The following is a 144,179-nucleotide window of genomic DNA, read 5'->3' as shown; positions in this document are numbered from 1 at the left end:
GTTTTTCTGATTTCTCCTTCAGATAAGAAGAGGGTTGTTTTCTAGTGAGAAGTAATTCTTACACTTTGTGGTTACTGGAAACTTACTTTTTAAAGATGATTTATTAAATAAAGAGACCAGAGTTTAGATTTACCTTTTGTGATACTGAAATATGTTATTCCCCATGATTTACAACTTGATGCTTGACCAGGGGCTTATCTTTTTCTTTTTAATACATTTTTATTGATTTCAGAGAGGAAGGGAGAGGGAGAGAGAGATAGAAACACCAATGATGAGAGAGAATCATTGATCAGCTGCCTCCTGCACGCCCCACACTGGGGATAGAGCCCACAATCCTGGCATGTGCTCTGACTGGGAATTCAACTGTGACCTCCTGGTTCATAGGTCAATACTCAACCACTGAGCCACCGCAGCTGGGCCAGGGGCTTATTATTAAAAGGATCTCTTCATTCTCTCATCACCCTAGATCTCACATGGAATTACGGAAAGATAACCCGGCCTAGAAGGAAAGGAAATGGAGGCAGAAGTTTTCCTATGTGAATTCCTACCATAAGGGTACTGGGGAGTTAGTAACACTTAACACTCTAGCACGTAGTCATTCAATGTCTTAGATCTCCTACTGTTCTATAAGCCTTTTTATAAGCAGGAACCATACCTTAATCATTTATAGATTCCCATATAGACATAATCTTTTGAATGTATTCATTTTAGCCAAATAACTCTACAAAGATTGGTTGAATATTGAAGCAAGACTTTTAAACCAAATATGTATTTGTTAAATCTAACCAAGTATCTTTTAAAGAGCTGCTGATACCCTGGCACACAGAACTAAAAGTGTATATTTCTAGAATCAGCCACCTGAAAGCCTTTCTGGAGAAAGGAAGGCAATAACAGTTGCAGATCAGTACTGAGTGAATCCTTAAAGATTGTCAACTACAACATTTTTTTAGTAATGAGGAAACCTTGGTCTCAAGAGGTTAAACAATTTGTTTAATGTCACGTAAGCTCATGGCGGGCCAATACTAAACCCAGACCTCCCATTTAGGAATGAAGTGCCCTTTCTCTCCTGTGACTTGGATCACCCTTCTTCTCGTATTTCTGAATGAGTAAATACACTGACAAGTCTTACCAAATATGGAAGGAACTGGACGAATACAATGCTATGGACTAACAATATCAGAGCCAGCCTTTACGGGAATATGATTCTTGCTTCCCCAAAAGACATAATTAGATAAGTGCTACATAAGTGCATATTTATAATAAGCTACAACAAAATTATACTGCATTCCCCAGTTACCTTCATCTGTTTCAGTTACCTCTGAGGTTTGATTTGTTGTGTTCTTGCTTATATTTTTCAAAGATGCCATGATGACAAGTCAAACTTCATTCAAGTTCTTGAGATGCCTCGGTACCCATCTCTGAAAATTACAAACCCCAAAATATGTTTTTCCTTCCTGCTGCTTCTTTCCTTCTCCTATTCTGCAGGTTAGTTTACAACAGAAGGGATTCGTGAATCATGATTTGGGATGGAAAGTATGCTATTTCAAGGCATTCTCAGTACTTTGTGGCTGCTGGGGCGAGCATGCAACAGACCCTGGGAGAGGGGAAGACTGAGGAAAGAGAGGCTCCACTGATATGCTTGTGGCTCCATTTATTTGTTAGCAAGAAAGAAGAAGAAAACCACAAAAGCCATAATTTGCAGGTCTCCTTTGCCAGGGACACTCTCGAAGGCAGCACATCCCACTGCGGTCGTAATCTTGTGACTAGACTGAGTTCTCTTGGGAGGATGGAACGTCAGGGCGCCATGATGAGCGCCCCTGCTCCACCTGGGTCTTCCTTTCTCATCCCTTTTTTCCAATATTTATTAGTTGCTTCTTCATTCAGTGTTGGTTTTTCCTTTTGTCCTTCTTCCTCTACTGGTTCACCCAGGATTAAGTTCAGGGAAAAAAATACTTCCCCTCATCCCTGCTTCAGTTCATAGCCTCTTTTTTATTTCAATTGAAGTAACTGATATAAGAAGCTGCAAAAGAAGCAACTGCTGTAGCCCGGCCAGCATGGCTCACTGGTTGAGCATCAACCTACAAATCAGGAGGTCACAGTTCGATTCCCGGTCAGGGCATATGCCTGGGTTGTAGGCTCAATCCCCAGTGTGGGGCATGCAGAAGGCAGCCAATCAATGACTCTCATCATGGATGTTTCTATCTCTCTCTCTCCCTCTCCCTTCCTCTCTGAAATCAGTAAAAAATATTTTTTTAAAAAAAGCAACTGCTGTAAACAGAAATGACAGCACTGAACAAAGCATTTTCTGAAGAGAAAGAAAACTGTTCTTGCATAGGTCATGTCAATTCTAAGGCAAAGATCTAATAGGCCACTATAAGCCATGCAGTTCTCTTTTCCCTGGCTCACACTATACTATATTTGATAGCTTTCCTTGCATTTAGGTGGGGAAATGTATTCAGTTCTAGCAAAACAGAAAAGGAATGGAAATGGTATATGCCACCTTTAGACATAACCTATGTAAATGTTAAATATGTTCCTCCATGTTCTTTTTGCCTCTGTTTGTCAGAGAAGGAAGAAACCACTATGATCTTGAGAAACGTGGTTGAAAATGCCAGCCCCTCAGTCAATCTAAGTCCCTGAGGAAAGGAGAACCACCCTAAAATAAATCCATTTCTAGTATTTGTCAGTGACTGTACACTTTGTGTCTCTAACTAGTACACGTTTCTTTGTAGGGCCTATAATCAGAGAACAGATATCAAGATACCTATATATCACTCCAACTCTGCACTAAATACAATTTTTATACATTTTTATTGATTTCAGAGAGGATGGGAGAGGCCAAAAAAGATAGAAACATCAATGCTGAGAGAGAATCATTGATCGGCTGCCTCCTGCACACCCCACACTGGAGATCGAGCCCCCAACCTGGCCGCGTGCCCTGACCAAGAATCGAACCATGACCTCTTGGTTCATAGGTTGATGCTCAACCACTGAACCACGCCGCCAGGCTGCACGCAATACAATTTTTACCTTAGATGTATTCCTTCATTTCTTTGTATCGCCTAATATTTATTAGGGGTAAAAACAATAAAGGTAAATCAAAGAGACACAGAACTTTAGTCTTAAAAGATCCCCTGGTCCAGTTTCATTATCATACAGATGGGAAAAGTGCAGTCCAGACCAACTTGCCAATATGACATCTCACAGCCAGTGAGAGGCAACATTGGCATCAGAATCCAGGACCGTTCTTCCTGTCCAGGGTTCTTTTCTCTAAAAGCTTATAGTGAAATGACCCCCAAAAAGGAATATTTCCATGAGCAGGAGGGAAGAATTCACATCTATGTTAATTGGGATTCTATTTGTAGTGCTAACATTTAAATCAAGTAGTGTCACTTGATTTTGTAAGACTCTGTGCATTGATTATATCATGCCTAACAGGAGACCCTCTACTGCATAGTAAAGGAAATGTTATGAATCATTGACTAACATTACTGACTCAAAAGAGAGTTTTTTTTAAAGTTATGAATCTTGGACAATAATTGCATAGAGGTATCAAATGTCAAGGCTTTTTTGCTATTTCTTTCCTTACTAATCAAATCCAAAATACTGGAAAACAAATATTTGAGTCCTTGGACTATATACAATTTTTTGAAACCAATAATCTTATTTTGTTGATGATTTATTCCCAAAATCCAGCAAAGTACTTGACACAAAGAATATCTTTGATAAATGTGTGAATGAACTCATTATATTTACCCCATAGAACTTGTATGCTATAAATATTTACATCACTATCATTAGCTACAATAAACTATCCATTAATTATCCAGTGAAATGTAATAACCTGCATTGCAAGCTTTCTTGCAGAAAGCCCAACACATGCTTAAACCAAGAGGCAAAAAACAGTGTCATGGCTTAAAACATGGACTAGCCAGACAGCCTAGATTTTTTTTAAATATATTTTATTGATTTTTTACAGAGAGGAAAGGAGAGGGATAGTTAGAAACATCCATCAGCTGCCTCCTGCACAGCCCCCACTGGGGATGTGCCCACAACCAAGGTATATGCCCTTGACTGGAATCAAACCTGGGACCTTTCGGTCCACAGGCCGATGCTTTATCCACTGAGCCAAACCAGTCAGGGCAAGACAGACAGCCTAGATTTTAATCCGAATTCTAAGGATGACCTTGAACCCTTTATTTAACTTCCCTGTGCCTTATAAGTCAAGTATGGGTACTGATAATGGCAGAACATGCCTTGTTCAGTATGGATATTAGCAGGAAAACAATGGCACTCTCAGTGTTTTAGGAGAGTTTCATGAAGGACTATTTATATATTTGTGAGCAAGGAATCGGAGCACCCTGAGCTAGCACTAGCAAAGAGGCTTTGCCACCCCTAAGTGTAATGGATAAGAGGAAGAAGCTGTTACCGGGACCAGAGAGAGTGACTGTCTGAGAAAACCTAATAAACAGAAGCTACAGTCTTTGAGAAAAAGAGGCAGCCAATCCACAGTCACTCCAAGGGATGGAACTAAAGTAGTAAATATCATGACCTCGCTTTGCTTCCACCTCCTGATCTCATGCTATAAACCCTTTTTGGCCAAACACAACCAGAAATCACAAGACAAAATAGTAATCTCAAAGGGCAGCCTCTCAAGGAACAGAGCAGAATCTGGAAGGACAGAGAGTATCTTGAGGGATATATAGAAAATGAGCATACCTCGTAGAGTTTTTGTGAAGACTAAAAGTGCTAATATACATAAAGTCCTGACAGTAGTGTCTAACACGATGAGAGTGCTTGCATTATTCTTTTTGAGTAGAGCAACAGTATAGCAAAGACCCGAAGCCACACTGCCTAGAATCAAATTCCAGTTTTGCCTCTTACTAGGACCATGATTTTAAACAAGTTTCCCCAACATGGGGATAAAAATAAACACCTTGTGGAGTTATGTGATAATTAAGTGAATAATACACGTAAAGCACTTAGAACAGTGCCCAGTACATAGAAGTATGCAAACAGTTTTATTATTCTGTTTACTCAAGAACTGTTGACCTAAACGAAATTTTGATTAATTCTGGTGCAACAAAACCTGAAAAACAATCCCACTTCAACTGAGGTATTTCCCTATTTATTCCAAAGAATTATGCAGAAGGCTTGTCAATATACCCAGTGCTACATTATCCAAGAGGTCAATGAAACACATGTTTAGGGCAGGCTCAAGGCAGGGATAGAGCAAATAATGGGAGAAATAAAGTTAATAGAGAGAGAAAAGTTGAGCTTTGATGGATTTATCAGAAAATCTAGAGAGAAGTCATACCTCTAAGTTTCAGGTTACTTAGCACTGGTTTATCTATACTAATAAAAGGGTAATATGCTAATTAGACCGGATAGACCAAATGTCTTCCAGACATCATTCTGGACGTCCTTCCTGACAAATCTGGGAGTATGGCTGGCCTGCAAACTGCCTACAGCCCCTCGCCCAGGCTGGCCCTGCCCCCAGCGGGGACCCCTACCCCAATCGGGGGCATGGCTGGCCTGCAAACCCCCAGCAGCCCCTCGCTCAGGCTGGCCCTGCCCCCCAGCGGGGACCCTCACCCAAATTGGGGCATGGCCAGCCTGCAAACCACCCATGGCCCCTCGCCCAGGCCAGCCCCACCCCCAGCAGGGACCCCTACCCCAATCCAGGGCCCCCTTCAGAGCAGGCAAGCCAGCCCCCACCAGTGCACCAGGCCTCTATCCTATATAATAAAAGGGTGATATGCAAATTGACCCTAACAGCAGAACAACCAGAATGACCGCTAGACCAGTCACTATGAGGCACTCTGACCACCTCTTGGTCCCTTTCCCCAGCCGTCAGGCACCAATCACCCGATGGAGAACAGGGACTGGGGTGGGTGGTGGCAGGGGGCAGGGCCGGCTGTGGGCAGCTGAGAAAGATGACCCTGATCACAGGCCAGGCCTAGGGACTATACCCGCACACAAATTTCATGCACCAGACCTCTAGTTTTGAATAATATACTAAGAGTGGGAAAGATGAAGGTCATATTCTTTCCAGTACTTGGGGTGTCTCCAGGTCTTCATCTAGTGCTGGGACACCATCATTTGCCTTACCTGGTGTGTGTGTATGTGTGTGTGTGTGTGTGTGTGTGTGTGTGTATACAATTCAGGGATAATGCAATCTCTTTTCAAGGTGCAATGAAGAACAGGGGAGCCTAGATGAAAAAGGAATATAATAATTGGACACAATATATAAAAGCCATTGTGTTGGGCTCTGTCCAACATGTAGACCTTTATCGGAATTGCTTTTATTTTTCATTTGGCAAAGTCTCTAAATAAATCAGACCCTCACACTCAACTTTAAACACAGCTTCCCAAGAAAAATATCTCACTATTTCATCTTTCAGGAAAAAATGCTACACACGAGAATTTTGAAATTCTTTATATTTCAACAAACTAAACATTTCAAAAGCAAATATTTCATGGGTTTCTCCATTGAAAGGGGAAGTGTACACTTCTTATAACTTGATGTTGGTATTCCCAGATCTCTCTGAATTTTATGGTGACAGAGAGCACACCTTTTAGGTGTGTGAGTATGCTTCTGGTGACCCTCTGATCAGTTATGTTCTTGTTGGCTAAGATTGAGAAAGAACAGTTAGATTGGGTGGAAGGAAATGGGTATTTAGAGACAAAGTAACTGAAGAGTGGACCGGCCAAACCAAGCCTACACTGCAAGGTACCTACCCAGTTTGCCTTGGAGCCCTGTCTTCAGCCTGGTCAAACACAGAACCCAGAAGATTCCTATTCCTCTTTCTTATTCTTGGATACCATCGAGGAAGATGCTCTGACCATTTAAAACCCAACAGCCACATACCATCTCCAAAGGAGGAAAAGAAAACGCTCAGGTCCCCACATCTCCTAGAGTTAAAATTTTTTGAAATACATATTTTCAGTTCTTCAAAAAAAAGTTTAGTTCTCAAAAACACTGTTTATAATAAATCATATGTCTCTGTTTTTAAATTGTAATCAACTATATGGTGAGAGCAGCTCTTTTATAAAAACTCTAAAATTAAAACAACCACTTAACACTCCAACCTAATGCCTGCAGTAAATCAAATGCCTTTGTTGTTTAGATTTGAGCTGCACAGGTCCATATGAAAAAGGCGTTTTAGCACTATTTATAAGAAGAATTGTCTCTCCAAACCCATCCAACGATTTTTTCATTCTTTAGGTAAAAACTTCAGCAGGAGCTTAAGTGGGGTATAGGCAGGCTACCAATAACTTTCTGTGCCAGAAGTTATATAGCAAGGTCAAATTTTAATGTACACACAAATGTACAGCAGCTTAAAAGAAGCAGTTGTTCAAAAAGGTATCTGATAAATCATTGCCAAGGGGCTGGGAGGGGAGGGAGGGTTGTTGTGTTAAACCACAGCTCTGTCACTAGTATGCTGTGTGACCTTGGACATATTACTTAACCCCTCTGCCTCTCAGCTTCCTTCTATACGATTGCTCTACTACTCACCCTACAGATCCAACTCTTTATAAAACAGTCCATGTGCTCCTTTCCATTCTCCCAAAGAACTCTGTCTCATGACTCTACAAATCTCTTCTAAGAAGAGCAGTATCCCATGGCTATTCTTCTATAGACAATGCAGTTCAAGTTCACTATAACACGAGAAATACAAACTAAAACTACACTGATTTCCTATTTTTCTCTCATCAGACTGATACATATTTGAAATATTGATAATATATTTTGCTGGCCAGGCTACAAATGAAAAAAGCCTGGAAGCGATAGGCTCTAGTCAGTAGCAATGAGCAGCATAGCTAGTGCTCCATCTTGTTTGCTAAATACTATTCCTTACTTAAGGAAAACAGAGCTGCTAAAGAAATTGCTGGCTTCAGGGCTGTCTGGGAAAGTAGAATATGAGCCTGAAATATCTTATTAGGTGAAAAAATAAATGCTCAAAAAACTGATGAGAACATATCAAAGGGACACTAGAACCATTTTGAAGGGGTTCTAACTAGCCAAATTTACAATAATTTAGCATGAAACTATATAAGGCTAAATAATAAATTCCAACCTATTAAATAAAATGGGAATTCATGAGTCAATACTGATAATAAATGGATAAATAGGGGAGTAAAGAGGGTTCTTTCTCACAGTAAAATTCCAACTGATAAATGTGAAAGGAATGGAGGATTTTGAAAGTCATTACTTGACAGTCATCACAGTAATAACTGGTACAGGTAAAAATCATCAATGGTTGATAAATTTTGAGGAGAAGGATATTTGCATGGCCTCAAAATGTCTCCTTGATTGCTTATTAGTTTTATGAGAGAAAATAGTAATTCTAAAGTATAGAAACCAGAAGGTACCTTGACCAAACTTGAAATCACCAGTGAAAAGCAGACCGAACATCATGCACTTCCTGATATGATGGCCTCATGTAGTATTCTGGCTGAGAATGCATAACCTGAATGAGATTGGGATGAAATATTCAGAAAAATCCAAATTATCACACATTCTATAAAATGCTTGGCCCATTTTCCTCAAGAATGTCAGTGTTCCAAAAGGAAAAAAAAAAGGCTGCCTGTCTGATGTGGCTCAGTGGGAGCGTCAACCTATGAACCAGAAGGTCACAATTCGATTCTCAGTCAGGGCATATGCCCAGCTTGCAGGCTCAATCCTCACTGTGGGGTGTGCAGGAGGCAGCCAATCAATGGTGCTCTCTCATCACTGATGTTTCTCTCTCTCCCTCTCCCTTCCTCTCTGAAATCAATAAAAAAATTTTTTTTAAATGCTGAAGAAAAAACTGTCTCAGATTAAAGGAAGCTAAAGGATCATAGCAATTAAATACAAGATGTGATCTTACACTGGATCCTCTATTAAAAGGGTAAAAATAGTTTTTAAAGGGCATGATTGGGCAGTGGAAAAAGTTGAAGTATAAACTGCAAATTAAAATATCATCTCAAAGTTTGATTTCCTAAATTTGACATCTGTACTATGCTTATATAAGAGAATATCCTTTTCCTTAGGATATACACAAGAAGATTATGGGAAATAAAGGGACATGATGCTTGTAACCTATTCTCAAATCATTGATGATAAAAAATAAATTATAATATTTTTTAAATATACAATTTATCACATACTGGAACAGATAGAGTATGAGATTTAAACACAGACTTTGGTACAAATCCTCTCGTCTCCACTAACAATAACTTTTGACTTTGGGGCAAGTTTTAACTGTTCATAGCCTTAGCTACCTCACTTTTAACTGGAGTAAAAGGATTTGTCTTATAGTAGATTGTGAGTATGAATAAGATTATTATGTCTTAAAAAATACCTAGCAAAATAGAAAATACTGAATAAACCACTAGCTTCCTCTTTCATCCACCTCTTTGTTCTAACTAAATGCTAGGACATTTTAGAAACTCATTAACTTTTAGGCTGCTAGCATACAATAAAGTAGGTCCAAGTATTGTCATCCAATGAATAGAAGCAGCCTCAAACAGTTAACACCCATGTGGCAATCCAATGTTCTGTGTCACTTTCTGTGTAGAACAGTTTCATGAGGCCGTGAAACATTCTGTGATGAACTTGGGGGGATCTGGATTTGAACACCAGATCCACCATTTACTAACTGTTGACTATCCAAACCTTGATATTTTCTCGCCTATAAATTATTCATAGTATTACCTTGCATGATTGTTATAAGGAAGAATATATGGAAAATACTTAGTTCCAAAAAGGTGACACAGTAAATGGTAGATATTACTATTATGGATATCAATGAATGTCTACTGATTCCGTTTTACAGTCCCTGACAAGAGTACCTGTTTGTTTGTTTGTTTGTTTGTTTGTTTTTTATCATAAATGAATACATTGATGAGAAGAAAACAGTAGGTTACAGAGCTTATTAGAGTTTTGGTGCTCAATCCTTCACATTTCCTCTTTAAAGTTTCCAATCAAGGGCAGTACAATAGTTGCCCTCATCTGCAGTTTTGTTTTCCTCTGTTTCAGTTATCCACCATCAGCTACATCTGAAAATATCTAAGTCATTCACCTCATTTCATCTCACGCAGGCATTGTATCATCTCACATCATCACATGAAGGGTGAATACAGTACAATAAGATAGTCTGAGAGAAACCACATTCCTATAACTTTTATTATAATATACTGTTATAATTGCTGTATTTTATTATTAGTTATTTCTGTTAATCTATTACTGTGCCTAATTTATAAATTCAACTTTATCATAGGTAGGCATGTATAGGGGAAAAAACCTAGTATATTAAACCTAGTATATATTCGGATCAATCACAGATTCAGGCATCCATTGGGGATCTTCAAACAAACCCCCCATGGATAAGGGAGACTACTGTGGTTGCTATTCAAGGAAATAACAACCAAGTGGAACCTGGATCCTGATTTATTAATTTCTGGGAGAGAACCCAATAATCTATGATTCTAGAAACTGTGCTGATAAGTAGGGATAAAAAGGTAGCTAGTAAGATAACTAAGAACTAAAGAGAGAGGAAGGATTGGGAACAAAAAACTTTTAATTTCTTTCCTGACTTCAGAGAAAGTGGATAGTAACGGACTAAAAATGGAAAAATGGCCACTCAGATCAAAGTCATGAAAAATGACCCAATGACTTTGAAGAGCGTTCTCCTGAGAAAATGAGAGGGGGGATCTCTGGAGAAGAGTCAGACATCACCAAAGGCTTCAGGGTTTTCAAGACTGGAAAATTTCTTGGCTTCCTTTAGCCTGAACGACCACAGATACCACTCTAAGATGGACTCTCAGTTCCCATGTGTACTTCATAGGTTCACTTTTAGGAATGGTAAGCAGGAGGCAAGGGCTTTTTGCTAGCTTCTAAAGCACTATTTACAGAGCTACAGTACTGGGCCTACCTCTCTGGTCGATTTTTCCCAGATGGGTTGTGTGGGGACTCAGCCAATAATGTGTGATTTTCCCATCCACTAATCTATTATCGCCCCTTGGTCTGAGGATAAAAGTAATTAAGAAAGTTTACAAAGTAGAAGATCAAATTCCATGGAACATTGAAATCCCTTGAACCGACCATGTAATTATAGGTTCAGAACAACTAAAGAAATCAAATGATTGAAACTGGACCACAGAATCTTTGAAATATCATGTCCAGAGATATCACTCCTATTGATGCAGACAGTAGCACCATAATAAAGCAAGTCAAGTGTGATAGGGAACCCAACGTTGAAATTTTGAAAGTACATTCACTTTCCAAATGTCAGTATAAACATCAGAATATTGCTGAGTCCCTCTTCCAATCCACACTCAGGAGAGGCCCAAACCCACCAGACTTCTTGGACTGCCCCAATCTCAGCCAGTCTAGAGGAGACTTTAGGAGAACAGACTTTTGCCTTTTTCTACACTATAAAGCTGTTTATTTCAAGCAGTGATGCCAATTAGAAGAATAGCTGAAGCAATATTATGGCATTATCTACTGATATTGGATCAGTCAGCAGGAGAAGCAAGAATTTCCTGATCAAGTAGGCATGGTTGCATATATTTCTATATAACTGCCTCACCTCTTTCTCCTGTAATTTTTTTTTTTACTTGATCTACATTCCTTCCTTGTACTTCCTTTGGGAAGGTTATATAGTCACTCAACTTGGACATAACTAGCCCAGTTCTTCCAATTACTTCTTTATATTATCATTTTAATATAGAAAGAGGTTTGGAGTCCCATTTAGTTAGGCACATATGTAGGCCTTCCTTGGTAGCAACACAACACTTAACAAATAACCTTTTTAAAAAAAATCTTTATTGTTGAAAGTATTACATATGTTCCCCTATATCCCCCATCGACCTCTTCTAGCCCGCCCCCACCCCATGCCCCAGGCCCAGGCCTTCACCACCCTATTGTTTATGTCTATGGGTTATGCATATATGCATACAAGTTCTTTGATTGATCTTCCCACCCACCCACCCCTGCCTTCCCTCTGATATTTAAGCATGACAGTCTGTTCCATGCTTCTATGTCTCTGGATCTATTTTGTTCATCAGTTTATTCTGTTCATTAGATTCCACTCATTCCATAAGTATGAGTATGATCATGTGATACTTGTTTTTCCCTGACTGGCTTATTTCGCTTAGCATAAAAAGGATGTTTATGGACACAAAAAGTAGATTAGTGGTTGCTTGGGCAGGAGGGATCTTACTGGATGAAAATATTGTTAAACTGATTTATGGTCATGTTTAATGTTACTAAAAATCATTGAATTGCATATTTGAAATGGGTGAATCATGTATATATAAAATAGACCTCAGTATATGTAAAGCAAAAATAAATAAATAAATAACCGTAAAGCCTTTTTTCCCCCACATATTACAATCCTTTGGTCAAAACTTTATAAAAGCTAGGTAGTTCTTGCATTATATCTTGAGATGCAATTGCTATTAAGCTATTTCTCACTGCCCTGTACTTTTGTTTTGGTTTCTTGGCAAAGGTCTAATTTCTTAAATTATCCTTATACCTTATGCACTGATTTCTAACATACTAGGAGAACTGCTTTTACATTTGATCTTACTCCCTGTCACATGGGACTCTCCCAATACCTTTGATCTGTTCACACTGGACCCTGGGTACACCAGACATTCTGTCCACGTTGGGCCAGTTAGAGAAACTAAAGAAGTTTGAAATCAGAGACAAGCTTCCAGGAGAGACTGGAAAAGGTAGAAACAGGTCATACTGACAAAGCATTGCTAAGCAGGACCCTGATCTAGGTGCCCACTGCTTCACATACTCGAATTAGGCCTCAAGTAAACCATGGTCATCTTTGTTTCCAACCAAGACAGCTGTGTTATCAGAGATTCTAAAGATAAGAATTCCTTGACTTGCTGGACCAAGAGATCATCATTCAAATAATGCTATACAGACCAAAGAAATGTCAGTGTAATAGTCATAAAATTCAGAGCCAAGAGAGGAAAAATTCATGTTAATGAAAAAAAATTGAACCATCTGAAAAGAAAAGATACAAAAAGTTACCTTATATGTAATACTTTCAACAAGAAAGATTTTTTTAAATAAGATACCTTTTAAGATGTTTAATATAGCTGCTAAGCCATGAAAAATACCACCTTCAGAGGAAGCACATACAAGAAAATAAAAGGAGGCTCTCAGGTTCCAAGTTTCCAGCCAAGATCAGTAAGATAAGTACATGAAATATTATGGCTGTGAAATTTTAACCTTTTAACAGTTCAGCTGAAATATCTTGTGCTAGAAAGTGAATGATTCTGGAGCAGAAAACCTTGGGCTTGCAGCTCATGTATTTGTTCCCACCTATGTACAAGGTGTTGTCAGTTATCTGGGAAACCATTTACTTTAATTGTCAAATGTTTTCCTGTAGTTCTTTGAGAATATCATCACTACCCATGATTTTCAAGCAGATTTTTTCAAAAACAAAACTGTTCTAAATTCAGTTTTGGTAAAACATACTGCTTTCTAATAGAAATTCTTTCAAGACCTCCACCTCACCCTTGTAATTCACAGGTTCTCCTTATTCTTCCAGAACTTACTACTCATCAACCCAAAGTCAACAGTAAACAAAATGAGTGAAAGAAAAGTGAAAGCATGGACTACATTAGTACCTAAGACACTTCCTAGGATGCTAACCATCAAAACCATAACCCCTAGCCTTCTTCCCACAACTCCATTCCACACAAACTTATCCTCCATGATCTCTCTTTTTTTTAAGAGTTAAACAACTTTATTAAGACCAGAAGAGTTAGGAGAAAAGGCAGTAAAGCATAGAGTTTCCCAATATTTACTTAAATGTCGGTATTCCTTCCATTTTACCACAGTGCGCTCGAACTTCTTCCTTGGGTTTAAGACTCTGAGGCATAAGAACATTGCCATACATAGGATATTTTTCCAAACATTCGGTTGTTGGGCAAAACATGCCAGAATTTCCGTAAATCCTTGTGGTTCTATGTGGACAACGATGTCACCCACACGTGCAGATCTAACACAGGCACCAGCTCCGCATGCTCTCCGCCCGCAGGGTCCACTGCATGGCGCCTGGAGCAGCCATTGCCCTAGTTCCGACGCACCTGCCATCATCGTCCAGGCAACGAGGACTCCAGGGAGACCTCCTCCATAATCTCTTATTCTTGAACCAGTTTTCTCTACAAAACCTATGCTATCAGACCCCAGCCCTTATTTGATTCCTTCATCACTCACTATATAGCAAACAGTGTGAAGATCCATTTTATGTTGGTCTTTAAGTTGAAGAAAATAAATCAAGTTTCTGTTGTCTATGCCAAACATTACTGTTGAGTATAACAGAGTTTTCTGTGGGGTGAGAGAAGGTATAGTTGTGTCCAGAAAATTGTTTCTCATCTATTAATCTCTCTGCCTATATCACAGATCTTTAGTTATTATTCAAAAACACATATGGTAGCAAAGCTTACCCTCAATATTCAACCCGTCTTCCATGCCTCTTCTTTGAGTTCTACCTTTTCAAGCAGGGTCATATCGCACTAACAGAGAATCAGACAAGAGAAAGCAGGACTTCAGCTCCAGGTGATTCAGGAACCTCTCTTCTCCCTGGCAAAATGAGGGCTGAATACCAGAAGAGAAAGCTTGGGTCCTGTGTAACAAACCCATTCTTCTCCCAGTACCCCCAAACCTTGATCTGGCTGTAAGTTTTTCATGAAAAAATTGCAGCAACCTGTGATATTGTGATTTATAATAAGAAAAAATATATTTGGTCTTCATCCTTTTTTTTCTGGCAAAGAGCTCCTAAAACCCTGGAATTTTCTAAGTGATGAAAGTCATACAGGTGTCTTTCGTTATATTAACGAAGTGGCTTTGGGATCTCCCTTAAGGATGGGGGCTGGTTGCCAAGAGACCCAAGGGATTAGAGAGTTAAAACTTGCAGTCCCACCTCCATACCACCACCTCCTGGGAGGGGAGAGGGGCTGGAAGTTGAATCAATTATCAGTGGTCAATCATTACTATGTAAGGAAGCCTCCACAAAAACCCAAAAGGACAGGGTTCAGAGAGCTTCAGCGTTGGTAAGAATTGAGTCAAATTCTTGGACATCCTGCAAGTGTCTGGGATTGCTCAGTGTTGAGCTGGAAGCCCCATCCACCCTCACCCTACCAAAACCCTGCTGGTTGGAAATTGCATCTCAGAACACTGAAAGGAACTATACCCTTTATTCTTCTTTTCCCTCTTATGGAAAAAAAGAGAAATTTATAAAACTGAAAGATCCAAAATAAAGGATTTAGTTAAGCTCACTCCAAGAAAAAAAACTTTTTTAAGTACAAAAGAGAGATTAACCCTGTCTTGAGGTTAATGTGATGTTGCATGAACTCACCCAATGGCTCGAGGTTGGAGAAATTTTTCCTCATCTCCTGGACCTGTCTTTTTTTCTTATTCCTGGATAATATCCTAAATTGCTGTTGTCATAATTAGCTAGCTAATATTAATAACTAGAGGCCCGATGCACAAATTCATGCACAGGTGGGGTCCCTCGGTCTGGCCGGCAATCGAGGCCTATGGCCGGGGGGGGGGGGGGGGGGGGGGCAGCTGGCTGGGGGGAAGGACCCGGGAGGTTGGCTATGGGAGTACACTGACCACCAGGGAGCAGCTCCTGCATGAGCATCTGCCCTCTGGTGGTCAGTGCGCATCATAGCGACTAGTCAACCAGGCATTCTAGTCTATCGGTCATAACAGTTGCTTAGGCTTTTATATATATAATAGGAAGAAAGCAAAGGAGAGGCCAGTCATTATAGACATGGTCATCTGGGCAGCTTTACAAGGAAGCTACAACTTCACACTCCCCAGGGAACCACCAGTCCATTCCCTGCAGATCACTGGGGGAAGGAATCGAATAACAAAGAAAATGGGCACATATGCAGTGAAGTTGGGGTGACACAGGGAAGGTACTTGCCTGTCGGTCTAAGCTGGGGAAAAGATCATTGGCTAGAGGGAGGGTTGAATCAATTATCAGTGGTCAATCATTACTATGTAAGGAAGCCTGTGCACAAAATCCTGAAGGGCCAATTGGCTAAGCTCCTCGGTATAATCCCCAAAGAGTTCTCTCTCTCTGGCACACCTGTTTCTCACTTGCTCCATGGCCTGCACTCGCCCCTGCGCTAGCCTACCATGTGGCCTTAACCACCAGCATGGCCCATGGGCATGCAGACCCCACACGCAACAAACTGCAACTGGGAACACAAGCCAAGCAAGCCAGATGCTGGACTGGACTATGCTTTAATATGGAGTGGAGACTCTGGGCAGTGGCCTTAATTCTAGCCCAATTGAGGACAAGGCTAGACTTTTTGCATGGCCGGACAGAGGGAGATGGGACCTTGGAAGAGAATCCCCTTAATGTTACATCATCAGTAAAGCTTTCCATGATACCTCATCCTTCCCTGAGGGCCTCAGGAAATTCTTTTCCCAGCAGAACCCTAATAACTCCATTTCCACCAGTAACAAGTGGGGACCCAGAGGGCTCTCCACTGATACAAAGTTAAAATTATATTCTTGCCTATGTTCAGCTGCCTCACCTAAACCTCTGTACTAATCCCTATGTGGGACTTCTGAATACCAACCTGTTTTCTCCACTCCACAAGGCTGCAGCAGACACTGAGTTCTGCCACCTCAATCATGGATTTGCCTATAACCTCTGAATGTCCTTTTGAACCTCTGAATGTCCACCCCAAACTGTCTTCTCAAAATCCAAAAAAAAAAAGCCCAGCCTGCCCAACCTCTGAGGCTCTAACCTCCAGTGTATCCCTAAGACTCTCCTTAGTCCCTCTACCCTCAGCCTTGCCTTCTTCTGGCCCTCCTCCTCCTCACCTGACAACGTTGACTGCTTACCACCAAGTCCAGATGCTAACTTAGAACACACAATGGAACTCTTCAGCCAATTCTTTAACTTAATAAAGAAATGATGAGAGGGCTAGGGATAGTTTCCATCAATTCCCAAATCAAGCTGATCAGTTCAGACAAGAGTTATAGTCAACATGATTTGAGGACAGAATTGACAGAACTATATTTTTTTGCCAAACAAATTTACCAGTTTGTAAAGTTGTTTTCTTAATGATTCAAGGAGGGTAACTTAGCCACATGTGTCTATACTTGTGAGAATCAGGTTTTAATTATTGTTGCATTTTAAAGTGTCATTTTCACACACCAAAAAAAAAAAAATGTTAATTCTGTTTAGGGAATTGGCATTACATAATCACCAAATATTTCACCCTCGTAGATCATTTAAGACAGTTTTTAAATCTTGCTGCATTCTTCCACAGTTTTCTACATGCCGATCTTAACATCAAAGGTGAAATTCCTGAATGTGTAAGCCTTAGGTCTTTACATTAAGTTTTAGTAAGACCTCTACACAACATCATTAAATCATTTCTTCCTCAGGGTTCACCCCTGGTCATTGACTGTGTGAATAGTGAAATATGTGGTGTTTTTGCAAATGGCACAATACTCCAGTGGAAGACATAATGCCTGGGCCCCTCATTCCATCTGCCTCTGGTTTGTGTCAAGCTGACACGCTGTAGGTCAGTTCACTCATCCTTAATACATTGTTTAAATATACAGTAAGAGCAATATTCATCGAGTGGTATAAATATCATACCCCCAAATTACAACAGTTTTATTTAAATACTTCCATCTTCTACAGAACTCCTGGAGACTTCAGTGTTTCCATAGCTTGAGATTAAAACAGACCAAAAGAAATGCTCTGAGATGGATGATACAAAAGCCAAATATGACAAGAGACATAAGTGCTTTTCCTTTAAGTCTCCTTTGCAGGCATCATGCTTTGCAACTTCTGGGGGCATTGCTGGTGAGCATATGGATCATTGTAAAAGGTAAAGATCTTGTTCTAGAAGCTATTTCTATTTATAAAACCCTTCTCCATCCCCACTGAGGAAGTCAGGGGGATGAAAACAAATAGATGTTGTTGTCAGCAATACCAGACTACATTCATCATGAAGGCAACAAAACTAAGATTTAAACCTCTCTGTGTAGCATGAAACTACAAAGACTATTAATTTGCTGTGCTAACTTCATACAAGGTGAATTATTATAAACAACCAGAAAGTAATATATATGATGAATTACTAGTCTCACTAGTGAAAAGGACTCCCAATTTCGAGGTCCCTGCTGTCTGCCTTTGTTGGGATTTAGACAATAGGAAGTTGACTCTGGATCTAGGGAGTGCTCTGAAAGGGGAAAAAACAATCTTCATTTTTATCACAAATAATTGCTAAATAAGTGTATAACTTAGCTCAGAAATTAGAGAATTATTTTTAGGACTTTTCTTTTAAATGTTTATCGAAAATAACCCCCAAATCCAGAAAGAATAAGGTTTTTTTCTATAATATGAGAATTTCTGAAGCCAATACCTGTACTTCTGTTTCAAAAAGTAGCTGTAATATTTAACATTATGCATAAAGAAAGAGAGATCTCAGTTGGAGAAAAATGTAACCAAAATCAAAATAAATGTGAATCTCAATATTTCATTTAATTATTAGTGCTACATACATTACCCCTTGCTTATGATCATTTAAACAAAGATGCTAAAATAAATAGCTGGATTGAAACAAGGCATATTAAATAATGTTTTATTTTGACAGGAATGCATGGCATATCTTCACAAATGGTTTCAGTAGATGAAGTTTCCTGACATGAGAAATGGCAACAAAGCCAATAACACCAGGTAATACTGAATCATAAACCAAAACTCTAGCTGAAAGCTTCAAAGCCCCAAAGAATTACTGGTGAATAACATTTAAATCCATTGATATGAGAAGAATTCCAAGTATTTTTCCAATGCAGAAGTCTGTAGGATAATGAATTCAGTGAATACTTGACTTTTATTGAGAACTTTTTAAAAGAAAACCCATCTCCTGATGGCTCAACAGCAAAATCAACTGAAATTCAATTGTTGTCCAAGGGGGCTCCCTTCCTCTGCTTTTTGTAATTGTGGGCAATCTAGACACAACATTTTCCTGAAGTGTAAGCCAAAGCCCCAGATGCCTGCCAGGATTCTATCCTTTCCAATTTACTTTGACGTCCTCAGTTCCTTTCAGAGGAAATGAACATTAGCCTCTTGTGCCTCTCAACTCCTCGGTGATGTCCCATCTGAAAGACCATCGTCAGAAGCCAGCCAGTTCTTACCTGACCCAGACACATCATGGAAATACGGTGCTACAGGTGTTTGGCAGATGAACTGAGAGAAGCATCTGCAATTTCCATTGTCATTCTATAACCCTACTGTTTGGTTCTTCAATCATTTTTCCCTTCCTCTTCTTGAGTGTAAGTGAATGTTAAAATAATTAATAAAATGAGACCGCATTGTAATTTTTGCCATTTATTGAAATCTGCCAAGTGGATGTGTTGTTTTCATCATTTTGCGACCTACTCCACACTCTGGCAAGGGCTTACTCCCAGTCTGACATGATGAGTTGGGCCATCATTCACGAAGGATGAAGAACTTGTCTAACAATCAGTTCCCTTGTAAGATGTAACGCCCTGCAAGATTTGGCCTGACAGCTTCTGGAAAGCCAGTGAAAGAAAAAAGTTATATTTTTGCTCCTTATGCACCAGTTACCTCTGATACAATTTCCTTAGGAGCTTGCTGGCAGTTCTCGAGGCAAAGGGACTATTTGTTCTTCTGTGGAAATTTTCATAGCCACAGGATAATGGTTTCAAAGAAAGGAACGGGAAATGATGAAATAGCAACAATGCTATTACCCTTTCAAGGAGAAAACTACCAGAATACTTCAACTGGGTGGTCTAATTATTACAAATGAATATTTATTTTTTATTTGTTTGTTGGTAGTATGACTTATTCCAGAAAGAATTTAAAACAGTTTCCAAAGAGACTTATGATACAGCAAGATAAAATAACTTTAAAACACATATGGAAATAAATAAATAAAAGCTCAGAGGATAGAAAATGAGTGGGAAAAAGAAATTCAGTAAATAAAATTCACGTATATCCTTTGTCTTGCTAAAGTATGCCACATATTATTACTATTACTAATTGTTGATTAACTATAAATTACTAAATCCACAAGTAACAGAAGCACTGCTTGTAGAATGAGGATATGGGATTGAAAACCTCTAAAAGTTGTTCTTGAAATGAAGATTGTAGAATTCTTTGTAGGAGAGGCATCAATGTCACTAACAGGTGGATTTATGTTACATTGGAAGCAAAGATGCATATGCTATGACTGATATGTACTTTTAGTTCCTAAATATTAAAGCTAATCAGAAAGAGTACCTTTGTTGTAAGTTTATATTTACCTGTTAAGGACCATGGCTTGAAAATTTCCTACACATGGAAAACATATGTGCCCTTATGTTCATTGCAGCATTATTCACGGTAGCCAAGGCATATATATATATCCAATGGCATACTACTAAGCCATAAGAAAAGACGAAATACTGACATTTGCAACAACATGGATGGACCTGAAGAATATCATGCTAAGTGAAACAGTTAGACAGGAAAAGTTAAGAACCATATGATTTCACTCATACGTGGAATATAAAACTAAAAGCAATAAATGAACAAACAAGAAAAACAATCAAACAAAAACTCATAGACACAGACAACAGTATGGTGGTTACCAGGGGGAAGGGGGTAGTAAGGGATAAAGGGGGTCCAATACATGGTGACGGAAGATTTGACTTTGGGTGGTGGGCACACAGTGCAATATACAGATGATGTGTCATAGAATTGTACACTTGAAACCTATATAATCATATTAACCAATGTCATCCTGATAAAGTTAATTTTTTAAAAAGTATTCTCAGTTTGCATCCTAGTGTTTCATGACAATCACAGCTGAGCAGTGGCACCATCCAACACTTGTAATCTGGACCCAGCTCTCAGTTTCTTGCACACCTGTGGGAGAAAATTCATGACTGGATGAAGCAGTGGGGGGAAATTACTCCTTTTCCAAAATGAGCATTCAACACGCCGTGGAGTCGGATGATTTATTACTCTGCACTGTGAAGTTGGCATTAAGGAAACTGACTCACTATTCACGGAAGTCTTCTAGCTGAGAATCCTGTGTGTGATGTGTTCTGACAAGGCAGGGTGATTTTTCAGAATCGCTGGTGGCTGTCTTTCACTTTCCCCCAAGTGGCAAAGAGTTTAGAATTGTATTGGCTTCATTCCCATTGCTGCTTTCTTCATTGCCAAACTGGGCATGTACAAAACTGGACCTAGGGGGAAGTTTACCTGATTTTACATGCCTGTTGAGGTCTTTTATGCTACTCTATCCTTCTCTGACACCATGGACCTTTCTATATTGGCCAAAACACTGGCAACTTTTTAGGCTAAGGTTAAAATTTTCATCTTAAGGCATTGGTGGTTTGCACTGGCCTTTTTCTGGGCCCCAATGGGGTGGGGTGTCATCATGCTCCAGTGAACATCAACATGCTGAGCAGTCTCCTTGGAAACAATGCTTCATTTCACAGGGTCGAATTGAGAGTTCCAAAACTGCTTCACGATTGATTCCAGCCCAGAGTTAGAATATGTCACAGAAGATGGCCAAATTCTCTTTGCTATGAATGAAACTCTGGTCATTGGAAGTGAAGAAGTTTGTCTCCAGAGCCTCTCACTTTCACTTCCTGAGGCCTCTTTGGTGTGTCAATGACCAGAATAACAATCTACATACAGGCTCTTTCACCCTTATCCAAATTCCCTCATCTATCCCTTGTATCCATGGAAGTAGAAATACCCTGCATCAACCTAGCCAAAGCTAATCAAAACACCAATAACAACAGCAGCAGGTCCTATTTACAGAGGACCCTCTTGTATGCCCGGCACCATACTAGATGTGTGACTGTGTTATTCCATTTGATTTTATCACCCTCATTTTACAGAGGAGGAAATCAAAAGTTAGAGAAATGAAGTAATTTGTTCAAGATCACCCAACTAGCAACCTGCTTAGGTTTAACAAGTGTGAGGCTAGTTGAAAATTTCTTTCAACTCCTTGGAGAAATGCACCATATAAATTATAAATTTTTTGAACCTTCTGAAAAATTTTTCCCACACCAACCATGAAATTACGAGGCAACATGACTAATAAAACACAGAAAGCCACATGGACAGCATAAACATGGTCTCCAGTGCTCTAGACGAGCTGCCAGCCTGGGACTAAGTGTGTGGATCTGTTCTAGCTTGCTATTTGTTAGTCTACACCAGCGATTTGCAACCTTTTTCATCTCATGGCACACATAAAACTAATTACTGAAATTCTGCAGCATCCCAAAAAATATATGTTTTGCCTATCTGACAAAAAAAAAATAGGTTTAATTTTGATTCATTCAAACCAGATGGCTGTTGTTATTGTTTTAAATAGATTTTTATTGATTTCAGAGAGGAAAGGAGGAGGAAGAGATAGAAACATCAATGATGAGAGAGAATTATTGATTGGCTCCCTCCTGCACACTCCACATTGGGGATTGAGCCCACAATCTGGGCATGTGCCCTGACTGAGAATCAGACCATGACTTTCTAATTCATAGGTCGATGCTCAACCACTAAGCCATGCCAGCCAGGCTGTTCTCATTTTTTTTTCTTTGACAATCAAAAGGGAAAGAGATCAGTAGTGCCCCTGACTAAATAGGCAGGTATTACATGTTTAAAAATTATTGCAGCACACCAGTTGAAAATCTCTGGTCTACACAGATTAAATAATGACCAACTAAGTTTCAGGGAGCTTCAGGTCTTCCCAAGAAGGTGGGGCCCACGGGGCATAATCCACAGTCATTTGTTCACTCACAATCCACCCAGATATTCAAACCAGCTCAAGCTGCCTGAAAACACCTTGTTTGTTTCAAGGAACCCAGCAAAACTCCATCCAGCTGAAGGCTTAGCAAAATGCCTACAAGTAATCCAAGGCCTGCGGGTTCATTGGGAGCTAGTTTGAGAGGTCAGAGCTTACACACAAGGGAAAACAAAACATGTGCGAACGTGGCTGAATCTTTCCTTCCAAAGCAGTGCTGGACAACTCATGTAAATATACAAATACGCTGAGCTGTGTTGTGAAAGGAGCCATTTGTTTTACTAACACAAGTTGGTATGGTGCAAGATTTTTCTTGGCAAGTAAACAGAACACAATGAAAAAATTTGTAAACAATGGAGTTTTCTGGCAATTTTTTGAAAACTGAATGGACAGCCTTTCCAGAAGGTATAAACCTTTCCCTTTTCCTCAATCCCCCATGAGTTACTACTCACATATAATCACTTTAAAAGTCAAAGCAGATGAAGAAATACAGCTCAATGATCCGCGGAGCTCGTTAAAAGGACCATTTGGTCCCTAATGAGCTAACCTGCCAAATGCTCAACTTGGGGACTTATGTAGGCCAAGGCAGCCTGGCCAGAATGAGAAGGCTTTCGATGATGGTCGCATGCTACAGTTCAGGAGGTGAAGAAACCACTCCTCTTCCCAGAATTCCTCTGAAGTGTAGTCATCATCCCAGTGACGGAGGTTCGAATACAGAGACTACTTTAATTACCGAATGTTACTACAGAGACCAAATGTTCTTGCATAAACATGGGTTTCATTGGGGAAGTATTGGCTGATGGTCAAAAACACAGAAAAGTTCCCCACAGATAAGGTATGTGGTATTGGCTTAAGACATCTCAGCCTATATATCCTGAGCAGATTTCAGACCAAATGGGTCATGTGTGTCTTCAGCATCCTGTGCATCTTTCTTTCTACTTGGTCATTCAAATGGTTAAACACACTATTTTGGAGTTACTGTCTGACTCATGTCATTATTTAACATGATCAGAAAGTATTTACATCATCCACGTGTTAAAGATACAAAGGACTATGAATTAAATCTTTTCTTAGATCAATTTATATCCAAACATTTTTCAGTGAGAACTTTCTACACTTCCTCATACATAATTGTACAAAACTACACATAAAAGATATACATTAGGTTTTGCTATCCAACTCCAATTCCCCCGCCCTAAAGCACTGGTTGGTAATAGTCCTTCGTTATGATGATAAGGAACTAATTCTGGTATAGTTCTAGATCCTCTTCTCTGTATTCCACACTAGGCTTATTCCACCTGCTTTGTCCTAAGATATATCCTTACTTCAGGGTTTCCACCATCAAAGTTCATAGATGCTATTTAAGTCTATCTGCCTCAACCAACTAACCAATATTGACGGTCTGTTAACCTGTCTATATATTTTATACTTTTCTGCATGCTCATATACTCACATATAAGCACATATACAATATATGTATGTTTATGTGCATAATTTGATATAGATACTAATATAGGTGTGGGAAATTTTCTTTGATTTTTAAGAATGAGGCTACATACAAACATACAGACATATTTTTTTCTCACATAAGAGTATATCATGGAAATCCCTCCACGTATTAATTTAGTTCATTCCTGTAATGGTTGTTTATAAGTTCATAGTACTAGCTAGTATTTGCCACAATTTAATTAATCATTTCTCTATTGACAGTGCTGCACTTTGTTGCCTGTCTATAAAGCAGTTCTATCCCATGAGAAGCACAGCACAATGGGATATATGTAAAAGATTAATCTGCATAGCTGGTGTGTGTGAGGCCAACTACAAATAGAACACAAAAGAGACATTATTCATACACACTTTCTATTCTTCTGCCCTCCCCATTGCAATAGTCCCCACCTGATCTCTCTGTTTCCACTCCTGCCCTTCTACATTCCATTCTTCACACAGCAGCCAATGAATTGTGAAGACGATAAATCATCTTATTTCATGTCCTTATTGAGAACTTTCCAACAGTTTCCATTCACACAAAGAAGTCCTACATGATCTGGTCCTTGGCCACCTCTCCAACCTCATCACCAGACACTCTCCCCCACACTCACCCCACTTGTTCCTTAACTGCACCAGGAACCCTCCAAATACTGACATTTGTCCCTGATGTTATTTATGCCTGAACACTCTTCCCCGGGAGTCCTGGGCTCCCTTCTCCAGTTTACCCAAGCCTCTGCTTCAATGTCCTCTTCTCAGGGAAGCCTTTTCCAATTATCCTATCTAATAATAGACAAACATGGTAGTTAACTGCACCTCCGACATGCTTCCCATTGGCTAATCAGGGCGATATACAAATTAACTGCCAACCCAGATGGCGGCCGGCAGCCAGGCAGCTGAAGCAAACAGGAGGCTTGCTTGCTCCAGTGATGGAGGAAGCCAAGGTCCCCGCGTGCCGCTGCTGGCCTCTGAGCTGCACTCTAAGAAACAATGTTGCAATTATAGAAGCTAAACAAACCCCAGAAACCTGCTTTCAGCCAGCCGGGCCTTAGAGCTGGAGCTGCAACAGTGTTTCAATTATAGAAGCTAAATAAACCCAGATACCTGCTTTTAGCAGCTGAGGTCTCAGAGCTGGAGCCGAGCCTCAGAGCTAAAGCCGGCTCTCAATTTCAGTGACAGCCATAGAAGGTAAATAAATCCCAGAATTAAAAAAAAAAAAAGAAAGAAAGGAGAGGTTGGGAGCTTCAGTCACCCACCAGCCTGAAAACGGCCCTCAGCCCCTCACCCAGACTGGCCAAACACCCCAGTGGGAACCCCCACCCTGAAGGGGGTGTGACCAGCTGCAAACAGCCATCATCCCCTCATCCAGGCTGGCCAGGCACCCAAGCGGGACCCTCACCCTGATCCGGGACACCCTTCAGGGCAAACCAACCAGCCCCCACCCATGCACCAGGCCTCTATCCTATATAGTAAAAAGGTAATATGCAAACTGACCCTAACAGCAGAAGGACTGGGAACGACTGGTCACTATGACACACACTGACCACCAGGGGGCAGACGCTCAATGCAGGAGCTGCCCTCTGGTGGTCAGGGCGCTCTCACAATGGAGGAGCTCTGCTCAGCCACAAGCCAGGCTGATGGCTGCCAGTACAGCGGTAGTGGTGGGAGCCTCTCCTGCCTCCTCAGCAGCACTAAGGATGTCAGACTGCAGTTTAGGCCTGCTCCCTGCTGGCAAGTGGACATCCCCCGAGGGCTGCAGGGCTGCCAGAGGGATGTCTGATTGCCATCTTAGGCCCAATCCCCCGGGGAGCGGGCCTAAGCCAGCAGGTGGTCATCCCCTGAGGGGTCCCAGACTGCGAGAGGGCACAGGCCAGGCTGAGGGGTCCCCCCTCTCCCCCAAGTGCACAAATTTTTGTGCACCGGGCCTCTAGTCTATATAATAAAAGCCTAAGTGACCATTATGGCAGAACAACCAAAACGATTGGTCGCTATGATACGCACTGACCACCAGGGAGCAGAGGCTCAACGCAGGAGCTGCCCCCTGGTGGTCAGTGCACTCCCACAGGGGGAGGGTTGCTCAGCCAGAAGCTGGACTCATGGCTGGCGAGCACAGCAGTGGCGGTGGGAGCCTCTTCCCCCTCTGCAGATGCACTAAGGAGCAGTGAGCCAAGCGATAAGAAGCAGCAAGCAGGTGGGTGGTAAGGAGGGAGGGGTCCTGGACTGAGAGAGGGTGCAGGCCAGGCTGAGGAACCCTGCCCCCCCCCAGTGCACAAATTTTGTGCACCAGGCCTCTAGTCATATATAAAATAGCCACTTGCCTTACTTTGATATCCCTGATCACTAGATGATATTACATTATATAACTATATAATTACATCTTTTCCTCCATTGGAATACAAGCTCCATACCCTGTCCTCCACAGTATCCCCAGGCCTTAGAATAGTTCATAGCATGTAGTAAGTGCTAAATAAATACTTGTTAAAAACAATTAATGAATCAGCAAATGAATGAACGCAAAGGGCTAAAAGGGTAACACTATGATATAGATACAATACCCTTAGACTGAGTCTTTTAGGAAGGCTGTAGTTGAAGGCATTTTGGTTGGATTGGCTCTGGCATGCATCATGCATCAGTAACTTTTTGTTACTAAATCTCCACAAGCATTGACGTTAACATTTCCTCTGAAAGCCGACAATTGGGCAATGGCCCTAAAGATTCATTATGCCACTTGAACTACCGCACACAGTTGCCTGAGCTGCCATTTAATTTCACCCTTTGCGGTCTCCCCAAGCATGAGCTATAGTTATTAGTGGAGAGCAATGACAACACTGGAGAGAAAAATATTCCTACATGTGAAGGGCCTTCTGTTTCCCTTCTGGAAGTGATGTGAAAAGGAATGATGGAAAATGGATGCTGACTTGTACTGTTTCTCAATTTCCTTTGAGTCAATATAATTCAATAGATAGATACTCCCATTATCTCCTATTTACACATATGCATTTGAGCTTCAGTCAAAAGAGCTACTTAACTAGCAAGGAACAAACATTCTATGAAATGGGAAGCAGCTGAAGATTCCACGAAGCAACATACGAGTAGACAGGGCTAGCTCTAACTATCTGCCACGGACCAGCCTATCTGCTGACTTGCCATGATTTGATTGCTGTCTCTGCTTCCAGGGCGTCCCTTCAGAGGCAGCAAACTGAGCTGACAGCCTCCACCACAGGCTCTGTGGGGTCCCACCCCTTCTGCTGGGAAGACTCAGAGAAATTTTCCAGCCGATGGAAACAAGTAGGTTCACCAGACGTTGGAGAAACATGGGATTCACATGAGAACAACCGCATGTGAATCTCTCCACCGTTTACAAGTGCAGAGGGGCCGGGAGCTGTGCCTTTCCTGGCGTGGGTTGCCTCCATCCCTACCCCTACCTGAGGCATCTTTGGTGATGATATTGATTTAACTTCATCTGAACTAAGATACTGACAAAGAGAGTAAAGTGGAACACATACATTTCCTTTTTAACTTAGCAGAGTTATATAGCTTACCATTGTCAGGCAATTTAAAATGATATCTCATTTCATCTTCATGTCAACTCTGTTAGGTCAAAGGTATGATTAATTGGTCAATTGACGTGTCCAAGTCACACAGCCAGAGACTAGCAGACCCAGGAGTGGACCCTAGTAGCGCTTATACCCACAACTGCACTGCCTTGCACACCACTTGCCTCTGAGCAAAATCTCATCCACGACTTTTTTTTTAATCAAAAAAGCTATGTGTGAGAACTGTCCGTTTAAAAATAGAATAGCAACCAAAAGCAACCACTGTTTTCTGTTTTAAAGGGTATCTACTACTTTAGCAAAACCCAGCTTGAGGAGGAAACTCTGTATTTGAAGGGGGGGAAAAGGGGGTAAACTATCCATACTTAATGCCCTGGCTTGAGGCTCCACCACAACTACTTGCCAATGGTAATTTCACTTCCACTGATCCTTTAAAAGCCTGTTCCAGAAAGAAGTTCGATTTCACAGGAACGCCCACTGATAAGCCTTGTAATCTGTGGCTAATTCCTCTAGGTTGCATTTACCCCCAATTTGTACAAACAAAATTAGGCTAGGTTTGTGATGTACATGCATTTGAATTGCATATAATTAACAATATATATAAGTTCGGTTTTGCTATTATATCTAATATTATTTTGCAGCAATTTTTCAAAACATTCTGTGCTGTGGGGCATTTGTCCCATGGCATGTGATATGAGGCGGGAATTGAAACAGAGATTATGTGATTTGAGAGAGGAAAATGTTAAGGAGAAACTGTTTAGAAAAATGTAAACTAAAAATGATGAGTTCAAGAATATCATCCCCCTAGCTTGCATGTTATAGTTCCTCTCATCCCACAGTCTGCGATTTCAAACAAAACCTGCTCTCTTTATTCCAACCGGGAAAATTTGGCCACAGATGAATCGGTGGACAGTCTAGGGTGTTGTGACCAGCTTGTGATAGAGGAAGATCTCAGAATTTCCACTAATTTAAAAAAATTGTAAGAAATATTTTCTGCCTTATCAAAACAGCAATAGTCCAAAGCATACTTTCAAAGCAGGTTAGAAGAAATGTTCAAAACCTACTTGAGAAAAATTATAAAATTCTCTGAAACTCACAAAAGCAGAACAAATGGAAGACATACCATGTTCTTGAAGAGAACATCACATCATATACATGTCATTTCTCCCTATATTTATTTGTAAATTATGAAATCCAAATAAACATAGCTCTCAGAAATTCTTTTAAAAACTAGACAAGTATGTTATAAACTTTGGAAGAAGAGCTACAACAGCAAGCATTAATCTTAAAACAAGGGCAATGAGAACAAGCGTCTTACATAAATTAAATATATTTTAAACCCCTATAATTAAAACTGTGTGATATTGGTTCATGAATAAACAGACCAGTGAAATAGAAAATCCAGAAATAGACCAACATACATATAAAAATTTAACATATCACAAATAATCTGGGGAAATGAGTTCTTAATAAGTGTTGTTTGGGGGGAAAACATACCCAGCTCTCACACCAAGTGAGTTAGGGATATAAATGTACAACAAAAACATAAAAGTACTAGATGAAAGCATGGCTGAATTTCTGCATAAACTGGGAGTGAGGAAAACTTTCCTAACCATGACTGAAACCCCAGAAGCAGTAAGGGAAAAGACGGAGAGATTTGAGTACATGTTTTACAAATTTAAAAATAATAATACAATTGTCTCCCTTTCCATGAGGGACACATTCCAGTACCCCCCGTGGATGCCTGAAGCCTCAGAGTTATGTTTTTTCCCATCCATGCATGCCTATGATGAAGTTTAACTTATAAATGAGGCACAGTAAGAGAGTAACAGTATCTAATACACGTGAATGAGCTGTCTCAGCAAACCAGGACGGCTTTCTTTTTCCTTCTTCACAATTCAAAGATAGAAGATTGGTTCTTACCGGTTTTTAGCAGCTGCAGCATACAGTTGATTTTCTTCCTTATCAAGTCAAGAACGTTCACCTTGTCATGTGAAGGAAGCACTCACAGAGTGTCTGTGGCTTACGGGAGCTGCCAGCATCACTACTCCGGTGGTCTGGAGCGATTATCAAGTAAAATGAGGGGGACTTGACCGCCAGCACCCAGACTACAGAGTCAGCGCGCACAGTGGCCACGCAGAGGAAGGGATGTCTCGTGGACCAGGAGGACTCGCAAGATTTCATCGCGCGACTCAGAACGGCCTACATTTAAAACGTATGAGTTGTGTTTGTTTGTTTGTTTGTTTGTTTGTTTGTTTGTTTTAATCCTCACTCCAGGATATTTTTCCATTGAATTTTAGAGAGAGAGGGAAAGACAGAGAGAAACATCGATGTGAGAGAAACACATCAATTGGTTGCCTCCTGCATGAGCCCCGACCAGGGCCCAGGCCAGGGAGGAGCCTGCCACCGAGGTACATGCCCTTGACTGGAATCAAACCCAGGACGCTTTGGTCTTCAGGCCGATGCTCCACTGAGCCAAACCGGCGAGGGTCGTATGAGTTGTTTATCTCTGGAATTTTCCAGCTAATATTTTTGGACCACAGTTGATGGCAGATGACTGAGACCTCTGAAAGTGAAACCATGGACAAGGAGGATCTACTGTAATTTTTGCATGCCAACACAATCCATAAGCAAAGTAAACCACAACCAATAAACTGGGAAGATTATTTGAAATTTCTATCACAAAGGGTTAACATCCTTCTTTTAATATATTTTATTGATCTTTTACAGAGGGGAAGGGAGAGGGATAGAGAGTTAGAAACATCGATGAGAGAGAAACATCGATCAGCTGCCTCCTGCACACTCCCTACTGGGGATATGCCTGCAACCAAGGTACATGCCCTTGACTGAAATTGAACCTGGGACCCTTGAGTCCGCAAGCCGACGCTCTATCCACTGAGCCAAACTGGTTAGGGCAAAGGGTTAACATCTTTAATATAAAAGAAGTATAGCCCTGGCTAGTGTGGCTCAGTTGGTTGAGCATCGTCCCATGCACCAAAAGGTGACAGGCCAGACTCCCAGTCGAGCTTGAACCCCTGTAAGGGTGCAGAAGGCAGCATCTCAAATCTATCCTGAGATCTGAGCAACTCTACCCTCCAATGGTGACAATCAAAAATGTGTCCAGATGCTGCCAAATGTTGTCTGGGAGTGAAATCACCTGCAATTGAGGACCAATGGTTTCAGAAAATGAAATGCAATTGACCCTTGAACATAAGGTCATCTGCTCAATCCACCCATAGTATGAGGAAACGTAAACCAAAACTACAACCTACCACTCTAGCCGGTTTGGCCCAGTGGATAGAGCATTGGCCCTCAGATTGAAGGGTCCCGTGTTTGATTCCCATCAAGGGCACATATTTCGGTTGCAGGCTTGATCCCTGGCCCCAGGAACCAATCCATGTGTCTCTCTCACAACAATGTTTCTCTCTCTCTGTCTCTCCCCCTCCCTTCCACTCTCTCTAAAAAATCAATGGAAAAATATCCTTGGGTAAGGATTAATAAAAAAACTACAGCATGCCATTTACCATGTCTAATATTGAATACAATCTAAAACTTGACTGGAAAAAAAAAATCTTTTCACGAGGCTATGGGGAAATTGGTACAGAAAAGTGTTTAAAGTACGCTACCTTTTATCCCGAAAAGGAGGGAATACAAATGTATATTTGTATGTATTTACATTTTTTAAAGAAACAATAGAATAACAAACTATAAAAAAAAATTATCAGTGGGGGATGGGGAGGAGAAGGGAAAGGGTACAGGATGGATGCCAGACTTACCTACATGTACCTTGTTTTAGGGTTTGATTTTTGACATGTTAATGTTTCACATCATTAAGAAACAACAATTGTTTAAAAGCAATCCCCCAAATTTAAAAATAAATAAGCCTAACTGAATATAAAGTTGAAGGCACAACCACGTAGAAAATTATTTCAATATTTTTAAATACAGTATTTGTATTATAGATCAATAGTGGAATATATCCTAAGGACACAAAGTAACACAAATAAAACAAACTTCATTTAAATGTCTTATTGTTAGTAGTGATCATATCATTGTTATTTTGAAATTATTATCTATAACTCCAATGCTATATATAACTCCAATATTATATATGTAATATGCAACTCCAGTATTATATATAACTTCAATAATATATAACTCCAACATTATATATAGTAAATAAATAATATGTTAATGTCATCAGGAATCAAGATTCAGTGTAAGAGGCATACCTGTAAAATTACAGTGATTAAATAAAAAACTTTTAATCTTATATTTGAATATGAAACATCACAGTATATTCATGATTTCATTTTCTAGCTAAAACACAGATACCTATTAAGTTTCTCTGACCACTAAAAGGGCCTAGGAACAATTACAACTCAGTTCCCATGAGCACACCTAACACTCAGGTCTCCAAACACCACTTGCTGGGCAAGTAATAAACAAAATGAGCTGGATAACTTGTCATGCAGAAATCAAGAGAATGTCCTAAGACTACCGCGATCATGCTGTAAGGACACAGAAGCTCACTTACCTGAGCTTGCTGGCTGAAGAGGGCTCTCACCGAACAAAGAAATTCTTAACATTAAAAAAAAAACAATAAATAGATAACACATCAAATATATAAAAGTCCATGAGTTTACCAATACTGAAAACACCCACAATCACCACCTCTTTGTTCACCACTGAACATCTAGAGTACCAACTCATTATTCTGAAATAATAAACTGATAATAAAGGGAAATAATTAACTATCTATCCTGTTTTTCTGCACAAACTACTTGAGGGCAACAAGATTATTGATGAGGGTAAGAGGAATTGTGACTCTAAAACGGAAGGCATAATAGAACTATGCAATCATTAATGGCTGCTAACACCATTAGGTAAAGGTTGTTGGGAAGCTTTATAATAGGGATCAAGCTGAAAACCCCTGAACCCACTAATCAGCGTCAACATCATTAAGTGTGAACCAGCTTGACGTCAGATGCCTCCTGTGTGAATCAAATAGAAGTACACACACCTATGAGGGAGTCTCAAAAAATTTAAATTTTAATATAATTGTCTCTAAATTTAACAATGAATTTAGGGGAAGGGTTTGAGATAAAGGAATAATTAAATGTTGCCATGAAGATGCAGTCAGCCAAATCCAGAGTGAGGGGCATTCAATAGCATCAATGACTTCGTTTCTTCAACAAAGTAATTCCATTAAGGAAAAGGGGGAAAAAAACCTGTTACAGATTGATGAAAATTTGAGATATCAATTAAATACAAATCTAGTCCTTATTTGAAACTTGCTTCCAATAAGCCAACTGGAAAAAATTGGGAAATTTTTAAATGGCCTTAGATTTTAGATTATATTAAGGAATTGGTGTTATTTTTATTGGGTGTAACAATAGTATTTTGAATGTATTTGTAAGCCCTTATCTGTTAGCAATACCTAATGAAGTGTTTATAGGTAAAATAATGTATAGTCTGGGGTTTTCTCCCAGTGGAAAAGGGAAGCAAGCTGAGGCATGAGGCAGATATAAAATAAAATTTTTGACAATCTGAAGGATGGATATACTGGAGTTCAGTATACTAATTACCTTTGCTTTTATGGGTGTTTGAAAAGTTCCTTCATAAAAAGATTTTTAAAACATTTGATCGAGTTCAGGTATGACACCGTCACTGTCAATTATCAACAGCTCCTCCCAGAACCTAACTGGTCTTCCCTGATATGTCTAAGAAACATACCTCATGTACTGAAAAATGAAACATTTCCAAGATTCATAAACTGGACTTACAACCCCCTTCTGACACCACTGCTTTCTCTATGGACCACATCACAGAAGGATTGCATTAGAAATATAGTACACAGACAGGGTCATGTGATGACTTTGCTGTCCTCTGACGCTGCGGGGCTAGTGGGCTACATGTGCAAACAGCACTACCAAATAACCCCCAAATGATATCTTAAACCCTTTATGAAATACTTGGTGCTGTTGAAAAAATAAAATTGTGACACTAAGATTATTTGTAAGAACACTGTTTTACCATTTTAAATGATAAAATTAAACATCCAAAAATATACTGTCATAGAAAACACAGATTTTGGACTCAGGCCAGCTGCATTCAAATCCTAGTTCCATCACTCGCCCAAGTGTGTATTCCATGGGCAGGCTGCTTACGTTCTCTGAGCTTCACCTTCTTCATTTGTCAACTGGGTATGAAAATGACTATTTAACAAGGCTGTTGTAAGGAATAAAGAAAGTTTACACACACACACAAATGTTTAGTAAAATATATAATGAGGACTAAATAATAAGTATTACAGTTAAACTAGAGGCCCTGTGCACGAGATTTGTGCACAGGTAGGGTCCCTAGTGGCTGCCAGCTGCCGGCCAGAGCCTCCCTTTCCCCAGCTGCCTGCTGTCGATGCCAGCTGGGGCGGGGCTGGCCGCGGGAGGGGCCACGGGTGGTTGGCTGGCCAGCCCCGCCCCCTGGTCGAACTCCTGGTCAAAATCCCAATCAAGGGAACAATTTGCATATTAGGCTTTTATTATATAGGATATGTATATACATATAGATTTATCCACCACGTTTATAAATTACATATATGCCAAATAATATTTCATTGTCTGGATATACCATAGTTTGCCCACTTACTTGGTTGCTCCCAAGTTTCGATAATTATGAATATACTATAGGCCCAGTGCACAAATTGATGCACATTGAAAGGAAATTAGAAGAAATATTTTAATATTGTTATTGCCTTTTCTCTATAATAGAAGCGTCAACCAAATTCACGATTGACAATGACAGATGGAAATACGTGTGCGATTGGCACCAGTGAGAGCTTTATATATAGATAGATGAGTTGGATTGACAAAATGTTCTAGTCATTTGAGATGAGAGGCTCTAAAACTACCTTGCTACAAAATTAGAAAAAAAATCAACGAAGCATTTTTAAAGACTACTTCAGATGCATAACAAAACATGAGTACCTTATGAATCACTTAACAATGCTGAATACACATCTCCTCCCTCCCTCTCCCCCACCCCCCCCAATGTGGTAGGAACAGATCTCTAACTCTACATACAGAGGCCAAGATTGCGTGACTGAAATGCCTTAGGTGAGGAGGACAGTTGGTCAGTGGAAATGTCAGTCCTATTTCCTGCTGCCTCTCATGAAATGTCCACTGGTCCATTTGCCACATCACTTTGATTCTGGCTCAGCCTGGTGTACAATTCCTGTGGCTATGCCACCTTGGGTGCTCACCCATTATCTCGTCTCTGAAAGGCATTTATCATTTTCTTTGCAAATACTTGCTCGTCCATTCTTTACGGTATAACTTCTCTTTTTCTTGAAAAATTTCCTTCTCTTGCTTATGAGACATCACTCCCTCTTCGTTCTTTTCCTACTTCAGAGACTGCTCTTACTCAGTCTCCCTTCTTGATTTCTCCTTATCTTCCAAAACTTTAAATATTGGAGTACTAAGGCCTCTTCTGTTCTCTATCTCTGATTCTGCCAAGTGATCTCAAGTATATGATTAACAGGGAGCTAGTGAGTGTTAGGCATTAAAGACAGACTACTTGCCTGGGCAATGTGGCTCAGTGGTTGAACACCGACCTATGAACCAGAAGGTCACGGTTCAATTCCAGGTCAGGGAACATTCCTGTTTGCAGGCTGGACCCCCAATGTGGGGTGTGCAGGAGGCAGTCAATGATTCTCTCTCATCATTTGTTGTTTCTATCTCCCTCTTCCTTCCTCTCTGAAATGAATAAAAATATTTTTAAATAATAAATTAATAAAGACATACTGGCTCCGAAATGGAATTTTCTGCTTGATGTATCAGAACGTCTTCTAGAAGGTTGTAAGTACATCACACCCTCACCATGAGTTAACATTACTTAATGATGTGTGTGTATCACCTGCATCATCTTGTTTATGCTCTGTGGTATGTGCTCCATCCTTTACAGCTGGGAAGGCCAAAAACCTAAACAAAATCAGCTACTGCCCTGGTGTCTTTTTTATTTATATATATTTTTTATTTATTTCTTTTTAAATATATCTTTATTGATTTCAGAGAGGAAGAGAGAGGGATATAGAAGTAGAAACATCAATGAGAGAGAATCATTGATTAGCTGCCTCCTACACGCCCCCTATTGGGAGCGGGGGGGATCGAGTCCACAACCTAGGCATATGCCCTTGGCCGGAATTGAACCTGGGACCCTTCGGTCCACAGGCCAACGCTCTATCCACTGAGCCAAACCAGCTAGGGCTGCCCTTGTGTCTTAATCTCATCAGTATATGTAACCAGCAGACTAGCTGGACGCTTCCATGGACCGGACAGGATCCACTTTATGCCTGGACAGGGCCAGGATGGATATCATCAACGGTTGTTTCTCATATTATTTCTATGCTTCCAAGCCCTTTTCTAATGGCCAAATCTTTTTTCTTTCACTATAGAAATCCTTTCATGAAGAAATAGTCAAATCTTTTCAACCAGGAAACAATTTGGTATCTTCAAAGTAACTTTATAAATCTCTAATCTGGTACAGTCTGTATTTATTACACATTTTACCTCTCAGAATACAATGTTATTTCTTTCTTTTTCATATCTTTAGAAGGTCATTCACTGTTACATGTGTTCTGGCTATAAATTCATAATACTATGGAAATCTGTTGGAGCAGGAGTGGGTAGGTATATGAGCAGTGGCCGGGTCTAGTGCCGTGGAAGAAGCGGTGTGAGAATTCAGATGCATTGGCTTTCTCCATACGGACCGATAAGCAAAGTTCATCTAGGCAGAAGGAACAGCATGTGCAATGGTGTAGAATCATGAAAAAAATAAAACATATCCAGAGACTGAAACTACTTAAATACAGTCTGGGAAGTGATGATTTCAATTTAAAAAGTAGGTTATCAGAGGACTCAGCTCCTGCTTAAATAACAGAACCCAAAACTCACACAGTAATAAATAGTATGGCATAGAGGTCAAAGACATCAGAGTTTGGAGTCAGATTTGTGCTATTACCTCAGCTTCAAAAATTATTCTTTGTATGACCCAGGGCAAATGACTTAACATCATACGCCTTCACTTCCCACTTGCCAAATGGGAAATAGTACATAATTTTACCTATTTCATAGAGTTATTACGAGGGTTAAATTAGACAGTATCCTTGACCAGTGGTTCTTGACTGTGGGTCATTTGGCCCCCTGGGGACATTTAGTAATGTCTGGAGATATTGTTGATTGTCATGACTCAAGTCGGGGAAAGAGGTTGCTACTGGCATGTAGCAGATAAAGGTCAGGGGTACTGCCTAATACCCTACAATGCACAGCACAACCCCCCACAACAAGGTTATTTATCAAAGGTGCTGAGCTTGAGAAACTCTAACTTAGCCTAATGCTTAGCTTATAGTGTTCAGTCAAAAAATGCTACCCAGAAAGAGAGGAGGAGGAAGAAGAGGCAGAGGATGGAGGACGGATGCTGCCAGACAAAGGAGATGAGTTCATTGCAGCTACTTCATGTTATGGGGAATGTCAAGCCATCAAGACCTGCTGTCATCCGTGCATCCTCTAATCCCAGAACCAGCTGTCTTTCTACGTGGACAATTGGTCATAGGACGCCAAGATGAGAATTACAGAGTAATGGGCCTAGAAGAGCAGTCAAGCACCTGCTCACAATGAAGTTCTTTAACACAAGGAATCACCAAACCTCCTGGTACCTCTAACACACAGCCACCATCTCCCGTCCCGTAAACAATTCTCTCAGGCCTGAGAACAACCAATAGCAAGATCTGGTAACTATGGTTGGCAGTTCACTCGATCCACTAGCCTTGATATAGTGAATCATCACAGCTTAGGTCTCATGGACCAGATCTGTAGTATTTTAAAAAGGACCACAGCACACTGTCCAAACAGGTCTTGCCTATAAAACCTGAGAAGCCCAAATACTTCGGATGATCCCCCAATCCAAGGGCTAGGAATGGCTGCGACGAGAACGGAGGGTGCCCGATGAGTGCAGGGTTAGCTCCAGCTAACCACACTTTGGCAGAACAAAATACAGAAGCGAGTCTGTGCCCACAGAGGCTTGAGCCACAAACCCAGAAGCAATCTGCATGTATACATGATGTGGAAAGAACTGCTTGTCAGATGTTGGTTTTTCTCAGCCACAGCTTCGCATGCAGTGGTATCATCTTCAAATTATGAAAGACAGTTTGAGTCTTTAACTACCCAGGCGTGAGAGAAACTGATGAAGGAGAATGCCCGATGTTGACAAGTTAATGTCTCAGCAGGGAGGACCAATTAGGAAATGTGTCATTTAGGGTGCTGCCTATACTACCAGAATCCACCCAAACAGCGTCTCTGTTTGAACTGACGTCTTGGGGTGATGGATAAATATTGAGGCTCTGGAGCCAGACAGAACAGGGTGTGAAGACCAGCTCCGCAGTTCATGGACCGTGTAATATTTTCTCGATGCTAGAAAGAGGATAATAGTCATGCTATTTCATTGTGAAGATTAAATGTGATATTTCGGAATTCCAACCACCGCACCCAGCGCAGGGTTACTCTTTGTTAAATTGTGCTATTGGTGTCCATCAAAGAAATCACTTACCTTATTTTCATATATCATCTTCTACATTTGAGAGCAGAGGACAGAAGTCCTGTCAATCATATCCCATGTAGATAGCTGTGAATTGGGGCACAGGGGCATATGTAGAAAGAACTGTAAACTAGAACTGTGACTCATGAATTTATGATTCTTCCTAGACATAGAATCTACGTTTTGATATGTCTTCTCGAATATTTCTCCTTCTATGTTCTTTTTCACATCCATATTGCCACCATTTTAAGAAGAAAAGAATGTTTATTTTGAATCATTTCTTCCTCATACACTTTTCTTTCCTTGCCATGATATTGGGCAACCATTGTGGCACCTGCAGATATGTGTTGGCAACTGAAGCTCCACTGGAAGAAGTTTGTATCCGTCAGCGCAATGGTTCAATGTCAGTGACTATCATGAGAAAACAAAACCATCTTTTCCTAAAATTCAGAAGAAGCTAAGCTACTATCTCAAACACCACACCTCAACTGAACTTTAAGGGAAAGTTTGCTCCTTAAAGAAATGCTTGGGCCCTAGCTGGTTTGGCTCAGTGGCTACAGAGTCAGCCTGCAGACTGAACGGTCCCAGGTTCAATTCTAGTCAAGGCACATGCCAGGGTTGTGGCTCAATCCCCAAGAGGGAACCAATCAATGATTCTCTCTCATCACTGATGTTTCTCTCTCTTTCCCTCTCCCTTCCTCTCTGAAATCAATAAATATATTTTTAAAAAGAAATGCTTGGTAAAATATTAGTCAGTTTCATAGATGAGGCACTGAGGGGAATAGGTTAGAATATTACAGTGAGAGGAAGGCAAGAAGCATGAATTTAATTAAATAGGCATTGCTTGGGACTGATCTGTGACTATGAATGTATCAGAGTTCATTAGTAAGTGAAACCTAATAAGAAATGACATGAAAGTTAACATATTTTTGAAGGCTCAATATGTGCCTGGCACTGTTTTAATCTTTTATATATATTGTCACAACAATCTTATGAGATGGAAACTATGGCACCCACATTTGGCAAGCTAAGAAAATGGGTTAGAGAGATGTATCAAGATAAGATGGCCAGTAAGTGGCAGACCCGGGGTTTCAACTCAAACGGTATGAGTCCAAAGCATTCCCTTTGAATTTCCACACTTTAATGCCTCTGAATAAAAGTAAGAAAACATTGCCTATCGGACACCATTCAAAATCTATACAGCAATCCATTTCAGCAAATAACATTATGAAATGAAATGATTCTATCCTCATAAAACAATTTAAATGGCTTTGCTTCCTGCCAAAGACTAATACTGTATTTTAAGGAGAAGAAAGAGATTTGTTAATTCACTGGGCTTAGACAGTGACTCTACAAAACATTCAGGATTTGGTAACTGTAATGATCTTAATGAGGTGTTTTTTTATTCCAAGTGTCTAACATTTTTACTGGAAAGAAAGATGAAATTTTCTCCAAGTAGTCTAACAACTATAAAGGGCTGTCTTAAAGTTTTCTGATTTTTCATTGCCTTATTCTATTTAATTCACAAATTCCCCTTGCTTCCCCTGAAGTGAATAAAGCATAAATTCAATCTGTTTTCTAATTGGTTCACAAGCACCATCTAGTGAAGAAACAGAATAATTACAGAACAATTCCTACTGGTGATCACGATTTAATCTGTACCAAATACAAGCCTAGACATGCCCCATTGTACCACTGTTCTAAAACAGAATGAGATTTGTTAAATGCAAGCAATGTGGACATGGTTAAAAATAGAATGTACTTGAAGTTCTGTTATTGTTTTAAATTTTTAGAAATTGAGAATTAGCTTGCTTTCTTTTTCCCACTCCCATTGGCCTTTCTACTACCAATGATTGTGGGTGCACAGAAAGCATTTCATTTATTTTTTTTAAATATGTTTTTATTGATTTTTAAAGAGAGGAAGGGAGAGGGAGAAAATCATCGATCAGCTGCCTCCTGCATGCCTCCTACTGGGGAATAAGCCCACAACCTGGGCATGTGCCCTGACCAGAAATTGAACCGGTGACCATTTGGTGCACAGAGGACACTCAACCAACTGAGCCATACAGGACAGGGCCACAGACAGCATTTTAAATGGCACATTTCACTGTACCAATATCTAGAGTGTGCATTTTTTTAAATTTGTTTCTCTGTATCAGCCGAAACTCTGCTTTCCTTCTCCTCCTTTTCATTTATCACACTAAATTTTTTAAATATATTCACCTAATCATTGATCAAAGACAATCTCTTTCCTCAAGAAGCGCACAACCCAGTAGACATAGACTTTAGGGAAATAAAGTATTACAGGTGTTACAACAGAGCACAGTGTAGAGTAGAATTGGTCCATTCTAAGGGTCAGGAAGAATGGCTACCACTTTGTAATTTCTATGGAGGGCAAGGGGCACATCTTTTTCTATAGCAGGAGCTCTCCTAGTCAACCTCCATTTAACCAACCCGCCACATTAACCAGAGCTCACCATCCCCTCCCCATACCCATGGCACACTGACTACTGAGGCCTAGCGGGCTACTCTAAAACATTCGGGAACTTCTGTTCCTACCAGCTGAGTAGAATGCTTAACGAGAGGCAATTGGATTTTGTTCCCAAATACATACATACATGCCAGTTTAAGTTGCAGTTACACAATATTAATTACATAATTTAAGTAAATACTGTATCAGTTGATCAAATATAAGTTCAAAAATCAGTCTCAAATTAAATACAGAAGATTGGAGAGAAATCATAAAAATCTGGAAGGAGTCTGCATTCAGTTTGATTTAAAGATGTTTTTAGATTCTTGCTCTGATTTTTTATTTTTTTTAAACTAGAAATCTTAGCTGATACTTATACGTATGTTTTACGCAAGCAAGACAATGCACAGCGTCGCTAGGATCTCAAACTTTAAAAGGAAGTGGGGAAAAAAGATGACAAAAGGATTCATTACCAAGAATAATCTTAAAAAGGCATAGAGGTAGAAGAAATGTGCCAAAGAAAGCAAAAGTACAAAATGAGCTCAAGACTGTGGAAAAATAGAACAATAAACTGGGCTCTTTAAATTGTATTTAGGAAAAATGAGCTCATGAGAGGTACAAGCCTTTGGCCTTTGGAAAGCATTGCCATAATAACAAGAAGCAGAGAGAAGGCTGATTTCCTCAAATCCTTATTTTCTTTTCTTCTTCGCAGAATGAACTTGATCTGGAAAAGGTAGAAGAGAGGACTTTATAAAGAACCTCCTAACGCCTCCAAATGTGATTTGTACGTGCAGTTTCCGAGTGCAACTCCAAGATGTGCCTTGAGGTGGCCAAAGCTGTCAGTTCTTTTTGAGGAAATCGAGACAAGCAGGAGAAATGCTAACAGAATGATAGTGACCTTCCAAAAAGGGCAAGAAGTATATATTGCACATGATGGACTAGAAAATATGCTTACCATTCTCAACCTCATTCTGAACAAAGTATTAAAATCACAGGCTACAAACATTTAAAAAGGGAACAGTGTTGGGTGTGAATCATGATTAGTTCATAGGAAACAAGTCCTACCAAAACGAACTCATTTGTTTTTGTATGTTTATTAGGTTAGTCAGTTTCCTATTTCTGTGTATGTTTAGAAGACATTCGACAAAGCTTTTAAAGATACCCTTCTGGACAAAAAGTGAAGAAATTGCTGTTTGTGCCCGAATAACAAAAGATCAGAGTCAGCCTTGGAGAACAGTCTGTAGCGTGGGTTGCCCTGTTTTGTCCTGAGCCCAAAATAATAAGGACATTTTTTTTCCTCGATGAATTCAGTAAGGAAATTGATGCCATACTTGCAGGTGACACAAAGTTAGGACTAGTCAACCCGTTAGATAGCAGACTCAGTATCTGATCCCAAAGGACGGAACATGGGACCAAATGAGTCAAGGTTAAAAAAAAATAATAAAGAAAACTATAGTGAATAAGTGAGACAGACATTATCAGCAGTATATGTGGGAAAAGAGTTGAGGATCTTAATTCTTTTTTTTAATTTTAGGAACAGCATCAAAGAGATAATATGCTCGTAGACTGTATTAATTACAGTAGCAGTACCCTAGAGAAGACACATTTTCCATAGTGGCTGGTCAGTGGTGTCAAATGTTATGGAGATGCCCAAGAAAGTGAGTTCTGAGGTTTACATCTGGTGATAAGGAAGTCATTGTTGACTTTCAAGAGAGTGATTTCAGCTAAGTAAGTAGGTCAGCATCCAACAACAAAGGCTTTTGAGGAATGTAGAGAGTGTGAGCAAAAATAAACTACCCATTTGAGACTTTTGATTGGTAAAGAAAAAAATAGCTTTTAAATAGAGAAGATAAAGTAATATTGAATTAATGTTAAGCTCTCCTGTTTTAGAAAGCTTGGATAATTTCATGCGATTAAGAGCAAAACCTATAATTAAAACTCAAGAGCCCTCTGTGTAGTGTCCTTAGAGTAGACTATTGTCCAGCTTCAGCTATGCTCTGCCTCTAATAACAATTTTTTGTATTTTATATTACTTCTACATTTATTGTACAAATAAGCATGCCAAAGAGACTAGCTCTGGAGTAATATAGAAGGCCTAGAAGATAAAGCAGAATTACTGGGCTAGTAAAAGGACTTTGAGAGGGGTCTAAATTATGAACAATTACAGACAGAAAGATAATTTTCTTCAAAACCTCAATCAACTCTACTGTAGAGAAGCAACCTCTACAGGGAACATGGACCAATGTTAAATAAAAGAGAAAGTCAGACAATGATGAAGAACCCAGATAATAACAAAGAGCAGGATCAGAAATAGAGGCAGGACGGAGATGCTGCCCCAACCAGACTGGACTACAGACTCTGTAACTGGCTGGTAGAAAGGAGTGGCAATCAACACCAGAACCATGATGTTTACTGGTGCTGGCTTCAGAAACACAAGATTTTGTATTAAAATGAGACTGATTTTTTACAAATAAATTTTTAATATATTTTTATTGATTTCAGAAAGGAAGGGAGAAGGAAAGAGAGATAGAAACATCAGTGATGAGAGACAACCATCAATCGGCTGCCTACTGCACACCCCCTACTGGGGATAGAGCCAGCAACCCAGGCATGTGCCCTTGACTGGGAATGGAACCAGTGACCTCCTGGTTCATAGGTTGACACTCAACTACTGAGCCACACTGGCTGGACCATGATGTGGTTTTGTAGTGGAATTATTTCTAGCTTGTTACATGGATCTGTATGCTTAAGGACAATAAGGTCTATAGCTATGCCATTAAAAAAGGAAAAAGAGAAGAAAAGGAAAACTCAAGAGCAGCCTGCACTTGAAAATGAGTAGTTCATCCTAGAATGAAGCACATGACTCTTCTCATGGCATCTCCCCAATATGACAAATTCTGTATTTCTAAAAGGTGAAGAAATCTCTTGGAAAAACTGACTCTGCCAAACACATGCATGAAGTTAAGCAAATGTCAAATTGGTGCATTAAGCTGTACTTCTTTGCTTCTTTGTTTAGCAACCCGAAGAGTTCACAAATTACAAGTAGTCCCAACTTACCAAGAAGTTGTTTTTTCTAAAAGCTCATTGGCAAATCAGTTCTGTGACAGCATCGTGTTGTGGTTCAGAGTGGAGGCAGGCTGCCCAGGTTCAAATCCAGACCCCACCACCTACTTAATTAATTGGACTCCAGCTTCCACCGCTATAGAATGAGACACCTACTCAAAGCATTGTTTTGTTGGGATTAATGACATTGAAAGTTCTTAGACTCATGCCTGGCGTATAGAGAGTATTCAAGCTTGTTGACTATTGATTGCTGTCGTTAGCACACGTACAGGAACAGGAACACAGTAACTAGGTCCTACAGCAGGGGGATCAGAGGGACTGCAGATACGGAAAAGGGTGAGAAATGTGTCCCCAGAGGTTTGGTAAAATGTCTATACCTCCCCCTATGCATAAGGGGAGACTCCTCCCTAGGTTACATTTCCCAAAGTGTTTAGCAAAACACATTTACATTCCAAAGAGCACGTTAAGCAAAAATAAATAAATAAATTTAAATGCTTACTTAAATTTAAAAATTCAGTAATCCGATGACAATGGGGAATGTTGTCTATTATATCTTTTCCTCTTGGAGAGTTACAGTGCATGGTATCAGTCCTGGGATTAAAAAGAGAAAAATACTGCCCTAGCAGGTTGGGCTCAGTGGATAGAGCATCAGCCTGCAGACCTAAGGGTCCTGGGTTCGATTCCAGTCAAGGGCATGTACCTCGGTTGCAGGCTCCTCCCTGACCCAGGCCCTGGTTGATGTGTGTGCAGGAGGCAACCAATCGATGTGTTTTTCTCACATTGATATTTCTCTCTGTCTTTCCCTCTCTCTTCCATTCTCTATAAAAATCAATGGAAAAACATCCTCAGGCGAGGATTACAAAAAAAAAGAGAGAGAAATACTGTTGAATATTATTTAACTCAGCATTTTCTAAACTTTTGTGACCATCAAACCCAACTTCCTCTTACCTGCCATTAGCGCCACATTGTGGGAGGTGCTTCCACAGGTCAGTTGCTTCCCAGGTATTCTCAATTAAAGAATGAACAGCAGTTATGCCTAAGGAAATAAAAGTGGAGGCTTTGACTCACAAGCCTCAGAGAACTGTGAAAATGCTACCCATAATTGAATATTGGTTAAATCATGATTGCTATTCTTGCTCAACCCATCCAAAGTCAGAACAGCAATGTTAAAACAAAACATAAAACTCCAACATTTCCTTTTCTCTGCTCATTGTAGTAAATCCACTATACATAATTTTTCTGTTTAATTTTTATGGGCTTTAATGAAGATAAATCTGAGAACTCTAGAGTGCATTGATGCATTATAGTTCTTCCTTAATAAATCCAAAATTGTTTCATTTTAAAAGAAAGGGAAGCTTTTAACTATTATTGCATGAAAAAAACAGTAATATTTATGGCAGCTCAGTGAAGTTTTTACAATGCATTCTAGTACTCATGCTAGCTCTTACTAGTTTTCTTACTTCTGGTAATGTTTTTTATCTATGGGTTAGAATTTAAATGGATCAGATGTAGCAAGGGGGCCCAGATTGCTCCAATAAGTCTTAGTTTCAACACAACTCTCTTAGCTTTAATTTCCCTTTTTGAAACATTTCAGAGATGTTTTAGAATGCCATGTGCCTATTATTTTCCTGCCCACGATGGTAATAAAACAATCAGTCTAGGCCAGGGGTGGGCAACCCCTGGCACCCGTGCCAAACATGGCACGCCAGTAACTTTTGCTGGTACTCGAAACCCTCTCTTACAATCTTCCATTTACAATTTTTGTCTTAGTATCGACTTTTTTATTTTTCAAGATAAATTCAGTGTAGGCGCATCTTAGATAAATAAATAATTTTACATAACAAGTTATCTTAAAGACCATAGACATAGATTGACGAGAGAGGGGAAGAGCAATTTCTATGCCTCTGCCTTAACTCTCCCTGCCTTCCTAGATCCGACCAGTGTTTTGGTTTCATCCACATACGCTTGTGAATCTTTGTTCTCAGTGATGAATTTTGTTAAGTCTCGTAATAGGAGTAGCCTGACAGATGAAAGTAGTAGCTCGTGCATATCTCTGAAGGTCACGAAATATAAACCTGATGTAAAATCTCTGTCATCAGTGATGCAGCAGCAAAAGTCCCACTGATAATATCAAACGGAGTCATAAAGTTTTCTGTCAGACTATCAGTGTACATGTATACATTAAAAAATAAATGTATTTTTCATCATCATATACTGTGTTTTTGTCGCTCGAATGAATTTTATTATTTCTTCAAGGTTCTTCACATACATACACCTTAAGAGATATCAAGTAGGCGTAACATGTTCTCAAAAAATTAGGGTTGGCACGCAGAAGAATTTTGAGTCAGAGATTTTGCTGGTTTTGGCACGCACTCACAAAAAGGTTGCCCACCCCTGGTCTAGGCACAAAAGTTTCTAACACAAGATGAGAGAATTTAATTATTCAGAATCTTAATTTATTCATTCATTCATTTAACAAATACCTGTTGCACATATTCCATGTGCTAGGATATATGCTAAGTATTTGAAATACTACAGTAAACAAAAATAGATAAGACCTCTATCCCCTTGGAGCATCTAATCCCAGAGGGTATATATATATGATATAATCTATATCATAAAAACTAGTGGTAGTGACACCATAATGACCAAAGACCGGTCACCAGGAGGCTGTGTGCGAAGCGAGGCACACACAGGTGGGCGGGCCATGCGATTTCGTGCACTGGGCTTCTAGTTACATATTAAAAAGATTGAAATGAAATTGCTCTGAAGAAGAGATATTTGGTTCTATAAGCACCTATAATAGAAAAATTGACTTAATCAGGGGGACCCAGGACACCTCCCTAAGAAAGCATTAATGGAATCAGGAAGTGAAGGAAAAACAGTCGTTAAATGGATGACAAAAGAGGGGGAAAGCCTAGGCAGCAGAAGCCCACAGGTGGTCAAGACCCTGGCAAGCAAGGGCCTGGTGCCCATCCCTCTCAGCCATTTCCTGGGAAAGTAAACTGACAGGCTAACCCTGACTCAATGGTGAATGACAAAAAATAATGCCAGGTGTCTAGGGATAGTTGCATTTTCATTCTTGAAGATGGAGAATCTTAGCTTGGGAGTGGAGGGGGAGCAGGGAGAATTATAATTTAAATAATGTTGAAGCTTCAAGTACTAGAACAGGCTGATAAGAAAGCTATTCTGGAGTAAGCAGGGCTCCCAGGGGCTCCCAACTAATGCTGCCTGGAAGAATGACCTTCCTTGCTTCCATGGGAAAAGGGGAAGTGGAGACAATGGAAAGAAGGAAGAAGGAATCTAAGAAAGAGATGGAACTAAGTTAATGCATAGTTGTGTTTTTTAAAAAAAAAAAAATGAAATGCCAAAACCGGTTTGGCTCAGTGGATAGAGCGTCGGCCTGCGGACTGAAAGGTCCCAGGTTCGATTCCGGTCAAGGGCATGTACCTTGGTTGCGGGCGCATCCCCAATGGAAGATGTGCAGGAGGCAGCTGATCGATGTTTCTCTCTCATCGATGTTTCTAACTCTCTATCTCTCTCCCTTCCTCTCTGTAAAAAAATCAATAAAATATATTTTTTTTTAAAAATGAAATAAAGTTTGTTATTAATCCTCTGTCATAGCTTGTTTTAGATTTCCTCTACTGTGTAACAAACCGCCCCTAACAACAATTTACTTCTCAGAATTCTGGTTGTTAGGATTCCAGCAAGGCTCGGCGAGGGTTCTCCTGCCCTCGGGTGCAGCTACCTTCAGCTGGGAAGTCCAAGACAAACTCTAATTCTACAAGACTCTCCAGGTTGCCTCTCACGATTAAATCCAAGCTTCATTATACAATGGCAACGGGCTCCCAAGAGGAAGCTTTCCAAACGGCCCCGCCCCAATGCACAGCACTAATCAAGCCTCAGGCTGCATGTCACTTGCTAACGCCCCATCAGCCAGAGCAAATCAAAGCCCAGAGTTAAAGAAGGAATGATTCACAGATGCAAGAACAAGAATTCCAAAACGGTGTCTTTTTCCGCATGTGTACATATACTCTTGCCACAGCGTCATTAAAAAGGTTTAGCCTTCTCCTTCTATCATATCTGCAAATGTTCTCCACACACACACCCACTCCCTGCCGCAAAGAAGACAAATTTTACAGGGTTTTTAAGTCCCTCGTGGCATTTAACTGTGCTCTTTAAAAAAAAAAAAAACACAATCATTTATATGGGAGAATCACCAAGTCAATGTATCACTGAATTCATTTGTAAAAGGGGGTGAAATGGGAGTCACCCAATTTTGCCATTTGTGAGGAGAAATGGTTGAAATTATTGAATAAGAGGTTTAATCGCCTGTGATTTCAATGATTCATGCCATCCCAGTTCCTTATCGCAAATGGGCTGTGCTGGAATTCATGACGTGTGATCAGGGAACTGCGCCAGCTAAGGTTCAATCCAGGAGGCAGAACTGCTGTGTGTGAAAGGAAAAAAGCGATGCTAGGGATCAGCTTCACAGGATTGTGAGTGCTGGGGAAGAAGGCTATGGGCTCCGCTATGTGCAGGGACTAGGCCAGCAGGACTGACACCCCGACATGAAGTGGGGGAGAGCGAAGGCAAGCTGGAAATGCGTCTGTCGCACACTCAGCCACACAGGGGACCTGCAGCAGCCGCTGTCCTTCCCCACGGAGCTGTACACTGCCCAGCCCAGGGTATGAGAAGCCAAAGACCAAGATCCAGGGGGAGCAGAAGAGCTGGGGTCTCAGCGCGTGGGCAAAGCCAACAGTCGGCCTGAGGTTAGCCAGGAGAGCACAGGCTCAGACAGCTACACCCCACCTTCCACAGCTCACTCCGGGTCTCCAGGGCTACCCTGAAATCAGACAGGAAGGAAGTTCTGAGAGATGTACCTCCAGCTGAGCTGAGTGGACACAAAACGCCAATCATGTGCTCACCACCTCTGAGAAACTCACCCATCGGGGAATTTTCACATGCTTCTCCAGCATTTATATGCTTCTCACCTGGTGGACTGACCTGAGATCCACCCAGAAGCTTGAAGAAAACCTCAGGCTTTAGGAAAACTAAAACCACTGAGTGGCTGCTGCCCAGTGTCAGTTGACTCTGTTTCCTTGGTAACCTGAGCCTCTGAAATGCAAAAAATAGAGTTCCTCCTTCACTCATGCTCTAAGAAAACTGGGGGAAGGACCAAACTGTGAACGTGACTAGAAATGTTATTTTTTATTTTCCTTTTGCTTGAGAGCAGCATGAGACTGGTCAGTACTAAAATTGACAAGTGACTATTGAAAGGCATTTTTTGAAACGTGACTTATTCCAAGGGTTATGACCTCAAACCTGCTCCTCACACTAACATTAAAAATGGTAGTCCCATAGCAAGAGAATTTTATTTAAAACATTAAAAGCTATTCATTGAACATCAACACTGTGCTACATATTTGCAGAGAAGTACTGCCTTTGAAATTTCTTGATTTGGTGAATTTTCACGTTTTCTCCTGCATTTAAATGTCTGCTTCTGCCTTGTCTGACTAACCATCTCTTGCTCATCTTCCAGAACCCTCCTCTGCAAAATCTCCCCAGAATTCCCTACTCTTACCCTAGACAATAATAATCAGTATCCTCTACAAGCTTCCACCATAACTCACAAATTATTCATTCTTGCACTTACACCAAAACAGAATTGTATTACCCTTATATGATCCCATACTATAGTTCAAGGGACCATGTCACAGGTATCTGTTACCTGGCACAGCACATGGCACCCAATGAATAATGAACGGTTGGGCTTCTCATGGCCACTCCTTCATGTATTTTATAGCTGGGAGACCAAACCAAGACAATGGTGGGGGGAACAGAATTCAAAACATTTCAGGTATAAGTGATTTCTCACATCACCTTATGATCTAAAAAAATGTCACTTATTGCTACCATTGGCTTTTTGGTGGCTTCTTCGCATTTGAATTGCAACTCCTCACTCCACATTCCTTCCAAAAATCGCATGCCAATGATCTCTGGTTCCTCGCCCCTTGGACATCCCCTATGTCCATTTGGAACCTGAAAAAGTTAAGGTGGCTTGGGTTTCACCCATCTCCTGAATGCTCTCCCTTTCCCCAGGGCCTTGCCCGACCCCAACCCACGGGGAGTGAATGTCCCTATGCTCAGCACACTTCTCCACCTTGTCGGGGCCCCTCATCGCACAGGCTCATGCATTGGGAGCACCTATTATGCTAAGCTCTACCTTAGTGCCCACATTCTCCCTTGCAATCAATTCAATTTCATGCTCAGGTGATGGCCTGAAAATATTAAATCATGGCCTTAGAAACATGTTTATCTTTTTTGTTCCATTTTACTCAACTTCCTTTATTTCTGTGGGAGAAAAAAATATTACTCCCGAGGAGCAAAAAGCTTACGCATAAAATAGGAACCATGACATTTTTTGAAATGACCAAGCACTTGTAATTTAAGAAAGGAATATAATTAATTGGCAGAAAATATGGTTCTTGTTGTTCCATCTGCCACAGGGTAATTATGGGAAGATTGTAATATTTGTTCGTGCTCCAAATTCTCCAGTGAAAAGTACAATTAATAACATATACAGAAATTAGTATTTTTAATATATATTGCATTAGTACAAAAAAATTAGATGGGCTAGAAACACTAACTTGTGTGCTTAAAAAGACAATAATTATCAAAAGAGCTGTGCTTAGACTTTTTTTGTCTTTGTTACAGATGTGCTCCAACTATGAATGAATGGTTCTTTTCAACTTCTCGCTATAGATTTAATACCAAAGCACTGCTGATAAACCAGTAGAAATTGGACATTAGAGCATTTTATAGTCCTCACAGGGAAAGGGGCAAGGAAAAAAAAACCTTCCCAAAACAACTCAATGTCTCGCTAAATTTTTAAAAATACAGATATCTAAAGCAATTCAGTTAGTCTCAGGAGAATAAATGGCTCTTTCAAATGCTTTGACTAAAAGCATTTGGCTCAATTCATTTCAGGTTACTTGAATAATAGAGCACCTACTACTTTCTTTGTGGAAATAACATTAATATTCTATTCTCACCTAAAAACCTTTAAAAAGTTTCATCCTAAGTATAGATAGTGATAGTGAGATGTTTTATATAGTGAGACTGCTATATCCTCTACCTTATTGCTCTAAACATCCTGTAACTTCTTTCTTCCATTAAGGCCAAAGAAGAATGTGAGGATGACAATGTGCAAAGATAGTAACCAATATACACTGGTTACCAGATAGGACAATATACATCTCAAAGGATGCCAGCCTGGACAGGTAAAGACCAAGCACCTGACCACTCCACTCACCCTTTGATGTTGTGTAATTCACCATGCTCTCTACTCCACTTTGCCTCTGAATAAAGATGTGTCTCCAGGAGCAGAATGAGAAGAATGAAACACCCTGAATGAAGGTCAAGTTTCCATCACCCAAGAAAATGGGAGCTCAAGAGAGGAATCAGGGTCAGTTATAGAAAAATCAAGTCATATGTTAGCACATTTGAGTTTGTGACCTGGAAGATGAAAATTCATAGCAAACAGCTTTGGCTGTCAGACGGGAAGGTGTCAGATGTCACTGCAGGTGAGAAGGTTGAGCAGGTACAGTCCTAGGAAGCAAAACCAGAAAGGCTGGGGATCTGCTGCAAAGCCAGCTCTATTCTGCTTCTAAGTAGAAAAAGCATCCTCAGGATTTAGGCTTTTGTGTTTGTGGCAAAACTGACAGCAGCTGCTTAAAGAGAGAATGGTGGAATAAAGAGCAACTTCGGTAGTGTTACAGATTATGAAGGTGTGGATGTTCCTTCCTATCATTTTGTAAGGGGTTGGCATCCTCCTACTAGAATTTTAACTGGGTTAAAAATATATATATTCAAAAAATGGGCAGAAGACCTAAATAGACACTTCTCCAAAGTGGACATACTAGTACAAATGGCCAAGAAACATATAAAAAAATGTTCAATGTCACTAATCATCAGAGAGATGCAAATTAAAATGACAATGAGGTATCACCTCATACCTGTCAAAATGGCTACCATCAATAAATCAACAAACAAGTGCTGGGGAGGATATGGAGATAAGGGAACCCTAGTACACTGCTGGTGTGAATGCAGACTGGTGCAGCCACTATAGAAAACAGTATGTATGGAGTTTCCTCAAAAAATTAAAAATGGAACTGCCATTTGACCCAGTGATCCCACTTCTGGAATATATCCTAAGAAACCAGAAACACCAATCAGAAAGAATATATGCACCCCTATGGTCATAGCACTGCAATTTACAATAGCTAAGATCTGGAAGTAGCCCAAGTGCCCATCAGTAGATGAGTGGATAAAATAAGTTGTGGTACATTTACACAATGGGATACTATGCAGCAGTAAAAAAGAAGGATCTCTTTCCCTTTGAGACAGCATGGAGGGACCTGAAGAGTATCATGCTAAGTGAAATAAGTCAGTCAGAGAAAGACAAGTATCACATGATCTCACTTATATTTGGAATCTAATGAATAAAATAAACTGATTAATAAATAGATCCAAAGACATAGAAGCATAGAACAGACTGCAGAATCTCAGAGGGAAGGAGTTGGGGGGGGGGGGGGGGAGGTGAAGATTAACCAAAGAGCCTATATATGCATATACTAGTAGGCATTACCCATGGGCACAGACAATAGTGGAGTGAAGGCCTCAGGAGGGAACGAGACTGGGGAAGGAGAGTCAATAGGAAAAAGGGGGATATCTGTAATACTTTAAACAATAGAGATAAATTTTAAAAAGAGGGGGAAAATATATATATATATATATATATATATATATATATATATTCAAATAGTTTGGTATAATATGGCTCTTCCCTTCCATGAATGACATCCTTTCCTTCCCTATTTTTAACAGATGTCAAAAAGTGGAAAGTGGATTTTGCTAGCAGCCAGTATCAGAGTTTGTCTCACTCTGCTATTTTCCACTGATGTGTGGACAGGATGTTGTTTAGCACAGGATTAGTACTCATTAACTAGGAGCTACTGTTACTATTCCCCACCCATTGAGCTACAAACATGAATGGGGACGGTCTTTCTATCTTGAATTTTTTGAAAGCTAAGGTAAACTTTCAGTTAGTGATGAGAACTGCCTACATGAGGTCAATGTGGAACACACATAATAATGCATACCCCTTCGCCCACCCTGTATGGCAACATATTTATGAACATGCTGTTGTGCTTATTTTATCAAAAGGGTGATATACACTGTAGAAATGTGTAACCAATAGTGATTCAAGATGTAGAAGCCAGCAGCACCTTCATCCAATTACTCATCGTGGGCTCATCTCTAAAATCCACGCTTTGGTGCTGCCTATACAGTGTTCTGGGTAAGATGAATTATAGCAAAGACCAAAACCCGTGGAGATACTCTGAACTTCTTACACGTACAGCATCCTCATAGGATTTTCTGTTACAGCCGTTGAACGTTCTATTGGTCTCATTTACAATGATGACTCTAACCCAGGGGCAAACTACGGCCCGCGGGCCGGATCCAGCCCATTTGAAATGAATAAAACTAAAAAAAAAAAAAAGACCGTACCCTTTTATGTAATGATGTTTAATTTGAATTTATATTACTTCACACAAACACTCCATCCATGCTTTTGTTCCGGCCCTCCGGTCCAGTTTAAGAACCCATTGTGGCCCTAGAGTCAAAAAGTTTGCCCACCCCTGCTCTAACCGCTAAAAGACCATGTTTCCAAATTACTACATTTATACCCAACACTAATGAAGCAGTTGCCCCCATTCAGGGTGGACCTGTAATGTATCTAAATGTCCATGTCCATTTATACCCAATGGGACAAAACCACACAGCTAGCTAGCTACCATTTGCAAGAACAAAATTTTCCATGAATCAGTAAAGCCCTAAAAGCTTTCAAAGGCCTTTTCCAGGAGTAATTTCTGACACATAGTATTCCAGTAAACTCGGAGAGTAGTCTCTGCTAATCCAAGAAGGATATATCCCAGACCTGCAGTGGATGCCTAAAACCACGTATATTGCTGAACCTTATGTATACAGTTTTATCCTATACATGCATACCTTTTCACTCAAAAGAAGGACTTTACACCTTTTCTTTGAAATATTTGAATTGCCAGCATCACTACTCTTGGGCTCTGGGGCCATTATTAAGGAAAATAAGAGTTACTTGAACACAATGTCAATCTGATAACCACAACATCCACAGTGTGTAAAGTGTGTACACGCTGGACAAAGCGATGATTCACATTCGGGGGGGACAGAGTGGAACCTGTGAGAATTCAACAACAGGCTACTCAGAACAGCACACAATTTAAAACTGATAAACTGTTTATTTCTGGATTTTTCCATTTAATATTTTCAGACCACAATTGACTGCAAATAACTAAATCCATGGAAAACGTAACTGCAGATAAGGGGGAATGACTGTAGTGACAAAAGATCCTATCTGATAAAAGAGGAATATTCAAATTAACTGTCACTCCGCAACAAAGATGGCGGCGCCCATAGGGGGATGGGAGGATGCTGGCGGCGGCGCCCTGGCGACGTGAGCCCAACATCCTGTGCCACTGCCGCACGGAGGGAGGGGCCTCTGGCCAGAGGCCGGGGTGCGGGACGCTGGGCTTGCAGTCAACCCCGGCAACGAGCCCAGTGTCCCGCGCCCCAGCCTCTCAGAGGGAGGACCTCTGGCCAGAGGCGGGGGGCGCAGGATGCTGGCATCATTGCAGGCCGGGCTGAGAGATTTCCCCCCCTGCGTGAATTTCATGCACTGGGCCTCTAGTTCTAAAGATAAAACCGTGACATTGTTTCATGCCGTGGGGAGAAAATCAGCTCACTCCTGACATAATAAAAGGGGGTTATTCTTCCCAGTTCTCTGGGAGAAAGATGTGACTGCTCACTTCTCCCTGTGTGTGTGGCAGGGGACCAGACTCGAAGGGTCTGAAGGGAATTAACCAACCACAAGACCTGCTGCCTTCGTGTGAGCTCCCTGCTCTGGTGGGAGGTGCATGCCCTCCCTGGGAGAAAGAAGGGGAAACAAGGCTGGCTGACAGCCACTCACTGGCTTTGGAAAAGCAGTTCCTGAAAAGGGCTGGTTTAGACAGAAGTTCCCTGGCTAAATCTAGTTGTCCCCTTATGGGAGAAGCTCCCAAGTTCTGCTTTTCCAAATCAAGAAAAAGGAGGATCGGAAACAATGGCCTACTTCAGTGTCTAAATGGTCCCTTCCCATGGGTTGTTGCTATTCCCTACACCACATCCCAGTGCTGCTGTGTGGTCTTCATCTCCCCAAACGCAACAGGAAGGTGGAAGAAAAAGGTAGATCTTCATATGCCACCTTTACAACAGGGGGACTGGGAGCACCTCGGACTCCCTTCTCTCATCTCTCACGTCCCTTTTCACTTACTTCCACTATGGGGGTTGGGAATGAGCCACCATCATCACAAGTCACCCGCATACTCCAAATCCACATCCCCTCCTCCGTTCTCAAAGCCCAAGGCAACCACTTCTGCGCTGCGCCATCCTACTGCCACATGTGTACTTGCCCCTGAAGTCAGGCGCCTTGCGTGGCTGTGTCACTTTACCTCTCCATGCCTGTCCCTCCGTGTCTTCGCTATTCACAATGACCCCAGCAACCCCGCCCACATACCCTGCTCCCTGAAGGTCTGGCTTGGTCTGTGGGTGAATGTGAACTATCCAGGGGTAAGCCGGACTCCGCATCCTTGCGGCAACCTTTCCGTTAGTATTATTCTTCACAAATAGGCTTCAGAAAGAACTGGAAAGCAAAGTTCAAGGTTGCGATCTTTGGCAAGAATATGAAGTGCAAGTATTTTATACAGAACAATGCTTTGACGTCAACATGACAGAGATGTAGTATCTGCCCATTAGTTAGGGCCCTAGCTTTTCAAGTTCTCCATAATCATAAACTGACCTTCCTCTACCTATCCAATATGATTTTCTACTCTTCCCCCCAAAGAAATTATCTACTATGACCTAACTTTTTTCCTACCACTATCTTAATCATTATATGTAAGAGTTTCACATATCTAATTGCTGTCTCATCACCTACATCATTCTTTTACCAGCATCCAAAAGATTTCCATCCAGAATTACAGTATACACCATGTTAAATATCTATAACCCCTTAAGTAGTGGGGGGGGGAAACAAAAACAGTTCAATTCCTTAGCCCAATATGTAACTTCTAAGAGATAAGAGTTTAAGAACAGCAATCTTGAGTGCTTTGAAATTCAAATGTTACCATTTCTGCTGCTTTACTAAATGAACACTTTAAAAGTTTCACTTACAAAAGTATTCTTTTCTCTTCGTTAATTAACTTAATTCTTCTTTCTTTTCAGAATCTAAAGAGCAGCTGGATTATGCAAGTTGCTGCCACTGGAGTGAAGAGTTTGGGGTTGTTGTTTTTACCATTCTGACCCAATAACATTTGTTGGCAAAGACTCTCCAAAACTGGCAAGAGCTATAAATTAGATATTTGAACTATTCTCCCTAGTTGCACGACAGAGCTATCCAACTTTCCAGTACTAAAACGCTTTCATTCGCAAGACTCATGTCTTCGGGGACTAGAAAATGTGCCTCTAAGTCAGATGAACACATGGGTTATGAGTTATTAATTATACAGAAAAGTCTATGGGATTACATAAATTGAGCTAAACCCTAAAGCTGACTGGTGCATAATACTTCCCATATTTACTTTGGACGAGAAAACAGCAAAATCTGAAAGTCGGGGTGGTCATGACTCAGATAGAATCCACAAGGCCAAGGCCCACTTTCCACATCCATTACCACAAATTTAACTGCTATCCCCCGACTCGGTGAAGGCCTGAGCGCCCCCTGCAGGAAGAGATTCTTCCTCTTTCTTAGTTCTTTCTATTCCAATTCCTGGAAAAAAAAGAGTTACAGCATGATAAGATTTATATACCAGAAACTGTCCAAAGTGACATAAATAGGTAGACAGACAGAAACGTATGTATAATGCATAAAAACTTATACATTGACTTACATATGCTCTTTCCTTAGATGAGCAACTTAAACACAAATTCTCAATTTAACAAGAAAAAATAAACCAGAAAAAATAAAGGACAATTAGTAAGGCCTAAAAGACAAATCTGCAAAAGCATTTCACTGCCTAAGTGAAATGCCTATTTTTTGATACCAGACAATAGGGTACAATGGAATAAAAAATGTATTTATATTTGAATATCAAAAAGATATAGTGAACAATACAAGAATAAAATTGTCATTTATTCTCAGTGTGTGACTGATCAGAAAAGGAGGGATGATAAATTGAATGGGTGAAAATTATCTTTGTTGATTTAAGACTTCACTGTAATTAATAATCTAAGACCACCAACCTTTTAGAGTATTGATTTAAGAAATTATGTTTCAAAAAATTTCAATATCCTAATCAAAAAGTAAAATAAAACCAACTACATCATAAATTTTCAATTCAATTAACACGAATGACAAAGAATTACTGAGTATCAAAGAATGAGAGCACCCTAAATTTTAAAAGTATTTACTATAAATTATAAAAATAAATTTAAAATCTAAGTATAATTATTTTTTATTTAAACTGAATGCAGGAATTTTCTCAAAAAAAAAAATCCAAGTCACTGCTTTCCAGGTATATCTACAACTAGAAAAGGAAAAGGGCATACAGATACGATCTATTTGCTTCTAATAGGACTTTAATGATATAATTCACTCTTGGGGTTACTTATAACCTGAGTCCTATTAACAAATTGCATTTATCCCTCAAAAATTAAAAAGGAATCCTTTCTGCTTTAAAACAGGCACACACACACACACACACACACACACACACACGATCTTAATTGCAAGCACAGCAAAACAGAAATTGATTACCAAACCAGCAAATATTGTGAGTTGTAAACTCAATAAACATGAGCATCACAGTAAAAAATTTCACACCAGTCACTTATTTTTCTGGTTTAGAAATCATTTTTAGGTGTTAATAATTGTTTCAAGAAACTCATCACACATTCATCCTCTATAGAGCTTTTGGCAATGTAGCAACATCACAAAGGACATATACACTTTTACTGCAAAAAGACATGATCTTTCCTAGCGCTTAAACAAAGCACTAGTAGCTAAAGGGGGAAAAAACGTGCCACCATTTCTCCCAAATGTGATCAGTTACGTAAGACCTCAAAGCACACTCTGATTTGTGGGTGGAAAAAAAAAGTATTTCTTGTGAACCTTAAGACAGATTAATTTCATCTACTTTATAGTAGCAAGTCTTCCCCGGATGTTACTAACAAGCAGAGCTATTCAATGTTAGCGTTTTGTCGCCAGAGACAATTGCTACATCAATGTGCAAACATAATGAACTCATTTTATTAGGCAAATAGTTGAATTCCATTCAAGTGCACTTAGTACAGTACTACACATTATAAATTGATTGAAATTAAAGAGATCTCCGATTAGAAATGGGGTTTTAAAAAATACAACTAATACTGATTTCACATTATGTTTCATTGGTATCCTAATGAAACATACAAAGCAAATGGCTTAACTGTTTCCAGCATCTCTGGAAGGTTACCTAGTCTTTTAACATATTAAAATAGAAGTGAGAAAATACACCCCTGAAATCAACAATTGAAATTACAGTCTGGAAAACCAAACCCAATTTGATATGGTTGATTCAGATGACAGTTGAAGGTCAGAGGTCAGCTCCGGAGTTGATGAAAGTTTCAAATTAGTCACATTTTTTGGAAAAACCATCGACGCAGGTGCCTGAAATGTTTACACTACATCAGATTTTTCAGATCTGTGTTTGGTTAAGTCTTCAAATCCTAGGCTTAATTTCTTAAAACGTTACTGGCTACTGAGCAGGAATTTTAAAAAATCCAAAAGGATTACATTGAAAATGAGGCTGTTCTTTCTCCTTTTATAAAATACTTTTGATTTATAACACCAAAAAGAAATGCACAGAAAGACATGTAGAATTTCTTCAATCCTTTTTTAAATATGCTCTTGAAAAATCTCCCGGCAATTGCTTTGCTTTCTTCAGGGTCTTCCTTTCCGTGCAGGAGCTTTGTTTGCTACAGATGTGCATCGGCTGTCTGTCTACATTGATACTTCCGTTGCCTGTTCCCACAAGTTCCCCTGCTGCTAGACAGCAACTTGAAGTTTACTTCTGGTAGGATTCTCGAACTTTCGCCTGCAGTGCGTCACAGGTCTTCTTGGCATCGCCGAGCAGCATGGCCGTGTTGGGTTTGTAGAAGATTGGATTGTCCACTGCTGCATAGCCAACGCCCAGGGATCTCTTCATAACAATGACCTAGGAACCGAAGATGAAGGGAGAGAGTGCATGTAACAGCCTGGGCTGGGTGCTAGGCACACAAACATTGCCCTGCCCTCACTCTGAACAGGCATGTGCCACTCTACCAGTTCTTTAGTTCAGAGACTCTTAAAATATACAAGGAGTATTTTTTAATATATTTTTATTGACCACAGAGAGGAAGAGAGAGGGAGAGAGATGGAAACAACAATGATGAGAGAATCATTGATCGGCTGCCTCTTGCACACCCCTACTGGGGATGAGCCCACAACCTGGGCATGTGCCCTGACCAGGAATCAAACCAGTGACCTCCTGGTTCATAGTCAATGCTCAACCACTGAGTCACACCAGCCAGGCACAAGGAGTATTTTTAATGCATAATTACATTGTATTCACGTTAATTTTTAAAATGTGCTCATACTTTTATACCAATGAGAGAAAAGGCCATGTGAACAATAATTTATCTCTGCGTGAGCAGACTGTGACTTTCTTCTTAGTGCTTTTGTCCAAAAGACTATGTATGACATTTTTCTAGTCAGAAAATTATGCATCTTTCTATGAATGGGCTAAAGAGAACAAACACAGTGATTAAGCTTCTACTACACATTTTAAAATAAAGGTAGTTGAGTGGGAAAATGGTATCAGTCCTGTTCCATCACTTTAAGGGAAAAATATATCGGAAAGTTCTAACACAGAAGCCCAAAGAGCACCCTAGCTGTCACCAGGAGAGGCTAATAACTAACACTGCGGTCCTACGAGCAGGATGGAAGGGAAGTCCGTCTCTGATGCTGATGTGCTACAGACATTCACAATTACACAGATGACGGCTGGTGCTGTCCTGCTGAATAGCAAGTCAGTTCTTAATGAAAAGACAAGCCTCCCCATAGTCTAGGACATGCCATCTATCCCAGAAGGGAAGCAGTACAAATGCGTTCACGCTTCGAATAGCATTAGTACAGCAGTGTACTCTGCAAACTCTTTTGTTTTGTTTTGTTTTTCTTTGCTTTGTTTTGTTAATCCTCACCCAAGGATATTTTTTCCATTGATTTTTAGTGAGAGTGGAAGGGAGGGGAGTGAAGGGGAAGAGGGAAAGAGAGAGAAAGAGAAACATCAATGTGAGAGAGACACATCAACTGATAGACTCCCGCATGTGCCCGGACTGGGGCAGGGGCCAGAGATTGAACCTGCAACCCAGGTATGTGCCCTTGACCATGAATTGAGACTATGACCCCTCAGTGCACAGACCAGCACTCTAACTGCTAAGCCACACTGCCGAGGGCTCTGCAAACTCTCAAATATTAATGACCAATGCAATAATTTCTCATATCCCATGAACCAGTACCTGGCATATCTGCTCACGTACCACAAACACTAAGTTTTAAACTCATGTGTACAGTAAAGAGAAACAAAATGAAAGGGGAAAATGTACATTTGTAACCAGGGTTCTGAAAATGCAGATCTGACTTAGGGGTGGTAAAGAAACGTGCCCACGGCTGGGCAGAGGACGCCTGGCAAGCGCCCAGCTCCCCACGACCTAGCAGCCCACCCTTCCGGAGTGTGTGCGCGTGCAGAGCCTGCTTCCTCATGCCACGCTGCTGTCCGATTTCCAAATCACCTTCCTCCCAGACACCCCATAACGACATACAAACTCCCTTTCGATAACATTAAATGAAAAAATGTGCTCGTCTTCATATATGAAGGCGAGGAGCTGACTCACTGTCCCAGAGAGAAGCCATCTGCTCCACGGGACTCGACCTGGAACTCAGCCAGACTCATTCCGAAAGCCCTTGTTCAGCTGCAGTTACAGATTCCGTGAATCCAGCTGCACAATCCCCTCTGGTTCTGCTGTGATTGAGGCATTCACTCAGATTCTCCGGTGGCCACGGAGCACAGAAGCTGCACCAGGAGAACTGGACCCTAATCCTACTCCAACTCCTGGGCCTCCACAAGCCTTCGTCACTTCTCATCAAGTGACCAAGCAAAGCTCTGCGTGTGTGTAACTAGGATGAAGCATGAGCCGGGAACTTACCTGCTTTGACTTCCAGACCTCGAGAACCGGCATGCCTGCAATAATAGAGTTGGGGTCTTCTTGAGCTGCTGAATTGACAGTGTCATTAGCTCCGATGACAAGGACCAAATCAGTGTCTACATCATGAAAGAAAAAAGAGAAAATATGAAACTCAGGGGAGTCACTTTCACTTCTTTCCAGGAAAATGAGAGTGATCTGGCTTTATAATGATAATAACAAAAGCTAATATTTGTAAGACCCACGCTTGTGCCAGGCACCGTACCAAGGGCTTTATCAGAGAGGTTCAGTGACTTAGCCAATATCACACAGCTAAAAAGCAATAGGCCTGCATCTAACCTGAGCATCCTGGCTGGAGCTTGCATTATTATGCTTCCCTTCCCCTAATGCAGGGGTCCTCAAACTTTTTAAACAGGGGGCCAGTTCACTGTCCCTCAGACCGTTGGAGGGCCGGACTATAGTTTAAAAAAAAAAACTATGAACAAATTCCTATGCACACTGCACATATCTTATTTTGAAGTAAAAAAACAAAACGGGAACAAATACAATGTTTGTATTTGTATGTGGCCCGCGGACCATAGTTTGAGGACCCCTGCCCTAATGTGACTTTATATAGTTCTTTCATTATCCCAAAGTGATCTTGCCAATTACGATATTTTATAATATCTGTGTTCCATTTTCAACATCTAAGATGACCCCATAAGTGCAACTTGCTGTCTAAAAGAAAATGGTCTATGAGTCTGTACTATATTTAAGCTGTGTCCATAATTCCTGGAACTGGCAGGTTTCACACATATTTTAGCAACAGTGAAATCTGAAAGGAGGCATAAAATGAAAATGGCCTAAATTCCCTCGTTAAGCATTATAATGTGAACGACCTTAGAACTTTGCCAAAATGCCATGTGAATTGAGACATACACACGATTTCATTATTTTTCTCTAACAAACAGTTTGTTTGTTTTTTATGTTAACAGTGGACACTTGCCAGAGGGAACTGGTTTAATTTTGACAAGCATGATCTTGGGCCAAATGTCATCAGCACTCAGCCAAGACCCATGACAGCCACACAGGACAGCACCTTGTCCAGTGAAGTCTAGTACTTTAAAGGGGACAGAAAACTACTATTCTGATCGTGAGTTGGTACAACTAGAAACCAGTAAACTCTGCAGAAATCAGTCACTGAATTATCAACAGCAATTTTATAAATGAGGGACCTGAGCTTGAGTAACCAGTTCAAGGTCATGAGAGAGAGAGAGAGACTCAGGGCCTGGATTCCAAAGCCAGGTGTGTTCCAAGTCCCTGGGCAGCCCCCCTCCCTGCATCGCCTCCCAGGGCCTGCTCCATCCCTCAGCTCTCCTCCCGGGAGCAGAGTTACCTGTGCTGCTTACAACCCGGGTGAACCATTCAGCACTCTTTTGTTTATGTCATTGTGACTGCATCCCCACCAGGAGCAGGTTGCCCTCCATCTGACGAGCAGGTCTCCCGTGATCCCACAGTTTCTGTCCTGGACTGGCATTGCTTTAGTCACTCTAAGAACAAGTCAATGTCACCATCGGCCCCATCGCTTACCTGGGAAGTCCTCGTTGATCTCGTCCATTTCCAACACAATATCGTATGGCACCCCAGCTTCAGCCAGCAGCACATTAAGCTGGCCAGGCATCCGGCCTGCAACTGGGTGAATTCCAAACCTAGATGTGAAGCAAACCAACAGCTGGCCTTACTTGATGGGCCAAAATGTACAGAGACCCCAAGATCACCTCCCAATCGGCACAGTTTGTTCTTGGCCCTCTGCTCCTCGTGGTACTGCCTCATCTCTGCAGGAAGAAGTAGAATCAGCACCGATATGTGGTCAATTTGCAAATATTGAAGTTGGAGATTGGGTATCTCGGTATACACACACTAGGACTCCCCTCAGAAAAATAAGCATAACGTTAGAGCCTGAATCCTCCATATACGTTTGAAGTACAATGAACTTCCAACAACATTCCTATGTAATATCACCTTACATTCAAAAAGCATTCTGCTTTCATTATACTTTTTGACATATCTTGAGTCTTTAAGAAAACATATGTAAGTCAGCATGGAATTAAACATTTGCCATGAAAAATCAACTCTACAGTCAGCTTTAACCTCTATGTTCAAAAGTGGGAAAATAAAATATTGTCCTGTACATGAGTGCATGGCCTACAGTCTTTCAGGGAGTGATGAAGCATTACTCTACGTCACAGAAGAAATATGACAGGAACACGCTGCAGTGTCCACAAGGCAGAGGAATATACAGATCAGAGCTCCACGCTTTATCAAGGCAAAGGAAACTGAAGCAACAAGCAACTTCTTCCAGCCCCGGCCATAAGGGGATCTTTAAAGTCATGTAACCCAGCCTCTTGCCCAGAGGTTCTCAACCTGTGGGTGGCGACCCCTTTGGGGGTCGAACGACCCTTTCACAGGGGTCGCCTAAGACCATCCTGCATATCAGATATTTACATTACGATTCATAACAGCAGCAACATTACAGTTATGAAGTAGCAACGAAAATAATTTTATGGTTGGGGAGTCACAACATGAGGAACTGTATTTAAAGGGCCAGAAGGTTGAGAACCACTGCTCTTGCCCATCGTACTGACCTCTGTCTCCTCAGCATTGGGCACAGTCCCTGACATATAAGAAGAGCTCAATAAAAAGCAAAACCAGGGAAGAAATGCATTTTATAGAATCTTGTGGCAGGGATCCATCCAGTCTCAGCTTAAATACCTTCAGTGACCAGAAACTTACTCCTTCCTAAGGTCTGTTGCAGGTCTGTAGACAGTCCTGATAATTACATCTAACACATGCACACACTCGTTACAGTAAGCCGGGGAGAACCCCCATCTCGTTGCTCTCCAAGGTCTGTCGCTTTGCCACCTGCAGCCATGAGTCAACTCCCTCTTCCCAACACGGGTCCCTGTCAGCCATCCTAGGATGCCTACTAAGCAAAACATCCTCGAGTCTTCCAACTATTCAACGATCTGCAGGATGTCCTAGCTCCCTGTTCCTACCTCTGCTGTCAACGCCCAGCTCAAACCCCCGCCCCTCAAAGAGAACACAACATTGCTGGATGTGATCTAGATGCACAAGGCCCAGCAAGCAAATCACATCCTCAGATCCCCCCACTGATGAAGCCTGAGACTGCATGAGCACCGACAGCCAGCACAGCCCATCGCTGCCTCTGACAAAATGTGTGGTCATTGAAGATGCTGTTACTTTCACAGGAACTGCTGCCAAGCCAGGCCTCCCTCCCCACTCCCAACACGGTCCTGTTAGGAACAGATTAAAGCATAAGAATTGACCCCTCACCAAGCAGACCTGCAAAGAGCTATAAAACGGCCATTTTTATCACCCAGATAACTGATAAATGGTTTTCTACACCTTTAAAACTGATCATGACGAGCCTGGATTATTGGAAGGCTTATCACTGGGGGAAAAGAAAGACATCAAGTGAGGGTGTTCTCTTTACCAGATTCCCCTTTGCATAATCTTCCTTCTGGGACCACTGAATGTTCCTCAATGACCAACTTAGGTTTAAAAAAAAAACAGAAACTCGATATATAAAAAAGGGAAGCCGGAGAACCAAGATGGCGGCGTAGGGAGCGGACCTGTGTGTGCTGCTCTCTCACAGCATCATTGAAACTATCAACTATGAAGTAAACAACCGCCACTCAGAACCATGGGGAAGTTGGCCCAGTGGGAGATCTACAACTGGAGGAAAAGAAAGAAGCGCAGTGAGACTGAGTGGGAGCTACGGAGGCACCAAAACCAGAGGTACGCAGTCACACGCCACGCGGGCTGCAAATGGATTCTCGGTTTTTTACGAACCCTCGAATCCTCTGGGATTGCTCGGGGCGGGTCTCTGAGGCCCCAGATCCCACAGGGAGAGGCGGCCACGGCCTTGCAGTGGTCGGAGAGCGAGGGAAGCTCTGACACACGGCTGCTCGCCGGCACTGGGGGACAAGAAGTCCTGGTGTCCCGGGGAGGCGAGGGGCGCGGAGACGCCGCCATCGCTATTTCCTCCACGCTGGCGACTCCCTGTGACCCCGCCCTACCCTCAGGGCTGTGCCAGAGGCACAAGAGGGAATGACTGTGCTTTTACAAACTCTCAAATCCACTGAGCTGGTTCGGGCGGGTCTCTGAGGCCCCAGGCCCCAAGGCGAGAGACGCACGGCCTTCCAGCGGTCAGAAAGCGAGGGAGGCTCTGGCGCTCGGCTGCTCGCTGGCACTGGGGGACGCAAAGTCCTGGAGTCCTGGATAGGCAAGGGGCCGCTGAGTCTCTGCCCCGGCGACTCCCTGTGACCCCGCCCTACTCAATTTACATTCCCATCTGGGCTGTGCCAGACTCACAAGTAGAAACGCCTTTGCTTCTGCAAACTTTCAAATCCACTGAGCTGGTTCAGGCGGGATCATGAGGCACCAGACCCTACGGCGAGAGGCAGCACGGCCTTGCAGCCATCAGAAAGCGAGGGAGACTCTGTTGCACAGCTGCTCGCCGGCACTGGGGGACACAAAGCCCTGGCAGAGATTCAAGGGGCCGCGGAGACTCAGCCAGTGCTATTTGCTCCGCCATGGCGACTCCCTGAGTCTCAGCCCTAATCAATTTACATCCCCATCCAAGCTGTGCCAAGTGCACAAAAAGACCCACCTGCGCTTTTGCAGCCTATCCCAACAAATTGCAGACTTCAACTGCTCGCAGCCATGGGAGACACACTCAAGAAGCAGACCCAGGAGAACCAGGATGGCAGCATAAGGAAGAGACCTGTGCGTGCTACCTCACACAACAACATCGAAACTACCAAATATCAGACAAACACCTATCATACAGAACCATGGGAAAGTTGGCCCAGTGGAAGCTCTACAACTGGAAGGAGAGAAAGAACATTGAGACTGAGTAGGATGTGACACCAAGTACAGAGCCCAACCCAACAAACTGCAGATTTCAACTCCTCGCATAGAAAGAAGCGCATTGAGACTGAGTAGGATGTGCAGAGGCACCAAGTACAGAGCCCATCCCAGCAGGCTGCAGATTTCAGCTCCTTGCATCTGGGAGGGATGCAATCGGGGGGCAGAGTCGGGTCCGGGGCCGGCCAGGGCTGGGCCTGATTCGGCCGGCACTGTGGAACTGCTGTACCAGCAAGCGCACAAACATGCCCACTGGTCCCAGTCTCTTGTGGGGCGCTGGGGGACAGCAGACAGGCAGTCTGTGCACTTGGTGGAGGGCAGGAGTGCTGGATGTTCAACCACCAGGAACGCCTGGAGATTTTGTCTGGTGGGGAGCCGCCGGCAGGGGACAGAGGGCCAAACTTCCTGTTTCCCCGGTAAGGCTGGGATGGCCCCGGTGAGGTCGGGATGGCCCCGGTGAGGTTGAAACGGTCCAGGTGTGGTAGGGACGACCCCGGTCAGGTCGAAACGGCCCCGGTGTGGTAGGGACGACCCCGGTCAGGTTGAAACGGCCCCTGTGAGGTAGGGACGACCCCGGTGAGGTTGAAACGGCCCCGGTGTGGTAGGGACAACCCCGGTCAGGTTGAAATGGCCCCGGTGTGGTAGGGACAACCCCGGTGAGGTTGGAACGGCCCCCGTGAGGTAGGGACGACCCCGGTGAGGTTGAAACGGCCCCCGTGAGGTAGGGACGACCCCGGTCAGGTCGAAACGGCCCCGGTGTGGTAGGGACAACCCCGGTCAGGTTGAAACAGCCCCGGTGTGGTAGGGACAACCCCGGTGAGGTTGAAACGGCCCCGGTGTGGTAGGGACAACCCCGGTGAGGTTGAAACGGCCCCCGTGAGGTAGGGACGATCCTGGTCAGGTCGAAACGGCCCTGGTGTGGTAGAGACAACCCTGGTCAGGTTGAAACGGCCCCCGTGAGGTAGGGACGACCCCAGTCAGGTCGAAACGGCCCCGGTGTGGTAGGGACAACCCCAGTCAGGTTGAAACAGCCCCGGTGTGGTAGGGACAACCCCAGTGAGGTTGAAACGGCCCCCGTGAGGTAGGGACGACCCCGGTGAGGTTGAAACGGCCCCCGTGAGGTAGGGACGACCCCGGTCAGGTCGAAACGGCCCCAGTGTGGTAGGGACAACCCCGGTGAGGTTGAAACGGCCCTGGTGAAGTCGGTCGGCCCTGGTGAGGTTGAAACGGCCCCCGTGAGGTAGGAACGACCCCGGTGAGGTTGAAACAGCCCCCATGAGGTAGGTTCGACCCCGGTCTGGTAGGGACAACCCCGGTCAGGTCGAAACGGCCCCGGTGTGGTAGGGACAACCCCGGTCAGGTTGAAACGGCCCCGGTGTGGTAGGGACGACCCCGGTGAGGTTGAAACGGCCCCCGTGAGGTAGGGACGACCCCGGTGAGGTTGAAACGGCCCTGGTGAAGTCGGTCGGCCCTGGTGAGGTTGAAACGGCCCCCGTGAGGTAGGAACGACCCCGGTGAGGTTGAAACAGCCCCCATGAGGTAGGTTCGACCCCGGTCTGGTAGGGACAACCCCGGTCAGGTCGAAACGGCCCCGGTGTGGTAGGGACAACCCCGGTTGAAACGGCCCTGGTGAGGCTCAGACGGCCCTGGTGAGGTTGAGACTACTCCAGTGAGGTTAGGACAAATAAAGGGGACCAGTATGGACTGATGAACAGGGGTAGATACAGAAGCAGAGCAACATTGAACAGAATGTTAAACTACAGTGGGAAGCCTGGGGAGGGTTGCGGGGGGGATTAAGAGACCAACTGAAGGACTTATATGCATGCATATAAGATTAACCAATGGACACAAGACACGGGGCGGGGGGGGGTGGGGGGGTAGGGGCCGGGGGAATTCAAGGGGGGGAAAAAAGGAGACATATGTAATACTCTTTGTAATACTTTAAGAAATAAAAATTATTAAAATATTAAAAAAAAAAAAAAAAAAAAAAACAGAAACTCAAACCGAAAGGGAAAAAAAAAAAAAAACAGTTATCTCTAGGTGGTTGTACAACAGATGGTGGCTTTTTTCTCGTGTTTTTAATATTTTTCTATGAGAATGTACAGTCTAAACTAACTCCATATAAAATAAATTAACACTCCATGCTTTTATGTTGTGATATAATGTATAAGTGATTTCTCATGTATTATCTCATTCTGGCCCAAACAGTCTCCATCAAGAATTAGAATTTAGGGCAGCTGATTCAGATCTAGTACTTAGTCATAAAAAGTGGGTTTTAGAGCTGCATTCCTTTATCTAAAAGGAATGAGCAAGAACGGATACAAGAGGGGCTGGCACGTATGCTGACATAATGGCTAATATTCACTCTTTAGAATGTACTATGTGGTATGCACAACTTTCTTAGGAAAATGGCCAACCTGGGATTCAAGAGTCTGAACTTTTAACTACTAAACGATATAGTCAGTCGAGTCAAGCAATTTAAGTGACGATTTTGTTTAGTTAACAGTTCAGGTTAACCAGCTGTGTGATGTTGGGCAAGTCACTTAATGACTCTCTCTCCGTCTCAGTTTCCCCCTAGAGTAGTAGCCAGCTGTTATTATGTGCCCACGTGATGTCTAAGGCTATAAAAACTCTCGGTAGAAGAGGTCTGAGAAATACCTACTTATCTCTGCTTGAATGGGTGGTCCAAGAATCCAGTTTCTAGTGTGCTCTGAGAAAAGCTGAGAGTCAAGAATTGTCCAACAATTCTACAAGCTATAAACAATAAATTAGCCGAAACTGGTTTGGCTCAGTGGATAGAGCGTCGGCCTGCGGACTCAAGGGTCCCAGGTTCGATTCCGGTCAAGGGCATGTACCTGGGTTGCGGGCACATCCCCAGTGGGGGATGTGCAGGAGGCAGCTGATCGATGTTTCTCTCCCATCGATGTTTCTGACTATCTATCTCTCTCCCTTCCTCTCTGTAAAAAATCAATAAATATATCTTTAAAAAAAAAACAATAAATTAAATATTTGCATGGACAAACAGACATAGGAGAAAAAAAAGTCTCTTAGTATGCAAAGTGCTACAACAATGCAAAACATTGCCCAGCATCCCTTAAGTGCTGGGGAAGTAGATTTTGAAAAAATTACTAGAGGTGGGAGGTAGAAATGAACTGGATAAAATAAACTATTACTATTTTATGATTCATTTAAAAGGAATTCCTCCCCTCTTCCTTCAGTGGGCTGTCTGCAGTCCGATTTTAATGAGAAAAAAATTAAAGACAGTCAACAGTTTACTTCAAACAGTGCTCCCCAACCTCACCGTCTCATCAGCTTTCAAGTCCTCTCTTTTTTTTTTTTCATTTTTAGAGAGATGGGGAAGGAGAAGGATACAGAGACAGAAATATCTAGGAGAGAGAAACATCATCTATCGGCTGCCTCCTGTACACCCCCTACTGGGGATCAAGCCCACAATCCAGGCTTGTGCCCTGACCAGCAATCCATCCTTTAACCTTTTGGTTTCTGGGTCAACACTCAACCCCTGAGCTACACCAACTGGGCAGCTTTCAAGTTCTTCAACCATAGTTTCTCTCCTGTCATTTTGGGGAACGTAACAGTTCAACACTTGAGTAAAAATTTACAATGTTCTCTAAAAAGAAATATTGCATTTTTTTTACTAAACATTTAAATGTTAATGTCATTCTCTTTTCCATACCAGAGCTTTCAATCACTCCTGAAAACGAAGGAAATTAGGCAAAATGCTGACAATTGATGTTCACGCTCTCCCTGTAGAAGTGCAAGCTACAGTCAGCACGACCACAGCCGTTTTCAAACGGTCGCAGAGAAAACATTTCCAAAGTGTTATGCAGACTCTTGGGTTAAGATATCTCTTTAAAACTGTACAGTAGCAATAAAACATTTGAAAAAATTTCTCCAGGTACCAAAGTATATACTCATTAAATGAGTTATTATTACTAAACTTCAAATCTGAACATGCCATTTTAATATTTTAATAATACAATATTTTAAGCACAAATATTAAAAAAATAGACTTGGAAAGAAGATGCACATATTAAAATCACCAAAATGACCCTCACTGGTTTGGCTCAGTGGATAGAGCATCGGCTTGTGGATGGAAGGGTCCCAGGTTTGATTCCAGTCACGGGCACATGCCCAGGTTGTGGGCTCGATCCCCAGTAGGAGGAGTGCCAGAGGCAGCTGATCAATGATTCTCTCTCATCATTGATGTTTCTCTCTCTTCTTCTCTGAAATCAACAAAAATGTATTTTAAAAAGTAAAATAAATAAATAATAAAATCACCAAAATGTACTCTTAAGCCTGCTGACTGCCATGAATTTGGGAAAGGAAAAGACACAGTGAATGGAGGTTTCAAAGGTGCTTGACCTTGTGAACAAGACTCTCAGTCTTTATAAAGTTCAGGACTCCAAGCCTTAACCCATCAGGTTCATGGGCAACAACAGCAGCAGTAGGAAAAACACAACATCAAGCTCAGAGAAGGTGAGTCCACATACGTATAATAATTCAAATTTTTAAAAAGAGGAAATGCTGGATTTGTGTAATCCTTGCATAAAGTGAGAAAGAAGGCAGAGCACAAAGCCAAATGAATGCACACAAGAGAGTGACTTGGACATGTGGCTTTAAAGGCATGCATGACACGAAAGTATTCATAATAATAAAAGAGTAATATGCTAATTAGACCAGAAGCCAAACAACCTTCCAAACGTCATTCTGGACATCCTTCCGGATGAAGCCGCGGTGGCAGGGGCCGAGGCAGAGGCAGTTAGGGGCAATCAGGCAAGCAGGCGAGCAGTTAGGGGCAATCAGGCAGGCATGCAGAGTGGTTAGGGGCGATCAGGCAGGCAGGTGAGTGGTTAGAGGTGATCAGGCAGGCAGGCAGGCTAGCGGTTAGGAGCCAGTAGTCCCGATTGCGAGAGGGCAGTCGGACATCCCCCAGGGGGTCCCGGATTGCGAGAGGGTGCAGGCTGGGCTGAGGGGGACCCCTCCCCACCCCATGCACAAATTTCATGCACCAGGCCTCTAGTGTAAAAATAAAAAAGTAATTTGAATGTCAAAATAAAAAAGGATAGTAATAGGTTATAAACCACTGGGGAACATGAGAATTCATGAGTCAAGACTGATAACAGATCCATAAGTCAAGAAGGAAGGAGGGAAGGAAGGAAGGAAGGAAGGAAGGAAGGAAGGAAGGAAGGAAGGAAGGAAGGAGGAAGGAAGGAAGGAAGGAAGGAAGGGAGGGAGAGAGGAAGAAAGGAAGGAAGGAAAGAAGGAAGGAAGGGAGGGAGGGAGGGAGGGAGGGAGGTAGGAGGGAGGGAGAGAGAAAGGAAGAAAGGAAAGAAGGAAGGAAGGAAGGAAGGGAGGGAGGGAGTGAGGAAGGAGGGAGGGAGGCACACTCTAAGTGGTAGGCCATCAACTGATAAGTGTGGTGGGTTATAAAACCACCATTTTGCAACCATCATAATAAAATTGGTTCAGATAAAAACCATCAGCATGTGTTCAATACAGGGAGTAAAATTTTATGAGGAACAGGACACTTGCAAGGTCTTTTTAAAAATGTTTTTATTTATTTTTTAGAGGGGGAAGAAGGGAGAAGGAGAAAAACATTGATCAGATGCCTCCTGTACACACCCCAACCAGGGATTAACCCCTAGAGTGCCGGGGAGCGAGATCGCGCTCCTCCTGTCTTTCGCCAAAAGTGCCGGGAGCGATATCAAAGCTTCGAAATGGCGTCCAGTTCGAAGTCTGCTTTTATTAGTGATGATGATATTGCTAAATATGTCAATGTAATAAAGGTTTCCTTAAGTCTTTGAATATGTAACTTCATTTTCTTGCGATACATAATTTTTTCCCTAAACTGCTGTAAAATCAGCAAAAATGCCTTGGCAATTTTAGCATAGTTCCTAGGATATTGGTTGGCACTCAAAGGGTTAAACCCACAACCTGGGTATATGCCCTGACTGGGAATCGAACTGGCAACCTTTCGATGCATGGGGCAACACTCATTAACTGAGCCACACCGGTCAGTCTGCAAGGTCTTAAAGAGAGCTCAAAGCAGTCTGCCTCTATCCCTTATTCTTACCTCAAGAGAAAAAGAAAAAAAATTAAGGGCTCTCAGTGTTCTCTCTCAGAGCTATTTTACTGAAATTGATCCATAATAAGAATGAGTAGTTGTTAGAAATAATAACCATCTATACTTTTTGCTCAATGGGCATTTGAGTAGACAGAGTCCATATTTCTCTTTCTCCCAGCTAATAGTTCCTTGTAAATACTGTACCTAACAAAATACATTACCAAGATTAACAAACCAAATCTCAGCCAAGAAGAACTTAAACTGAAACTGTAATTTCTTATGCATTTCAATGCAGTGTTTGGTTTACATGGCTACTAACTCACCATTTTTCTAAATATTGTGTGGGAGAACCTAAGGCCCAGAGAATGTCCTCCAACAAAGGCAGAAATCCTATAATTAATTACATTTCAGGGGCCTGATGTGTCTTTTTTTTTTTTTTTTACAATGGTGGGAAAAAATAATTTTCAAAAGAGCATCTTAAAATCAAAAATTTTAGTTTGGCCCTGGCTGGTTTGGCTCAGTGGATAGAGCATTGGCCTGCGGACTGAAGGGTCCCGGGTTCGATTCCTGTCAAGGGCACATGCCAGTATTTCGGGCTTGATCCCCAGCAAGGAGCGTGCAGGAGGCAGCTGATCAACGATTCTCTCTCATCATTGATGTTTCTCGCTCTCGCTCTCGCTCTCTCTCTCTCTTTCCTCTCTGAAATCAATAAAAATATATTTTAAAAAAAGAAATGGTGACCATGTCCACTCACATATTAGAAATGAAAAAAAATTTTTTTTAGTTTGAAAAGCTCTTTTCACTTTTCAGAGGTTTAAACATATTATTAATCAGCTAATTTTCGTTCAAAGTTAATGCCCATTTGCATTTCAACTGTGTCCATTTCAGGTCAACATTCCAAATTAGCACAGGGTTGCTTTCCCAGATTCACCCACAGGTGGTCTTACCTCTGTCACCGACTAGACCCAAGGATACAACTAAATAACTAGATTCCGTTCAGGGAGCTGTTGCTCAAAAGCATCAGAGGTTCAGGAGAAACACAGAGCATCCAAGGACTTAGAAAATAACACGCTCTAAGTGAAAAAAGATCAGCTGGCTAGAAAAATGGCAAAACTATTTTCAAGCAGACCAAACAAAACAGAAGTTGACCAAATAGTCCTCATTTTCTTTACACAGAATAAAATAAAATGATCTTCAAATGCAAAAGGAAGAATTGGACTTAAAATTTCAGAAAAAAAAAACTACTTTCTGTTAATTTAAAACAAATGGCCCAATTAGGGGATGCTTCAGGCTTCTTCTCTGTGGATCAGGGAAAGAGAAGCACATTAATCTGAGCTGATGCACTTGGAGTCAAGAGTATTTCCCATGCAAATGCGAAGGATGGTTGGTTGGCATTGGACATGATCAAGACAGCTACAGCAGCTAGGACAGCCTTCCAGGTATGGGAGGAGACAGGGGATCCTCGATGGTCTGAACTACCCATAAGAGAGGACCAGCTTAGGTGGACTCGGGACTTCCAGAATAATGTAAGATATTTCTCTACCCCACTCCTATAGTACTAACTGCCACCAAGGACTCATCTGAGCGCTTCTGCGATGTTCATAGTAGTCTTGAACACCAAAAACTTTCTCTTAATCTCTCAGCCCTCTGATCACCAGGAAGTTATTTCTTGCTTCCCCAGGTCCTCTCCTCTTCCCAAACCTGATTGGTGAGACTTAAAGAAAGACTGAGAGTCATACTACATGACACTCAAGGTGTGAATTAGTTTCCTATTGCTGCTGTAACAAATTACCACAAATTTAGTAGCTTACAGCAACACAAATTGATGATGCTCTTACAGTTCTGGAGGTCAGAGTCCAAAGTCCATTTCTCTGCACTGAAATCATGGTGCTGGTAGGACTAGGAATCCATTGCTTGCCTTTTCCAGCCTCAGGAGGCTGCCCCCATTCCTTGGCTTGTGGCTGCATCACTGTGACCTCTCTTTCCATTGTCACTTCTCTGAGTCTGACCCTAGTGACCACACGGGCCCACCTGAATAATCCAGGATATCTCCCTATCTCAAAATCCTCACCTCAAATCTACAGAAGTTCCTTTTGCCATTTGCCATGGAAGGCAACCCATTCACAGATTTTAAGGATTAGGAGGTGAACATACTTGGGGGTCATTATTCAGTCTGCCACAAACTCCCTTTCCAGTCCTAAAATTCCATGAACTAGAGTTTCTATTTTAGCTGAGTAAACCAATATACACTTGTGATTTACTTTTGGATTTCGGTTTTGTATTCCTCTTTGATTCCAATATTTTTGTTTCATTTTAATTTGTTTATTTGATTTTAATACTACCTTTGCTTATCCTTAAATTAATCGACTGGCTATCATCTTTATGCTTTCACTGAGGTGTCATGGACCAAATTAGAAATCAAAAACCTCTAAATGTATGAGTTATTATTGTAATATGTGATTAGCTGCAGACTTCATAAAGATGATGTTTCTTTTGAGCTAGTTGCAAAGGGTAAATAACCGCAAAGCTAACCAACATGTTATGCTGAACATCCCAAAGGGCAGATCACTTTATATCTGTTTGTATAATAATTTATTATACTAAACTTTTAAGATGCTAAGATTGGAGACAAACACACGCAAGACTATTATAAGAGAATGCCAATGTTTTGAGAGAAACAACAGAACACGCTACATTTGTAGAAATATGTATGTGCATGTTGATGAGGCAATGGGAGTTTATAACAATTCTGGCCCATGGAACTGGCTGATCTCCAAAGTATGTATTAAAGTTAATTGTATCAGACATCGGTTGGCCAAGACCGGCAATTTCCAGGAACCTACGGCCAAAGCTCATCAATGTCCCATCATCACATGAAGAATATCCAGAATTCTGAGCTGCAAAGCCTACTAGCCTCTTGGTTCTTCCCTTTGAACTAGGAAAAAATTATTTTTATTGTGTACATGCTTAACAAAACAGAGCCGGCTGTCCCTGACCACAACAAGATTCTACAGAAGGGAAAGAACTACTAAATGAGATCAGAGAGATCTTGCAGCCGCCACACTCTTTCCTTATGCAGCTCCTCCTCCCCTTGGCTGCGCTCTCCAGGCCAAGAGCTCCTTAGTACAGGAACCACGCTCATTTATCAGTACCTGGCACTCGATTCCTGTGCTCAATGAAAGGTGTGCCCAGTAAGGTAGCCTTACTCATAAACCTCCCGCATCTCCTTTTAGAGAAAGAATTTGGGGAGCCCTAGCCGGTTTGGCTCAGTGGATAGAGCGTTGGTCTGTGGACTGAAGGGTCCCAGGTTTGGTTCCGGTCAAGGGCATGTACCTTGGTTGTGGGCACATCCCCAGTAGGAGGTGTGCAGGAGGCAGCTGATCGATGTTTCTAACTCCCTATCCCTCTCCCTTTCTCTCTGTAAAAAATCAATAAAACGTGTGTGTTTTTTTTAAGAATTTGGGGAAGCAGCATAGAGTAGCAGTGAAACGCTCTAGAGAGCCACGGCCTGGGTTCAAGACATTTGGACAATTAACTTCCGTGTGCCGCCCTTTCCCCATGTGAACAATGGGAGTGATGATAAAACCTCTTCGGGGAAGGACTGTGAGGTTTAAGTGAGACAATTACACCAACCGCCTGGCACACATAAACCTTCAGTAAAGGTAACCTGGAAATTATACTCAAATACATTTTGGTAATTTAAATGTTCATCTGTATCTTTCAAATACATCCACATTTTAATGGTCACTTATATAAAAAGAAACACACATTTTTACATTAAGACAAATGTTGGTTTGATGCCAACATTTTCTAAGTTGGTTTTCTAATTTTTAACTTGAAATCCTAGTAAACACCAAATGTAATTCAACAAAAGCCGGAAATTGTTTGTACTCACAACTACATCACAAGACTAGAGAAATGATAGTCAACAGAGACCGAGGCTAACAATAGAGACTGAGGCAAACAATTGTGAACACTAAACTCAGTGGGAATTTGGTCATAATATTAGAATACAGATTTACTTTAATAGAGTCAAATTTCAAAAGGCCATCTTCAACCCTTCCACAGATACTATTAGGCAAAAAAGTATTGTTTCCTGCCCAGCCGGTGTGGTTCAGTGATTGTCAACCTATGAACCAGGAGGTCATGGGTTCAATTCCCAGTCAGGGCACATGCCCGAGGTGTGGGCTCGACCCCCAGAGTGGGATGTGCAGGAGGCAGTGGATCAATGATTCTCTCTCATCATTGATGTTTCTATCTCTCTCCCCCACTCCCTTCCTCTCTGAAATCAATAAAAATATATTTTTTTAAAAAAGATTCTCCAATCCAACCACTTCCTAAGGTAGGACTCCTTTATTCAGAATTATAGCAAGTAAACGTGTACAAATTGTTGAGTCACAAAACAGGCTGTAGTTCCCCTTTGAGGCCATAAAGAGTCCCTGGTATGTGCTACACACGATTGTATGCTTGCATGTGCAATGCTCCAACCTGAGAAGGGTCCATTGAAGTAATAAAAAGGTCTGTTACTACTTTCAATATTTTTTACTAATTGTGCATTTCACCTGTGAAGAATATGATGGGATCTGAAAAAGGCAGGTTTCTTTGGTTTATTACATTCTGATCAGAATTTCTGATTGACAGTTACAGGTCACTTATTCAAAGTACAAGAAAAAGCTATTTTGTAGTAAATGTAGTTTAGAAGAAAACTTTATAAAATGTGAAGCAGGGGACATTAAATGGGACATAAATTAATCCTTGCTGATGAAAAGGCGGGGGACCAGCTGGGTGGGGTTAGCCCATCGATTTGAGGAGGAACCTGCTAACGAGTGGAAAAACTGCCTGACGAGGCAGACCGTGTCGACACAAACTGATTCATGAGTAAAGCTACAGAATCAACTTTCTGGCGAAGCTTCTTAGGCTAAAGGACAGACACCCAGCTTTCTAAAATTGTGAAAGTCCTTCAGACCAGCAGTGGCCCAGACGAACTCACTCATACGATTCCAAATGAAAAGAAAATGTTCATTTAATTTCCTAGCGCTTTCCAACAGCCAGAACGAGAGAACATTATGTACCTTTCTTTTCTTTTCTTTTTTGAAGGCAAATAAGGGCCGAGCTGCTACTCTGATCTGAAATCTGGTGTTCGCCCATGGCCTGCCTTTCTTCAGGAAGAAAATCATGAATTTGTTAACGAGCTTACAAATAGGTCTCAGGGGCTCCATTTTTCTGGGACAGAATAATAGGACCTGTTTTATGACCAAGGGCGGCGGTCACATTTCCCACGGGCACATGTGGCCTGTGCCACAGAAGCCACACAAAGAACAAGAAGTCTTCCAAACAGGGTGCAATCGGGCGATCTCGTGCAAACACTGACCGTGTCACAACACGACCTTGTCCACGTGGAGGAGATTACTACAGATTGGGCCCACATCCGGCTCTTCCATCACCAGAAGAGAAACAGGACTATGAAGCAATTTTATTTCAAAACAGCCAATGAGGCGATGGAGAATGATATCAGAGGAAATATGAAACATCTAGTCTGCCACTAATGTTCTAGAATACTATATTCTGACACAGTGCAGAGATTTAGTAGAAACTGTACCAAATTTCATCTTTCTGTCAGAAGAACTACTAGTAATGATCTGCTGAGTGGCTCTTGAAGTGCATGCTAGTGAGCAGCCCAAAACGCACACTATAAGCGAAATACGGAAGAATTTGGACCTGAAATGAAAAGAGGCCTTTTGTTTGTTTATGTTTACTTGAACCTTATTGAAGAGAATCAGCTCACAGAGTTTCTTCTCACTAATACTAGAACTAAGAACCCAAAGTCACCCTGATGGTCAGAGGCCCTGGTTTCATCGGCTATGAGTTTTTCCCTCAGACCACAAGGGTTTCCAAGGGATGAGTCTAGAATTCACGGCTTTATGAGTCACCGAAGTCACAGGTTTCTAACACAGCCATCTGTGCTTTCCTCCACACCAGTGGTTCTCAACCTTCTGGCCCTTTAAATACAGTTCCTCATGTTGTGACCCAACCATAAAATTATTTTCATTGCTACTTCATAACTGTAATGTTGCTACTGTTATGAATCGTCATGTAAATATCTGATATGCAGGATGGTCTTAGGCGACCCCTGTGAAAGGGTCGTTCGACCGCCAAAGGGGTCGCGACCCACAGGTTGAGAACCGCTGCTCCACACCAACATGCAGGGGACAGTATGAAGCCAAAGGAAGTCTGGTCAACAGTCAGACCTGCGAGAAGAGGCCACTTCCTAGGAGCACAACAGACGCCTTCGATCTGAGAGGTTCTTGGCGACTCTGCACGTAGGTTGAACTCAGATGTGAATGAAGACACAGACTTGCTTTGGTTTGATTCCCAGTCAGGGCACATGCCCAGGTTTCGGGCTTGATCCCCAGTAGGGGGCATGCAGAAGGCAGCCAATCCATGATTTTCTCTCATCATTGATGTTTCTACCTCTCTCTCCCTCTCCCTTCCTCTCTGAAATCAATAAAAACATTTTTTTAAGAAAATTAAGCAGTAATTGTTAAAAAAAAAATTATAACTCTTCCTAAGAATTATTCATTAGCAACACTATCTCTGCTTTATAATGAAAAGCCGATCATAGCAATGCAAAGACTGGGAAATAACAAGAAGAGATGTCTGTGCTCCTGTAAGATTTTCCATAAAAAGCTTGCAGAAATCAAGAGTGAGTTAGGTGAGCTCCAAAGGTGTTCTGAGTCACTGGGAAGTGACAACACCGTGGCCAGTAAAGAAAATCTAAGTCAGTGGGCTTTCCCGATGTTTCCAACGAGCCCTGTCCTGAAACGCCTCGGGCCCCGGTGAGCGTGTTCTGACTACGGCCCAGGAGGGAGACGGCAGTATCTCTGCATCCATCACGGGCCATGAAGTCACACAGACAGGCTGGGTGACAGATGCAATTTTTCTTGGTGCCACTTGGGCATCACTCATTGATGACAGTCATATGTCCACACTGGCCCATTTCCATGAGGGCTGTGTGCGAGTATGTCACCACATCTGGATGCTGGGCGTGAGGGGGTCCTGAGGCTCGGAGCTCCTAAGCCAGCGGCCCGCAGCTGTGCTCCAGGAGCCCGTGGGAACGCCCAGTGATGAAAGGACTGAGGTACCGCGACTGCAAATACAGGTTTCTCCCTTTAAAGGGCGAGGTAACCACGGCAGCAGCCTCCCATTCAGACAGCCGCCCGCCTCTGTAAAAGGAAGCCAGCATCTACGGATTTGCACAGTCCTAACCTTGTAAAGAAAACGTGCCTGTCTCCTGTGAAAAGATGACGACACCTGAGACAAAGTCAACAAAGTTCCTGTGATTCCCTTTAAATAAATAAGAAATCTTCACACAGAAGCGAGAAAGGAAAAAACGATGATGATCCACTGTCATCGTGTTAGCAAGAATCGTTCTCTTCGTTTAAAGCAAACGCAAGATTTGCATAACTTGTTACAAAGCCAGTGTGTTGAAAATTCAACCTACTACAGTAAAAGTTAAAAAAAAGAAAAACTGTCACACACTAACATATAATTATATATCTCCCATTAATCTTAAATCAAATAATCACTTTTCCCAAGCCGTGTGACAAATGTCATCCCAAAACAGTTTCTATTATGTCCCCGTGGACAAAAATGCAAATTTTAATGAGATCAGAAACGAACATCCATTTGTCTTTTCCCTTTTCTTTACAGAGCATTTTTTCCTTCCTCTTATTCTTTTTCTTTCACGTCCTGCCAGCAGTCGGTGATGCTCCGAGCTATGCGCCCACCCCTCTAACACTGGGCTGAGTTCCCAGGACAGCTGGCCACCGTAGGCTGGTCAGTGGGCAAGCAGAGAACAACATGAAATGAATCATGCCCTCCCCTAAGGATAACGGAGGCCTGGAAGCCATCTTCCTCTGTTTTATTAGATTGGCCGCTCGTCTCCTAAACATCTACATGGTGACAGCAGGCGTTATACTACATGTGATTTTCACAAGAGGACTGAGTACAGAAAAACACTTTCTTTTAGGAAAATGATTAAAGATTCTGTAACACATCCTTTTCACTGGTAGGTCTGCAAACGCTTTCCGGAGCGACTGTGACCACACAGAAGCAGAGTTTCGTACCCTACGTGAATGTAGGAGTGAGTTACTGAAATGAGACTTCTTATCATAACAACCAGTTGCCAGTTGTTATGATGTGCACTGACCACCAGGGGGCAGACGCTCGACACAGGGGCTGCCCCCTGGTGGTCAGTGCACTCCCACAGCGGGAGCACCGCTCAGCCAGAAACCGTGCTCACAGCTGGTGAGCGTGGCTGTGGTGGCAGGAGCCTCTCCCCACTCCACGGCAGTGCTACTAAGTGGCCGCGACAGGCAGGCAGGCGCAGCAGGCTGGGATGAGCGTGGCGGGTCACCAGGCCCCAGCTTGGGCTCCTCCCTGGCCACCTGCCGCTTGGCGCACTGTTATATCCCCCAAGGGGTCCCGGATTGTGAGAGGGCACAGGCCAGGATGAGGGACCCCCCCCTCCCCCCACCCCCCACCCCCACCCCATACACGAATCCACGCACCAGGCCTCTAGTGTGAAAATAAAGAAACAACGTCAATGACTTTTCTCATCGTCAATCTGCAATTCACCGAAGATGATCCTACATGTGGGAACCACTACATCCCAGGAATGATGGTCCTACCACAAAGTAATATTTTAACTCATCACATTTTAAAAAAAACACAGACTTTAGATTGCCGGAAAGTAGAGATAGGAGGAAGGAGTGAGAGAAGGAAGGGTGGGGAGAAAGAGAGAAAGACTATGCAGCCGACGCGCAAACATTTTAGATAACCCTCTGGTTTAACCACCTGAGCCCCTTTTACCACTGTTAACAGCTGCGACATTCAGGAGAAAACCCGTACTCTGCGCGCAGTCCGGCAGGAACCCTGCCCGGCTCTAGGCACGCTCTTGGGCCAGTTTTCTTATCATCTGCCCTAGACAATAGTGAAAGACTGGCATCTGCAAGGAACTTTCATTAACAGACAATTTTCCTTAATTATAGCGTTACCTCCTCTTTCAAGTCAATGCCACTGCTAGAGGTGGCTTCCCCAGGACACGGCATTTCCTTTCCGAGACATGCAGGGCCCTGCACAGCCTCCCCGTAGCCCAGCTCCAGACTACGGAGCCAGGGTGCACAGGGCAGACACAAAGGGCTGCGAGGGTCATCCCTTACCTCCCCATTGTTCCATCCCTCACACAGTCCGTCCAGGGCCATGGGAAAGATCTGGAAATGCAGTGCTCCGCTCACCACCCGCCTGCTGTCTTCCCAGGAGCAAAGGCCTCTCTGCCCAAATGGCAAGTGGCCGCAGCAGTGGTTGCGCTAATGCATATTTCAGAGAGTGGACGGTTTATAACAAGGGGAGCCCCAGCAGTCTTCTCCCCGCTGAGGGGGTGAGCTACATGAATCCACCGTTAACCAGCCCACAGGTTCCCACCGGGTCTGCCTCTTCACCGACCTCTCCTTTCAGGCGTGTTTGGCCAAGCAAGGTCACCTGGATATGATCTTGCTTGACCTCCTTCCCCAAATCCAACCAGAGAGACGGGACTTCTGGTTTTCCCTGTTAATAATTACTCTGGAACCCCATATAATAAAATTTCCCTCTTTCACCTGAACCTATTTTTAGGTTTGATGCTATTAGACAGAAACAGCAAAAACTAGGTAGGAAGACTACGGTTATGAGAACAGGGGGTTTTGCCACTCAATTTCTTTTTCTAAGATTACATGAGCAAAACTCCACTTTAAGAAACAGTCGTGTCTCACCACTGTGCTCTACACCTGACAGTAATAAAATACTGAATGTCAACTGTCATTGAAAAATTTTCTTTTTACTTTTTAAAAAATGTTTAAGTCAATTTCTTAGGCGAAGCCCATCAAATGGCCACCGTTCTGGAAGGGTGCAGATCCAGAACATTCCATTTCCACAGAAAGGTCTACTGCACAGGGTTGGTCTAGACCAGGGAGGGGGAACCTTTTTCTGCCAGGGGCTATCTGGATATTTATAACATCATCCTCAGGCCGTACAGAATTATCAACTTAAAATTAGCCTGCTGCCCTAGCTGGTTTGCCTCAGCGGATAGAGTGTTGACCTGCAGACCGAAGGGTCCCGGGTTCAATTCCAGTCAAGGGCATGTGCCCGGATTGCAGGCTCCTCCCAGGCCTGGGCCCTAGTCCGAGTGAGTGTGGGAGGCAACCAATCGCTGTGTTTCTCTCGCGTCGATATTTCTGTCTCTCTCTCCCTCTCTCTTCCACTCTTTGAAAATCAATGGAAAAATATCCCAGGGTGAGGATTACAAATAATAATAATAATAAAATATATTTTTTAAAAACTTAGCCTACTACATTTGGTCAAATATTTAATGAACTTACTCCTAATGCCTTCGCAGGGCCAGGCCAAATGATTTCACAGGCCTTATACACCCACAGGCCGTCCGTTCCCCACCCCTGGTGTAGACTTTGACCTGCTGGTGTCTGAGCCTATCGCTGGACCAATGCTTCTGTTCCTACCATTCAAACCCACAGGTAGAGAGACTGGACCCTCCGGGGGTCACCCCTGTAATTCGTTATGGAACAGTTTCTCTGAGCATGGGGAGCAGCAGAAACGGGGGTGGCTGTTCAAGCGTCAAGTTACAGCTACAGAGCAAGTGTTCCCGCCACATAAAGTGAAATCGGCCAAACCACAAAGAGGGGCTATCTCCAGGTGGTGGGACTATGATTACTTTTTGCTTCTTCCTACTTATATGTGTTTTTCTGATTTTATTCAATAAGCACACATTCCTTTCTTGTCAAATAGAAACTGCATGCAAGATGACAACAAAAAGGAAACAGTCATCCACAAGGAAGCCATCGGCGTTGCTTGCACACACACCGCGAGCCGAGCGCGGACGTACCTGACCTTCTTGCCCTGCTCCGTGAGCATCTTCACCAGGTCGGCGATGGGGTACTGGGCTTTGGCCGCACACAGTCCGTAGCCTGCGGGGAACGCCAAGAACACGGGAGAATGCGGGTTTTATTTTGAAATTCCTCTCTGGATGGAAACATTTTTATGCCCCAAAAAAGCAATCCATGAATAGGACTAAAAATGAAAGCAAACTTATAATATGGAATTTTTAAAATACTGGCCTAAATTCCAACTTCAAATTCTAATGGTCCCTCCTCAGTCTTGTGCAGGTCTGACACTGCTGGGCACCCCCTCCCACAGCACACCACCCACACGCTGTGTTCCCTCTGTCTCTCTCTCTGTCTCTGTCAGTCCCTCACATCTTCCACCCTTTCCACTCCAGCACCGCTTCTCCGCAGGTGACACCAGGCCCACTGTGAGGGAGATGATTCTTTCCGCGGGAATGTCCCAGGCATTCTAGCAAATGCAATGTGCCTGCTCCCACACAGAGCTGACAGCAGCCGCCCTGTCTCTGAGACAACCAAACCCCAAACCAAGTCTCCAATGTCTGCAGAGGATGATGCTGGCCCAGGTGAGAAGGCTTGTACCTGAACACCCAATTATGCTAATGTTTACTTATATCTTAGTATAGAACCAACCAACAAACTACCCACATGTCAAATCAACAGATTTGCTTTACAGAAATGCCTATGATATAACATGACAGAGTTAAAAGCTTAATCTGAAAATAGTATGCTGCCTGTAATACCACAGCATTATCTTCATAGTGAAGAAGAGCTAAACTCAACTTCAGAAAAGAAGGAAACTGCCCAGCCAGTGTGGCTCAATACTTGAACATCGACTCATGAACCAGGAGGTCACGGTTCAATTCCTGGTGTGGGCACATGCCCGGGTTGCAGACTCGATCCCCAATAGGAGCATGCAGGAGGCAGCCGATCAATGATTCTGTCTCATCACTGATGTTTCCATCTCTCTCTCCCTCTCCCTTCCTCTCTGAAATCAATAAAAACATATTTTTTTTAAAAGAAACTGAGGCCTGAAGAGATCAAATGGCTTGGTCAATGTCATGTCGCTTGTCAGAAGCAAAATTAAACCAAAATGAGATGCAATGACTCCCAGACCAAGCTCTTTCTACTAGACGACGTAACCTCACCTTGGTGGAAACCACAGGAATCGCAATGATTTTTTAAATATTTGTTTTTAAAAAGAAAGAGATTAACACTTACTAACACTTACTGAAAAAGAAAGAGATTAACATTTACTAACACAAGTTTAAGAGTGAGCTACTTTCATATACTATATCTAACTTAATCCTGACAACAGGCCCAAAGATTATCAATGAGGAATAAACAACCAAGACTTGAAAATGATTCAACATTGGTACAGAATCACTGGAAGACATGGCTAGAACCACGTCATCAATTTACAGAATCTCTATGTGATCTCCAAAATATTAACACAAGCTGAAAATTCTCAATACCTTTCACTATATAACAATAGGGTTGCTTCTAAGTTCCCATTATGTTTTCAAAAACAAACAAGTGCGGGTTAGATGTTTTCCTATTATAGGAAGTTGTTAATGTAATCAATGACAATGCCCTTTTTTTGTACCTGGAGTAATAATAATGCTACTAGCTTCTCGAATCATGTCGATGGCATTCTCCAGGTTGATTTCTGTATGTGTGCCAGAAATCTCCATGGGTTTTCCACCAGCTGTTGAAGTGGTACCATAGCCTCCAAGAATCACATTCGCCAGGGAGCGATTCATTGCCTGGAAAGCAAAATTACTCGAGGTGAGAGTTTAATCCACATAACTTTTAGAAAATGATCTGTATATATGATATTCAGAAATATTCCATAAAGAGGTATATTTGATCATCTAAAACATTTTAGCCGCATAATTTGACCTAGCTTCTGAAAATTATTTCAAGAGTTTGAATGAAGATATCTGGGAAAGCACATCCTTTTCTCTATAAAGTCAAGTACACACGAATATATCTTCAGTAAGAGAGTAAAGTTTGTTAAGGCATTTCATGGTAACATTAAGAAATTAATGAAAACCTCAGACCTGATTACCATCACTTGCACATGGATCGATCAAGTTGTACCTCCACATTCACATGTATTTCACAGGAGGACAAGGCAGGCCCAGGAAGGTGAAATTTTACAAGGTGACCCTAGAGACGCTCAAGTGAGTTTCACTGCCAGCTGCGAGCTATCCAGAAGCAAGCAGGAGGGAAGGGGCAGGGATGCCTCTCATTTAGAACTCTCTGCTGCCCTCTGCCGTCAAGAAAGATAAATGTAGATGTTGATAGGGTCTGACTTTCCAAATCAGCTCTGTGAAGCTATAGTAGAAATGACTGGACTCATTACCAGACTCCTAAAATATTTCATTTCCAAAAAGATAGATGAGTGAGCTTATACTTTTTTTAGTAAAATAGACACCCATCCGTTTAACCAGAAAAAAATTATCTTGGGGGGAGTGGGGGCGGGGGGGAACAACAGTAGGAAGGCACTTCTAGTTGCTCCTTTACAATCACCCAACAATGTGCCATTCGAACACCACCACGGAAACGCGCCGATAACTGATTGGGTTCTGAAAACAGTTCATGTATGGCCCTCCCAAGGCGGGGCGGTGGAAGAAGCATGGAAAGACAAGAAGCCAGATGTGCTGAGGGATCAACTACATTTTAAGACGTCAAATCCCTGTACAAAGCAGTCATTCCACATAATCACCACAGAATTTCTCACTTCAAAAAAAACTCCCCAAAAACTATTAAACCCTATTTTAAGGCTTGTAATAAACATATCATTGATCCACTGTTTATGCCACTTATAAGCTATATGAGTATCAATCTATTACTTTTTTTCAAAAAGACACTTGATTATTTAAAAGCAAAAAGCACCTGGAGATTTGCCGACAAATAACACATCGGAGAGAAGCACGTGACCTTCGGGGGACAGGCCCGTGAGCGGCTGAGGGGACAGAGAAGAAGGGGCAGAGGAGATGGGCAGAGAGCCACACTTGACAAAGGGCAGAAGGCCAAAAACCTGAGTTGCAAAGATGATAGATCAAAATGTCAGAGCTTTCCAGAACAGTCCTGTGAAGGGACAGAGGACAGAGGGACATGACGCAGAGACAGATGTAGACGATAGAGCCCTTTCATCTTACTGGACTTAGAAGGAACCATTTTTCATTTCCTATAAAACTGAGTGGAGGAGAAGGAAAGAATGTCTGAGGACATTTAACTAATGTGGACCCACTTCGGATGGCATCTTAGGGAGGAAAACAGGGAGCCACACAGTAGTATAACAATCAAAGTCTACTTGTTAAACACGTATCCACAATTATATCACCATTAAGCTGATTCCATGTGGTCTCTTAAAAACGAAATATTCTTCATCTCTGAACTTACCATTGCGACATCATATTTTCAACAAATGTTTAGGGTTTAGGGCTTTGTTTTGTTTTGTTTTTTTCTCCTTTTGGCTTGCTCAAGTGATTAATGAGACTATCCTGTGACCACTGACCCCAGATTGAAGAGCTCCCAGCTCCAAGACAAAGCATTTGCAACCCTGTCCAAGACTGTGCCTTTCAAGTTATTAAGCCCTATAATGAAAATTGTATGCTACAGTAAAAAGATCCTTAATTCACGTAATTCTAAGCAAAATGTAAGAAGAAAACTCTGAAAACAAAGGTCATAAAATGGACCAAACCAAAGCAATAATAATATATATACCATTGACTAGCATCTCTCATTTCAATGCTTTGTAGGTGCTAATTAATGGGTTGCAAAGCAAAAAAAGAAATTTTTTTAGTTTGGCTTTCATCCACTTAATTTTATTCTATTTTCATTTGGAAAAAAGCAGCAAAATGCAAAAATCAAAAAATTTGGTCTGAAAATGCTGTTCCATTTTCCAAGTAAACGGACTATAAAATCATAAAGAGGCTAATGTCTAACGACATCTGGATATAAAGCACAGCGTTCATTTGCGCTGGTTGTTGGGACACTCTGGACATTTTTCAGTTTTTATAATCCCGGGTGTTGTGTAACCACGACATTAGGCTCAGAAGACACCCAAAAGGATTGTCAGAACAAAATCCAATTTCAGGGGTTGCTAATTAGCCACTCCGGGTGCATTCCATTCCCTCTCGCATAACAAAAGCATTCTGGTCTGGTTTGGACTCGCCCGTCTCCTTCAATAAATAATAAAACAGTGAAGGTAAACGTGCTGGTAATAATACAAGATATCGACATTTGATAGTATATCTGCTACTACAGCCTATCCGGAGAGGATTCCAAAATATGAAAAGAGCTAACAAATAAAATATTCATCTAATAGTTATTTAATAATTCTTGTATTTCTTTGAATGTGCCAGGTGCTAGGTCAGGCTCTATAAACACCAAAGCGAATAATACATGACCTCTTAAAATACCTTCCCTGTAAAAGGAGAACAGAATTTCCTACCTCCAGAGTTCGGGTGGGGAGTAAATGAGCTAATATTTGTACAGCACCCAGTGCAGCGCCGGCAGCATTGCACTCTGCCTAACAAAGAGCAGATATTTCCTTCTTATTAGTATTATGAACCACTCTGAGCTGCTAGTAGGAACCAGCCACAAAGAAACAATTTCTTATCATGAACAGGCACAGGCTAAGAATTCTTGAAGATGAATGTGAAAAGTCAGAAACCAGGAAAATGTAGAAGTGAAGACCACTTCTGTCTTCAAAACAGAAAACTACAGCAGCCTTGCTTTTGTCGTCTGTTCTGTAATAAGACAGAGGAGCAGAGGGTTCAGTAAAACGCCTGCTCTACACATCACCCACCAGGAGAACTTGCAACGAGTCCTCTGAGGAGACCCCTTCATCAATATCAACAGCCACCTTGACCACGTGACTGTACATAAAGGCAATAACCAACGATGCACCAGGAGAGTGTACTGCAGGAAAAAAAGGCAAAAGCAACTAATAATATGGACTTGGGTATGATATAACACCACCTTAGCAGACACCAGAAATGGTTCGAAAGCCGTGTCATAGAATGCATTCAAACATATGCATGTGAGAAGACTATAATTAGAATATTAAATGTGGACAGTTAGGTGGTAATGGGATTATAGATTATTTTATTTTCTTATTCATCCTTTTCTATTTTCTTCCAAATTTCCCACAATACATGCCTTTTATTTTTATATCTGAATAATTTTTAAGATTAAAGCTTCAACCGTCCTTGAGCCAAAATGACTACAATTTGCTATTACAGAGCATTGATCTGAACCAGTGTGATACTTGTGGTCACAGGCAACTATAAGAATAGCTTGTCAACCTTATACACAGTACAGGAATAACAAATATCTGCGGTACACTGGCAGTGAATGGCATGCCTGAGGCAGAGGAAGTAGAAAGGACGTAAAAAAAGAAAACAGAATAAATAGAGAAAACAGATCAAGAAAAAAGAAATAAAAAAATGAAGAAAAAGATGATATAACACATAAGTAGACATAGAAAAGAGGACTTTCAACTCCTGCCTTTTCTTACCTTATTCTAGTAACTGTTATAGAACTGCTACTATCAAAGCTACTGTAGTCCTCTAACCAAAAATAATAAGAAACTAAATGAAGAAGGAAAGGAAATGGAGAGGAAATAAAAGAAGCAGAGACAGACAAAATTAGACAAATAGTGCTGATACATTTAAGAAGCTGAAGAAAACCCTATAAGAAGAAAAGGAGAAAGGCAAGAAGGTACCCATGATGACACTCCGAGATCTAGGTACAAGTCCTCCGTCCTCCGCCCGTACCAGAATGCCACTGGCTGTGCTAAAATTCCAATCTCTCGTTTAATTTTAAAATCAGTGCTTTGACCAACCATACGTATTAGTGAAAATCTGCTGCCCCCTGCTGGTCATTTAAATTCACCACATGAAGCAAAGCCAAACTAAGGGGAAAAGGTTCATTTTTAGAAAAATTATTTCTAATGTAACTGAATAAATGTTTTCTTCTTCATAAACATTTGGGTTTTAAAATAAAAAACCTCCAAAGCCTGATATTATTCAAATAGGAGACACAGAACCTCCCACCTTTCCAAAACTTCCTCAACAACTAGAGGGATTTAATTTCAAAACCTTTTAACTTGGTTTTAAACTTGGGCTATCAAATCCTTTGTTTTATAATATGACCAAAGAAAACTAATTTTTTTATTATAAAAAGACAACTCCAGAATTCAATTAGCAATGAGTTTTTCAATTAAAATATAAGAGAAAATCTCCATTGTCTAATAAGGGTTTTTTAAATAATGTAATAAAAGAATGAAGATGGGTTAAGTATTCTTTTTCTGAATTATTAATCGGTGTGAAGCTCACATGCTGATTTCACTCAGTTTCATGCTTGTCCTTTCACAGTCATTGGAAACGATTATTTAGAGAATAGCATCTATAATCAGAAAAAGGTTGCTAGTCAAGCCTTTAATTATTTGCAGGATATCTTCTTGCCATCAAGAAGAGAATTAAAAACAAAAAGGAAGCTAGGAAGTATTTTTCTTGTTAATTTTCTTTCTTTTCTTTTAAAACAAACAAACCATGCTGACCACAAAACTTCAGGAGGGCACTCTCGCAGATGACCAGTGGGAGTGTCAATTGCAGCAAGCTTTCCCGAAACAGCACGGGAATGTGCAGAAAGAGCCCGTAAAAATGTGCACACCCTCTCCCTTCTACGAATCAATCCTAAGACAAAAATCAGAAGTGCCGAAGATGTATTTATATACAAAGAGAAATAAAAATCACACAACCTAACAGGTACAGCATTAGGGGAAAAGTTAAATATATTTTTATATATCCATGTAATAGATTAGTGATGAAGTCCCTTAAAATAATATTGAGAAAGCGTTTTTAATAAGAAAATGGCAAGAACATAGTTTGTAAGATTTAAAAAACTAAATGTGAAAGTGTACTTGGTGATTAGACAAGGGAATGCACAGACATGTAATTCACAAAGAAAGAGCAGAAGGAAATAACCCAAAACCTGAAGGAGTTCTTTCAGGCAGAGGGAGTCAGAAGATTTTTATTTTTTCATTTTCCTAATTATCTACACTGAGTACTTTAAAAGTTGAATCAACTTCGCAAGTTGATTCAAATGCTACACACTGGGATTCCTGTGAAAGAGAGTGAAAGCTGAGGTAGTCATTTTTACCGCAAGTAACAGAAATGACAGAGGCGCCCTCCGGTGCAGAACGCCATTCCCGGGTCTGTCAGGCACGTGTCTCTTACCACACACATGATGTAGGACAGGATGGCCCCGGAGGAGCCGATGAGCGCGCCCACGATGGTCAGCAGGTTGTTGTTGAGCAGGAAGCCCTCGGCGCACAGGGCCCAGCCGGAGTAGCTGTTCAGCACAGTGATGACCACGGGCATGTCGGCACCCCCGATGGCAGCCGTCAAGGTCACGCCCTGCGACGATAAGCAAAGAGCGACTCAAAATTAATGCAACACAAATACAGCCTCTGCCCTCGAACAGCTCGGTGCTTCATCATTCCAGTTTTCCAACGACTGTCGTTACACACACGTTTCAGTCTGGCCACGACCAGGCACCTCCTGTCTGGCCGAGTCTCCCACAGATACAGCACACGTAAACACTGAACCATCGAAAGTCCCCCCATCCCTAAAAGGCAGTGATGAAAAGCAGGCAGAAACTGGAGAGGAGCCCACCCTTGGAAACCAGGGACTGCGCTGAGTGCATTTCCCAGTTTTTATGGCTTTAGCCTAAGGGCAGGCCCTGTCGTGCCAAGTGAAACAGCTAGGACAAAACACAATCCCACAGTCTCACTCGTTTGAAGATCGGAGGGTAGGGTTTAGGGCAACTAAGGCAGCTGGGAAGTGAGAAAGTAAATTCTGCACAGGAGTAGGCTAGAGAAAGAAAGCCCCGAATTCTGTGCTTGAACTCTGCCCACATCTCTGGCTGACTCCTGAACAAGGCATATGCGGGCAGACTCCAAACAATCCTACTGAAGATGAAATCACAATAGATTGTTGAGATGTAAACTGTGCATAGGAAAGAGAGTCAATAATATTGTAGTAACTATGAATGGTGCCTGGTGGGTACTTGAAAAATCGGGGGGAGCACTGTGTGAAGTATATGATTGCCTAACCCAGCCGTGGGCAAACTACGGCCTGCGGGCCGGATCTGGCCCGTTTGAAATGAATAAAACTAAAAAAAAAAAAAAAAAAAAGACCGTACCCTTTTATGTAATGATGTTTACTTTGAATTTATATTAGTTCACACAAACACTCCATCCATGCTTTTGTTCCGGCCTTCCGGTCCAGTTTAAGAACCCATTGTGGCCCTCGAGTCAAAAAGTTTGCTCACCCCTGGTCTAACCGCTATGCTGTACACCAGAAACTAAGACAAAGTAACACTGAATGTAAACTCCGGTTGGAATTTTTTTTTTTAAGATTGTAGCTGCCCCATGCCAAAGCGGAGCCAGAATTTGAAATTTGGATCCAGCCTGCTGAGCTGCCTACAAAAACTAATAAGGAAATCATTATAACCAATACTCTTTGAAGGAACACAACAGACTCTAAAGTCTCTATCATTCACGATATCCAGGATGCAAGCCCAAATCACTAAACTAGAGAGGAAAAGGGATTGTGGAAAGATTTTTGCTTTTTATTCCCCGTATTCCTATATACTCTGAGTTAGTTACAATGTGAATATATTCATGTATTGGTAAATTAAGTGAAAACCAATTATATTAGGCCATGAAATATTTTACTCATTCTCATAGAGTCATTAAGTATTTTTAATCAAATTCACCTCTCCTCAAAAGTAACAATTTTTGAAGTTTTACATTTCAATGCACAGGTTTGATTTTGGCACTTTTTTTTTTTTTTTTACTTCTTCTGCCCTGTTAGATAAAAAAAAAGTCAAAACTATTTTTCTTTTGTTCAAAATAAAACAAAAATCCATGCTATATAAGTCAAAATAAAAATAGATCATCAGTGGTTGTATATAGAATTTTAAGTTACTTAGCGTTCTAAAGGTTCCGTGTTGAAATCACAGCCAAACTTTTAGGATTACATAAAAATCGGTCTCGTTTTGCCCAGCTGGTATAGCTCAGTGGTTGAACGTCCACCCATGAAATAAGAGGTCACAGTTCAATTCCCGGTCTGAGTATATGCTGGGGTTGCGGGTTCGATCCCCAGCAGGGAGCGTGAAGGAGACAGCCAACTGAAGATTCTCTCTCATCATTGATGCTTCTATCTCTCTCTCCCTCTCCATTCCTCTCTCTGAAATCAATAAAATTATTTTTTAAATAAAATATATCTATTCTGTTGTGGGTCTTAAAGAGATAAAACTATAACTAGACTATACTTCCTCTCCAGCTCTTACCATGATCGCAGAGAGCGCCGACACGGAGCCCAGGCAGAGGATGCCCGTGCCGAAGCTGGGGTCCAGCATGTAGGGGATGATCCCACCCAAGCTGGCCGCCAGCAGGCCCGCGTTGAGCATGTGCCTCCCGGGCAGCAGGAGGGGCGCCGAGTTCAGGATGCCTGGAACCAAGCACAGGGCAGTCAGCACCGAAGAAACCCTCCCTCACAGTGTCCGTCCTCTAACCCTAAACTACCAAAAGGCAACATTAGAATTAAAACATGGTATTCGAAACATCACTTCCTATCACCAGATACTGAACCATCAAAGCCAGTTCGAGTTCTTCCCATTAGCAGAAAACTAGTGGAAGCAGGAAACGTATGCCTCCATGTAACTGTCCCCTACTGGCTCCCACCACACGTCTTCACCCTGGTCACGGAATCCTGAAAAGTCACTTTTCCCGTGGGACTAACACAGAAGTTAAACGTTGTCTTCTTCCTTTAAAACTTCAGAACAACGTCCTAGCACACCTGCATCCCTGATCCCATCCACTGAGCCCGGAGCGGAGGGGCTGGTCTGCTAGCTGTTTCTGAGGACGAAGGGTAAGACAGATTGTCTTAGGCAGGAAGTTCTTCCCGTGATGTTTAAGTTCCATGGAAGGTCCCACTTAATTTTAATGAGTTGATTACTGAGAGGCAAGACCAGATTTTTAAATCACAAACTAGTTTCTCTCGAGACTCGTTTTTTCCATGAAAACCCCGGAAGCAGCCTAGGTGGGGGGGTTTCTTTACTTCTATTTTCGTATGTGGTTTTAGCAGTAGCAAAAGTTGCCAAACTGGAGCCCAGAAATGCGTATCTGTTTTCAAGGCAGGTGCCGTATGCTCATCGCACAAACGTGTGCAATGAGCTCCCCTCTGTTCAGGAAGCCAAGGATGATGGCGATGTCACTTGGTTCACATGCATCAGCCAACGTCAGTCACTCGCTCTGCGCACATTTCTGTGTCCTGGCTTCCTGCACTAACTGCACGCAGAAGCAACAGCTCCCGAGCCTTGCAAGACTTTATAAGACTTGTAAGGATCCATGAAGGGAAGCACCTTCGTGGAGAGGAAAAAGGCTTATATATTCTGAGTGCTACACAAACGCTTCACCTAACAGGTTCTACTGTTTAGCTGCTTTCTGAAATTTTAACGGGCCCTCCCAGCCCCCTAAACAATAGATATTCACCTCCCTGTGGTGCCGACTCACTTACCCTGCAGTTTTCCGTAGGCAATAAGGGAGCCGCTGAAGGTGACCCCGCCGATGTAAGTCCCGAGGTAGGCCACGATCTTGGTGAGGTTTGCCGCTACGTCTGTAGCGAAATGCGGATACTCCACAATGTACTCAGCTACGCAGGTCAGCACCGCCGCCAAGCCCACCAGACTGTGGAAAGCAGCCACTAACTGAGGTAAGTCCGAAATCTGGATTCGTTTGGCAATTGTCAATCCTGTCGGGAAATGCAGGTCAAAGAGAAATTATAATGGGACAGACCCTGGAGGAGGAACCGCTACAAAGGCCACCCTTAAGAGGCTCCCTCTGTGTCACCAGTAAAGAAGCATCTGCTTCCTCGCATGGGCTAGCGGTACCCTGAGGGGAATGTATAGGCAGTAAGGGCGCTGGCTACATACACTCCTTCAAAATAGCAGGTTTTCTCAACACACCTAGCCAAGGCCCAGCTCCAGAGAGCCTCCTACCTGCACAACCTTCAAAGATGGCCCTGGCCTAGCACATCCTCAGATTCCTTAAAGCTCCAGTTAATTCCCCTGAAACTCTCCCCGCCGGCATGGATACCCCAAGCCTGGCACACAAGAACCAGCTGGACATGAAGAAGGCCTAGGTTTTCAGGTGGGTGGACAGGGCCAAGTCCAAAGGTAATGAAATGCAAATATCTGGGTAATCAATGTCCAAATCAGGCAATTCTGAAGGAGTTGCATGGTTCTGGCCAGGTGATATAAAAGTGCTGAGCTCATCCTATCCTATATAATAAAAGGCTAATTGCAAATCGACCAAATGCGGAATGACAGTTCACTATAACGCACACTGAGCACCAAGGGGCAGACACTCAACATAGAAGCTGGGCTCACGGCTGGTGAGCACAGCAGCAATGGCGGAAGCCTCTCCCGCCTCCACAGCAGCGCTAAGGACCCCAAGGGGGGATGTCTGACTGCCAGCTTAGGATATTCCCCAAGGGGTCCCGGACTGCGAGAGGATGCAGGCGGGGCTGAGGGATCCCCCACCCCCACCCCAGTGCACAAATGTCATGCACCAGGCCTCTAGCGTCTAAAGGTTTTCCTGCCTGAACCCCCAGCACAGGCACCTTCCTTCAGGGTTTTTCAGTCAGGACAAAATGGGGCTGAAAGCTAACGTACTGATAACTACGTATTTAGCCACCAGCTCCTCAGGATAAAAACATTTGTGTGTATAAATACACACACGACTTTTTACTCCTATCAATGGAATGGAGCGCACAGTTTTCAAATAATAATAAAGTATACAATTCTCTTTAATGTAAATGCCATACGGCCAATTGATTTTCACAGAATGCTTTTGTTGATTTTTGCCAAACTCTGGTGCCTGCAGCCAACCTAGTGTTTGCTGATGCCTTTGTGTGGTTCCCACGTGAATGCTGGTTGGTAATTTTGTTAACAGTAACGAACAAGACGAAAGTGAAGCAAGATGCATGTGAGAACTTGGCTCACTGTCAACCGTGTGAGCGACGACTTCGCTGGATCGCACACACTAGGAGGACACTGGACCAGTTTTTGTGCTGTTCACAATATAATGGCTAAGGACACAACACACTTTTCAGTTGAAGCTGTGTTATCAACATTTTCTCCAGCGCTTTCTCAGGTCTGGATAATCAACAAAACAGTTAAGTGAAACCATGGCCAATGTCAAGCCACCAGAGTGGTCATTAAACATGGAGTTGGGAAGAGATGAACAGTAGCCCATCATTAGACAGTATTTCTACCAGAGACAATAAACACGGACAACCTCAAGAGCCAAATAACAAAATCTAAAAAATTAATTAGAAAAGTATGGATAGCATTATTACCTTTGTTTCTACTATAATTTATCTATTTTCTTTTGGTGAATAGTCATCACAATTGGTATAATTCTCATTCAAACACAAACACTACAACATTTACAGAGTAAGTACATCAACTGAGTCAAAAGTGAGAAGGGAGCATGGGTTTGCACAAAGGCAGAAGCCCACAGTGCTTACCAATGGTGCCGCCCAAAGCCATGGCTCCCGACATCTGAGCCAACAATTCCGGGCTCGGGTTCAGGCCTCCAAGGGTGGCTGCCAGGCCTCCAGACACGCCGATCATGCCCAATGCATTGCCAAGACGAGCAGTTCCCTGGGTGGAAAGGCCGGCCAGGGCACCAACACAGCACAGACCTGAGCCCAGGTACATGATCTTTCCAGAGGAAGAGGGAGAGGGAGAGGAAGGGGGAGGGGGGGAGAGAGGGAGGGGGAAGGGGAAAGAGAGAGAGAGAATATCAAAACTTTCGGTCTATTAACACAGGAAAGACCGCTTGTGAGGAAACGTGATTCTCTAAAAACAACTTTAAATGCAGACAATAGAGAAACCACTATGAGCTCTTCTTTTAATATTTCGGTATATTTTCCTACCCATTAGGGATACTAAATACTCTCCATTGTACTTGCAATTATACCATTCATGTGAATTGGCTTCTTCGGGATTTGATGGCATGCACAAATGCATATGAAAGTACCTAAATCTAAATTATGTCATTATGGGATCTAACCAAACGCTGGAAAGGAGGCGACCGCTGACGCTGCCTGTGCCAGGGGACCGGGCCACACACTGCATTAATGTTGTAACTCAGTCCCATGAGATCCCCAGGAGGAAAGAATCTTCAGCCTCATTCACAGAAGAGAAAACCAAAGCCTGAAGAGGTTCCATAATGTTTCCAAGGTCAGCTGATCGGTGAGAAGCAAATCTAGGTCAGACATGGGTCTCTCTGACTCACCGCTCCAGCTCTTCTCAAAAAGAGACTGTGCTCATTCAACAAATGCTACATGGTGGAAGCAGGAGAAACCAAGGGAGACGTGATCTGCCTGCTGCCTGGGAGGTTGCAATCCAGTGACCGTCATTGCAAAGACACGGAAAATACCAAGCTCAAAGTTGAGTATTATAATTACATGTAGACCTTTCAAAGTTCAACTAGGTTATTTGTTTTGTTATAGAGTATTCACTTGTAAACTATCTTTTTAAAATTAATTGGCATAACATCTCCTGATAACAAGAGATGATGTACTAGATTTTAGGGGGGAAAGTAAGAAAAGGACTAATAGTACTTAATAATATACTTTTTCAAATGTATTACTGATTATTTCATTGCATCCCTACACTAATCCAGCCTGGTGCAAAAAGAGGATGGGCCCTGACCGGTTTGGCTCAGTGGATGGAATGTTGGCCTATGGACTGAAGGGTCCCAGGTTCGATTCCAGTCAAGGGCATGTACCTTGGTCGCGAGCACATCCCCAGCAGGGGGTGTGCAGGAGGCGGCTGATCGATGTTTCTCTCTCATCAATGTTTCTAACTCTCTATTACTCTCTCTTCCTCTCTGTAAAGATCAATAAAATATCTTTTTTTAAAAAAAAGAGGATGCTAATAACCTTCTTGACTATTTGTACATGTGGAAAAACTTGGGGACAAAGAGGGGGACCCACATTTGCACATTCAGGGAGTGGGTCAACCTGGCTCTAGAATCCAGGGTCCCGATGCTTTATTTGACCAAGATGTTTCTAGAGTTACTGTTGTATCTGCATGATAAAGTGTGGATATTGGTAATGAGAATGTTACTCCAATTGAGGGAAAAACAGTGGCAAAAATAGCAACTTTCCAAAGAGCCTCTTACTTGTTCAATGTTGTAACCGCTGGAGAGGGCAGCTAAATATCCTCCAACAAAGGTACCAGCAGGGAGCAGATACAGGTAGTTGTATTCCGGGGGGTCAGTGGGACGCTTAAACATGTCCAGCATCCTCTGAGTCACCAGAAAGCCACCTTATCAAATAAATATAAAACAGAGAGGTTACCTCATTGAGCAACACCATTGTTTTAACGTGCTACAATTCTTCTATTTTAAGCACCTTTATCATCTATGGATAAATATCATGTTAAGTAACAGACGGTCAAAATTAGATGTTATTTTATTATTCAAGCCAGCTCCATTGAAAGAGGGGGAAAAAAACCCTAAATTTGCTATCAGGCAGAACCAACTATTTCCACATGACTACAAGTAACCAGCCATTCAGACGGGGTGGGAATGCAACCCATCAAAGGCAGGGTTTATTTTCTAATAGGTTATCCTGTTTGTTAAAGTCTATAATAAATGATAAGAGAAAAAACACCACATCAAAGGGCACTGGATTTCTTGGACCCATAAAGAATTAGCTACAAAATAGCATCAAATGGGTATCGTGCACATTTTTGGAAATAAATGCAGGCTAGGCTAAAGCAAAAGACTAAAATTTTTATCTCAAATTAGACTTATCTAGAGATGTTATGGTGATCATGCTTCATAACTTAACGCCCAACTATGCATTTAATAACTTCCCAGCTAATATTTGTTCTATTTGTTTTGGGACCTTTATCAAAAGAGTTTCTAAAACTTACAGACAGGCAAAGTAACTAATTTCCCTCCACAGAGAGCATTTATGAACTGAGTGAAACACTTTTAATGGAATGTCTATGTTATACTCATTTATATTTTCTTCTCATGTTCCCGTTCCAAATAGCACAGTGGCTTCTGTCGCCGCCATCGTACCTGCGATGTTGACCGAGGATATGAAGGTAGCAAGAGCAGCGAGGCTCTGAGCCGTGGTGGAAGGGTACAAATGGCCGCCCATCAGCGCCAGCCCACCAACTGCAGTCAACCCTGCGAAGAAAGCATCAAGATGGTAAACAGCCAGTGACACTGCCAATCAATGTCACAGTGGAGGACGTCACAGGCACAGGTTCAGGAGGGAGAAAGTTCTCACACAGCCTTCCCCCTGAGGTACCATTTAGGCAAAGAGTTAACAACACCCCTCCCCCTTTTGCATAAGATTCTGACCTTCCTCAGTCTTTCTATCTCCATTCCCCTGCCAACGACATAAATCAAAAAGGTCGTTAGACAACGCTGCTATGGTGAAAAGGGACCCGCGGGGATAGGCTGCAACTGAACTGGAAGGAACAGTCCCTGGACTAGAATACGTGATGGTGAAGCCATAGTTTGGCACTTCTTGGAACTGGACATCATCCCTGCGGAGATCCCGAAAGCTATGCCTATGGCCATGTTATAAGAGATTCCCACAGCGGCCAGGAGGCGTCCAAGCAGGGCAGCTCCCACGTGTGTCCAATGTGGATCTCGTTCCTCAGATCCAAGCTGTCACTGGGGGCCACAGGGAACAGCCCCCTGGCAGGGTGTGGACTGCGGCAGGGCCCTCTGTGAAGACTCGCCCCCGGGGAGCCGCTGATGCTGCCCTACTGGCCGCTGTGTCCTGCCCCATAAGCTTCAGGTGAACCTGACATCAGGGGCGGCAGCTGCAGACTTGCTGGGCTGCACGCTCAGCCGGATCTAAGAGCCCCAAGAGGAGGCTGCACCACGAGTCTATGGAGCACTGCTTCCCAAATGTTATGGGGGGAGGGGGGTCCCTTCTTCCATGGCGGTCACAGCCGAAGGAAATGACAGTGGCTGCGCTGCTGGAGATGGAAGCAGCCCAGCCCAGCCCCGTGCCTGTGGGAGCCCAGGCCACCACAACCACAACCCATGACGCCAAGCCAGACCATTTGCAAACACAGACTTCATAAACCTCCTGCAAAGCACTCTATAAACCCATGCAAACCCGAGGCTGGTAAAAGAGGAACAAACCTGAGATGGCATTCGTCACGGACATCAGTGGCGAGTGGAGGGCAGGGGTCACTCCCCAGACGGTGTGGTAGCCCACAATGCCGGCCAAGCCGAACGTAGTCACCATCTGGGAAAAGGCTAAATTGGGAGCTGAGAGGCCCAAGCCCAGAATCCCGGTGAGACCTGGAGAAGGAGAGGAAAGAGGATGAGCTGACAGCCACTTATCTCAGGAAGATTGAAAGCACATGCACACCCACAGACAAGCAAACATGTGGAATAGCCAGTGCTTTTCAATTCCACAGATTTCTGAGACATTTCATGGTTGGGAAGGGGGAGAGAGGAGGGATCGAGGTATTGTGAACAAAGCTCAACTTCCTGGCCACCTACCACCAAAATAAAATAAACTGTAAAATCTATTCAAATTGTTGAGTTACTTTAATAGCAATGTGCACATTTCCCTTTGTGGGGCTTGTTCCCTGCCCTGTTTTAAGTTTCACTGACAATGTCACGTGTGTTTAGACAAGTGTTTTTCTTCCCAATGACAGGCCTATAGGTCTCCCCAAGCATTTCCTACTCGGGCAAGACACAACCTTCCTCTGGCAGGGCTCCTGTGAGGCCAGGTCTATGTTATCTCAGATGTGGCTGAGGGAGAGGGCTTGAAACGCGTAGGAAGGGTTTCACTGCCTCTGGCACCTCCCAGACATATGGCTTCCACCCACCCGGCTCAGAGTTTTGCAATTGCTCCCGAATCTGCGCTGGACCGCTGGCCGGGCAGGCAGCGCCAGCCTCAGCACCAAGTCAGCAAACAGGATTGTACAAAGACAAGAGAACACGGCCAATTAAATTAAGAATGTGCACAATACAAACAGTCAGCTCTGGACACACATCTTTAATTATCGCCTTTCCTAACAGCAAACATGTGGACAGCTGCTGGGAACAGAAGGAAGAGGGACCCAGTGGTCAGGAAAGGCAGAATGAGAGCAGGCGGCCAGGGAGCTGGCGTTGACTTTTCCTGAAGAGGGTCCTTTTTTCCCTGGATGCGAACTATTTCTTTATAAGTGGCACAGACAGAGGATGTAGGCATTGACATTCATTTTACCTTAACTCATTCAATAAGACCGTCGTTTTCATTTTTACTTTCCCACGCACATAGAAGATTTCCAGTGCAGAGGGAAAGTTAGATAGGATATTGTCTGGCGCTCCAGTTAATCTTTAGAGAAGCTGCATGGGGCTGTGGTTAAGAATACCTTTCCTCGAGCCAGAGTGCCTGCATCAAATCCTGACTCGGCAGCTTGCTAGCTGTGTGATCTCAGACAAGTCACTTAACCTCTCTGTGCTATAGTATCCTCATCTGTAAAATTATTAGACCTTTGTCCTCATGTGGAAAAAGACTGAAATCACATCTGCAGGTTTTCTTATCAACTATTTAATAAACTAATGTGTTTTCTACAATACACATAATAATGTCAGATGTGCAATATCTATAGTCTGTATAACACAGGAAAAAGAAGAGAAAGGCAGAGAACAAAGAAAGGGGGGAAATAAAATCAAATTCCTTGAAGTATGCTATTCAAATAGATTCCTAACACATACACAATAAAAAATACTTGTTTTCATTGCAAAGGAGGAAGGTCAAGGCAAAGAAAAACAAATACAGGGCCATCCTTTTGTTCACTGGAATATGTCATTGTCATACCTATTAAAATGCAATAAACTTTAACTTTACATAAGAAAAACCTAGAAAAATAAATCATCATATATCCTCATGAATCTCAAACAGAATGGCAACTTACAATCCTACTGATAAACGTACTCTCTGTGTACATTACAATAATCCAGCTTCTTTTTTTTAACAAACAAGTGCAAGTAGGGACACTGCCCATTTACTCACAACATTCATAACTAGAGGTTCTCTTAGTCATTTTGCTGAGATCTGCTCTTTATTCAAGGAGAGTTAACATACTTAGCTTTCAAACATCTGGACTCACATGGGAATTAGGGGAATGCTGAGGCTACAAGAATTCTCTGTGCCTGGTGCTGGTCCTTAATTCTTCAGCGTTTGCTTTTGTTTGGGGTTGGTTTTGGCTCTAAGCAGATCTAAACACTTTTAATTTATTCTATGAGAGAGAAACCAATATAATATCAAATACCCACATGTCAGACTCAACAATTCATAGCCAGAATGAATATTTGTCCTTTTGTTATAATAACTCTGTAGTGTTTTCACAAAAATGAATTTAAAAACAAAGACTGGCTGTTAAATTGTAAAGAAAAGAGATAATCGCTTAAAAATTGGATTTTTTTGTACGAGATGGATAATTTAGAATGTTGGCCAAATGGGTTCCATGCTATGCCTGTACTGCCCACTCTTCCGCGGAAACATCTGGTTCCCCAGTGTTCCCCAGTCTGACCCAGCTGTGCTGACCATCAGAACTGATGTTTTATAAACCGCCAAATAAACAAACAACCACATTTATACGCACTTCACGTCAACACGATCTGACGTACACCACTACTCAATATATTTGACGTAGATAAAAATATGGACAATCATATTTAAAATGTTTTTATAAAAGGAAATGTATTCACCGCCTGTGTATGCTTTCCCACACATTCATTCCAGTATATAGCATGGTGCCTGTTAGCTCCTGGGGTAGCAAATCTACACAATCTCCAACTCCACCGGGTGGGACAGACAGCATGTTTATGGAAAACTGCTTCTACGGGCCCAATTCCTAATGGAATCCAAAGACGGGCAAAAGCATTTCACTGACTACTCCTGACATGACTATGCAAATTCAGATCATCAAGACCACAGGCTGGTGAGTGGGAGGGGCCTCACCTGCGGTATACGCCGAAGCCGTGGTCATCGTTTTCCTGAAGGGCGTGACTGTCGCTGCTTTTTCAGCTTCCAGCTCAGCCACTGTCTTCGGCTTCTCTGGGGCGCCTTGAGGAATGTTTTTCGGTGTGGGAGCGGGGAAAATCACTTCGCCATCCTAACAGGAATTAGCAAAAAAGCATTTCTTAAGTCAATCCAGGGTTTTAAAAATAGGTTGGAGGGGGAAAAAACTGTTCTTTTAAAAATACTTTTAAATAAATTTGTACAGCCCTGGCCGGTGTGCTCAATGCTTCGAGCATCAGCCTGTACACCAAATGGTTGCGGGTTTGATTTCCGGTTGAGGGCATGTATCGGGGTTGCAGGTTTGATCAGGCCCTGTCCAGGTGTATGCAGGAGGCAACCAATCGATGTGTCTCTCTCACATCAATGTTCCTCTCTCTCTTTCTCTCTCTCTCTCATTTCACCCCCTTCCACTCTCTCTATAAAAATCAATTAAAAAATATCCTCGGGTGAGGATTAACAAAAAAATAAATAAGTAAAAATAAATAAATTCATATACTAGTAATTTATAAATTATCATTCTATAAGATAGATAAAAGCCTAAGTGACCATTACGACTGGTCAACAGAACAACCAGTCAACCGGTCACTATGATGCGCACTGACCAACAGAGAGCAGACGCTCAACGCAAGACCTGCCCCCTGGTGGTCAGTGTGCTCCCATAGCCAACCTCCCGCCCTCCCGCCAGCTGGCCCCGATCGCCCCAATCAGGACTGGGCAAGACGGCCCCAATGGCCCCAATTGCTGGCCAGGCCGAGGGACCCCACTTGTGCACAAATTCGTGCACCGGGCCTCTAGTTTTATATAAATATATAATGCATGTTTATGTAAATATGTTTGTGTTACACATACATGCATAGATACACAATTTGTATGTGCATAGAACACACATGAAAGAATACAAATCAAATCCTTAAAAGCACATAGGTTTGAGAAACATTTCATTTTCACTTTATTCAATTCTGATTTTTTGTTTTGCTTGTTTCCGTTTTTCAAAAGCTATGCATATTTTAGGTGTGTCATGTGTGTATATAAGTCTTTGCAATAGCTAAGTCATTCTGCATTTTTAAACAATTTTATTGGCAAAAAAGCAACACATCACTACTTTATTAGAATAGGTCCCAATTCCAAACTAGGATTCTTCCGTGGACAGACACCCTAAACCAAGTTTGCAATGAAAACTCAGGAAAGAACAGATCTCTGTACCCACCTTCATCACGACAGTTCCTCTAATGACGTGGCCCATTGTACCAAAGTCAAAGTCATCTTTCACTTCAAAGTAAAAGTTATCTTTGTCAGGGCTGATGGCCTTCAGGAGCTTGGTGATGTTGTTGGAGTACAGGGTGCTGGCCTGCGTGGCCATTCGGCTGGGGAGGTCTGTGTAGCCTATATGAGTAACTCCCTGAATAAACAAAAATGCAGTCAGAAAGGCCTATTCGTATGCTCCCATTCTTTCCAGGACAATTCACAGTCATAGGCAAGGCTACGTTTTGAAATTCTGTATCTTTATAAATACATACACATCCTCACAAACAAATATACATTTCAAAAGGACCTTTAAATGTGCCTATTTTTTATTTTTAAAATGTTCAGGCTTTGGTTTTTCTAAATACATAACGGAATAAACACTCACACAAATCCCTGGAGATGTGGGAATTGGTTCATAGAAGAGGAAGCTTTGAGCGATACCTTATGAACATACAGTTCTCCTGGCTTCGTGGTTTCAAAGTTTCCACCAGCCTCTGCAGCTAAATCCACAACAACTGAACCTTCCTTCATTGACTCGATCATTTCTCTACTAAATAAAACCGGAGCTTTTTTACCTAATAAAACCAAAGAAAACAGTACAAATTACATCATCATTTTTTAAAACTATATTCTGAGTATTGCAGTCGTCTCTGGGCACTCAGGAACTCAGCATCTGAAACTTAAACTCCTGCAAGAGACCCCTAAAGTCCATGCCACAGGTGAGAGTGGTCAATCTTAAGGAAGCATAGGACGTGAGCTGCAAAGCCAGGGCGGGGATGGAGCCAATCGCTCAGCATGGAAATCCCAGCACTGCTCTTCCCAAAGGGTTTACCTCCAGGACCACTCATGAGAGAGAAACATTTTGCTTGGTTTGTTTTTGGTTGTTGTTTTTTTTTAAAAAAAAAAAAAAAAGCATAATAATAAGCTATTAAGGAAACTATGTGCTCCCAAATTGGACAATTCATGAAGGTCACAAATGTCAAGGGAATATTCTATAGTAATATATGAGTTACAAAAGAGAAGCTTCCTAATCATTTTAGCAAACATCACCAGGTATTCCTGCATGTTATATTAATCTATCCTAATTTAACACAGGATAGCTCTGAGGAGAGTCAAGAAAGTGCTATGGATGCATGGTCTAATGAAGCTGATTTAGGCAGCCCTGTGGTGCACCAACACAACCCCTCCATCTCAGTAGAAAACGACTGTGGAGGCTAAGAGGGCTGTGTCCAGAAATGCAGAGATCCTGACCCAAGCTAAAGTCAAGCAGAGTACTTTTTTTTTCATGGGAAACCCCAAAAAAAAAAATCAAATGACCTTTATTATACAAATACATTTATACTTACATGTTGCCTAAAAACAGGTGGTTAAACCCCAAAAGACCCACAAATTTATCTGGTGGGCAAATGGTGACTCAAGCAAAGTACTTTCTATGTGAGCTCCACCCCTGGAACCAGAGGAAAATGTTCTCTGAATAATTAATTACTTGTCTAAGGAACCACAGAAAAAGCCAGGCCAGCAAAAACTTGGGTTTCACAAACCAAAGGCCTGGAGATACTCCTCAATGTACTAATGCCTACGAAACACATTGGTCAACGGCATATTTTAGCAGATTGGAGAAATCCCTAATGAGCTATTTAAAGAAGAAATCTAAAAACAATCTTTTACCTAATAATTAAAGAACATACTTATTTAGAAAACTTGGATTATGTTAATAATTTACCTCTCATAGCAGCAAATTTCCATGTAGCTAAAAGTCAAAATTTTACTACAACTCTATAAGCTATGGAAATTCTCACAAAACAATCTCACACTTGAATAACAGCATAAATAAGAAAATGTATAATAGTCTCATATAAATTATAACATGTGTGCCTTCCAATACATGTTAGATGTACATTAGCTACCAAAATTCCTAAAAAACTAATCAATGAATATTTATTACACATTCTGATTTTACCAGTTAATACAAAATGATTTAAAGGTTATCTTTAAAAACAGAAATAATACTGTTTATTTCTCAAGCCATTCAACTTAGCTCAGAACAAGGCTAATTCATAAGAGGGCCTCAATGGTCCAGCCGGTGTGGCTCAGTGGTTGAGTGTCAACCTATGAACCAGGAGGTCATGGTTTAATTCCCAGTCAGGGCAATCGAACCCAGGCCTGGGTTGTGGGCAAGAACCCCAATAGGGGGCAGGCAGCCAATCGATGATTCTCTCTCATCACTGATGTTTCTGTCTCTCCCCCTCCCTTCCTCTCTGAAATCAATAAAAAAAATTTTTTTAAAGAAAGAGCCTCAATGAAATGGTTATCTTCATAAAATTCAGATAAAACACAGGTCAGCCGTGTTTCTCCTCAGGGAGACCCATACCAGATCGCCTTCCATGGGTGCTGGTTCCTCACCCTCACGAGTATGTCCAGAGCCTGACAACCTCAGAGACCACCTTCGACATTCCACATGGTCCTTAAAAACATCTGACTTCCTACTGCAAACGTCGCTGAGCATTTCAGTCCCGAGTACGGTTCGCAAGACCAGGTGTCACCAATGGAAGAGAAGGGAATTAGGCTAATAGTCTACAGGCCAGACCCTACAGTGGGTGTTTCCTACATCTAGTCCTCAAGTAACTCTGCAAGGTAGAAATTTTTACCCGCTTTCAGAGATGAGGAATCTGAGAGACACATCTGCTGTTAAGCGGTGGTACCGGGAATCTCGATCTACTCATCTGTCTCCGAGTCAGGATCTGAGCCCCAATGAACAAATGAAATGCGACCAGATAAAATGACAAAAGTGGGGAGGAGGAAAAAGGCTGTTTGCTGCTCAGCAAATTCACAGTTCTTATGGGCTGAACTGTGCCCCTGGAAAATTCATGGTTTTGTTCTTAAATTTGTGTGTGTGTTAATTTAAGTAGAGTTGCATTTGTTCTATTAGCCCTGGAAGGCTAATGAAGTGTTCTCTTCTTCCCGAGCACACAGCTAGGCGACAATCCCCAGCTTCCCTCACAGTTAGATTTGGCCGTATGACTAACTCTTAGCAAAAGAAATGTGAGCAGGACTGGTGTGTGCCACTGCCAGAGTGTTATCCTGCACCTAGAAGGGTTCAGGAATCTGGAGAAGGGGCTGCGACGTAAATTAAATAAACTAGACATGAAATATAAATTTGGAATACATGGGAGAGCCAGATGGAGTTTAGCTTTTAGTAACTAAGTTCTCTCTGAATCTCCGGACCCAGGGCTTTGTATTCACACATTTTTGCCCTAAAGCAAAGCAAATACACATATCAAAGGTAAAGTTTGGTAAGCAGTAAAGTATTAGGTTGTTCATCTGTTTGGCCAGCAGCAGGTGATAACATGTAGATTTTCAGGTTTGGGGAATGCCCTCAGCTGTCTGGCAGCAGGCAATCATATGTATCTTCAGCCCTGCTTGAAGCCTCAAGGTTCACCAAACTTTTGATGATCTTCTTGCATTTATGACCTGCTGGAATTAGCCCCCAGCACGCCACGACTAGGCCTCCCACACACACTCCTCTGCGTCCCTGTCCTCGGCTGGCTGGAACAGAGACAGCGCCCAGAGTGGCCTGCACAGCTTCATGACGGTGATGGCCACATTGTCGCGCCTGAATCCCCCAGGGGACCACATGAAGAAGAGCTGCCCACCAATGTGTCAACCATCCACCACTGTTAATCAGCAAGAAGTACACTCTAGAATGTCTGAGCCATTACACACTTCGGGGTTAAGTTGTTATGCAGCTAGACCACGCTAACTGCTACTAAGCACAAGAAAGGATAGGGCAAGGGGGATGCAGGAGATGCAGAAATGCACAGGGTGGGAAGTTCTCGTTGTTAGCTCTAGCAGGGGCTGCTTCACCTAAGACAGCCTCCGCCTCCCCATCCTTTTCCACCCTTTTCCACTCGGGGACTACCTGCAGGGAGCACAGTGCTTCCCAATGTTGCAACATACTTTTGGACAAATAACAGACCAAAGCAGAATACAGTTCTGTAGCACACATTTTCCTAACAGAACATTTGTTAAATTTAGCCCCGTCTCTCACTAAATGTGCTCAAACACACTCTAAGAAGACAAGACTGATGAATGGAAACAGAAAACTCCCCATTTTGGCACCCTCCTCTCGATGACAAGTCGCCCTGTGGGTGTTGAAATCTACCAAGAGGTGCGTAGACAGCCGGTGATTACCAACCCTTGGTAACGATGTTGCAACATGTAAGTATTTCTCTCTGCCCTTCACAATTCTCAAAACCAATGAAACTTTGTAAAAGTAATATTATAAAATTCTACACAACTATTCTATACAATAATATATTTAAGGAAGAGGAGGATAGTAAATGAATCTGATTACTCAGTAAAAAAAAAAAGTTAGGCCCAGGTGGTGTAGCTCAGTTGGTTAAAGTGTCATCAGGATACCACAGTTGCATGTTCAATTCCCAGTCAGGGCACATTAAATAAGTGCAACAACAAATCAATGCCTCTCTCTCTCTCTTTCTCTCTCTCTCTCTCAAATCATTTTTTTAAGTTAAATAATTCAACTAAGTTGGAAATCACTGCTCTATATAGTTTTGTCCTGGAAGATCCTAATGCTTGCAGACGAAAGAACAGAGTCATCTGAAAAATAAACCTTTACTTTAGGGCAGGGGTGGGGAACGTCCAGCCTGAGGGCCATATAGGGCCCTGGAAATCATTTGGTCTGGCCCTGCCAAGGCATTAAGGGTGAATGAATTAAATGTTTGACCAAATAGAGCAAGCTAACTGTTAGGTTGATAATTCTGTATGGCCCACAAAGGATGTTATAAATCTCCAAATGGCCATTGGCAGAAAGAAGGTTCCCCACCCCTGCTTTAGGGGAAAACTTTGCTCAGTCATCAAAACAAAATTATCTTCGTGGAATTTAAAAAATGGAGAGTGCATCGCTGTAATCCTTCTCTTGTCTGAAAGAACAAGTTTGAAAATCAATGTGGAAAGTTCTTCTTTTGTGCTATATTTCTACTCCACATAAACGACATGGCCGCATCACTAGAGAGCCCATGCTGGTTTTCAGGAGAGCTCTCTCAGAGAGCTCCCCAACAGTCCAAGAAATCTTGGGAGTGGGGGAGTTGGAGATATCACACTCCCTGATTTCCAACTATAACACAAAGCTATAATAATCAAAACATGAGGTACTGGCACAAAAACAGATGCATAGATCAATTGAGCAGAATAGAGATCCCAACTTGTAAGGTCAATTAATCTATAACAAAGGAGGCAAAAACATACAATGGAGAAATAACAATCTCTTCAACAATGGTGCTGGGAAAAGTGGATACATAAAAAACCATGAAACTAAACCACTATCCCACACCATACACAAAAGCAAACTCAAAACAGGCTAAAGACTTAAATGTAAGACCTGCAAATATAAAACTCCTAGAAGAAAACACAGGTAATAAACTATTTGACATCAGTCTTAGTAATATCTTTCGGGTGTGTCCCCTCGAGCAGGGGAAACAAAAGCAAAATAAACAAACAGGACTTCATCAAATCAAAAAGCTGTGCACAGTAAAGGAAACCATCAACAAAACAAAAACACAACCTACCGATGGGAGAAGATATTTGCAAGTGACATAGCCAACAGGAATTAATATCCAAATTATATAAGGAATGCGTACAACTCCATAACAAAAAAATAAACAATCCTATCAAAAATGGGCAAAGGAGCCCTGGCCAGGTTGCTCTGTTGGTTGGAGTGTCCTCCCATACTCTGAAAGGTTGCAGGTTTGATTCCCAGGCAGGGTGAGTACAGGAGGCAACTGATGGATGTCTTTCTCTCTCTCACTCACTCTCTCTCTCTCTCAAATTAAAAAAAAAAATGGGTGAGGATTTTTAAAAATGGGCAAAGAACACAGAGACAGTTCTCAAAAGAAGATACACAGACAGTCAACAAACATGAGAAGATGCTCAACATCATGGGAAATTCAAATCAAAACCACTTCGCCTGCAGAATGGCTGTCATCAATAAATCAACAAACAAGAGTTGGCAAGGATGTGGAGAAACAGGAACCCTTGTGCACTGTTGGAGGGACGGCAAATTGGTACAGGCACTGTGGAAAACATTACGAAGATTCCTAAAAAGGCTAAAAATAGAACTACCTTACAGCTCAGCAAATACACTTCTGGATATGTATCGGAGGAAAATGAAAACGCTAGCTCCTCAGTCTTCAGTTACCCTCTGCAGTGTTCCTACCCAAAATGGAGCCAACGGAGCATTCTCCATCTTCCCTTGGATAACCCTGGAAAAATAACGGGATTGCACCAACCAAGACCTAAGGAAGGCCCCCAGGATCATCAGGGTGGCAACATCTGCTGAGCCACTATTGTGTGCCAGGCTGTGTGCCAAGCACGTGCCACCATGCCACCATGGGCAACAGCCAACACTCTCGCTGAGAGCACAGTGCGCAGCGCAGCTGAGAACCACTGGGATCTGAGGCACCGGCACAGGGCTGTGAATGGAGAAGGAGGGCTTACCACCCAGCGGGAGGCGGCAGAAACCAAATCTCAGATGGAGGAAGGAAGTGTTAACTAATGAGTAGGCTTTCGAGGGGCAGGGCAGAGCCGGGACACATTCCGAAGAGAGGGAACGGTGTGCAAAGGCCCGAAAGTCCTTGGTCTATTTGAGGAGATCACCGCGGCCAGCGTGACTGAAATCCGACCCAGAGAGCACTACATTAGCTGAACATGAGGCCCCAAAGCTAAATCAGGCCCGAAAGCTACATAAATACCCTACCCAGCAGTACAGACGTGGTAGCAAAGGTTGGGAGTATGGGGGTGACGAGACCCAATCCTGGTCATTTCAGATGCCTTTGCCGAATGATGCAGGGAACCCGGTGCTCCAAGACACAGTTATCAGTATTAAACAAAGCCCCAGGCTTTCCAATAGCTCCGGCTCAATCACACAGTGAGGGCCAGACCTGAGGCGGGGAAGGGGCAGCGGGAAAGCTTATGATTTTCAATGAGGTGGCCTTCAGGAAACCTTTACATGGAAGACTGTCTCTGGCAGGTAGACTTGGCCTGTGCTCCACGGTACTCCATTCTCCCTGGAATTCAGGTGACATCTGCCTGCACACGGTCAGTGCCAAAGCACCACGCTTGCTCCTCACCCCTTCCCACTCTCCCCTCCTTAACTCACTGATCAGATCTTCAACCTGATTCAGCCTCTTCCTGGTCAAATAGTCCAAGTCTATGAAAAGTCTCGCTAACAGAGTTCCAGGACACTAGGAATGCTAAAAATAATCATATATATATATGCCTAAGCACAAATGACCATTCGACCGCCGCTATGACGACATACAGACCACCAGGGGGCAGACGCTCAACGCAGGAGCTGCTGCCCCCTGGTGGTCAGTGCGCTTCCACAGCCAACCACCCTTGGTTGGCCAACCTCCTGTGGTCCCTCCCCTTGGCCAGTTGGCCCCAACTGGCCCCAATTGCTGGCCAGGCCAAGGGACCCCACCTGTGCATGAATTCGTGCACTGGGCCTCTAATAAAAATAATAACAGCAACAACAACAATAAAGCTCTCGTGTCTCAAAAGGTGTAGCAGGAAGATTATGAGCACAGCCTGAGCATGCCCAGAGCGGGGCTGCCTTACTTTCTAAGTAGTCTCGAAGGTCCAAGAGCTGGACAGGGAGGCTGGGAGCTGTCCTGTGTGCACAGTGCCACAACATGGGACAACCAGCAAGGCCCTCTCCTGACATCACCTACATCAGGTGAAATTCCAGCCTTGAACCAATTGCCCATCCCACTCCTGGGATCCAGATGATGGAACGCGTATGTGGTACAAAATCCCAGGCCGCACAATAATTTAGCTGGCTCCAGAAATATTTCATCCCACATACACCCCACACAAGCACAAGATCACTGTCTTTTCAAGCCCCCTGACGGATGTGCTCCTGGGAGAAAGGAAAAGTTCCCGAGTCCATTAGGTTGTAACCCGAAACGACCTGAGCACCTGTGTCCCTCTCAGCATTCTCACCCACCCAGGCCTCCAGGACGGCCACAAGGACTTGGTCTAAGGAATCTCAACTCGGAGAACTTCTGACATTTAACTTAATCTCCTCTGGACCCAACTCAAGAAAAGCCTTAGAATAACTTCTGCTCTAAGATCTTTCAGGAGTCGGACATGCCTCCAGGTGACCCATGCAAAGGCTCAGGACATAAACCTGCAGAGCTACATGCAAGGACACTGCTTTCCAAAGGGCATTTGGGCCTTTACACGATCTTTTCTATCTTTTTTCCTAGTACCCATGCTTTCCGGTTTCAGTCCTGGAGGGAGATAAAAGATCGTTAAAAATATATATATATATATTTATTTTTTGGTTTTCAAAAGAAAAAAAAATACCAGAAAGGTCCTTTTCAGACCAGCTTTCTGAGTGTGAGCTCTGGACCAATGCACTGGCCTCTCTGTACATTTAATGTGCTGAGGCGATCGTAGCTTCAGAAGAGGAACAGAGTAATAAAACTTCTTCAACAGTCTTCTTTCAGACTTGTTCTACTGGGGTAGCTCCATAGGTTAGGGTGCCGTCCTGCTACTTCAAGGTTGCGGGTTCAATCCCCGGTCAGAGCACATACAAGAAACAATCAATGAACACATAAACAAGTGGAACAATAAATCGATGCTTCTCTTGTTATACAATTTGACTTTCTACTAAAGTACACTTACTATAAACTACTTATAAAAAAAAATAAAATATTATGGGGGGCAGGCCCTAAAAGTCAGTATGTGTTTTATATGAGAAATCTTGCTGCCCTAGCCGGTTTGGCTCAGTGGATAGAGTGTCAGCCTGCAGACTGAAGGGTCCCGGGTTCATTTCCAGTCAAGGGCACATGCCTGGGTTGCGGGCTCGATCCCCAGTTAGAGGGAGGAGGGAGGGGTATGCAGGAGGCAGCTGATCAATGATTCTCTCATTGATGTTTCTATCTCTCTCTCCCTCTCCCTTCCTCTCTGAAATCAATAAAAATATATTTTCTTTAAAAAAGAAGTCTTGAGTTCTAGCACTCACTTCGAGCTTGATGATCAATAATAATTCTATACACTGTATCCAAACTATCCTGTTCTTTAGTAAGGTCTGGCTTGACTAGATCTAGCTTCAGGGCCTCGTTTACTCCCTGAACAAATGTTTTAGCACCCTCTGCTGGCCACTTGTCGCATCTAGTCAGCAGCTGCCTTTCAAAGGTCAGATGGCACAGCAAGGCTACCCACCCCTCCCCCAAGCCACCTGTGCAACAGCTGAGCCAGGCGCCACTGCGACAGAAGGACGAATCCTGAGCGCTCTCCTGCACTGCCTGTTCACGAGTCGTGTCCTGCTGGACGATTTCACAACCACCACCTGGGCCCCTGGCTGGCCGGCTCTACACCCACCTCCAGGCCTCATTTCTACACACACAGACTCTTCAGGGGGCTGAGCCCATAGGGGCCCCCTGCCCGGCTGCTTATCCTGCCATCTCAGGTGGGATGGGGGTGTATGGAGAGACCACCCCACCTATCAGGTTTCATCTGGACACACAGAGGACAGAAAGAAGAGCTTGGAGGCACGTACTGCCCCACAAGCTCATGGATATGATCAAATTCTTGCCCTTGCGATTATCATAGCCAGATTTTGGGGGGAAAGGGTGTTAGAACTTCTCCTTTCCCGTGACTTCTGGACAAAGCAACTTCTAATTTTCCAGTCCCCTAGAGAAAGCGAGGTTCCGTTAATAGGCTCTAACACAAGGAACCATAAACCCTATGAGATTTCAGAAAAGAAAAAAATTAGAGTCATCATGGTATTCATTATTCAATAACACGTGGAAAGAACATAAGAAGAGAAGAGCTGCCCAGCTGGCATGGTTCAGTGGTTGGGCATCAACCCATGAACCAGGAGGTCATGGTTCGATTCCCGGTCAAGGGCACATGCCCAGGTTGTGGGCTCGATCCCCAGTGAGGGCCTGCAGGAGGCAGCTGATTCGTTATTCTCTCATCATTGATGTTTCTATATATATAAAACAAGAGAAGAGCTAAGAATATAAAAGGTGGAGAGTTTCTTCACTCCCAAATCTTGCTAGATCGAGTTAGTGTTTATTGAGTAAATAAGTGTTTATTAGTTGGACACCATCATCTATTGAGTGAAAAATACTCTTTAGAAGGGGATGTAATACTGGACTAGAAAGTAATTCCTGATATCCAAAGAGCACACAATTTGGTTACAAAGACCAAACATGTCAAAGGACATAATTAAAAGCGACAAAGTGCCCTATCCTTTAGTAAAAATATATATACTGGAAGTTACATAAATATACACACAGCCTCCGAAACCGGTTTGGCTCAGTGGATAGAGCGTCGGCCTGCGGACTGAAGGGTCCCAGGTTCGATTCCGGTCAAGGGCATGTACCTTGGTTGCGGGCACATTCCTGGTGGGAGATGTGCAGGAGGCCAAAGCTCCCCTGTCTTTCTCTCTCACATATGAAAAAATAATCATCAAAATATTAGTAAGGGTCTCATCTCTCTTGGAACTTCTGATCTGTTCATTTTTCCTCCCTATTTTTCAGTACCGTTTGAATTTCCTACAATAAAAAAGTAGCATCTTGCGGGGGGGGGGCGGGGGGGGGGGGTTGGGGGTTAATGGGAAATGAGGACACATTTGTAATACCTTAACCAATAATGAAATTTAAAAAAAAAAAGTAGCACCTTAACAAAGAGAACAGAAATAAATTAAAAGCCAACTTACCAAGGGTATAAACAGAGAAAATTATGTACAAATATAATCTTGTACATAGACTGTGATCTACGAACACAGATAAAAATACACAGAAAAAAGACTAGAAGCAAAGAGACCAAATTACTAACGACCGTTTTTCTCTAGGGCTATTGTGATTTTGTCTTTTCTGCCTCTCGTGTGCTTTCTCATTTACTAGAAAGCAAGTCAATCTTTACTTGAAGAAATTCACTCGTTCAACAGTGATCAACCCTCATCTGAAGAAGTCATAGTGAAAGTGCTGCGGGACCAGGGGCCGGACACACCTGGGATGAGGGCGGTGCTGATGAGAATATCCACCTCCTTGCACTGCTGAGCGAACAGCTTCATTTCAGCCTCAATGAACTCCTTGGACATCTCCTTCGCGTACCCGCCTTGGCCCTCGCCCGACTCCTTCAAGTCCACCTCCAAGGGCTCAGCACCGAGAGACTTGAACTGCTCCAAGGCCGCGGCCCTGGTGAGCGTTGAGGGAAAGCAGCGGTTATTTTAGGCCCTTGACACAGAACCAAGATCATGCACGCAGACATTTTTTAAAAGAAAAAACTGTATATAGTCAAAAGTGGAGACTTTCTTTTGATGTCTCTGATTGGACTGTTTCAATGTTTTTCTAAAGGAAGTTAATGCTTTTATGATAAATATTTTTTCGAGGGGGGAAAAAAACTATAGAGAATCCCAACTCCTTAGTCAAATTACAAAAGGAATGTTACTATTACCATCTCCAGTAATCGATTGTCTCTGTGGCTCCATTATCAATAAGGATTGGAGTTCTGACCTACATTAAGATTCGCCTTCATTCAAATCACTCAAGTGGAGGTTTTCATCTGTAAATGTTCTGACTTGTGGGGACTTTTCCCAAATAAATGACTCTTTTACTTAGGCATGTTTTACTGAAGTGATTTTTGTCCATAGTCCTATTAAATTGTGTTTGAAAAAAAGCAACTTGTAAGTGGTATAAATGGCAAATGTAAAAAGCCAACACATTCAAATTATGTAAAACTACATTCCATTATTTTAAAAAAAAAAAAAATGCTGACCAAGCATTGTGCACTGGTTGGAAAACCGGAGCCAACAGATCTCAGCTCTGTGATAGACAGTGTTTAACCCAACAACACCCATCCCACGGTGAATCCCAAACCTCCCTGATGACAATAATCACTGCAGCTACCTGCTAACAGTTCAAATTCCCAGGCCACTTCCCAGACCCATTAAATTCCAATCTCAGCCCAGGCCGGGTAGCTCAATTGGTTAGAGCATCATCTCAATATACCAAGGTTGCAGGTTCAATCCTTGGTCAGGGCACATTCAAGAATCAACCAATGGATGCATAAATAAGTGGAACAAAAAATCGATGATATTCTCTCTCTCTCTTTCTCTCTCTCTCTCTCTCTCTCTCCCCCCCCCCCCCCCCCGCCCCCCATATCAATAAGTAAAATTTTTTTTAAAAAAACCTGAGTATGGTGTTAGTTTTCAAGTCTTTTGTTTTATTTTGTTTTTAAATTATTTCTGCTGAACTGAGTCTCGGTCCTTACATTTTCTTCCACTAAGAAATACTTTTTCACTTTTAGTTCACTTTGAAAAACTGGAAATATTTGAAGAGCTTATAGAGCAGTTCTCAACATGCTACTTAAATTTATAAACTCTAAGGACAGCACCGCATCCACCTGAAACAAGATTTTGACCTTGACAGCAGTCACCAGTGAAGCACTCACCTCGTGTCGAATCCTCGAACAATGGCCCCCATGGATTTGGCTGCACCCGCAGAGGCAAGCCCAGCAACGCCACCACCAACTATCAGAATCTAGGACAGAGGGCAGAACCGGCGTGTTTTCAATGAAGTTCATTATCAACGGATTCTGAAAAATCACCCGCTAGTACCGTCAGTGTCTGGTACACAGTCAGAGCTCAAAAATAAACCAGGCAGTGCTGGTGGCAGCCATCAGCCCTCACTCAACGTTCTGAACGATAGACAACTCTAACTGAAGGCCACCGCTTTTTATTTATTTCTTCCTTTTTACTAAATTTATTGGGGTGACGCAGGTTAACATTACACAGGTGTCAGGTGCAAAATTAATTCTGTAAGACATCATCTGCACACTGTATTGTGCGTTCACTGCCCCAAGTCAAGTCTCCTTCCATCATCATCAATGCCCCCTCTATCCTCCACCCCCTCCCCCAAGCCACTGTCGTAAAGTTTATCTAAAGAACACTGCTGGCAAAGGACAACGACCTTCACTGAAAATAGCCCGACAATCAGCAGCTCAGTGTCAAAGCTACAGCCAGCAAGATCCACAGTATGTGTGCAAAAGGTTAACAGGTTCTTCACTCTACGCCAGAGCTTCTCCCACTGACATTCCCAGTGTAGCCAGCATTCTAGCTACCCCTCCCCTCGCCAATGCTCAGGTCTGACTATGTTCATAAAGTATCAAAGTAAGTTGCAAAGATGGGTACAACCTCGGGGAGCCCACTTACTCCAACCCCGAATTGAGCTCAAATGCTTCTGAAAGGAAGAGCAGGTGATCAAGCACCTAATTTTGAACCAATTTGAATGGATGGTAGCTGAAATATAAAGCAATGTAATCAATCTCCCTAACCCTGGGAGGACCCGAGCCAAGGAAACCAAAGAATTCCTCAGAAACTAGAGTGTCCCCTGCCTCCTAAGAAACAAAATAAGGAAAATGCTGTCTGTGGTGTGAAAAGTCCTATTATGCTTCCCAGTCAATGGAAGGTAACTCCTTGTTGCTATGGAAGGAAGGAAGGGAGGGAGGGAGGGAGGAAGGAAGGAAGGAAGGAAGGGAGGGAGGGAGGGAATAAGGGAGGGAGGGAGAAGCCACCCACAGAAACTGAAGTTTATAAGTTCCTACCCACCCATCATGTCCACGCTTCCTTCCCACTCTTTAAGACTATACAAGTCAACTGTGCTCCAGTGCCCTCCGCCCTGGGCAGTGTCTCAGAAGTCCTATGAAAATTGCTCTCAATGGTGATGGTTTGTTTGTCAGGGCGGGGAGAGAGAGGGAGGACTCTACGGGAAAGGTGACAAAGAGGGACCAGAGGGAACAAACGGGCTCTGGGCTCCAGGGCCCGCCCCTCAGTTGTACCCACTGAGCCGCTGATTGTCAGGCTATTCTCAGTGAAGGTCGTTGGCCTTTGAGTGTCATTGCTAAAACAATGACATGAAATAAAATAAGTGAAAATCACAGGAGAGGCCAAGTTAGCCTCAATCAGAAATAACAGAAGACTCCACAATTTAAAAGAGGGAATGGCACTAGAATCAAGTGATATAATCTTAGAAAAGGAATGTATTCTTTCTCTCCACCTAAACACCTGTCATTCTCTCCTCCCGCCTGTTTAAAGCAATTAACTAGATTTCTCAAAGCTGATATGGCGGGGTTTTTGTTGTTTTTTTGTTTCGCGGTGTGGTTTTGTGTGTGTGTGTGTTCACTCTTCTAGGTCAGTGGTCAGCAAACTCATTAGTCAACAGAGCCAAATATCAGCAGTACTTCTTCAAAATAGACTCGCCCAGCCCAAAAACCGACTTCTGCGCATGGGCCATGAAGTTTCAATCGCACTGTACATGCGCGCCCACACGTGGTATTTTGTGGAAGAGCCACACTCAAGGGGCCAAAGAGCCACATGTGGCTCCCGAGCCGATAACTGCCGACCACGCTTCTAGGTGATTTACTTTGTGTGAGAACTTCGGGTTTATAATGACAAAGTGCTTTAGAGCAGGAAGCACCCCACAGACAGGTACACCCGCAGGTGGATGACAACAGGTCAGGTCCTGTCTCCTGCACATTATCCTGTCAGGATAATGACCTGCTTACCCTCTCAGTTAGTGTACGCAGTGTTGAGGGGTCACACGGAACCCACTCTTCCACCCAGCCATGCCCACCTCTCGGCCCCTCTCCTCTGCTCTCGATCTCAATGAAAGAAAGCGCACCCGTGCCCCTGCCAAATATCCCGGTTACACCACCTCCCATTTCCTGTCCTCATGACCCAACATTCGGCAAAAAGTGAGGAAACCAAGACAATCTTTTCAATGAACCAAAATGTCGCAATCATTGGGAAATCGAGAATTTGCTGGGGGAGAAAAAGAAAGAATTTGCTGAGTGGCATCTTGAAACTGTTTTTAAAAATAGTAGTAAACGGGCTCCACAGAACAAGTCATCCAAAATCCCTTTAAGAATGCAAGTTAGCCGAAACCGGTTTGGCTCAGTGGATAGAGCGTCGGCCTGCGGACTGAAGGGTCCCAGGTTCGATTCTGATCAAGGGCATGTACCTGGGTTTCGGGCACATCCCCAGTGGGAGATGTGCAGAAGGCAGCTGATCGATGTTTCTCTCTCATCGATGTTTCTAACTCTCTCTCTCCCTTCCTCTCTGTAAAAAATCAATAAAATATATATTTTAAAAAAAAAGAATGCAAGTTAGTGCGGCAAAAGCAGAAAAAGGACTGACTAGAACATCTGGAAACATCAACGTGCTTTTTCTCGAGCCATCTTAAGTGGCTCGGAGGCTCCGCCATCTATCTGTACCTGCCACAAGTCACCCGTGAGAAGTTAACACGCAACAAACATGGGAAAATAGCTGCCTTTCCAAACTACACACCCCCTCACCTTTAATTCATTCATATTATGAAGAAACATCAAGTTTTCTCTACCTTAGCTGGAGGGACCTTTCCGGCAGCCGTGATCTGACCAGTAAAAAACCGTCCAAAGTGATTTGCTGCTAGTACAACGGCCTTGTAACTTAAAAAAAGAAAAGAAACAAATACATGAATAATTCCATAAAATGAGCGATTCCATCATATGAAAGACGTGAGCCTCTTATAGCATCATAAGTCACCAATGACATGCTAATCATCAAAGGATGATAGCTAACATTTTATATGGCACCTGCTATGTGTCAAAAACAGTTCCAAGTGCTGTGTACATACTTACGCCTTTAACCTTCATGACGTGGTATGGATAGGTTATTCTCTTCACTTATTCTCTTCACTTCACAGGTGAGGAGACTGACACACAGAGATGAAGAGACTGGCCCAAGCCCTCTGCTGGTTTGGCTCAGTAGATAGAGCATCGGCCTGCGGACTGAAGGGTCCCAGGTTTAATTCTGGTCAAGGGCACATGCCCGGGTTGCAGGCACAATCCCCAGTGGGGGGCATGCAGGAGGCAGCTGATCAATGATTCTCTCATCATTGACGTCTCTATCTCTCTCCCTCCCCCTTCCTCTCTGAAATAAATTAAAATACTTTTTTAAAAAAGAGAGAGACTTGCCGAAGGTCCCTCAGCTAGTAACCGGCAGAGCCAGAAGTGTAACCCCAGCATCCTGCCCAGGAGGCATATGCTAATCCATGACGCTCCCAGGCCTCTTTCTAACAAACACTGCAGAAAGCCTGTTGTGATAAATTAGACATGAAGGAAAGACAAGAAACCGCTCACAATGGTTTTCTTTGGGTGCTGAGACAACATGTATTTCAAACTTTTTGTTTTACTTTATTACAGTGTCCAAAGTTTCTTTGGTGACTACATCGTATGTATAAGAACAGAGGGAAAACTTTAAAATTAAAAGATTAGATTAGCAATATGCTTGCACATAATAAAATTCCAATTCCAGCCTCAGACCACTAAAAATACCACTTCCCCTGATCTCTACAGGTTGAAAGCATGGGATTTTGAGACAGTGACCTCAGTTCAAGTCCAGTTCTACCACCAACATGCTCTGTGACCTTGGGCAACCTTCTTTAATTCACTCATCCTTGGTTTCCCCACGTATAAAGCAGAGACAAAAAACAGCCTCTCTTAGTGTTGTAATGAAGATGAAATAAGATAATGTACTTACCTACAGCTTGTCACAGTAAGTGCTGACTAACTACGAGTGTTTTTTGCTAAAGAAATACGCTATGCGCCCTAACCGGTTTGGCTCAGTGGATAGAACGTCGGCCTGCAGACTCAAGGGTCCCAGGTTCGATTCCCGTCAAGGGCATGTACCTTGGTTGCGGGCACATACCCAGTGGGGAGTGTGCAGGAGGCAGCTGATCAATGTTTCTCTCTCATCGATGTTTCTAACTCTCTATCCCTCTCCCTTGCTCTCTGTAAAAAATCAATAAAATATATTTTTTTTAAAAAAGAAATACGCTATGCACTTTTGCACTTTTGTACCTTCTCACTTGGTAATAAACACGCTATCTGACTGTTATACAACTGCTTAATGATAAACTCCACCCTCTAGCTGACAATAAAACCTTTCCTTAATAATATCTTTATAAAATACTTGACATAATAATTGGTGCAAAAGCATGCACTATTTTAAGTTAAATTACACGAAAAGCAGGAAATAATATTTTAGAGATTACATGATGTGTTCATCTATTTCTGAATCCAAGTGATGGAAATTTTCAAAGAGCAAACATGATAGAGATTCAAAGACCATTGCAAGAATTTAATTTTGGAATTAATATTTTAAAATATTCAATTGCTATACTGAAAAAAAATAACAAAAATGAAGCTGATTACACAGAAATGTACAAGAAAATGTTGATGGTAGAAAAAAATGTTAAAAGTGGGCCTGTTTTTGATGAGAATAATAAAACTCGGAATGAACATCAATGCACTGAAAGAAATGTGCCTTCAGTGTAGTGTAACCGTGTGTGTGTGTATGTGTACCATATGTGATTTAGACAGAAAATGACTTATCACATGTTGTATGATAAGTGTACTAGATAATTCATCTCAAACTATACCCTTTGCATGTATCAACTCAGGACATAGTGATTCTTTAAATTGTGTTCCATGGGTCCCCATAGGCTTAAATTGCAGCCAGCCCACAGTGGGGGGGATAGAGAACAGACATGTTCTGGACCCCCTCACCCCTCAATTCGTCTCGGGCCACTCTGCTCTTAGTGGAATTGCTTCTATTGCCTCATAATATTTCATTTGCTCAAAAGATTCTGCAGCTAAAATCCACTGATCTAAAGTTACTGGTTTTGATAAAGACCTTTCTCAAATGTACATTTCATATGACAAAGTCAACAGCACCCTTAAAAGTTTACATTGTAGCCTGGATGGTGTGGCTCAGTGGTTGAGGTCAACCCAGGAACCAAGAGGTCAACGGTTCAATTCCCAGTCAGGGCACATGCCCAGGTTGTGGGCTTGATCCCCAGGAGGCAGGAGGCAGCTGATTGATGATGTCCCTCTCATCGATGTTTCTATCTCTCTATTCCTCTCCCTTCCTCTCTCTTTCTTTTTTTTTCCCTTCCTCTCTCTCTAAAAAAAATTAAAAACCTAATTTTTAAAAGTTTACATTGTACATTTTCTATAAAACATTTAAGTCCCTCATTGCATAACATAACTCTTCTACAAACTAAATAAATATAACAAAAATTTATTGTGTTCCTTGGTATATCATTGATATCACACACAAGAATGTCTTTAAAAATCCATTTGCCATATTACATGAAGGACAACAACATGTGTTTTTACCTTGTCATTTTTATTTATTGCATCTCATTTACAACCACAGTGAACGGTTGGAGCCCAAAGTAGAATCTGTGGCATATTTGATATGCTACACCTAAGTTATAAAACCTAAGAAGACTTTCAGCTCATCTGTCAGAAATTTATTCAGGTTATTCTTTTTTTTTTTTTTTTTTAGGCACTGTTTTTTTAAAACATTTTCATTTGTTGGTGCCTCATTCATATTAGCAAATTGTCACCACTAATAGTTTTCATGCTTAAAATCTAATTCAACTCGTTTCTTAGCTGAGCTGATTTCATAAGCAGCATCTGACTTCCAGACTTTTCACCCTCTCCAGCCAAGTGAGCAACACGCCGCCCTCGGGGAGCTATTCCTGTCCCTCCCCTGGGGCAGGCGTGACTGCGCAAACAGCCAGTCCTCTGGGCCGGATGGGCCCTGGGATCCTTCACACAGCACTGCTGGCAACAGGTGCACATGCATCAGCGCTCCCAGCAGAGCAAGTTCATTGCCCTCTTTGCCTCAGAGGTTAGAGGACACAGTTAGCCTTCAGTTATCAACACAGGTTTTGACACCAGATGGAACTTCTTCAAGTGCAGACATTTTCCCTATTCATTAAATACCAGTATTTTATGAATTTATGGAAGTAAAACCTAATTAAAATGGTGAATCTGCTAATGTGTGTATATTAGATTGAAACATGAAACTGTCAATATCCAACCACTTTTGACCTATAAAAACAGCAATTTATGTTAACTAAGCTGATTGTGGAAATCACTTCACAGTATATATATATCAAGTCATTATGTTTATACCTTAAACTTACGCAATAGTATATGTCAATTATATCTCAGTAAAGCTGGAAAAAAAACAGTAATTTCAACCTAATCTATGCATGTATACGCACATATATGAAATGCAGTCCATTCTTCATACAAATAATATGACAGTCATTTCCTTTGCTGCAAGAAAATACTACTTGCCTCCTACCCAGGAAGATTACAAAGGAGAGTACAACCGAGTACAGTATGAAGAACCATTTCCTATCTGATGACTGGGAAACAGTAAAAAGACTCTTGCCCAGCCAGCGTGGCTCAGCGGGTGAACATCAACCTATGAACCAGGAGGTCACGGTTTGGTTCCCGGTCAGGGCATATGCCCAGATGGTGGGCTCGATCCCCAGTGTGGGGCGTGCAGGAGGCAGCCGATCAATAATTCTCTCTCATCATTGATGTTTCTATCTCTCTCTCCCTCTCCCTTCCTCTCTGAAATCAATTAAAGATATATATTTATTTTTAAAGCCTTAAAAATAACTGAAGTACACTCTCAAAGGCTGCGCTCTCCAACAATCCTCACGAGCAAAGTCACCCAAGAGAGAAGAGCTGCCATGAGCACGTTCTGTGACACCGCCGTTCTGCTGTGCAGCTGAAACAGAAGGGAACCTACCCGGCAATGTTAGCCATGGAGCTCAGCGCGTCATATCCCTGAGCGATCGTGACTCTTGGGACCTGGTCCATCGCCAAAACTGTAGTTTGCCTTTTGGAAAGTTTATCTAGCAAGTCTGGATTTTGGGCTGGATAAATGAAGCTAATCAGTGTTCCCGAAGTCTTTAAAAGGTCAGCTTCATGAATATTTAATGTTGGATTCAGCATGGGGGCCCGCACCTGAGAAGAAAGCCAAATCACCGATTAAAAATGCAAATACCTTTATCACACTTTTAAGTAAAGAAGACAATTTAAATAATGTGGCAGGATTGAAACAATACTCCAGGAGTGATCTTCCAGCAATAAATGTCTGACTACATTCCTGCACAAGGTAAGGAGATCTATGACACCTACCCTGGACTGAGGAAAGAGCACATGCGACTGAAAATAGTGCCTCGACAGGTCTGACAATGAGCTACGGAGCAGTGGGAAAATATGCGGGTTCTACAACCATCCTGTCCTCCCAAACCCTGTCACTCTGACACAATTAAGAGACATTCGAATCAACAGGAAGTTTGGGCTGTGTATTCAAAGACGCAATTCTTGCTGATTTTGACAAACACAAACATTTGGGGTGTTGAGAAGTTAAGAACATTATAAACTAAAATCTCCTGGGTGTATGGATAGATTTATGTCGCCTTAAAATCGCAGGTGAATATTTATAGATGAATGCAATCAAAGGGGTAGCCTTGCTGAACCGGGTTGAAGCAAAAAGCTACAATAAAGTCTGTTCTGTTAAGAAGTGTCAAATCCGTCAATGAATGCACACTCCACATGCCTGCAGGTTCCAAACTTCCACGTTTTAAAGCCAAATTTTTTAAATTCCATTTTACAAGTGTTTTTGAAAAATTGATTTTAAACTTGGATATAAAACACATGTAAAAAGAAATTTCCAATGGAATTTTACATGTGTTTTATATCCAAGTTTAAAATCAATCTTCAATGAATGTTTAGCTCCCAGTCCACAGCAGTGCTTTCAGGCAGGTAAGCACAGAGAAAACAGCGCTGGGAGTAAGTGTTAAAAGGAAATACACCCACCAATACTGGGTCAATATTTTCACTTCATAGCATTTTGTCTCAATTGACCTATGAGACCCCTTTGTCTGTTATTCCCATTTCGGTTGTTGATCTTGGATGCATATGATTTCGGGTTCTGGACTTTAACTAAGACTCTCTGACAAGGACTGTCTCTCGTCAGTGGGAATCTATCATATAGTTTTAATAAAAATTAGGGGACAATTTTGCATTAATTCTACTGGCCCCTATCAAGTGCTGGGCTGAGACTGTCGGCATCCAAGTGAAGTCAATGGAATGTTTCTTTGAATGTGCTCTCAGACCACTGGTTCCTCGGGATATTAGCAAGCTTGATCAAAAGAGAAGCACCCAGGTCAAGCAGTTCATTAGAGCAAGGATAGTGTCTCCATATCACAGGATCCCCAGTGCCTTCACCATGCTCACACATTGCTCATCCCTAAAAGGAACACAGCATTTCCAAAACGTATGTGAGCCACATGGAGCCTTTCGTGTGAGACATCTCAAAACGTTACCATCCCAAAAATACTCATTGGATGGGTTACCGTGATTTTTCTATTTTTCCTAAGCTTCTTTACCAAGTTTTATCACCAAGTATCTGCACACCTGTAAAAGCTTTAGCGAAATTACAATTTAGTTCCATGTCATATGTTTTACTTCTCATTTTCTATAGGAAAAAAAAAAACAGTTTTGTGTCTTCTGCAAGAACCACTATTTAAGACCCTATCAAGAGAGTGGAGTTTATGTAAAAAAAATTGTGTGTGTGTGTGTGTGTGTGTGTGTGTGTGTGTGTGTGATTGCTGAGAAATTAACAGAAAAAAAAAGCTGATCTTGAAAGTGAGGAGCTTATTTTAACCTGATACTCATGCTCATATAATTCATACTTCCCTGCCTGCCTTGGTTGCAGAAGGCTTAGGAATTTAAGTTAATGTTCAACTCTAGTAATCTATCCCTGCTAGACTCATAACACAGCCTCTCTGCCTTTCCCTATGTGAGATTTATTGCTCAAGTTCAATCCATTTCTATTACATCTGAGAGCTTTTCTATTAAAGTAGACGGGCTACTCGCCACTCGGCCCCATGTTGCTTTCTCCAGGACAATCCTGCCCTTTCTAAAAATAGCACTGACGTCAGATAAAACACTGTTCCCTCCCAAGATCACTGCACATTCAGTCCCAGGAGGAGTTCCACGACTTCCTTCTATTTCAGTAGCAGTTAGATGCTCACCTGTGCACATTTGGGACATGTATGAACCCTGGGGTGCAAATGTCCCTAGCCAATGTACAACGGAAGATTGTTTTTTTCTCTTTTCATGGCCTGATCACACGGCCTGAACATGAATATTCATGACATACAATCATTTCTTTGAAAAAAAGGCATCGTTTGAAATATGATAAGCTCTAACAATGGACAGAGAGAGTTAATTTTTCCATGCAAAGAGTTTGAAAAGTCCGCATGCCATAAGGGGGCGGCGGGGGGAGGGGGGGGAGGATAATTACTTTGACCACCAAATCCGAGGCCAGCACTTCCTTTGTTCCTTGGATCTGGGCACCTGCTGCTCTGTAGTGATCATCTGAGAACTTGGATGCCTCGCCAGCGCCCGATTCCACGACAACATTGAAGCCCTGCTTGACCAAGGCCTGAACGCCTGCAGGAGACAATGCCACTCGCTTCTCATTTTGGAAAATTTCCTTGGGGATTCCAACGGTCAGTTGCTTATATGGAATTCCTACAAACAAAGCCAAAATAAAAATAAAAATAAAAAAAGAACATCTGGTAAACAATGTTTCAATAACAGAGTTCAGAAAATGGATATGGGCAAACAGTTCAAAGTAGACTGTACATACAAGTCACTGTTCAACACGATGTTCCTGATTCAGAATCTTAACTCTTTGACCTTTTTTTTTTTTTTTTGATAGGTAAGTTTTTATGCTCACTCTCCTGAAAACTCCAGATATTTTATTTAACCAAATGGCTCTCTTCAAGACACATGACTAGCTTAGACCACTCAACATGCTAACTCTACTCTTCAAATTAACCCTCTTCGGTTTACCATCTCCTTGTCCTTACTTTTACAGAAGACTGAGGAATCATGAGCTGTTTTGAAGGACCACCCCCTACTAGACACCCAACATCACCTTCCTGGCAATGTGGCCACAGGTAACAACCTCACAGATTTCCAGGTTCTGTATCTTGAGACCTGACATTCTCAGCCACAACTCATTAGACCGGGGACCAGCAGCCGGGCCAAAGATAAGAGTCAGACAGGAGAAAACCCAGAAGCCACTGAGATGACTTACACTGGAGCTTTGCCACACTCTATGTTGGCCAGTGACCACCAACCCAAACAGGTTCTGTCTCAGGAAGCTGAAGGGAAGACCCTCAGAAAGGACACAGAGGGTAGAAGAGTGCAGCGCCAGTCAGTGAGCACAGTGTGGGGCAATCTAAGGGAGGTGGGCAAGCAACGGCACTAGGAACAGCGGTAGAGATGCAAGGACAGAAGATGAGTCAGAGCCATGAAAAACCACAAGAATACCACCCCACTTCTCCAAGAAGGAGATGAGGGGCTGCCTGGGCTCCCACACTTCCCAGTCCTTACAGTAAGCCCTCTCCTCAAAATACAACCTGGTGCGATTCTGCTCCTTGCAACCCAAAAGCCTGTGTAATACAGCCTTAAAGCATGTATACACAGCTCAGACCAGCTTTAGCTAAAGTACATTAGTTTCTTCTGTTGTTTTACTCACTAGTGGGCATAGACAGGTTTTTTTTTAATAAGAAGGATTTGCCTCTATATAAAGTTTTACTAAAGTTTGGGGAATCTAGCAACATAAATTCTGATTATATATAATTTAAAAATAAACCAAATTACCTCTACAGAGTAACTTAGTGAGATGTTAGAGAGCTTATGTCAACCTAGACATTGCATTTGAACAGTCTGAGATCCCACACTGCATAAGCAGTACTAATTGGTAGTAAACCCAAGGCAAATATATGTTGGCTCTTACACTCTACTTGAAGGAGAGGAAAATAATACAAAACTGGCAAATATTTTGGATTGATCTACTATTCACGTATCTAACAATCTCGGATTATATAGGCCCTACCTACCGTAAGTCAAGGAAGGTATCAAAGACAATTGAAATCACATCAAAAGGACTCAGGAAACAACCTGAGAAGGCCAAATAGGGCACAATTTGAGCATCAGAAAGAATAATAAATAACTGTAACATAGTAAACTACACCTAAGGGTATTAAAATCTAGGGGTTTATGATGATACTCAAAAAAATAAATATTTTGTAAAAGCTTCACTGGTCTACTTTGGGGGAAGGAATGTGTGGTAGGCAGAATGATGGCCTCAAAGATAATCCACGTCCTGGTCCTCAGAACTGTGACTATGGTCACAATCCCTGGTGGAGGAGAATTAAGGCTGCAGATGGAATTCAGGCTGCTACTCGGATGATCTTGAAGTAGGGCGATGATCCTGGCTTACCTGGGTGGGCTCAATGTAATCACAAGGGTCCTTAAATGTGAAAAAAGGGGGCACAAGAGTCAGAGTCAGAGAGTAACCTGACGAGGCTATGCTGCTGGCTTTGAAGATGGAGGAAGTGGCTGCAGCTAAGAAATGCGGGCGCTCTCCAGAAACTAGAAGGGGTAAAGACAGACTCTCCCCGGAGCCTCCGCAGGGAACACAGTCCTGCCAACACCTTGATTTAAGCCTAGTGAGGCCATTTCAGACTCTGGCTTCCAAAAGTGTAAGACGATGAATTTGTGTTATAGGAAGCCAGTAAGATTGTAATCATTTGTTATATCTGGGACAGATACATAAGAGAACCAACTGATTATCACCAAAACCAGTAAATAATGGGGAAGAATCAAACACTATCCCACCTTTGCAGTACAATCTCGGGGTAACTAAATAATAGAGGGAACGTTTTTCTTCATAGAAAAATTCTAACTAATAAACAACAATAAAATGATAGGCCCTGGCCAGATAGCAGTTGGTTAGAGCATCATCCCCATGTGACAAGATTGCGGGTTTGATCCTTTCAGGACACATACAAGAATCAACCACAGAAAGCATGAATGGATGGAACAACAAATAGATGTTTCTCTCTCTGTCTCCCTTCCTCTCTCTCTCTAAAATCAATAAATAACATTTTCCAAAAAAAAGAGAGAAATAGCCTGGCCGGCGTGGCTCAGTGGTTAAGCGCTGACCCGTGAACCAAGAGATCACCAGTTCAATTCCTGGCCAGGACACATGCCAGAGCTTTGGGCTGAATCCCCAGTAAGGGCCATGCAAAGGCAGCCAATCAATGTTTTTGTCTCTCTATCCCTCTCTCTTCCTCTCTTTCTAAAAATCAATAAAAACATACCTTTTAAAAACAGAGAAATATATGTAAAGGTTCTAGTACAAAGCGCAGCAGCCTTTAAAAAAATAAAAAGATAGAATGATAGAATATCCCCAATTTAAAACCCCTGAAATCATGGATTTAGACCCCATCATCAGTCAAATGGCTGCTATAGCATGTGAGTGAAAAACAGGCAGGAAGTTCATGATAGATGGATCACACTGACATCATCTAACTCATGGGTTCACCTTCTTGATATAATGTAATAGATGACACACAGCATCACCTGGGAAGTGTTCTTGCCCAATAGATCAAACCTGTCTCTAGTCCGGCCTCTGCCAACTAAATGTTACAGAAAGTACAAGGTGCAGAGAAACTGGCTACATAAACACCAAGGGAATGCAGTCAGGCAAACCTAGAATGTGAGAAATTTCACAAGCAACAGCTACATTTTTCAACAAAGAAAAAGAAAAAGAGAGGAAGGGAACTATAGATCAGGGGTCCTCAAACTTTTTAAACAGGGGGCCAGTTCACTGTCCCTCAGACCGTTGGAGGGCCAGACTATAGTTTAAAAAAAAACTATGAACAAATTCCTATGCACACTGCACATATCTTATTTTGAAGTAAAAAAACAAAACGGGAACAAATACAATATTTGTATTTGCATGTGGCCCGCGGGCCGTAGTTTGAGGACCCCTGCTATAGATCAAAAGAGACCTAAGAACACAGCAACTGAAATACAACATATGGACCTTGTCTGGCTCATTATTTGAACAAAGCATCTATAAAAAAAGAAAAGAAATTAAGAAAAAAAAAGTGAAAAAATTGAGAAAATATGAACGGTGACTGGAATTACTTTTCATGCTTTTCAATGTGATAATAAAATTGTGGCTTTATTAAGAAAAAATAAAATGCTTATCTTTTAAAGATAAAAAGTAAATTACCCAGGAAATAGTCCAGAATCAGAAATAAAACAAAAAAATAAACAAAGTCTCATGAATACAGAGCTGTTGATGCCTGTGCATTTACTCACAAGGACAACGGTCATGTTCGCAGTGCAATTATCTACTTTTACTTTATACATGATTGTATCGCACCGGATAACCTGGCTTTCTAGGAAACAGTTTTAAAATCTGAAGCCAAAGTTGAGGACTCCCAGGGGCAGGTACCCTGCCAACAGTGACTCGCCGTGTGAGGACAAGGAAAGGCTGTGCAATCTATTCCAGGCAGACGTGAGAAGTCCAAAAGCCCCGGAGTTCAGGGGTCAATGCACAACGTCAGTCCTACAAACCTAACTTTAAGAGGTGTTATTCCACGTGGCAAAGACTTCCGGTTGCGCCCCCCCCTCTCCCCCCCATACCCATTCTGTTCCTCCACCTTAGAGACAGAATGCCATTTTTGGTTGAGAATGTCGCCATCTGGCATGCAAGACGAAAGGCCCAAGTCTCCCTTGCAGTACATATGGCCACTGGTCTGTGTTCTGGGCAGTGAGGAGTAGCCAGTGCTGGGAAGGTCTTGGGGTACGGTGCTTACAGGGACCTATCTGATTCAGTGTGGAAGGGCCCCCTTTTAACCTTTCTTCCTCCTGGCCTGCACCCCTGAACAGAAGGGGGGCTTTGTACAGCACAAAAAGGCCTCAGCTCTTACCCTGTATGAGCTAGAGAGCTAGTGGCAAATTTTGAGTAGAAGAGGGATATGTTTTCATTTTAAAAAGAGTATTGTCACTGTCGTATACAGAACAGACTGTAGGGGGACAGAGGCAGAAAGCACAGAGGTCATTTAGAAGACTAGTGACAGCTGATGGTGGCTCGGACCAGAATGTAACAGCGGTGGTGGTGAGGAGAGGACAGATTCTCCATATAAGGCAGAGCTGACCTGCACCTACTGGGAGGACCCAGGGAGACTCCAAGGTTTCTAACCCGAGCAACTGAGACGAAGCTGCCATTTACTACATGGAGAAGCGCTGCTACAGATGAAGTAATACACTTAGTTCCTAATTCTTGGGCGCAGCTGCGCCTTATATGGTACAATCCTCCAATACTGACCAGGACAGAGAGAGAGATGTTAGGAGAAGTGGTTACTGTGAACAGTACCTCCCAGGGTTCAATTCCGCTGGTTCGCCCTTTTTCTTTTTTCTATTACCTTTTCTTCTCCATTAGTACTGACAGCCTGGAACTTCTCCTAAGAAAAGTGCTCATTAGCTCTTTTTATGCAAATTGACTGTCCACAAGCTCCACGCTGGAAACTGCATGCTCGGCCTTTTTCCACCCTCGGAGAGCTATGTGCCCCTACGACCTGAAGGCTCGTGTCACACGTGGTGAAGGGAGACTTTACCTGGTTTTGCGGGGGATTTACACCACAGTGCCTGATGCGTATGAAATGTTCGTAAAAACTCCTTCTTCCCAGGCACAACCTTACAGGACCCCAAGTTGCTAAGTAAAGGGCACGAACAGCTGGTCACCACTGTTTTCAGGAGGTTGGCCATGTTCAGAGCGGTCCCCAACTTTCCGAAGCCCCAATTTTCTTGAAGGTAAATCACTAAGAGAAAAGAGAATAAAATATTTATGTGCTGAGTAAAACATACTTTGTTTTTTTGAACATTAAAAACAGACTAATCCAAAGAGCTTGGAATAGAACAGTCCTATGTGGGCATCTACAATGAATTTCATGGAAAGTCTTTTACTGACAGAAGGTGCTTCAAAGGTTTGTTTCCAATTCAGGTATTTAAGGGTGGAAATCCATTTTCCCACTTAAACTGTTATAAACTCACTATTCAATTCAGAGCCTAGATCACATACGTGTAATTGATTCTTAATGTAGCTGGAAAGTTAAAAAAAAATGCTATAGAGTCCCGTCCCCTCTTACCTGAAAGTTATTTCTAAGTCTGCATGTCCAGCAAAAAATTGTGTATAATCAAAGTTACCCTTGAATTTCCCTTATATTATCTAAAATACTGTGCGGTGCAGGAGTAGCTTGTTTTATTTTTTAAAATATATTTTTATTGATTTCAGAGAGGAAGGGAAAGGGAAAGAGAAATAAAAACATCAAAGATGAGAGAAAATCATTGATCAGCTGCCTCCTGCATGTCCCACATTGGGTATTAAGCCCACAACCCCGGCATGTGCCCTGACCTGGAATCGAACCATGACCTCCTGATTCATAGGTCAATGCTCAACCACTGAGCCACGCTGGCTGGGCAGTAGTCACTTGTTTAGATGCCACATTGCACAGAAAACACGGCATCCTATTCAGTGAGGCAGGATGCTTATCCTGTGCAAGCCCTCGAACTGAGACTGGATGAATGCAAGACTCATATCTGCCAGGTGCACATCTCAAGAAAATTAAAGATGGGTGGGATATGACTCCAATAAAAAAGAGAAAAATTCCAGTGTGTGCTTGGAGATTAGGGTGGAATAGGAGCTCTTCTGTCGGTGGTCCTCACAAGCGGCCACTTTTTGCCAGCTCTAACCAGGCTGAGGGAAGTGTCACTGACCTTGGCTGTTATTGAACGAGGCTTCGAGGGCTACCTCCGTAGCAGATCCCCAGGGGTTCATGGAAAGCCTCCATCATCCCCAGGATTTCCAATGTCCCCACATCCTTCTTTTCTTTTCCTTTAAAATTGGGGAGAAGCAGGGGACCTGGAACTCTATCGGTCAAGCTCAGCTGATTCCACCAACTACCACTTACACTCTGCGCCATCACATGGGCCCCCAGGTGCCCAGAACCCAATCCCAGCAGACTCCATAAACATTCTTCCTGCTTCCAGAGGATGGGGGGGGGGGGGGGGGGGGGGGGGGCAGGTCTAGCTCATTTTTCATTTCAGAACTGCTGCCACAACTCCCGGAAGCAACTTCTTGCAACATTGAGAATGGAAATCCTCAATCCAAGTGGTGCTGATTCTTAAATGACCTTTCATTCAACAACCATGTACTGAAGGCTGAGTCTCAGAGGCACAGCCATTAGGAGCACCTGAAGAATCAAAGTGGAACAGGTCATATGCTTGGAGATAAGAAAAATCAACAAGTAATGACACTCCAAAGCAGAGTAATGCAAGTCCAAAGTTCTTGGAGGGATCAAAGGAAATCATGTCCTCCAACAGGGTTCAAACAGGAGAAGGGAAAAGCCCTGGCCAGGTAGGTCAGTTGGTTAGAGTGTCATCCCAAAACACCAAGGTTGTAGGTTCGATCCCCAGTCGGGACATATTCAAGAGTCAACCAATGAATGCATTAATTAGTAGACCAACAAAATCAATAAATGAAACCAATAAATAAAATCTCTCTCTCTAGTGGGAAGAGATCAAAGAACTTGTATGCATATATGCATAACCCATGGACACAGACAATAGGGTGGTGAAGGCCTGGGGCAGACGGGAGGGCTAGAAAGGGTCAATGGGGGGAAAAGGGGACATATGTAATACTTTAAACAATAAAGATTTAATTTAAAAAGAAAATCTCTCTCTCTAAAATCCATAAATTTTTTTAAAGGAAGGGAAAGGTGTTTGCGATGGAGAGAGTAATGTGAACAAAAAGTTAAGGCAGAGGGAGCATGCAAGATGTGTTCAGACATGTAATAAAAAATGCACAAGAATAATCCTTTGCATTTTAATAGGTTTTATATTTTCAAAGTGTTTCCACATTATGTCATTTCATTCCAGTCCTAAGGCATTCCTGAATCCCATAAATACACTCCTCATTCACTCATAGGTCACTTCTGGTGTCATTCACGGCTGAGCAAATGAATCAAAACACTCATTCATTCAAAACATTCACTGAATCTATGCCAAGAACCAAGGGAGAAACAACGGTATATAAAAGATACCTTTTGTCTTGAGGGAGATTTTTCTAGTCCTCTCCTAACCTTCCCTTATTGAGTCACCCTAATCCCCAACGAACTCTGTCTTTTCGGGGCTGACAAGGCCTGCCCAAACCTCATCCTCGAAAACACAAAGCTAGCAATCATAGAGCCCATGCAGGCGCCTAAGTCTGCCACTCACTCACTGTGTGACCTGAATCTGTGCCTCAGTCTGCTCCTCTATGAAAGGAACATAGCCCTAGCCGGTTTGGCTCAGTGGACAGAGTGTCGGCCTGCAGACTGAAGGGTCCTCAGTTCCATTCCGGTCAAGGGCACATGCCGGAGTTCTGGGCTCAATCCCCAGTAGGGGGCATGCAGGAGGCAGCTGATCAATGATTCTCTCTCATCGTTGATGTTTCTATCTCTCTCTCCCTCTCCCTTCCTCTCTGAAATCAATAAAAATATTTTTTTAAATAAATAAATAAAAGGAGCATAGGAAAGCTCCTTTGTTAGACTCTAGAGACATTTTATGATTAGATGAGATTCTGCAATATTTTAAAGCTGAAGTCCTACTTCGTGGCCTAGAGTCTAGAACAGCCGTGGGCAAACTACGGCCCGTTTGAAATGAATAAAACTAAAAAAAAAAAGACCGTACCCTTTTATGTAATGATGTTTACTTTGAATTTATATTAGTTCACACAAACACTACATCCATGCTTTTGTTCCGGCCCTCCGGTCCAGTTTAAGAACCCATTGTGGCCCTCGAGTCAAAAAGTTTGCCCACCCCTGGTCTAGAAGATTTGCCCTGCCTACTTGGAAAATGGTAATTTAATGATAAGCAGATCCCTGGCATCAGTTGTCAATAGGGCCAAAGCCTTCAGAAGTCAATTTCTCCCCAACACTCCACTTGATTCAAGTTATGAACATACGGCACAGTGATCAAGAGTAGTTCATTGGCAAGAGCAGTCCCTATCCCTAAGCCTAAATCAAATACAAATGACCCTGAAAGATATTTAGAGACTAAATAGCTGAACCACGTTATCACAGCTGTTACTTGTTACCAAAGATAGTATCCCATCGTAATTGTCACACTTTCCCCTATCTCTGCTTTAAAGCTCTCCGCTGTTTTTTTATCCAGGTGCTTCTATGGCTTTCAAGCAACGGGGAAAACTTACAACTCAAAATTTAAGAAAAAGGGGGGGGGGAGGTAGTATGGCATTCATATGGTCCCCTTCAATGTAAGCTGTTTGGGTAACTATCGCCCCTAAAATCCTTGAGGTTAAGCACCTGAGAGAGGGGACGACAGAGAGGCTAAGAGGGTGAACTGGGGATCAGAAGCCCCTCAGTCCACAATATTGGCTGTGTGGCCTTGGCAATCAGTCACTTAACTTCTCTCTACCTCATCTTTAAAATGGAAATAATAATAATAGCACCTACCTTATAGGACTGTTGGGAGAAACGAAAGGATACACTATCTCTATTTTATTCCTTGTGGTACTGCCTCTGACCCAGTGATTTGCACAATACAGAGGAAATCAACAACAGTTTTTGATTGAATGAGCGACTAGCCAGGGCTAGGCAACCTGAAGTCGGGGTATCTATGGAACATGGTCTCCAAGGAGTTTCAGGAAATTTCGTTTGAAAATGACATGCTGTGTAGCCTTGCAGAAAACTAATTCCATCAGCAAAGGTAAGCAGCCTAGGTACCCTTGCTGATAAGTAATCCTAAACTACCCATTCAATAAAAAATTTAAAAACAGCTGAAAAGGTTTGCAAGTTACAGGGGAGCAATGGAGAAAGGGGGTGCATTTTTTTAATTTTTAATTTTTAATATATATTTTTATTGTTGATAGTATTATAGATGTCCCCCATTTCCCCTCTTGACCCCCCTTGGGGCGCATTTTAAATAAAAGTAGCCACGCAGCCCTGACCGATTTCGCTCAGTGGATAGAGCTTCCACCTGCGGACTGAAGGGTCTCAGGTTCGATTCCGGTCAAGGGCATGTACCTTGGTTGCGGGCACATCCCTAATAGGGGGTGTGCAGGAGGCAGCTGATCGACGGTTCTCTCATCATCGATGTTTCTAACTCCCTATCCCTCTCCCTTCCTCTCTGTAAAAAATCAATAAATTTTTTTTAAAAAAAGTAGCCACGCAAGCCCCACCTGTCCGAATAGAACCTGTCCTTATGAGACTCCCTAAAACAGAACTCGGAAGGACTGCCCAGCATCACAGGGCGAATAAAGGACGCCTGCACCCGTAAACAAGCCGTGCCTTTAAAGGGAGACATACCAACCAAGGACGCAGCAGCCTGCAGCGCTCAGAGTGGCAGGCGGCGTGACCTCGCCCAAACCCACCGCTACCGCCCCTGCCCGCCACCTAAACTGCCACGGGCTGGCGTGCGCCCGGACCGCTATTTATAACCTTCGCCCGACGCCCATTGGCGCGGGCTGCACAATGTCATTCCGCCCGGAGTTCAAATCCCCCGCCCGCCCCCCACGCCTCTCCCAGCTCCCCGGCCCGGCCCCACTCCCCGCACGCCAGCGGTTTGTGGGACCCCCTGCAGCTGCCCCGACACTCACAACTTTCCCTCGCCACCTCTTATGCCTCCAGCCAGTCACCGACCCCGATCCCCATCAAGGTTCAAGCACAATCTCGGCGTCCAGCTGCCTCCTCTCTCTTGGTGCACCCCTATGGAGAGTCCTCTCTGACCTCCTCCTTCCTCCCATCTGGAGGGCCGAAACGACCCCTGCAACCTCCGCCGCGCCCCCAACGCCCCAAGACTTGTGATCTGCACAGCTGCCGCCTCGCCCCTGCTCCCTGCGGGGACCCAGGTCCCGAGTCCACCGAGTACAACGGCCCCAGCAAGAATGAGAAAGCAGGCCCTGCAGGCTCGGTTCTTCCTCCGGCCCCAGCCTCCGGCCAGCGGGTGCCCGGGTCCCAGCCCACCCCGCCCCCCTTCTCCTTGACAGGTCTCCTTCCCGGGGGACCCCGATCGTCGTCGCCGCCAGCCCTGCGCGCCGGCGCAGCTGCGCCCCTTCCCCAGCTGCGCCCTGGGCGCACCGCGCCTCCCGCATCCCGCTCACCTCCGCGTGGAGGCCGGGCTTCCGCGGGCGGTGCTCGGGGGACCGCGAGGGGACGCCGCGCTGGCCGACCCGGGCTGGGGCCCCGCGCTGCTGAGCTCCAACCCGGAAGAACAGCCCCAACCCTGCGGAGGCGGCCACGTGACGGCGACGCGGCTACCCCCACCGCCCGGCCCCGCGACCCCTCCCCGCCTACCCGCTTCGCGCCCGGCCCCCTCCAGTGGCCCGCCCACCCGCCCGCGAGCGATCTGGGCTGCAAAGCGACCTCACCAGATGCCCCGCAGGAGCGCCCCGGCCAGGTACCCCCAAGGGCCCCGCACCGTCCTCAGTGCAGCCGAAACTCCTTTGTCTCTGCGCCCGGCCGCCCCCCACCCCGCCTCCGCGCTCTCCCCCTGTTTGTCAATCAAACCTGGAGCCAAACCCGGGCGCTGGAGTTTTCTGGGCTGCACTTGATCCTCTCCCTGGAGAGTCACTTACAAAGTGTGATTTCCTCCCTAGCGTCCCACCAGGACACAGAAGAGGATAATGTAACTCCGCTCCCGGTGCCTGCCGTTCCTCCACCTCTCTAGGAAAAAATCAGAATTTCTGTAACCAGAGAGGACAAAAAAGGGAGTGGGAAGGAAGCCAGGGGGCGGGGAAGGGCGGAATGGGGGCGTTTTGTATTTCCTTTCTGGCCAGAGAAGTAGAGTTCCTCGGGAAAGATGTGAGGGCCTGAAAATGAACACACATCTGCGCCTTCCACAGGCTGGGCCAGAGGAAGCTGTGTGCTAACGGCAGAATCCAGTGCCCTTGGAGGCTGTGTGTCCCCACCAGGCCTCGGCTGGGCTGAGCAGACGTGCTCAAGGACTCCAAAGCATAACGACTGAGCTGTTCTCTGCACGCAGGTCTGTTACTTAGTCTGCAGGTGTGTTCTGATTAAAAGTAGGAGGAATGAAATATAGAGGATAAAATGGCTCATTTCCCCTAAAGCTGAATCATCTGGAGGCTTCAGTAAGAGAGGTCTCTGCTTTTCACTTTAATTGGCATATCTAAGATGAAGGGGAAAAAATTATGAATCTTGACCAGCTGGTGTGGCTCAGAGGTTGAGCATCGACCTATGAACCAAGAGGTCGACAGTTTGATTCCAGGTCAGGGCACAAGCCGGGTTGCAGGCTTGATCCCCCGTAGGGGGCCTGCAGGAAGCAGCCAGCCAATGATTCTCTCTCGTCATTGGTGTTTCTATCTCTCTCTCCCTCTCCCTTCCTCTCTGAAATCAATAAAAATATATTCTAAAAAGTTATGAATCTAAAACATATATTCCATATTCTCAAAAAGAAATAAATCGCAGAGAAACCCTTACTTTGAGAACATCTCTTGTGTTTAACTAGCCCAGAGGTCATTCAACTAATGGACTCTCACTGTCATGTCCCTGGGAAACATGGCCCGGTCCTAGGAGAGTTCACACACAGGAAGAGACACAGCCAGGTGTTTTAAAATCATAATGAACCATGATTAGTGCAACCGGAGGGACAGGTTCCAGATACTGCAGGTACATTGAGTCAGGAATAATGGATAAGGATTAAAACTAAGATCCTTTCACAAGATATGTAAGGCAAAACGTTATGCTACATAATTCAAACATGTACAGTGCTGCATATCAATTATATCTCAATAAAATGAGGGGGAAAACTAAGCTCTTGTTTTAAAGTGTGTGTGTGTGTGTGTGTGTGTGTGTGTGTGTGTGTGTCTTAGGGGTTTTCTCTTCAAAGCTTAAAAGTCAGTGGTTCTCAACAGGACAGTTTTGTCCCAGGGTGTCTGGAGACATATTGGTGGTTACAGCTGTAAAGGGGCGGTATCTAGTGGGTAGAGGCCAGGGATGCTGCCAAAACTGTACATTACACAGGACAGCCCTTTACAACAAAGAAGTATGACCCCATACGTCAATAGTTCTCAGATTGAGCCCTAACCGGTTTGGCTCAGTAGGTAGAGCGTGGGCCTGTGGACTGAAGGATCCAGGGCTCCATTCCAGTCAAGGGCATGTATCTTGGTTACAGGCACATCCCCAGTAGGGGGCGTGCAGGAGGCAGCTGATCGATGTTTCTAACTCTAGCCCTCTCCTTTCCTCTCTGTAAAAAAATAGTTCTAAGATTGAGAAACACTGGCTTAAAAAAATGTTCAGTGGGTTATTTAACTTACTTATCATTATACCATATGAGAACGAATCCAAAGATGACGTACAACTTTCCACTTATTCTGTTAAATAGTAAGCATGTGGTAATTTTTTAAATTCATCCGGCTCATTTGCCCAACATAATTTGGGTGCCATTGCTCCAGGTGAAAACATGTGCCATTTGGAAGGGTCTGTTTCAGACCTCAAACTCCTACATAGTCAGTACAATGTATTCCCAAGGAAAATTGGATTAAGTCCCAAAGTTTATAAGGTAGTTACTTCTGACTCTTAGCCACTGTCTTGTATAAAATTTTTGCAAAGATTTCATACCCCCACTAGGTTGTGAGGGCTTTGTCTGTTTTGATATCTGCTTCCTCCTTGGCTTTCCCAGCCACCAAACAGTAATGCTCACCTAAATGCAAGTTTTCATTACACACTGTTCTAAGATTGGACACTTAAATTTTAAATGTACTTCAAAATTAGGGTACACTTCAAAATTTAAACCCTCTGAAATTTAGGAGACTCTGTACCCACAAATGCTTAAAGAGAGTGTAACCTATATTTAATATTTAGAGTCCTAATCTATCAAAAGCAACAAAGATGAGGTCTTTAGAACAGTGGTTCTCAACCTTCCTAATGCCTCGATCCTTTAATACAGTTCCTCATGTTGTGGTGACCCCCAACCATAAAATTATTTTCGTTGCTACTTCATAACTGTAATGTTGCTACTGTTATGAATCGTAATCTAAATATCTGATATGCAGGATGTATTGTCATTGTTACAAATTGAACATAATTAAAGCATAGTGATGAATCACAAAAACAATATGTAATTATGTATGTGTTTTCCGATGGTCTTAGGCGACCCCCAAAGGGGTCGCGACCCACAGGTTGAGAACCGCTGCTTTAGAAGAATGTAGTACACCATTAGGGTCTGTGGAGATGAAGATACCAAGGGAAGCAAGGAAGACAGAGCCCCTTCAGAGAGAAAGATGCCGCTGTGAGCATCGAGTCCCCCTATGTACACCTCCCACTCATTTGCCTGGATTAACCTATCACTCCTGTATTTCATTGGAGATGGGACGTTCTCACAGAAGCCTCTCCTGACTACCCAAGATTGAGTGAGGTGCCCTCCCATTAAAGCCGGTTGTGACATAATTATAACATTTAAAGTTCTGTAGTACTATCGCCTGTCTGCTTGCCACGCGTAAGCTTCTTGAGCATCGGTTCTCAACCTGTGGGTCGCGACCCCTTTGGCGGCCGAACGACCCTTTCACAGGGGTCGCCTAAGACCATCCTGCATATCAGATATTTACATTACGATTCATAACAGTAGCAACATTACAGTTATGAAGTAGCAACGAAAATAATTTTATGGTTGGGTCACAACATGAGGAACTATATTTAAAGGGCCAGAAGGTTGAGAACCACTGTTCTTGAGGATAGACATTTCATCTTATTTACTGATATGCCATCGGCACCTATAAGACTGGCTTTGTTGGGTAGTCAACAAATATCTGCTAGAAGGATGAAACACATAGTGAGTGTCCTGCAGGTGCTGCAACAGAAAGAAGCTGCTGGTTTGACCTCATGCCAACAAACAGCATGAATGTACTGTGCCCGAGAGATAGGGAGACAGAACATGCCAATAGCAAAAGACCATAACTTGACTTTATACATTAAACATTGATGTTCCTGATTGTCTTTCAAATGCCCATTTTGGACTCTGAAAATAGCATTCCCAGCTATTACATTACCTTGTTGCTGGCCAGCTAGCACTTCAGTTCAATCAGTTGAATTGTGCAATTACTAGAATATTGCCTGTTGTAATTATCCATCCAGAACTTTCTCTCAAATATTCAACTCTTATATCTCATGTTCTGAGCACCACTTTCTTATTTCTAATTCTCTTCTCTCTTTGAACGATGCTCCCACTAATCCATATTAACATGCAAGCTGCTATGATGATTTGGGCAGAGACGAGTGAACAGAATGACCAGGGAAGGAGTAATGGAACAGGAAAGAATAAGGTGCATTTATATGTGTTTGGTTTTTGAAACATTTATTTAGAGCTAATTGTAGGTACACATGCAGCTGTAAGAAATAATATGGAGGGATCTCAGCATTTATATGTGTTTGGTTTTTGAAACATTTATTTAGAGCTAATTGTAGGTACACATGCAGCTGTAAGAAATAATATGGAGGGATCTCATTTTACCCTTCACCCAGTTCTCCCAACATCTTGCATAACTGTAACACACATCCAGAAATTTGATAATATACAACTAAGGTGGGTTGTGTGGGGGTTCTTTCCTGACTTCGTGCAGGAAGGATTTCACAGAGTGAATCCGGGTGATTTTTAGAGAACCTGTATTAAAGCTGGGGGCAATGAAACAAGAAAGGGCCTAGAATAGAAGAAGCAACAGGAGTAGAAATAAGCCTGGGCTGGGCTGCTTTGGCTCACTAAGAAGTCAGAGCTCAGGGGCTTAGCTCAGGATGAGCTGCTGCTCCCAGGTTGCAAGTCTCATGGGATCCCTTAGAGCAGCGGTTCTCAACCTGTGGGTCGAGACCCCTTTGGCGGCCGAACGACCCTTTCACAGGGGTCGCCTAAGACCATCCTGCATATCAGATATTTACATTACGATTCATAACAGTAGCAACATGACAGTTATGAAGTAGCAACGAAAATAATTTTCTGGTTGAGTCACAACATGAGGAACTGTATTTAAAGGGCCAGAAGGTTGAGAACTACTGCTTAGAGTTTAGCAAATATGTGCCTGTTGAGGGGAAAGAGGAAGGGGAAGGAACCAGCATGCTCCTGGGAGGGAGAGCACTTGCTGGGACCTTCGTTTTGAGGTTTTTGTTTTGTTTTGTTTTTGGTTAATCCTCACCCGAGGATATTTTTCCATTGATTTTTAGAGAGAGTGGAAGAGGGGAGAGACAGAAGCGTCGATGTGAGAGAAACACATCAATTGGTTGCCTTCTGCACACACCCGGACCAGGGCCAGGGAAGCTGCAATATCCACTGAGTTAAACCAGCCAGGGCTGTTTTTAAAGGCTGGGAGTTTAGGAGATGTCTTAGTGGAGAATCAATAGACTACTCATCAGCTTTATGCTGATGTGCCAAAATGAGATTTATGCTCTTAACTTCAACTGTCCTTGGGTCTGGTTGACACAAATGGCACTAGTTGGATTGCTATCCTCTCCCTGATAGGGTGGTTTAAGCTATTTACCTTCTGGTTGGGGAGAAGTGTAAATTATTTACTCTCAAGTGTCCTTGGTTTAAGGAAGATAGGATTTACTAGGTGGCTGCAAACTGCATGGCCATTTAACTCTCTGTCTCAGTTTCCCTTTACCATTTGCCCTGGCTCACTAACATGTCTCGGCAATACTGGGGATCCAAAGAAAAGCAGGACGATTGTAGGCGAGTCCTATTACTTTTTAAAATATATTGTTGTAATGTACCCCGCAAATCACAGAAGGACGCCTCAAGAAGTCGAATTAAAGAGTCACATTTATTGCAATCCGGGACTATGAGGGGACATTCCCAAATCTCATAGCAATAAGATGGTGGCAAAACCAGACTTATATAGGCAAAAATCACAAAGGTATTGATTACATCCCAGGGTTTGGAATGAGGCACCTGGCTCGCAAAAAAGCAGATTACAGAAGCAGATTTAAGCGTGTTAATTACAGTTTCGGGTCTCGGGGTCACTGAGTTGACAGAAATACATTATCTAGAGCCTTTGGGTAACCTGGGTTAAACTTAGGCATGTTATCTAAATTACAGTTCTGGGTCTCCGGATCACTGAGTTGATAGAAACACATTATCTAGAGCCATCGAGGCAATTTAGGGTAATTGCACTGTCCTGATCTTAGGACCACTGAGTCAACTGGAACACACCACCTGTGGCCACTAAAACAATTTAGGGTAATTGTGCTGTCCTGTTTCCCAGGTACAGAAGAATGTGCTTCGATAACCAGTAAGATCACAATCAATGGGATAGTCATTCAATCAATAAGGCATTCAATCGAATGGAATGATTTATACAATTCAGAAAATCAAAATAACCTGTCCATTGTTTTTTGTTTTTTTTGTTTTTTTAATATATTTTATTGATTTTTTACAGAGAGGAAGGGAGAGAGATAGAGAGTTAGAAACATCGATGAGAGAGAAACACCGATCAGCTGCCTCCAGCACATCTCCCACTGGGGATGTGCCCGCAACCCAGGTACATGCCCTTGACCGGAATCGAACCCGGGACCCTTCAGTCCGCAGGCCGACGCTCTATCCACTGAGCCAAACCAGTTTCGGCAACCTGTCCATTGTTAAACAAAGCAAATAAGTACCATACTTCAATATTTTTATTGATTTCAGAGAGGGAGAGAGAGATAGAAACATCAGTGATGAGAGAGAATCATTGATGGGCTGCCTCCTGCATGCCCCAAATGAAGATCTAGCCCCAAACCGGGCATTTGCCCTGACTAGAAATCAAACTGCGACCTCCTGGTTCATAAGTCAATGCTCAAACACTGAGCCACGCCGGCTGGGCTTATAAGCCTATGAAGTGCCAAGTAGTACTGGGTTAGAATCGCTAAGTGTAGAGATGAAAAGGTGTCTTCTGCTGCCCTGGCAGGGTAGCTCAGTTGGTTAGCATGTCATCCCAATATGCCAGGGCACATGCAAGAACAGACCAATGAATGTATAAGTAAGTGGAACAACAAATCAATGTGTGTGTAGTGTGTCTCTCATCAATAAATAAAATAAAATAAAAATAAAAGGTGTTGCCCTAGCCGGTTTGAATCGGTGGATAGAGCATCGGACTGCAGACTGAAGGGTCCCAGGTTCGATTCCGGTCAAGGGCACATGCCTGGGTTGCGGGCTCAATCCCCAGTGAGGGGCGTGCAGGAGGCAGCCAATCAATGATTCTCTCTCATCATTGATGTTTCTATCTCTCCCTCTTCCTTCCTCTCTGAAATCAATAAAAATATATTTTAAAAAAATAAAAGGTGTCCTCTGCCCTCAGGCTAGTTTAGTGGAGGAGACAGTTGAATAAACCAAATATTAACGATCCAGCATACAAGTGCCAAGATAGAGTTTTCCCAGAGTGCCACTGCCACGAAGGGAGAATTGGAGCTTAGCCAGCTGGGGGAGGTCTCCCTGGAGACAGATCTTTCCCATAGTTCACAGCAGGCCTCTCCCCAGATTACAACATATTTTGCAACCTCTCAGAATTGAGTCCTCCTTCTCTCATGTCATCATAAATCCATAAGAAAGGCTTAACTGTGGAGGAGGAGCATTTTTAATGGTTCTTTTCAGAGTCCCAAATGGTGTGTGTGTGTG

At 42.6% G+C, this 144,179-nt stretch overlaps 2 protein-coding genes across 5 annotated transcripts; both read right to left on the bottom strand.

Annotated features, from left to right (window-relative positions):
• Positions 1-13,814: 13,814 nt before the first annotated feature.
• On the bottom strand, positions 13,815-14,081 carry LOC139008421 (stabilizer of axonemal microtubules 1-like). The gene is given in 1 exon segment (XM_070411698.1): positions 13,815-14,081. A coding segment is annotated over 1 exon segment (267 nt).
• A 44,263-nt stretch (positions 14,082-58,344) lies between these two features.
• NNT (nicotinamide nucleotide transhydrogenase) lies at positions 58,345-137,172 on the bottom strand. Of its 4 annotated transcripts, none has more exons than XM_070411878.1 (22): positions 137,096-137,172; positions 131,150-131,353; positions 125,965-126,194; positions 123,397-123,614; positions 119,138-119,225; positions 116,193-116,281; positions 114,750-114,937; positions 104,148-104,281; positions 103,669-103,860; positions 102,402-102,555; positions 99,581-99,742; positions 98,495-98,605; positions 97,586-97,731; positions 95,922-96,117; positions 93,909-94,142; positions 92,680-92,840; positions 90,561-90,740; positions 84,911-85,070; positions 83,289-83,370; positions 62,908-63,026; positions 61,342-61,457; positions 58,345-59,312 (listed from the first exon to the last, which is right to left on the bottom strand). In XM_070411878.1, the coding sequence occupies exons 2-22, from the start codon at positions 131,298-131,300 to the stop codon at positions 59,163-59,165; spliced, it is 3,261 nt and encodes a 1,086-aa protein (XP_070267979.1). In that variant the 5' UTR covers positions 131,301-131,353; positions 137,096-137,172; the 3' UTR covers positions 58,345-59,162. The 4 variants fall into 4 exon arrangements, with proteins under 4 accessions (XP_070267979.1, XP_070267977.1, XP_070267978.1 ...); XM_070411876.1 differs by lacking the exon at positions 137,096-137,172 and adding an exon at positions 136,690-136,771; XM_070411877.1 differs by lacking the exon at positions 137,096-137,172 and adding an exon at positions 136,186-136,651.
• Between the last annotated feature and the right edge of the window lie 7,007 nt (positions 137,173-144,179).

This window comes from Myotis yumanensis, unplaced genomic scaffold (assembly GCF_028538775.1).
Source record: "Myotis yumanensis isolate MYYU_CA2020_CCGP unplaced genomic scaffold, mMyoYum1.0.hap1 SCAF_4, whole genome shotgun sequence".
NCBI lineage: Eukaryota > Metazoa > Chordata > Mammalia > Chiroptera > Vespertilionidae > Myotis > Myotis yumanensis.
This window is presented reverse-complemented; position numbering and strand designations above follow the sequence as displayed.

Excerpts from the sequence above, each read along its gene's own strand:
- NNT (XM_070411875.1), bottom strand. The coding sequence starts at position 132,369 with ATGAACCCCTGGGGATCTGCTACGGAGGTAGCCCTCGAAGCCTCGTTC. Across the intron at positions 103,861-104,147 it reads GAGAACTGTATGTTCATAAG|GGAGTTACTCATATAGGCTA; the intron begins GTATCGCTCAAA and ends TTGTTTATTCAG. Across the intron at positions 102,556-103,668 it reads GAGGAACTGTCGTGATGAAG|GATGGCGAAGTGATTTTCCC; the intron begins GTGGGTACAGAG and ends AATTCCTGTTAG.